Below are 120,064 nucleotides of genomic sequence, written 5' to 3'. Positions count from 1 at the left end.
GCAGCTGTGTACCAGCTCCATCTGGTACGCAGGCTGAGACCCTATCTGCCTGCGGACTGCCTCGCCAGAGTGGTGCATGCTCTGGTTATCTCCCGCTTGGACTACTGCAATGCGATCTACGTGGGGCTACCTTTGAAGGTGACCCGGAAACTACAACTAATCCAGAATGCGGCAGCCAGACTGGTGACTGGGAGCGGCCGCCAAGACCATATAACACCGGTCTTGAAAGACCTACACTGGCTCCCAGTACGTTTCCGAGCACAATTCAAAGTGTTGGTGCTGACCTTTAAAGCCCTAAACGGCCTCGGTCCTGTATACCTGAAGGAGCGTCTCCACCCCCATCGTTCTGCCCGGACACTGAGGTCCAGCACCGAGGGCCTTCTGTCAGTTCCCTCACTGCGAGAAGCCAAGTTACAGGGAACCAGGCAGTGGGCCTTCTCGGTAGTGGCGCCCTCCCTGTGGAATGCCCTCCCACCAGATGTCAAAGAGAAACAACAACTCCAGACTTTTAGAAGACATCTGAAGGCAGCCCTGTTTAGGGAAGCTTTTAATGTTTCATGTATTGTAGTGTTTTAGTATTTTGCTGAAAGCCGCCCAGAGTGGCTGGGGAAGCCCAGCCAGATGGGCGGGGTATTTATTTTTATTTTTATTATTATTATTATTATTATTATTATTATTATTATTATTAATACAATGCAGCAGTTAGACTGGTTACTGGGAACAGCTGCCAGGATCATATAACCCGAGTCCTAAAGGATATTCACTGGCTCCCAGTACATTTCTGAACACTGTTCAAAGTGTTGGTGCTGACCTTTAAAGCCCTAAATGGCCTTTACCCATTATACCTGAAGGAGCGTCTTCAACCCCATCATCCAGTCTGGACACTGAGGTCCAGCACCAAGCATCTTCTGGCAGTTCCCTCACTGCAATAAGTGAGGTTGCAGGGAACCAGGCAGAGGGCCTTCTCGGTCGTGGTGTCCTCCCTGTGGAACGCCCTCCCATCAAATGTCAAGGAGGTAAAGAATTACACAAATTTTAGAAGACATCTGAAGGCAGCCCTGTATTGGGAAGTTTTTAATGTTTATGTTTTACTATGTAAGCTGCCCAGAGTGGCTGGGGGAACCCAGCTGGATGGATGGGATATAAATAATAAAATTGTTGTTGTTGTTGTCATCGTCAGGCTGAGGGTGGGAGGAGGTGCTAGGGTGCTCTAATGTGCCCATGGGCACACAGTCACAATTTCAAGGGGGATGGGTTGTATGCAAGGCAGATGCTCTACCTAAGCTCCATTTACGTTCTGGGAGTGGCACATTTATTTCAGTTTAAACAATGAGAATGATGGAAGATGGTTATTCAACTGTAAATTATTTGTCCTGGCTTTTCGTATTGTTTTTTATGTCTTCAGGCTGTTCCAAACATTATATATATATATATATATATATATATATATATATATATATGGTTTGATACATAAATAGAAAATATATGCACAATGCATCTGCTGTGTATGATGAAGTGTGAGTCCCACACAAGCAGCAGACTTACAGTATTCAAGTCAATTTACACTCATTGGCTCACCCATAGAAGTGTCTTGGCAGGACTGGAGCCCAGGAAAGAAAAGCCTCCAGCAAATGGAGAAGGAAGTGCAGGAGACAGAGAAGGATGGAGACCAGAGGCTCATCCAAGGCAGCCTCTGAATTTAGGTGTCACTAACTTGGACCAGTATTTCCATGTTATGTTTCAATAATGCTTTGATGCCATCATAACACTGGAGAAGGCCATGAAAGAAACATCCTGTTCTTAAAGGTTAAATCCTGAGAGGGCAAAAGATAAGCATTGATGAGACTCAACAGTGTTCCCACAAGGAATCACGAGGCCAGCTTAACAGATATGTGATGCAGATGGCATCCGATTCATGCCAGGCAAATGCCAGATTCACCATCCAAGAGAATCACTAAATTCTGATCCCCAGACAAATTTCCAAGGCATCCAACTTAATTAAGTTCACTAACTCAAGCAATCTTTGCTTTATGGTGCCATTAAGAGCCTCAGATCTGTTCATTCCACTCACATAGCACAACACAATAGGGATAACAAAGAAAGATCAAACAGGAAAATAAGCAAGAACAGGAAAAAATGCAGTATGAAGCATCGGCGGCAAACATTTGCAGCCATTCACGATCAAAGGAATAAAGAATAAAGACAGTTCCCTTCATCTGAAAGAGAGCATTTTCAACATACAACCATGTCCTATATCCTGTTGTGTTTAGGCAGGACAGAAAAGACTGCATGGAAGATGGCACAGTGGAGCTTGGGAGTCACCTCTTTCATTGTATCTGAATGCCATAGGCAAACGCTTCTTCCAGGCTCAGTGCACCCGACCACCCGCTTGGAATGCAATGTAAGGAGAGAGAGAAACAACTCCAGGAGCTAGTCTTGTCCAGGGAAGATCAGCAAGCAAAGATTTACAAGTGCAAGAATCCCAAAGCTTTAGGAATTCTGCTTCAGCCTTTTGAAAAGCGTGGTTCTGAAAGATTGGCCGTGGAGAGAACGTCCCTTGGAGACTCCTCTCCTTGTCTCTTTCTCTCAGAGCAGCAAACAATGTTGAGTTAGCAGGACACGGTGTTGGCCTCATCCAGAGCTCACCTAGACTTCCTTTTTGTGCCACATTTCCCAGGCACAGATCGGCACTTTAAAGCTCTGTGTCCGAGTGCTGCTGTTCATGTCCTGGTGCTTTCCCACATTTTACTGCTGATTCGGAGCAAATCGCGATCTGCAGAAAACCTGTTTGCTCCAATTCATCAGTAAAAGGCAGGATTTTCCAGGGGAAGCACTGGGACAAAAAAAGAAAAAACACTACTTGAACATGGAGTTCTAAAGCCCAGACCTGCGCATAGAAACACGACACAGAAGGAAGTCCGGGGGCTTCGCCATACTTACCTTTAGGCCCACTCTTTCCAGGCATGGTCTGTATTTAAAAGCTCTGTGTCCAAGCATTTTGTGTGCGTGTGTGTCTTTGCCCTGGCACTTTCCCCATGAAAAGCCACTCTTTGGTGCCCAATCAGAGCAAACATCCATTTGCGTTTTCTGTGGATTGCCATTTGCTCCAATTCAACTTTAAAGAACAGGTTTTCATGGGGAAAGCTCCAGAGCAAAAAGAGGGGTGCTCCGACACAGAGCTTTAAAGCACAGACCATGCCTGGAAAAAGTGGAGGAAGGGGAAGTGTGGATGAGCCCGGGATGAGCCGATTGTTACATCACATATTTCTTTTGCTACATGTTGCAGAAGAGAAAGGAAACACAGTAGTGGCAGCTGTTCCTCTGGTCCTCTCTTACAGTGCATGGAGAAAGTGCTCTATAAGGTAAAAGGCTAACCCCAGACATCACCTTTTGCTGTAAAGCAAGTGGACATGACTTGAAGTCGGCTACTTTAACTGTCCCCCTCTGGCTGCTTTCCCCCTCCAACACTTCCCCTAACCCAACCAAGGAACCCAGAACTATTTGCTCCATTGAGTAAGGAAAAATAGTTGAGAGGAGTGCAAGGGAAAGTGGCAGGTGGGAAGAGGGTTAAGCACAGCTATCCCATTGGCTGATGGTCAGTCAAGACCTATAAAGCCCTATACATAAAGCCCCTTGTACACCAAGGAAGGATTAAACTGAGAGCACATGCACTGTTATTGCTATCTAAACCTGAAACCCATTGACAGGCCATGGGGGTTATAGGAATGTAAAAAAAGAAAGACAGAAATTAGACCTCACAAGCTGAACGTCAGCCTGCTGGACAGCATGGATCTGTGCCCTAATGAAAGCCAGGATCTGACCACATAAGTCAGCAAAACCTGCTTCAAATTTTTATTCTCAGGGTTGATTATTTTCATATTACAGCCTCCTTTTTTCATTAAAAAAAATTCTTTTAAGTGGACCACCCTTGGGTTAAAGAAATGGATGCAATATGAGAAAGAGAGAATGATTCCTCTGAGAATAACCTGTCCTTCTCCTCACCTGCAACCTCTCCAATAAAAGCCCACGAAACAGTCAATAAATAAATGTCAGCGTCACCTTTTCAAACAAAGGCTTGCCAAGACAAAAAGCCAACACCATTCTGCTTTTGAATGAGCACAGATCATCAATCCCACCTGCAATGAAGCCTCTTTCCCAATGTGTCACTGAAGGAATCAAGATAAATATCATTAAATACCACCGTCCTTTTTCCTCAAGGCATGCCCCAGAGACATAAGAGACGTCCATTCAGAATTAATCCGCTGTGTGGAGTAAGAAGCAGCAGGAGCTTTGAGAAAGGAGATTCAATAGCAACGCCAGGGATGGGGGACACAAGGAGATGAAAAGGGTACCCAAGGCCCTTCAAATCCAGCAACTTGCTTGCAAAACTGGGCAAGCAAATGCCTTCAAGGAGTCCAAGGCAAGGCATGAAGGCAACACACACACAGTCCTCTCCTGCTGCTTGTCTGCCCTGTGAAGCGTCCAGAGGGGATCAAGCCTCTGACTAGGAAGCTTCCATTTAGCTGTCAGGGGGTCGTGGCTGCAGGCAGACCAGGTGTTCGTCTCATCTCTCTTTAAAAAGGTATCTAAGCCAGCAGCCATGCTGGGGAGGTGAATTCCAGGAATTCATTATCCTTGGTTTGAATGAGCCTTTCCTTTTGCCCAGTCTGAGCATATCATTCATCCATTTCATTTGATGAGCCCAAGCACTAGTATTAAAGAGCATGTAATATACACCCATAAGGACAGTAATTCAAATATTGTTTTATTCTGCAGTGCTGTTCAACCCCTCTTTCTCCCTCTGAAATAATTAAGCATGTTTTCAAAAGGATACATTAAAATGTCAGCAATCTGCTTGCTCAGAGGCTTACAAAGCAACCCTAACCATGTCTGCCCCGAAGTCCTGTTGAATTCAGTGGGACTTACTCTCAGGCAAGTAGGGTTAGGATGGCAGCCTTGGTGGGGCGGTAGATTAGGCACAATAACCCCATTACAATTACAATTCCTCGTTGCACATATATGCCAACAACCTACAAATGGATGGATCTGTCCATTTCAGTTTCTTTTAGCAAGCAGCTCAAACCTCTTTACACACCAAGCTTCTCAGGTAGACTGAGGGATGATGGACTCAAGGGCATCCTGATCAAATTTGCAGATGACACCAAACTGGGAGGGGTGGCTAACACCCCAGAGGACAGGATCACACTTCAAAATGACCTTGACAGATTAGAGAACTGGGCCAAAACAAACAAGATGAATTTTAACAGGGAGAAATGTAAAGTATTGCACTTGGGCAAAAAAAATGAGAGGCACAAATACAAGATGGGGGACACCTGGCTTGAGAGCAGTACATGTGAAAAGGATCTAGGAGTCTTGGTTGACCACAAACTTGACATGAGCCAACAGTGTGATGCAGCAGCTAAAAAAGCCAATGCAATTCTGGGCCTCATCAATAGGAGTATAGCATCTAGATCAAGGGAAGTAATAGTGCCACTGTATTCTGCTCTGGTCAGACCTCACCTGGAGTACTGTGTCCAGTTCTGGGCACCACAGTTCAAGAAGGACACTGACAAACTGGAACGTGTCCAGAGGAGGGCAACCAAAATGGTCAAAGGCCTGGAAACGATGCCTTATGAGGAACGGCTAAGGGAGCTGGGCATGTTTAGCCTGGAGAAGAGGAGGTTAAGGGGTGATATGATAGCCATGTTCAAATATATCAAAGGATGTCACATAGAGGAGGGAGAAAGGTTGTTTTCTGCTGCTCCAGAGAAGCGGACCAGAGCAATGGATCCAAACTACAAGAAAGAAGATTCCACCTAAACATTAGGAAGCACTTCCTGACAGTAAGAGCTGTTTGACAGTGGAATTTGCTGCCAAGGAGTGTGGTGGAGTCTCCTTCTTTGGAGGTCTTTAAGCAGAGGCTTGACAACCATATGTCAGGAGTGCTCTGATGGTGTTTCCTGCTTGGCAGGGGGTTGGACTCGATGGCCCTTGTGGTCTCTTCCAGCTCTATGATTCTATGATTCTATGAGGGAGAGCAAAGGCTCGGTTTCCTGGTCTTTCCTAAGGTGAGCTAAACCTGGCATATTAATATGCATATTAAGTATACTTAAGCATGTTGCTTCGATGAGGTTGGCTACCCCACATTTTCATGATTAAAATGAGCCACAGAGGCTGGATTAGAAGGAACAAACTTTGCTTACCAGTGTGCTGCTCCCAGCTACAGTATATACAAAACTGAAACTAGTTAATTCTTCTTAGCTTCCATTCCCCCTCCCCAGTACAAGCATTTCTCAATGACTTTGGTTCCTGCTCACATTGCTATCCTTGTACTGGCTGCATTGAACTGGTGGGCTTCATTTGTTACTCTAGCTCAGGGGTGGTGGGGAGCCTGGGGCTTTCCAGACATAGCTAGACTCCAACTTTTATCATCGCCACCCAGCATGCCCAGTGTTCAGGGCAATGGATTCCTCCCCCTTACTTTAGTTTTGCAAAAGCTGCCCCAGAGATGATCCTTCCTGTGCTTTGTGCCTTCCCAAGTTTCTAGAGGCCTGAGGCCTAGGTTTCTAGACCCTTGAATGGGACACATGGCAGCCAGATGTAAAAAAGGGCAGAGCTCCTGCAGCAATTTTAATAGTTATATACGGTAAATGGTGGGATTCCAGCATGAACTTGGAAGATGTCAACAGTTATAGGCTGTAGGAGGAGATCTGGGAGACCAAATGGGAAGGTGGGACAGAACACCTGCACGGGTTATGTAGAAGTGGGAAGTTCAGCAAAAGATGCTAAATTTCTCACTCTCCAAGTTGACCTCCATGCATTATGTAAGGCGACAAGATGAAAACGGGAGAGAACTATTTGGGTAGAAGTTGAAATGTTGACAGTTTGCTGTGTGGGGGTGAGAACAGCTTCACCTGATGAAATTCCCTTTTTTGCCCAACTAGTAAGGAAGGAGACTTGCCCCCCATCGTTACATGCCAAGCTGCCACAATAACTTCTTTTACACAGCTGTTAAAAGGTATGGGAATCCCGAAGTCCTTTTTATCAGCTCACACCTAACAAATCTCCTATGCATCAAGTCAGCCTTTCCTCCTTTTACCATGCACATCAAGGTCCACCACCTCTCACTTTAGACATGCAAGTCCCTTTAAAATATGAAATAAAATTATTATTAGATAACAGAATGAAGTACCTTGGCATCACAACTGCAGCCTGTCCCCAGATTCAGAAAGCAGAGGCTTCTTTCCAGGGCAGGGAGCTTTCCCCACCCCACCAATTCTCGCTGTTTGTAATAAAATGAACTTTGATTGTTTAACCCTTCACAGTTTATTGCTTCTGGTGGAACCACCTGGTGCCAATAGTGGCATAGCAACTAACGACAAATGACAAACTAATTTTGCTTGGTGGTTAAGAGACTACAGATAGGTGTGAACTCAAAGGTATCTTTCATTTAATGCACCAAGACCATCCACAGGCAGTAGTGATGGGCTGATACTTTTCAGAATTGCAACAGGGAAAATTAACCCTTTCCTCTACCGTTGAGGAACGCCCCTCCTCTGTCACTGCTCTTTGAGATGGAAGAAATTTTCTCAGTGGCACCAGACCAGACCCACTTGCCTTTGCTTCCTCTGTAGCTTCCCTAAGACTTCCCCCATCACTTTATTTGCATAGCAGTAAAAAGTGCCACCTGTCATTGTGTATCAAGTTTCCATTTAAAGTTATGCTAGACTACCCCCCCCCCAAAAAAAATATATCCTCCCTCCCATTTTCACAAGAACATTCATCTCTATCAAAAAGGGGATGAGGAATTCATTGGGGGTGAGGAGTTTACCATTAAGACAAGGCAGCAGAGTGTTTGGAGTTATTTTCTCTCCCCCCCCCCCAGCCTTGCTACCTGGCAGCGTGGCACAAAACAGCTTGCAGGTGTCCTTCAGTCCTATAAAATGCAATGCTATGTTCATGGTGGACGTCATATTGTTCCCAATGAGGCATTTTATATGACTGAAGAATGCTGCTGATTTGAATGGGGAGACAAGGAACTTTACAGCTAAGGTGGCCTGGTATAAGAGAGGACAGAAGCTCTCTTCCTTTAATGGCTGTGTAGAAGTGCAGATTTCAGCAGGTCTGCCCTGCCATACAAAATGCACCTGATGAAATTCCTTCTCCTCCTCACCTGTTTAAGGTGCAGGAACATAGTCCTCTTTTTCACTCGGCCACCCTATTTTTAACCTTTCTCTGCCTTGTCTTGATGGCAAATCCCTTATTGAAAATGATGCTGATTTTGTAATCGGCCCGAAAGCGCTGCCCTTGTTTTGCCCTTTCCAACTTGGAGCAGGGAGATCTGAGTTTGTGTCCCGGTGGCCTTGGGCCAGTGGTTCCGTCTCAGCCTAACAAACCTCACAGGACGGTTGTGAGGCTAAGGCAGAGGGAGAGCAAGAATCAGGTGCGTGGCCTCAAGTTCCTTGGAGGAAAGCTGTGAGAGAAACACAACAAACACAGCTGACAACTTGCATATTCAATGCCCATTTCCCTCATTTGTATTCATGCCTCTCATCATCCTATCTGGGAGGTGGAAATTCACTTTGAGAGGTGTTGGATTGTTTTACTGAATATTCACAGCAATTTATTTGCAGAAGAGTAAGTTCCCTCTGGCTTTTACCTTATTCAGGGTTGATCAATGGCAATTGCAGTTCCTCCAAGGTCATGCCATTCAGAAGTTTGCTATTCCACTGTTGTCTACACAACATGCACTCCAATAGGCAATGAAAAGGGGATTGCCAGTCACCTACTAGGAGATGAGGCTACTGTTTTCAACCTATAGCCATTGAGGCAGTTGCCAGTCTTGTATTTTGTTATGAGAGAAACCTGGAGAGGAGGGGAGACAAGGCAATAATTGCTTCAGGTCATGGACAGCAGGTCAGACAACTAAGCACAGGTGAGGCCTGGCTCCTGCTGTAGGTGACAAAGTTGCCCATCAACCAGATAAAAATACCGGGGCTGCTCCTGTGCCTTCAGCACCACCCTCATATTCAGGAATTCTTCAGTGATTTTTTTGAAATTATAAAAATAATCTGATGGTCTGCAGAACAGGTTGCTGAAATGGAGCACGAGCTAGTAAAAAGGTGGCAGTCTTCTTAGGCGAATTCAAAGGCTGCAACCCAAGCATCTCAGCTTTGCATTTAACAAGGCACATCCACCAAGATAGGTTGCCATCTTACGCCTGCACCTTCCCAAGTCCCATCCATTGGTAGGCAGAGGGGGGCAGGCTGAAATCCAGCTTGATTCAGCATCTGGGGAAGAGAAATGGGTCAAAAATATTGGTAACTGCATATCATTCATTCATTCATTCATTTATTTCCGGCCCTTCACCCTAAGGTCCTAATAAAACATAATACTAAAAACAATTTAAAACAAAAAAAGCTATTGTGGCTTCTGCAATGAACACCATCAAATACCCACCAAAATAAAACAAGGGGGGGGGAAAGAAAATTGAGGGGTGGGGGAACACATGGAATTTCATCATGTGTACTCCTCAAACCCCTTCTCCTGCCGCTTTTGAGCCCATGCCTCAAACAAACCTTGAAATGATAATAACCATTATTCCATTTTGCTTCCAGGTGAATCTGCTTGCCAAGCTTATTTCTGCAAGCTGTTTACAGCTGAAGGACGATGGGTACAGGAGCCAGCTGCAACGGAGGGGAGGTCTCTTGACAGCCTCTTTAACAGTTATAATAGAGGTTTGCTTTCAGCAGCAAGCAACAGGTGCTGAAATCCCCTCTCCTACACCACCATTAAAAGTGCCAAAGCCCTGTGTGTCCTCTCTTGCAGCTGGCCACCTTAACTGGCAACACTGGCCTGTCATTAAGAGCAGGAAGAACTCACAGGTGCTTGAAGACTGCACAATAAGATAGGGCTACTGAGACAAGAGTCACGGGGTTCCCTTTTGCTTTGGAATACAATATTTCTCCTTGTTCAGCTGATGGCAAACTTGGGAGTTTGGGCTTTCTAAATCCAAAGAAAACAAAGGTCCTATCAGGGCGGGGCAGCCCATTTTGCCACCTGAGGTGAAACAAGAAGATGCTGCCCCGTGGTTGCCACGCCAACGCCAACGCCTTCCTTGTCTGGGTCGCCTGGCAGCACCGGTGAAGCAGTCACAGCAATGGCAGGTTCCGGCAAGATCTTGTGAGATCTCCATGGACTCTTTCCAGATCTTGTCAGCAGTTGCCACTGCTGCCACTTCTCCACCAGCTGCAGGGGCAGCAACGTGCGCAGGGCACCTCCTTGGGCACTGCCTCTTGGGGTTTGCCAACCCCACAGCCTGCCTCAGGGACGTGTTGGCCCTGGGTCCTATTCATGCATTTATGTGCTACTCTCATGTGCAGGCATGAGCAGGGCCATATTTCTGTCCCCAGTGTTATACCACCTCCACCCCCAATCTTTGATTGCTGGGGTATATGAGAAAAGAATAATTCACCGAAAGGGTCTCAATGGGGATGCATCACTGGGAGGAATTGCAAAAAGTATGGGACTGCTCCCACTTCTACATGATCCAGCTTGTGGATCCAGAATTGGCCTCTACGGTCATTGTTAAGACCACGTTCATGGAAGACAATCTTACTTGGCTACAAATGATCACCAAAGAAGTAAGAAGATGATACCTTCCTCAGAGCTGAATAGAATATATTTTCCTTGTGTGGAGTTTTGTTTTTGTTTTGTTGGGTTGTGGCCACACCAGTTATGATTGACATGTGCAAAGGACCCCAATGTGGTATTAAAGGCGGAAAGCTTTGCATATGGCCAAGAAAATCTGATTGGCTTTGAAAGCAACCCTTCAAGGCAGAGTCATTTTACAGTAGCAAATGAATTATGAGCATGACATGCCAGTGAACTGGACGCAGCGACAGCAGGTCACCCAGGTGAGAGGACCTTGTGCCCCAGGATCAAAAAATAGAAGGCAGGGAGAAGGGGAAAGCACTATTACAGATGCTGTCAAGCCAAGGAATGTGGCTCTAAAGAGAAAACAGCAGCCTTGGAAGCCATGAGAGGATGGCCGCAGTTGGGAAGTGGTGCATTATTTTGCTAGGAAAACTCAAATGCCAGTGGTCTTAAAGAAAGAAAGAAAGAAAGAAAGAAAGAAAGAAAGAAAGAAAGAAAGAAAGAAATCACTACCTGATTTACAAAATTACCATCTTAATATAAAGTGCAACATATCCCCAGAAGAGGCTAAGAGATTTCAAGTAGCGGGAGGGGGTGGGGTGAAGACCACTTGCTTTGACGGAGGAAGAAATGTATAATTATTGTCACTTCTTCTCTTTCTGCTTGTTCCAGATCAGGGGTCAGCAACCTTTTTCAGCCGTGGGCCGGTCCACCGTCCATCAGACCATGAGGTGGGCCGGACTATATTTTTTGGGGGGGGGGAATATGAAGGAATTCTTATGCCCCACAAATAACCTAGCTGCCTTTTTCCACAAGGTGTTGAAATGTCAGACATTATTGTTAATGAATTTTTGTAAATCACATATAGAGTTGTTTAGTTTGTGATTTCTCTCTGTGTGTTCCTTGGGCATGTTATTTCACCTAGAGAGCAACAATGGAACTGGAACCCTGGGTTTTGAGGGAAATCTGTGGCTGGGAAGACCCCTCTCTACAGCTTCCCCATCCACTTTGAAAAGTGCCGTCCATGGTAATTTTCAGCTGTTCATATGTGACACAAGTCTCCAGACACAGGTCTCTGAACTACATCCAGATCCCAGCCTACATGGTCAGATGAGAATATATCAGAGGGCACATTAATGCAACATATAAAATATACACATTTCAAATACCCACATTTGACATAGAATGACGCACGTGAATGTACCATGTTCCAAATCAGTCAGGTGGCCCTAGGAATCAGTCCATGAAAACTATTTTCCAAGCTATTCGTCTCCCATGACAGCCCAGTCTTCCATTTTTTACTCCACTTGACCTTGAGCCACTATACAAGAAAATGTAAGTGACCCAAGTCATTACACTGCAGCCTCAGCCTGGTGACAGAGAGCTCAAATCCCCAAGAGGCAGATGCCACAAAACTCTAATGAATAGTTTATCCCCTCATTACACTTGGAAAAGCCAAAGGATTATAAAGCCGCAAAGCTGAGGAACCAGCACTCACGTTTTACAAGTATCTGGGTAAATCTCCTTTGTAACTAGATCTGCATATTATCCTATTAACAGAAGTAACTGGAATTTAATAATTTAATGGAAATTGTAAGCGTAATGCAAAGGCACAATATATAGAATGACAGTGTCATTGAGTCTCCTGCTGCAAGAGTCACCATGAGACAAAATTTAATATAGTAAAGCTTCCTCCACAAAACTGGAGCCCTCACTGCAAAACAATTGTGGAGGAATACACCTACAAGGGTGTAGGAAAGAAAGTGTCAATCATGCATTTGCTGGACATAGCCAGTATTTGGCCCTCACAAACAGCGTCCGGGCGGAAATCGCTGAAGTGTCTGAGAAAATCCCATGTTAGAAGTGTAGTTCAACAACTTGGCAACCCTACCCTAAACCTCATTACGTTGTAAGTTTATCAGGTACTGTTATTATAATTTTATATTCATGGAGCATGTAACTATTATGTAACTGCCAAACACTGGCTGGATGCAGAGAGTGGTGGGATGTACCAGCCAGGGAACCCCCTAGGGGAAGAAGGCTGAGAGCCAGGGGATTGGAGGGAGGAGGAGGAGGAGTGGTCAGAGGGAGAAGAGGGAGCAGACTGTGAGGAGGAGCTGTCAGAAGCTGGAGAGGCAACAGTGAGCAGGAAGAGTCTTTGGCAGAGTGCAGTTCAGACTCTGAGGCTGAAGCAGAGAAGGGTCAAGAGGCAGAGTGCGAAACAGGCTGCTGAAGAGTCCAGGGAGTCTCTCCCTCCTGCTGCGACCAGCTCCCCTCCCCCCCCCCGTGGCCTCCAAGAACACACAGAGAAATGAAAAGAACAGAACAGAGATTAGTCATGCACAGACACAGTTTGAGACTGCGTAGGGAAAACCCAGGCGAGGAGGAACCTTAGACAGGGATGGGAAGGCAATGACCTTCAGTCTTCAAAACTGTGCCATCAGGACAAGACCTCCTAAGAATAGTTTCTGAGACCACCAGGTCTGAGCTGTGGTTGTTTCCTGGAATAAAGATTTAACTTCACTGTCCTCGGGTGATTTATTGTTTTTTGTTGCTGATCTACACCTGACTCAAGCCCTAAGCGTGACATAACATTGCAATGTAACATAAACCAACTCCTAGGTTCTTTCTATTAATACACTATCCACTATATGTATTGTTGATGGGTTAAATTGCTTTAGGATGTTTCATGGGCATATATATAATGCCAGCAACCATTTTGCGCATGCCCAATTGATGTGCAACTGATGATCCACTTGGACCCAGAAGAGGGCAGAATGGGGGTGGAACAGGGGTGGGGAATAATGAGGGGTAGAATGGGGCATAACAGCACAGGGCAGGCTTTTGAGTGCTCCACTAGCGTGCATGAGGGAACCAAGAACAGAACCCCCATGCAAAATGGTCACTGTCTGTATATATATTCCTATATACATAAAAGTGTAAGGTGTCATTACACTCTGCAGTAGGCTTGGCCGGCAATGGGCAGCCACACCAACTGCAGCGTGAGGAATGGCAGGCAGGCCCAGGAAAGCTGTGGAACAGGGTGGAGGAGGTCCTTCAAACAGTGGTTTATAGCAAGCCACTGTGTGGAGAGAGCGCACACACACACACACACACATACACATACACACACCGCCTCTGTTAAATATGCTGGCAGCAAGGTTTCATTGGAGAAAAGCAAATACATTTATTTGTTTGTAATTCCTACATGTGTTACTTTAAACCACTAGAAGGCACTATTTGTGTAGGTATCTAGCCAGCATTTGTTTGTAGCTCTCTGTCTAAGTTAAATCCACCCCTAAAAGCTGAGCCATTTTGTTTCTTGTTCTCTCCCAACTCGTTGAGACAAGACATCTGCTGTTTCTCTCTCTCTCATCTCCACACATTGTGTAAATAGTTCCTGCATGAATAAACTCCAGAAAGTGTAAGTGATTGTTCCAATCTAATTCATCTAAGCTAATTCACAGAGGGGAGGCTCATGTGGGAATTAGAATGCAGTTACCTTCCAAATCCAATGTGTATCAGAGAGGGTCCACCATTCCATCTATTCAAGTATTGGCTGGTTGGAGGGGAAGGGAGAGAAAAAGAGAGCGCCAGGATCCCATCCTTCTCTGGACCTTTGTACCATCAGATTACTTGCTCCCTCTAAGGAGGCCTGTCACTGACATATTAATATGAGTAAGCAGGCCAGTAAGCAGTCTAGTAAAAGCAATCTGTGGACTAGTAACCTTTGGTAGATATATTTGTGAAGATATGAGGGAACATCCATACATGTTCACTGCATGAAAAACGATGAGTTAAAAACACAGTGGAGTGACATATGCCATGTTAAAAAATGAACGTGTGAATCCAGCAACTGACTTGGGAAGATATAAGCAAAACCTCCTAATGGTGTTAGAATAAAGGCTTTTGCTTTGGCGACAAATAAAGGTTTTATCTGAACACAGAAAGCTTTTCTGTGATGTCACTGGAAGACAAAAGCTCTATATAATCTTCACAAAACAGATGGAAAGGTTTGCCATGGAAAACAACCCTGGGTTAAAAGGAAAGACGAAAAAGAGACAGCCATTGCCAATTTAAAGATCAGCTGATTTTTAGATGAGATTAGAAGCAGCAGAAGAGCTTAGAGCAGTGACAATTCCAGCCAGGGCAATAAGAGAAGTCTTTTCAACTTCTTTTATGTTTCAAACAAGATTGAAAAGCCAGTTATGTCTGATCTCATTATAACAAGCTGGCGAAGACAGCGGGATTGTCAGATGAAAGAGCTGCCGTCCCAGAGACGAAAGATACAATGAGATATAGAATCTCTCTCTTTCACTGCAATGAAAAAGTATGTGCCCTTGCATGCACTTCCTATCTCACTGCATTGTGAAGAGCGCCATTGACCCCAATATCCCCCAGTGGCTGGGGAATGGAGGAGGCAAAATAAAGGGCTAGGGACAGTGAGGTGAGGTTGTGCATTCCCACAGATGCACATGAGAGGGGGAGGAACAGCATCAGTGCCCCCTTGAGCAAGTGATGCTACATTCCCCAGGATGGCCGTGGTGAGATCAGGAGAGCTTCAGGTGCAGAATGCTGCAGCCAACCTAAAGGTCTCCTGACATTGTCTCCGCCCCTACCCTCCCTGTCAAAGAGTAAGCTGGCAGTAAATCACACCATTCAAGTGGGAGTTAACTCGTTATTAGCGTCATTGGCTTCATTGACTGAGTGTCAGGTCTAATGAGCACGGCTTCCCAGGCTTTTCCCTCTGACCACACATTGTTGTCCCACCAGCACTCCACGGGCTCTGAGCCTTCTTCCCTGGTTCCCCAACTAGTTCTTCCCACCAGTCCTCTGCATCCAACCAGTCCATGCCACTACCCCCTTTCCGGTGAACGTGGAACCACCTGCCACTGGAGTACGCCACATCTACATGCACTGGGCCCCTGCAACAGCAGAGCAGCAGCAGCACTGTAACTTGGCAGAAAGCACTTACGAATTACAGAGGCAATGCGAGAGAGTCTTTGATGTTCATCTCCCCACCCTTCTAGGCTAAGGGGTCCAGAAAGGGCATCTTCCCAAAAGTTCCCCAAATCCTGGAGTCATCCCTGAAAGTACAGGTCATGGGGGCGGGGAAAGAACACCCATGTGAGCACATGATCCTAATGTTCATATTTTCCATTTTCAGAGAAGAAGAGATCTAAAAATATTTTAACTTATGCAGGATGTTTTTTAAAAAAACAAAAACAAACCAAGATTAAAGTCTATAAACTCCTCTCCTTGAAAATCATATTTAATTATAGATTTCTAGTTTAATATCAAGAAAATCAAACAGTAGGATGAAACAATTTACAACTTTTGTACACTATGCTCCCATTTCACTTATGTCTTACATTTAAAACAATGGAAACTCAACAAGATTATATTACAAAGTGAAGAACGATAAATAATTCAAAGATTCCAGTTGTAAACTGGTTACCACACAGGGTGCTAAGAATAGTTATTGGAAGAGTTTTTGAAGAAATAAACTGTGCTGGAAAAGAATAAAGAATAAGGCAAGAGGCGCAACTGATTCTTCAAATAAGAAAGAAGCCGAAGCTGGAAGATGCCTTGGCTCAAAGACCACAAGAGAAGCTGACTGGACAACAGCTAGCGATTAAGAGATCAAACAAGACAGCTAAATCTTATAATTTATTGAAACAAAGGCTTTAGACTTTGGCAATAAGCCACATAAATTGTTATTATCATTAAAACAAAAGAAGATATTAATCCCTCCAATAGAAAATCATGCCAAGGTGGCAGAAAGCATTGTCAAAGAGTTTCCATCTCATTACAGATATTTATTTATTTACTTATTAAATCACACACTTCTGACAATCCAAATGTAGGAGCAATTGAAAGGTGTTTCATTATCTATGCCTAAATTTGCTCATGGGGATATTTAAAACCCTAGACGAAATAAATTACGTTTTAAAGGAGACAATAAATAAATAAATCTTCATGCATACACATTAAATAATTGTAAGGTAGAACAGCATTGTCCTGATATTTCAGTTGGAGGGTTTGCCTAAGGCAAATTTGTGGAAGAGGCCACAATCCAGGGTCTGGCTGCTTTGTACCTCAGCCTCAACGTTACTGTAGTGCACCAGATATTATATGAGAAGGCTTTTCTCCCTGTTCCAATGTTACAGAAAACTCACGCGGCAGTGAGGGGGGATAGAGCCTTCTCTGTGGTGTCCCTTGTTGTGGAACGCCCTTTCCCCACAAGTATCACTGGTGCCAATGCTGCTATCATCTATCTATCTATCTATCTATCTATCTATCTATCTATCTATCTATCCAGGCAATTTAAGTCAGTTGTCGTTCAACCTGCTCTCTTGTTTTTAGCTGTATCTGTTACTTTTGAATGATGTGTTTCTTATTTTATTGTGCATTTCATAATTTATGTTCTTTTTGCCACCCTGGTACCCATGAAGATGAACAGTTGGCCTATAAATATTTAAACGAATACATCACTTCCTGCGATCCCCTAGACAGCCGTGCAGCCCTGGGGGTCATCACTGTTTGGTTGCTTTTCTTTGGGCTAGTCTGGTTCCTTCCAACTAGTTATTCCGGCCAATTGAACAGAAGCTGAAAGAAATACTGAAGCCCTAATGACCACTGTAAGTTTGATTTCACATGAACTGGCATCTTCTGAGAACGTGCCAAGGATAACCCTTGCTGAAATGCTACAAAGTAAGGCAGAAACTTGCCTTTTGATACTGGTGCAATTTCCCTGGACTGCAAACTGAGTAGATGCCAACAATGTGATTGACAATCTCCCTGAATCATGAAAGGCAAACAAGCTTTATTTTGGTCTATGATTTCCAGGGGAAATTAATTGCATGGGCTCTCTACAGATGACCACACACACACAATTCTGCACCAAGCTAACATCAGTTTTGCAGTATTTTTTAACAGCCATGTGGAACATTAGCAAACTGAATGGCGAGCCTGTTCCTATCTTCCAGGAGTGGACAGTATGGTGGTGCAACACCTGACCTCCCTGCAGCTGGATAAAGCCTCTGATATGAAGAAGGGGCACTTTCATCCTCCTTCCTCTTTGTATTCTGCCACTGCCAAAAGTCGAGCCGGCAGATCTGCGTCCACACTGAATCATTGCTCCTCTCCAAGAGGGGAGGACTCACCTGGACTTCTCCACTCCCTTATCCATCCCTGTGAGTTTGATGCACATCACCATACCTCTGTGCCAACCCTGACAGCTATCTCCCTATCAATGCGATTTCATTGTAGCCTAGTTCATGAATTCACCTGCATTTCACCATTTCATCAAGTTGGGGAATTCATAAGGGTTTGGTTACCGACTCTGCCGAAAACTCCTCTATCTCTTGGGCAATCTCTACTTGCCACCCACTGTTGGGAGCGAGTCAGCAGTAAATCACACTGCGCAAGTTGGAGTTAACTCTTTGCAGTGGTACCTCTGGTTGCGAACAGGATCTGTTCCAGAGGCCCGTTCGCAACATGAAAAGCCCACAACCTGAAACGTCATATCAGTGTAGGGGTGCAGCACGATTTGGCGCTTCTGTGCATGCGCGAGTGGCGAAACCCGGAAGTAACCCTTTCCGGTACTTCCTGGTCGCCACGGGACACAACCTGAAAAAACGTAACATGAAGCAAACGTAACATGAGGTATGACTGTATTAGCAAAAACACTCACTAAGCCCTGTTCCCCCTTCAGCTTCCAACACCTCCGCTTCTTAGTGTCCCAGCACCCCGGGACAGATTTAGATGAAGAGAGGCCCTAGGCTACTCCACTTGTGAGGCCCCTCCCAACCCCCCACCCTCACGACTAGAAGAAAATGGAAGAGTGTTATCAACAAAATTGAATGGAGATGGGTATTTAAAATTCTGCAATTCACAATTTCTCCTCTAAAGGACATCAGAAAACTTCATCAAAATTTGTTTACAAACTTGCACAAGAACTCAATAACAGGTCTGATTTCTGAAGGGCTTTGCTGACCTTGTGAAAATGACCTAGCACACGGATTTATATCTCTAAGATTCTGCAGATTTTGGCTGTGAAATAGGGCCCCACAAAAAAAAAAAAAAACCAAGTTGGGCCCTGGAGTTTCAAATTGGGCCCCACTGGCTGGCCCTGAGTCTCACAGTTGCTGGGTCTGAGTTGACCTGCCCTCGCATGAAGTCTTGGGTTTGCAATTTTGGGACAGGGGAGATTGCCCGCTGTTTAGGGCTGGGGAGCTGGGGAGGCCCCCTAGAGGCCCTAGGCTTCAGCCTACTTAGCCTATACATAAATCCGGCACTGCCAGCACCACTCCCCGGGCTCTAAGCCTTCTTTGATTGGTGGTTGCCTCTCTGGTTCCTCCCACCATTCGCCTGTGTCCAACCAGTCCATGACACCCACTAAACGTTGTTAATGAACATAATGATGGTAAATAAATTAAAGCGGGGAAATCATCATATAATTTTCAGTCACAACACTGGACCAAATAAAGCATTACCTTCCTCATCACCAGTAAAAAGTATTTGGGGGCAATGGGGTGATTTTATTGCTGTAAATACATTCCATTTATCTCCACTGTTGCTCTACCAACCCCTGCAATTTATCACTTGTATTTCTCAGGTGCTTGACAGGTGGGAACAATTCATGAGGGAAATTTTAATGTCTCTCCTGCTGAAGATTTCACATTGTATGTGCAAATCCTACTTGCCCTTCAGCCTGTCGGTCTGCTCTCCCAGCCATAAGCAATTCTACAGCTCTCAAGAGCACCATCTAGAATTGTGCATGCATATAAATAAGAGGATAAGAAAAGCTGTACTCAGCAAATCCCTCAAGCCTGCATTATCTGTTAATTCTTGCTTTTCTCATTGGACAATACAAAAATGTAATTTAGGAGGTCCATTTATCTCTCCATTATAAAGGGAGTCTCAAGACATCAATCTGATGCCTATTTGTTCCTGAGAATATGAGCGAGTAGTCATTGCGAGATGGAATAAAGATGAGGCAACCAGATGTCGAAGGCTGAATAAGTCATGTTGGCAGTGCGGGGGGAATTCAGAGAGGACCAACAACATTATTTAAAGATGTGGAGGTGCTCAATATGGTGGACTGGGTATGAGAGTCATTTCGAGAATTACCAATTAGCATTTAATGCACATAGCAGAAGGTCAAAACAAACATTTTTTTTCAGCTGACTGAACATGAAAACCATACACAAATATATATCCATGCTGCACAAAATTCCCAAATCTAGTGAATGTTAACATTTGCCTGTGAGCACCAAGAATCCCAAGCAAATATTGTGAATGGCCAAGATCTCAGAGGTCCTCCTCTTTCCCTCTCTCCATAGGGATCCACTATGGATCTATGGGGACTTCTACTTTGTCCCATACTGTCAATAAGTGACCTCACCAAATCCCAAGGCTTTCTAATACCATCTGTCTGCTCATGATGTATTAATTAATTTTATAATGAATGATTTTAGAGTGTTGTTTGTGCTGTAATTTTGTACTGTTTTATTGTTGTTAGCCGCCCTGAGCCCGGCTTCGGCTGGGGAGGACGGGATATAAATAAAATTTATTATTATTATTATTATTATTATTATTATTATTATTATCCCTTCATTTCTACTCCAGGACTTTTTCTCTCCCCTGATTCCACAACTCCCATTGCCAGCCTGATAGCCTGCTTAAATATTCCATTGACATTTCAAACTCAATATGCCCGATACCATACATTGTTCCTTCTCAATAATATCCATTGACAAGGTTCATCCCACCGAATGAATGAAACATTGAAAGAATAAAGAGTTGGCATAATCTTTTACTCCTCTCTTCTTCTTTTTTAAAAATGATATTTATTCCAAGTTTAAGATTACAAAAAAGAAAAGAACCTCCATACAAAATAAAATAAGCATATAACAAAAAACAAACAGTGAAAAAAACTTAACAAAAAATACAATAATACATTACATTAAAATAAAACAAAAATTAAACCTTTACCTAACCTTTTTTCCCTTTACTTATTTCCGTGACCTCCTCTCACCCCCCAGCTTTGTATTCTAGTCCAAATCGTATTTCCAGCAAATCCTTCTAACCTTCTTTTCATTTACTTATTTTAACGTTCAATACTGTAATTAATCCTCCTCTATTTCATCAATTTCCATACCTCATTTTTACTTAATCCATTATATCATATCTGCCAAAACGACCTAATATTCTTTTTCCAACCTCTTTCTAACATTCCTTTATATTACAATATTTTTGAAGATATATTTTGAATTTTTTCCAGTCTTCTTCCATCGACCCTTCTCCCTGGTCTCGAATTCTGCCGGTCATCTCAGCCAGTTCCATATAGTCCATCACTTTCATCTGCCATTCTTCTCGGGTAGGCAATTCTTGTGTCTTCCAGTCCTTCCCAATGAGTATTCTTGCTGCTGCTGTCGCATACATAAAAAAAGTTCTATCTTCCCTTCGCACCAATTGGCCGACCATGCCCAGGAGGAAGGCCTCTGGTTTCTTCAGGAAGGTATATTTAAATACCTTTTTTAATTCATTATATATCATTTCCCAGAAGGCCTTGATCTTTGGGCACGTCCACCAAAGGTGAAAAAATGTTCCTTCATTTTCTCTACATTTCCAACACTTATTATCGGGCAAATGATAGATTTTTGCTAGCTTGACTGGGGTTAAGTACCACCTGTAAATCATTTTCATTATATTTTCTCTTAAGGCATTACAGGCCGTAAATTTCATACCTGTGATCCATAACCGTTCCCAGTCAGCAAACATAATATTATGTCCGAAATCTTGTGCCCATTTGATCATAGCTGATTTAACCGTTTCATCCTGTGTATTCCATTTCAGCAACAAATTATACATTTTTGACAAATTCTTAGTTTTAGAATCTAACAATTCAGTTTCCAATTTGGATTTTTCCTCCTGGAAACCAATCTTTTTATCTGAATTAAAGGCCTCCCTTATTTGATAATAATGAAGCCAGTCTCGGACTTTAGTTTTTAGTTTGTCAAAACTCTGCAGCTTTAATTTATCTCCAACTTGTTCTAAAATTTCACAGTATTTTGGCCAGTTTGTCTCCATATTAGTTTTTTTCAGCGCCTTAGCCTCCATTGGTGACAGCCACCTTGGTGTTTTACTTTCCAACAAATCCTTATATCTCACCCAAACATTAAACAGTGCTTTCCTGACAATATGATTCTTGAAGGCCTTATGCGCTTTAACCTTGTCATACCATAAGTATGCATGCCATCCAAAAACATTATCAAAACCTTCTAAGTCTAAAATGTCCGTGTTTTCAAGAAGCAGCCAATCTTTCAGCCAGCAAAATGCGGCTGACTCATAATAAAGTTTAAGGTCTGGCAGGGCAAATCCACCTCTTTCTTTAGCATCAGTTAAAATCTTAAATTTTATTCTTGGCTTTTTGCCCTGCCATACAAATCTCGAAATATCTCTCTGCCATTTCTTGAAACAGTCCATTTTGTCCAAAATCTGTAGTGTTTGAAACAAAAACAACATCCTAGGCAATACATTCATCTTTATTGCAGCAATTCGGCCCAACAATGATAGCTTCAATTTTGACCATATTTCCAGATCCTTTTTTACTTCTAACCAACATTTTTCATAATTATCTTTGAACAAATTCACATTTTTAGCAGTCATATGAACCCCTAAATATTCCACTTTATTAACTAATGTTAATCCTGTCTCCTTCTGAAACCTCTCTTTCTCAATCTCTGTAAGATTTTTCTCTAATACCTTAGTTTTCATCTTATTCAATTTAAAACCTGCTACTTGACCAAATTCTTGAATTAATTGCAATACTTTTTTTGTACTGGATTCTGGCTCCTGTAGTGTCAAAACTAAATCATCAGCAAAAGCTTTCAATTTGTACTGTTTAGCTCCGAGTTGTATACCTTTAACCAATTGGTCTTTCCTAATCATGTTGAGCAAAACCTCCAGGACCGATATAAAAAGCAGTGGGGAGATTGGGCAACCCTGTCTTGTTCCTTTCTCTATCTTAAATTCTTCTGTAACTACGTTATTTACAATCAGCTTAGCTTTTTGTTCTGAATAAATTGCACCTATACCGTTTTCAAAACTTTGACCTACCCCCATCCCCTGCAAATTTTTCTTCATAAAATTCCAAGAAATATTGTCAAAGGCTTTCTCCACGTCCACAAATATTAAAACTGCTTTGGTATTAATATTAACTTGCAATTTTTCTAAAATATTAATGATATTCCTCGTATTGTCTGACAGATGTCTCCCTGGGAGAAAGCCCGCTTGGTCTTTATGAATTTCTTTCACCAATACATTTTTTAATCTTTTAGCCATAATTTCTGCAAAAATTTTGTAATCCACATTAAGTAGGGATATGGGACGGTAGTTCTTCAACTGTGTCTTTTCCACTTCTGTTTTCGGTATGAGTGTAATGTATGCTTCTTTCCACGACTCGGGTGCTTTTCCTCCCCGTAGTATTTCATTGCAAACTTCTTTCAAAGGCTGCATTAACCATTCTTTCAAAGATTTATAATACTTTGCAGTCAGACCATCTGGCCCTGGAGATTTGCCCAGTTTCATATCCTGAATAGCTCCTTCCACCTCTTGATCAGATATTATAGAATTCAATATTGATTTGCTCTCTTGAGATACTTTTTGTAATCCATTAATTTTCAAGAACCGATCAATGTCTATTTCTTTCTGGGTCTCCTGCGTATATAACTGTTTGAAGTACTTCTGAAAACACTTTCGAATCTCCCCAGGATTCTGTATATTCTTCCCTTCTACTACCAAATTCGTAATAGTGTTAAGCTTTTGTCTTTTTTTCATTTGCCATGCCAATAATTTCCCACACTTGTTTGCCGATTCAAATGTCTTTTGTCTCATCTGTTTAATCTTCCATTCTATTTCCTGATTCATCAGTTTCGTATATTGTACTTGATATAACTTTATCTCTTTTAAAATCTCCTGTGAATTCGGTTTCGTCCTCAGTCTTTTTTCTCCATCCTTAATTTTCTCCAAAAAATTTTCTCTCTTCTCATTTTGGTGTCTTTTCCTAATTGCATTTTGTTGTATCAGAAATCCTCTCATCACTGCTTTGCTGGCATCCCAAATCACTCTCTTCTCAGTCGTAGTGTTCATATTTATCTCAAAGTAGTCTCTCAGGTTTTTCTGGACCTTTTTAATAATTTCCTCATTCCTAAGCAAGGAGTCATTCATCCTCCATCTGAAAGCTCCAATTGGCGTTAATATCATTTCCATCTTTACTGGGTTATGATCTGAGCAGATTTTCAGACAAATTACCGCTTTTTTTGTCTTAGGGGCCAGTCCCCTGGTTATCCAAATTTGGTCTATTCTTGTCCATGTCATTTTTGCTTCAGAGAAGAAGGTTCCTTCTCTTTCCAAGGGGTTCTTTATTCTCCAAATATCCACAAGGTCCATATTGTCGGTCATTTCAAAAAATGTCTTTGGTAATCTGCCATCTTTCGTCACCGTTTGTCTTTGGGCTTTATCCATGTTTGTAGACACTACTCCATTCATGTCTCCCATCAAAATTATATTGTAATCCAAATAGTCCAATAGGGTTTCATGCAGTTTTTTAAAGAATTCTGATTTTCCCTCATTTGGCGCATAAACACCTAATATCAAAAACTTCTGACCGTGAAGCTGAATTTCAATTGCTATATATCTTCCTTGATCATCTTTGAATAAAAATTTTGGTGACAGGCTTTCCTTTGCATAGAGTACTACTCCTCTTTTTTTCACATTGTCCGATGAAATAAATTCTTCTCCCAATCTTTTATTAATCAAAATTTTCCGGTGTAGCCTTGTCACGTGCGTTTCTTGTAAACAAATCAAGTCCAAATGTTCTTTTTTTAATGTATGAAATACTCTCCCCCTTTTTTCCGAAGAATTTAAGCCATTAATGTTCCAACTTAGTACTTGCAGTGTCATTTTGTACTTACTCTCCTTCTCCCCCAACAGCCCCCAGAAGTTTGTCTATATCTGTCGGTGGCGTTGGTTTCACTTTTTTTTGCAGACTCTTATCCGGTACTACAGGCTCTTTTCCCAGTCCTTTCTGTAGATCTTCTTCGTATGCGCTCAAGAACTTGTTCTTTTCCTCCACTGATCTTATCTTTGTCTTTCTTCCTTTAAAACTAAAGGATAGGCCTTGAGGAAATTCCCACCTGAAAAGGATCTTATTTTTTCTCAACAGGGCCACCAGGTCTCCAAAGTCTTGTCTTAAATCCAAAAGGTGTTTCAGTATATCTTTAAAAATTTCCACTTTTGATTGCAGAATTGTCAAAGGTTTCTCATAATGCAGGCCCAAAATTTTGTCCCTCTCTTCTTTAGATCGGAGGGTAATCAAACAGTCCCTTATTTTAATCTTTTTTCCTCCTTTCCCCAATCTAAAGGCCCTCACAATCTTAAAATCCTCTTGTTTCAAATCCGATTTCCAAAATTCCGCAAATTCTTGTGTCAGAAAATCTATCAAGGTGCCCTTCTCCAGCTCAGGAACAGCTCTAATTCTTAGATTGGATTGTTTGTCTCTAAGTTCAATCATAGACAGCGTCAGCTTATGTTCTGCAATCTCTTTCTGTAAGTCTGGTACCTTCTCAGTTTCCAGTTGCCCCACTTTAAATTCCACAGCAGCAGTTTTTTCCTGTATAGACTTTGAGTCCTGCAATAGTCTCTGAATAGATTCTGTATTACTATTTACCTTTTTCCCCAAATTGTCTAATGTTTCTGTATTTAAGTCAATTTTTTTATTTGCAATGTCCACTTTCTGATTCGTTTCTTCAACCTTTTTATTCGTCTCCTCAACCTTTGTGCTAAGTTGTTGTAAAGTTTCATTAATCTTGGCCAGGGCACTGGCTAGAATTTCCTCAGACATTCCACTAGACTTAGCTTGTGTTGCTGTCGTAGGCAAGCCGGCAGATGATTGCCTTCGATGCCCCCAAGGTTTTCCAGATCTCAAAACCGACGGGTCTAATTTCTCTCGGCTATCTGCCATAACAATGTGAAAGTCAAGGCCGTTTCCAAATATGCTGTTCCTGTTTACCAGTGGAAAATTCCTTTGCTGTAATTTCAGGGAGTCCCACTAGGTGGACACTGTTACCACCATCCAAACTAGTCACTTTCCTTATTGAGTAACAAGAAAGGAAAGAGAAACTAAGTATACGCAAAAATCAGGATACAGTTCCAAAATGTAACTTTCCAATTTATTTTTCCAGTGAGGCTGGCCACAGTATATCCACCTTACTGTCAGCAGTTGGCTTTGACAGATTTTGACAGCTGAGACGTCTCACTGGCAAATCGCTCTTTAAACATTTATACAGTCCAGAAAGAACAAACCCCTTCCTTTTTTATTCTCAGAAGGGTAGATTCACCAAAAGTTCTCAGGTCGGGAAACAACTCTTTTCAAGTCAATTTCCAACGTTTAGCTCAAAGTCTCTATGCTTTACACTATCTACAAGGCGGGAAGCGGACTTCCTGTTTACACTTCCCACCGCGGTAGCCAATTTTAGTCCTTGTTTTGTTCCAAATAAAGCCTTTCAAATTTTAGTCCAATTCATAAGCTTTAGATCCAATTTCTCCTACTCACGATCAATTTTTAGTCCGAATGTTCCAGGAAGAAGTCAGCGCTCTCCAGCAACGGCAACACGGCTTCGCTCCGCGAAAGCAGCGATCAACTCTCAGCACCGCGCCTCTCCCCCACTCCGTTCCGAAGCCTCAAAAAAAGGCTTCCTCGCGAGTTGGGGGGGCGCTCAATGGTGCCCGCCGAGTCTCCACGTTCGCAGGCTTCAGCGCCTGCGATTTCTAGGGGTCCCCGCTTCGCCGCAGCGCACAGGACCCGATTTTCGCGGAGCCGATCCCCTCCGACTGAAGGGAATTCCTCCGTTTGCTAATGGCGCTGACCGGAAGTCCTAATCTTTTACTCCTCTCTCTCCTTTGCTTTCCATAGGATGAACATCACCCGGCTATTGTTTTATTGATTTATTGATGTAATATGCTGTAAACTGCTTTGAGGTTTTTATTAAAAATATAAAGTGGTATAGAAATTTAAAAAATAAATAAATAAAAATGTTCATTCCATCACCAAGTCATGTCACTTCTTTTATAACATTGCAACTATATAGCCTTGCCTTGGTAGCCTCCCCAGAAGAATAAAGGGTCTACCCTATAGCACACACAAAAAGTGGCAGATTTCTTCCCCTCCTTTTTTTTTTTTTTACAGTCTTCCCCCTCACATTTTACCAGAAACCTCATCCAAACATGTCTGGAGGACCACGGGGGTCTCTACACTTTAGTGTTACATCACTATTACATCAGTGCTTCCTGCAAAGAACTGAGTTATGGAAGGTGCCTGCAGCCTGAAATATTTAGGTTACAGCATTTATATGCTGCCTTTTGCATCTTGGCAGGCCCCACCATGACAAAACGTAAACTTAAAAACACAGAATACAGAAACTGCACTTGAGGAGTAGTCCTAGGCATGTTTACTCAGAAATCCAACCGCATTGTGTCCCCAGTAAATTTATTTAGGACTGTAGTCTAAAAAGCAGAGAACAATATAAAAAGGTGGTGTTTAACTGTTTTATTCAGAGTAGACCTAAGTTAGGTGTGTTCATTAATTTTAATGGGTCGAACTCTGAGTAAAACATAATTGACTACCACCCAAAGAAACCAGATAAAACAGTAAGACCAGCAAGTGAAATCCAAATAAAACAGCCGATGAAGGCAGCAAATATTAGGTGAGCAAATATTCAGGGAACTATTATCACTCAAGATAACCCAGACTCCTGGAGTATTTAAGGGATGTCAACTCCATTTGAAACATTCACTTTGGTAAAGACTGATGTGACCATACAAACAAGATTTGCCTTTGAAGATAAGAAGTGGCTTTGGAAAACTCACTGCCCCTCAGTTTAACATCCTATCTCTTACGATTGTTGTGACATTAAGAAGGGTGGAGGAAAATATAACAAATAAAGAATCTGCCCTATTAAACATATTTAGTACTAGTTTCAAACCTTTCTTATCTTAGCTTCAACATAAAAAAAAAGGACTTGAATGTACTTGTCTATAAAGTGGGGCTGCAGGGAGATCTAGAACTGAAGCCAATACAGTTACACTAGTACAAAACTTATACAACAAGGTCCATGATGCAACGATTCTCTCTAGGGGGTTAAATCCAACACTTGCAGGTGGGACGTCAGCAGGCTGGCAGAAATACTTACTTTCTAAATTAAGTATCAAGCCAGCTTAGAAGTTGTGCTCTCTTCCCCTATAGGCCTTCCCACTAAAGACCAACTCATGTGTTGCCATAGTAACATGGCAGCTGCCAAAAAATACTTCCACATTTTCATATCTCTGTATTGCAGCAGTAGTGTATGGTAATCCTCAGGGTCAAACTAGATGACATGTGAACATGCATTTCTTTTTTTTCCTTGGAAAATAAAAGCAACTAGGATCTGAACTGTGGTGTGCATCCTCTTCCCCAGCCACGGTCCCAGTTAAAATCTCCTCCTCGTTCCTGGAGTGTTGCTCCCTTTGAAAAAGAGGCTTCCATGGACATCAGTGGCAAGAGGGCAAAGAGCAGCTTCAAGGGACCTTTCTTTTGGTGGGCAGAGATAACCCTTCAACTACACACCATGGTTCTGATCCTAGAATCCTAGAATCATAGAGTTGGAAGAGACCACAAGGGCCATCGAGTCCAACCCCCTGCCAAGCAGGAAACACCATCAGAGCACTCCTGACATATGGTTGTCAAGCCTCTGCTTAAAGACCTCCAAAGAAGGAGACTCCACCACACTCCTTGGCAGCAAATTCCACTGTCAAACAGCTCTTACTGTCAGGAAGTTCTTCCTAATGTTTAGGTGGAATCTTCTTTCTTGTAGTTTGGATCCATTGCTCCGTGTCCGCTTCTCTGGAGCAGCAGAAAACAACCTTTCTCCCTCCTCTATGTGACATCCTTTTATATATTTGAACATGGCTATCATATCACCCCTTAACCTCCTCTTCTCCAGGCTAAACATGCCCAGCTCCCTTAGCCGTTCCTCATAAGGCATCGATCCTAATTGCCTCCTTGTTTTTCAAGCAGAAACAAAACACACTGAATGCATGCCCACATTAAATATATAAGCTAGTTTGCCATCTAGAGCTGGAACTTAGGGAGAACCCCATGAATCCTCTAGTCCAGCCCGCTGCAATGCAGGAGTCACAGCTAAAGGATCTGAATGGTGTCCCTCAATTGCATGTAGTACTGGCTGGATCATAGGCTGTTCCCAAGTTTTGTCTCCATGCAAGGAGCCCCCTGGAAGGCTGCACCACATGGAACCCTCAGCAGGCAGAAATGGCTTTTCAACTGTAGACTCTGTCTATGAACTGGGCTCAGTCCCAGCCATTGTAATCACACTGGGGAAAGGTACTTAGCAGACTCTGTTGCAATAGATGGTTGGGTGCTTCCATCAAACATGTTCTTTGCACATTAGAATATTAATGCTGTTGTGGGAGGGAGCTGGGAATCTGCAACTTTGGGGAAGAAGGTCTGCAACACTCAACAGCTGAGAAGACAGGCGTGTCTTTGTATTTATAAAACAGCTTTCTCGTGGATTGCTGCTTTATTACACTTTGCACAAGGACATCTGCTGCTGTCAGCTGCTCTTACTCCCTCTGCAATAGCCTGTGCTGCTCTGGCAATCAGAGGCCGGCTATGTTAGGAAACTGGCCATAACAGCCCATTTCTGAAAACTGAAGAATATCAGAGAACACAATGGATCTGGTTGCGGTATTATAAAACATCTTTAAATTCTAGTAAATTTACCATCATTTAACCAGGACGGCTGCAGAACAGAAAGCTGGGGAAAGTGACCTCTAATTCACATTTGCACACAATAACAAAAAGATTTTAAAGCATCTCCAAAATAGGAACAGTGGTTTACCAGAGGCAGGTAGCAGGAAGAAATGGGAAGGACAGTGACTGATGGAACATATGCTTTGCATGCAGAAGATCCCAGGTTCAAGCCCTATAAAAGCCAAGTCTTTTCTTTTTTTAAGAGGGGAGAGGATTTTTGGTAGCATAGCTAAGGAAGGTCCATTTTGACCTCTCGGAGTAGACCAGGGGTGGGAACCCCATGGCCTTCGCCAGCCTGGTGATCTCCAGCACTTTTGAACAGCCAGCACAACCTGGTGGTGGTGGTGGTGGTGATGGGAGCTGTAGTCCAAATCCACAGGTGAGCACCGAGTTGTTCTAGCATATGTTTATTGGGCTGGAGCTTTCATCATTCCCATCCAGCATGACCACTGGACAGAGATGAGGGAAGCTGCAGTCTAAACTCAGATTAAAGCCTGATGATTGTGAAGAATTCTCCTTTACATGTGACTGTGATAGGCTGGCAGCAGCAGAGGCTCCACTCCAGGAAGGATTACACACGTTGTTTTTCATCTTGACACCAGCTCTGCCTCCCACCCTTTTAAGCACCTTGCCTTCCCCTTGGTTGATTAGGCATGCTCACTGTGAACGGCTTTCCCAGTTGGTTCCTTTATTAGTCTCAGCATGTCTGGATAACAGGAGCACAGCGGGGAACAAAGAAGCAGGCTTAGAAGAGCTTAGCACCGAGTCAGGCACCTTTTAGAGCTCCAGAGCAAAACAAAACTGTTCTACAGTACCATCTAGTGACCAGAAAAGGTGCATATTGATAAGTCAGCTTTTAGACCGCATTGCCATTTCCTTTTGCACTAACATCATCATAGATGAAAACAACCAAGTTATATCTACATTGTAAACCTCACATTGGTGCTATAAGAGTTTAACTGTGATACCTTCCTCCAAAGAATACTGGGAACTTAATTTTGGAGGGAGTGCTGAGAAATCAGTTATCTTGAGCTCATTTTGTGGTACTACTATTCCCATGGTCCCAAGTGAATGTGAAGTCTGTTATGTAAGATATGCCCAAAGATGCTTGTAGCACTTTACATCCATTGTCACCCAAACCTCATTCATGAGATGCACAGCTTAAAAAAGACTTCCGGCAGATTTTGCCCTTAGACAGATTGAATGGCATAGTGTTTTATGTGAGATCTCATGCAACCCCTGATAAACTTCAGGGTGCTTTGGAGATGGGCAGCCCACTAGCAGAGGAAGAGGGGTGCGGGGGGAGTGCACCACCCCCGGCAGTGCGATCTTGGTGGGGTGCCATCGCAGCTGCCCCCCTGCCCACGCTGGGCGTCATGCCCCCGGGACACGTGCTATGCCCCTGCAGGCAGTGTGCCACGCCCCCGGGACACACATCAGCCACACCCCCACCTGCTCTCTGCCACTGGGGCAACCAGTAGGCCATGGCTTTCAAACCAATGTTATCTATTTCAATTCCTGGAGCAGATGGGTCCTTGAGAGCCTTCACCCAGGCACTGACCCAACTCAGAATCTGTTTAGCTTCAGTAGGTTTGTTGGTGCCTTCAAGTGAGGCATTGTGATTTTGTCCTCTCCTCTGTACCCCACAAATTTGAACATAAACCATTAGTTACTTCATCCATTGACTTCCTGTCCTCCCCTTCCACATATGAAAAAATGTTTCTTCTGTCAGTTTACACTTCCAATGCATACTTTACTTAGTTTTACTTATTTTGGCTAACTTATTTGGTGTTTAAAAACCATCTATAAATCATCTTCTTGTTTCCCCACTGTTGGGACCACGGTTGCTACTTACTTATTACAATAAGGTAAAGGTAAAGGACCCCTGACAGTTAAGTCCAGTCGCAAACGACTCTGCGGTTGCAGCACTCATCTCGCTTTACTGGATGAGGGAGCCGACGTTTGTCTGCAGACAGTTTCCCTGGGTCTTTGGCTAGCATGACTAAGCCGCTTCTGGTGCAATGGAACACTGAAACCAGAGCAGCGCACGAAAACGTCGTTTACTTTCCCGCCGGAGCAGTACCTATTTATCTACACTTTGGCGTGCTTTCGAACTGCTAGGTTGGCAGGAGCAGGGACCAAGCAATGGGTCTACTTACTGTAGTATATGGTATTTAGGAGAGGAGAGTTAGCATTTGAACCGTGTGTCAGGAAAATCCCTGGATCAAATCTCACCTCAGCAGTGATCCCTTTAGCTCAGGAGTGGAGAACCCTTCTTTGCCTCCAGATATTGCAGTTCTGTAACATCTGGAGGGTCCACAGTTTCCCCAATCTTCTCTAGGTAAGCCACATTCTCTCAGCCTCAAACCCCCACCTCAGCTACAATATGTTGGCAATGCTTTGTTAGATGATTGTTTTAAGGATTATTGAGATTATATATGTCTTTGAACTATACAACAGAATGAACATGAACATGCATTTTCAGACCAAAGAAAGATGTGCATTCCCAGGCACAATTTAGCCAGATACTAACTTTCTATACATGGGATGCGGGTGGCACTGTGGGTTAAACCACAGAGCCTAGGACTTGTTGATCAGAAGGTCAGCGGTTCGAATCCCTGTGACGGGGTGAGCTCCGGTTGCTTGGACCCTGCTCCCGCCAACCTAGCAGTTTGAAAGCACGTCAAAGTGCAAGTAGATCAATAGATACCGCTCTGGCGGGAAGGTAAACGGCGTTTCCGTGTGCTGTTCTGGTTTGCCAGAAGCGGCTTAGTCATGCTGGCCACATGACCCGGAAACTGTACACCGACTCCCTCAGCCAATAAAGCGAGATGAGCGTCGCAACCCCAGAGTTGGCCACAACTGGACCTGATGGTCAGGGGTCCCTTTACCTTTACTAACTTTCTGTACAGTTCGGCTGTAGTTTTAAAATAACTTCTAAAACTTTGTTGCATATTCCTCTGACACAGAAAAGTGTCACAGAATGGTGGGCTGAGTGTAACATTTTACGGGCAAGCAGGCCCAACACAACTCAGTCACACTCTCCCCCATAGAGAAATGTGCATAGAAACAAAGAAGTTCTTATGAAGGCATCGCTGAAGAGGCTTGGCTTTGGATTCTCAGCTGTCAAGGCACTGAGCAAAAGGAGATTATAGCCCTGTTCAGGCATTCAGTGTCATTGTGTGAGAACGGGAGGTGGCGGTTCGGTTCAGTTTGCATCTTAAATTTGCATCTGAAATGATACGATAATTGAAACACAGGGAGGTTTCAAAATTCACACTTCAATTTTGTGATGCAGCCCCCCCCAAAAAAAATTTTTTTGCAGATATTGGGGCAAGGGATGCATAATAGTGAATGTATTAGTGAAAACAACATACAAAAATGCATCCCATGAGGATAAATTGCTTGTAAAAATGTGTTGCATTAGTCAAAATTGCATACAAAAATGTGTTCACCACAAGAAATTCACACAAAAATACATACTGGCCGATTTTGGCACTGATTTTTTTTTTAAAGAATTGCTGAAGCAATGTAGACAACTGAATTCAAGATTGGAAAAATGAGAAACGGAGAGAACCCAAACTGACAGGTCTATCCATCCCTAGCACTGCAGAGTTCTAACTGTGCAAGGATTTAACACCTACATGTAGACATTGGGAGTGGGCATTAGCTTTGAAACAAGCACTGGCGGAGGAAGAGGGGTGCGGGGGGAGCATAATCCAGGTGCGGTGCCATCGCAGCTCCTCCCCCCCCCGGGACGTGCCCCCCCCGGAACATGCATCAGCCCCGTCCCCACATGCCCTCCACCCCACCCCACCCCGGTGCCGGAGAATGAAGCTCCACTACTGGAGGCAAGGGGTCATCAGTATGCTGGGGTTATTTAACTTTATTTCTCTGTAACATGTGAATCAGGGATGGCTGGGAAGACCCTGGAAGAAATGGTGGGCTGGATGAGAACTAATAAACTCAGTCTAAATCCTGGCAAGGTGAATGCTCCGAAGATGAGTGATTCCGGCAAGTCGGTTAGTTGCCAGCCCTGGATACAGCTGCACTCTCCCTGCAGAGTTTGGGGTTGCTCCTAGGTCCAGCTCTGCCACCAGAGGCACAGGGGTCACAGGGGCTAGGAGTGCCTTTTACCAACCTTTATTGGTAAGACAGCTACAACTGTTTCTGGATCGGGACAGCCTGACCACCCTCTCCATGCATTGGTAACCTCATGGTTGGAGTACTGCAATGCATGCTATGTGGGGCTACCCTTGAGGGTGGTCCAGAGGCTGCAGCTGCTGCAGAATGCAATAGCTGGGCTCCTTCTGGGGGCAAACTGCTGCCAGCATGTAGCACCTTGCGTGCAGGATCTGCACCGGATCTGCCACCAGGTCAAGTTCAAGGTCTTGGAACTAACACAGAAGACACAGCTCAGGACCATGTTACCAGATATACTCAGGTCACTGTGGTCTGCGGCAGAGCCGTCTTTCCCATTGGTCTTAGTGGTTCATTGTGCCAGGCCGCCGGCCTCTCAGGGGTGCCCCAGCAAGTGGGGGAGCTGCGCAGCTTTGCCGACAGCCTCCCATTTCCCTGCAAGCCCGCCAGCTGCACCCCGTCAACTATATGGCTGGCAGGCGTGCAGCTTCCCTCCCAATCCTCTGCATCTGCTAAAGACGGCTCTGCTCCCCATCGTTGTCCTCCTGCTTCCTGGCAAAAGGCGGCGCACAGCCTTCCCAGGCTGCCTTCTCTGGCGCCCCAATGCCAGAGAGCAGGTCCGCCAGCACGCTTTCCTGCTTGATCGGGGCAGTGGGGGAGGCAGAGGACATTTTCCACTGCCCCCTCCCTTGTTTTGGAGTTGCAGGGGTGGCACCGGAGGGATCTTTGCACCACGGCGCCAGATATGCTTAAGACGGCCCTGGTCTGTGGGATAACACCTCCTGCAAGAGCCAAAGGTCTCAGAAGCCTGTTCCACAGTAACAGCGTGGCTGCTTGCCTTGTGGAATAGCATTCCTCTCAAGCTACACTCAATATCTGCACTTTCCAGAAACAACTGAAGGCATTTCTGTCCTGACAAGCTTTCCCAGCCAGATGAATGGGTCTCTGCCACGGGTGTCTATTCTGTATACAAATATCCTGTCGCATAAAGAAAAGTCTGCAGTTGCAGCCAGCTGGGGAAGTGGCCCAGCAAGAATAAATGTCTGTTGCCATTGAGCAGTAACATCAACGCCCTTTCCTTGACTGGCCAGCAGTGCCCTGCACCGACTGCTAACATTTTTGGCTCCTGCTTCTTACAAGCAACCTCAAATCAAGATGTCTCATGTGGTCTAAACTAATGTATTTTTAAACAAACGCCCTTGTGGCCTTGAAATATCAGCTGCCCAAATCCAATTTTGAGTTCATCATTATTCACAAGTGTCGCTGAATAGAAGTGATTACTTATATTGCCAAGTATGTCCTTGCAGTTAGGCAAGTAGATTTCATCCCAAGAGCATCAAATGTGCTATTGTTGAATGTTTAGAGCAGCTGAAAGGTCTTCTGCTTAATGCATATTGGAAAAATATCAGGTCTCTCTGATGCAACCCTGAGAACAAAGCACATTTTCCTGACTGTAAAATTTCCTTAGGCTTAAAGTGTTTCAATTCCATATTTTTATTATTAAAGTTAGAATAAATTAATCAAACATATTAAAATGCCCTTGTTGCATTCACTGCTGCTTCTCAAAAAGAGAAAATCTGTCAACAGTACATTTCATACAGTTCAGCTTAATTTTTGTCATAATGTTTAAGGGTTATCACTGCCTTTTGTTGTTGTTTCCCCCCCAAATTTTTGCTTTTGCTGAAGTATTTTTAGTAACTTGATGTGTGCTAGATTTAGCGAACAAACTTGCCAGGGCACTCTGTTCTTTTCCCAGCTGCAGTCAAGCAAAACCTGTTGCACCGTCTGTTCAGTGTGAAATGGAAGATATCAGTCAGAGCTGGAGTCTAAACTCCTAGTGTGCTGTTTGCCTGGTCTGTTCTTTTCTTAATTTTAGCAATCTTGGAAGAAAAGTAGGAGTCAAGAGATTTATCAAAATACACATACCTCAGCAATCTCGTTAGAAATGTCAGTAAACTAAAGCAGGCAACCTAATTCCTTTTGATAGATCTTTTTAAAAACATTATTATTATTATTATTATTATTATTATTATTATTATTATTTAAAAAAGACATACAAGCAAACAATTTATACCCTCTTCTGAAGTGGATTTGCTGTGACATCCGGGAAAATAAAATCTGAAAATGTTATAAGACACAATCCTTCTGTTGTGGAGAAGTGGCAGCCAGGAACATATACCCTTTTACAAAATGCAAGCCATGCTGCAATCATTTCATTTTTAATGCATCTGCTCTCTACTGTGTTCATGGTCAAAATGCTGTAGTTGGAAGTAGGCAAACTACCAAACCCACGTGCACAGGAAGCTGATTAAGAATACCACTCTGTAACTAATTGGCGGAAATGCCACATTTTTGTCTTCATAGGTTATGGCTCTGATTGATCTTTGCATATATGTAGCTTGGCTGCCAAAGAAGCAGATGGATACTGTCAGTAGGGCTGTGCTATAAATCGAGATATCGTCTGATATCGGGTTTTAGATCAAATCGTGATCACCGTTTTTTACAAAATGACTTTGCAATTTATCGCATATCGTGTGTGTGGTATTAAAAAATCACAATTTTGGAAAAACCAGAAAACTGATGCTTCTTCCTATCCGTTCAGCCCTTGCTAACTCCACCTCAGTCAGCTCTTCCCTCCCTCCTGCAGCAACAAGAAACAGCTACAAATCACTGATTCAAAAATCACCCGGCAGATATGTCCAGCAGAGCTTTGAGAATCGGTTAGCTCTCTGTCTCCCCGGCCATCCAGCCTGCAAGCAGGGACTTCTTCCCTCCAGGCTCTTGCGTAAAGGTGCCAGGCTGGGATGTGTGTGTACTGCTTGTGGGTGCCCAAGTGTGTACGTGTGTCTCCCTCTTCCCTCCTGTTGGTGGGGTGTCTGGTGTGTTTGTTTTTGTGAAGAAGCAGCCACCAGCCGGCAAAAAAACACTCAGGTTTTCAACGACCCAGCCGACACTTCACATTTTTTTCTGTAAGCTGCAGTTGGCCCCTTGTTAAAACTACAGTGATACCTCAGGTTACATACGCTTCAGGTTACAGACTCCGCTAACCCAGAAATAGTACCTTGGGTTAAGAAATTTGCTTCAGGATGAGAACAGAAATCGTGTGGCTGCAGTGGGAGGCCCCATTAGCTAAAGTGGTGCTTCAGGTTAAGAACAGTTTCAGGTTAAGAACGGACCTCTGGAACGAATTAAGTACTTAACCCGAGGTACCACTGTATACTGCTTGTGTGTGGGGTGTGGGTGTGATTGTGTCTCCCTGACTCCCTCTCCCCTCTGCTCCCCAGGTGATGCTTCGTTTGGAGCCATGGCACCAGGGCAAGGAACTTTCCTGGAGGGGCACAGAGCTGTTAAGAGAGGCTTCTTTAGCTCCATTTCTTTATCCCCCTGTTTCTTTAGCTCACTCTGCCCTGAAGTGCTTTGATTGCATTCTGTGTGTGTGTGTGTGTGTGTGTGTGTGTGTGTGTGTGTGCATGTGTGATTGTGGCTTGCAAGTTGCTTCAGAATAAAAGGGGCGAATCACCCAGTGTTCGTTGTGTGTGCCTTTCTTTGGGGAGGAAGCAGCTCACAGGAGGCTGCCAACCCCATGTTAACTCTGTGAGCGGCCGCCGAGACCACATAACACCAGTCTTGAAAGACCTACATTGGCTCCCAATACATTTCCGAGCACAATTCAAAGTGTTGGTGCTGACCATTAAAGCCCTAAACGGCCTCAGTCCTGTATACCTGAAGGAGCGTCTCCACCCTGGCGGTTCCCTCATTGCGAGAAGCCAAATTGCAGAGAACCAGGCAGAGGGCCTTCACAGTGGTGGCGCCCACCCTGTTTAACGCCCTCCCACCAGATGTCAAAGAGATCTACCTAACTACCTAACATTTAGAAGACATCTGAAGGCAGCCCTGGGAATATTTTTATGTGTGACATTTTAATGTATTTTTAATCTTTGTTGGAAGCCGCCCAGAGTGGCTGGGGAGACCCAGCCAGATGAACGGGGTACAAATAATAAAATTATTATTATTATTATTATTATTATTATTATTATTATTATTATTATTATACTGTGAGCCTTCAGCTCTCCCCTCCCCAGTCATAAGCAGGAGGGAAATACACTCTTGAGATGTTTGTTGGCTTGCAAGTTGCTTCAGAGTAAAAGGGGAGAACCCCCCCCCCCCGCTGTGCCATTTGAGCCTCTTCTGTCTCCCCCCACCTCCTTATGCTGCCTATTTTCTCCTAGATGGCTATGCCAAGAGTGGACATTGATGGATGCCCCCTGACGTGGGGGGGGGCACATGATGCATCCTTCCCAATGTTGAAGGGGCTTGCAAAGAAGTTTTTGGCTATCCCAGGAACATATGTGCCATTTGAAAGTGTGTTCAGCTGGGCTGGCAATGCTCTTCAAATACAAAGCGCATCTCTATTGCCAGAGAATGCCAAAATGCAGTTTTTCCTTGCGAAAAATATAAATTTCATTTTATAATTTTTGTTCTGTAAAATGTTCAGTAAGTGATGCCTGATTGGCAAGGATGATCCATTCAGCAAAGAGAAAGAAGAAGCCAAAGGAAACAATGGCACCAAACACAGTTTTTAAAAGGTGAAGATTTGCCAGGAATGAATGAATGAATATATATACTGTATTTTTCTGTGTATAAGACTACACAGTCTTTATTAATTATTTATTTAAAATTACAGTAATGCTAAAAAGTGGGGGTCGTCTTATACACGGGGGCAATCTCCCCCAATTTTCTCTATTTGGAGTCCCAAAAAAGAGGGGGTGTCTTATATACGGGGGCGTATCATACACAGAAAAATGCAGTATGTATATCCCACTGAAATGGCTGTTTTAAGCCTAAAAATTGAAACAGGAAAATGCTTGGCAATAAACCCAAGACACATTATTTTATTTAATACTATTCCTATATCATTTTTGCATGGTTACCTCTTTGGAAGATTGAACCCAAGGGCTTCAAAATCAGTGCTGCCACCTAAGCAGCTCTTCTCAACTGTCTGATCAAGCTCTAGACACAACAAATCCTCGGCTCTAAATGTCAGCAATCAAAGAGGCTCAGGATGCCTAGATTTTCCATTAAGGCACAGACAGTGAATCTGATTAAAGGTCAAATGCATAGACTAAAGGAAATCAAACTGGCTGTAAAATAAGAGAATTTTCTAACTCTTTGTTTGCCACACAAATATTCACAATACAGGAACACAGTAAGTTGCCTTATACCAAGGGAGACCATTGGTCCATCTCAAAGGTAAAAAGGTAAAGGACCCCTGGACAGTTAAGTCTGGTCAAAGGCGACTGTGGAGCTCATCTCACTTTGGGCCAAGGGAACCGGCGTTTGTCCACAGCTTTCCAGGTCATGTGGCAAGCATGACCAATGCTGGATTTACATATAAGCTAAACAAGCTATAGCTTAGGACCCCACTCTCTTGAGGCCCCCCAAAAAAATTAAAGGAAAAAAGCAACTGGATGTACATTTCCAAAATATGATAAAAAAACAAATAAAATGAAACCTACATACAGCAACAGTGTTTTGTGTTGTGTAGGCTGCTATGATGTAAGCAATGGCCCCCGCCTGCTAGCCTCCTCCCTCAAATATTACTGGTTTGCTCATTTCTATATATATGTCTCAAGATAAATTATGCTACCTCAGCCTCATGTGCATAGAAAGTGACAAGCTACGCAGTTTATCATTTGATGATATCATCAGTGATTTTGCTTTGGCAAAGGCAAGGAAAGTATTGTAATTTAGATCATGTTTGTGTACTGTTTGTATACACAGTATACAATAAATCATGATAAAATTATACAGTTGAATCGGTATTGGGTAGATGCATTAATATAATTAGTGATCTTATGGAAGGCCTCCAGCAGCACCTCCACCTGTCAGAGATGAAGGAGAGGGTCACTCAGATGGTACCAGGAAGTGGGGCTGTCTCAGGACCCTTTGCTGTGGTTCTTGTTCCGACATTGTGAGGCCCCTCTCAGCAAACATGTGTCATGGCCACCCAATGGCATGAGGTGGACTCCCCTACTTCAAAGCAGAAGACATCTGAAGGCAGCCCTGTTTAGGGAAGCTTTTAATGACTGATGTTTTAATGTATTTTTAACCTTCTGTTAAAGGGACGCGGGTGGTGCTGTGGGTTAAACCACAGAGCCTAGGACTTGCCGATCAGAAGGTCGGCGGTTCGAATCCCCGCAACGGGGTGAGCTCCCGTTGCTCGGTCCCTGCTCCTGCCAACCTAGCAGTTCGAAAGCACGTCAAAGTGCAAGTAGATAAATAGGTACCGTTCCAGCGGGAAGGTAAACGGCGTTTCCATGCGCTGCTCTGGTTTCGCCAGATGTGGCTTAGTCATGCTGGCCACATGACCCAGAAGCTGTACGCCGGCTCCCTTTGCCAATAAAGCGAGATGAGCACCGCAACCCCAGAGTCGGTCACGACTGGACCTAATGGTCAGGGGTCCCTTCCAACCTTATGTTGGAAGCCGCCCAGAGTGGCTGGGGAAACCCAGCCAGATGGGCAGAGTAGAAATATTATTATTATTATTATTATTACTATTACTCCTACCCTGGCAGCACCTTACCTCCACTGCTTTGCTGCTGAACTCTTGCAGCAAGTGGGAGATGTCCAAGGGTTTGAAGATGCTCTCAACAGTAAGGTCACTGGCCAGGAAGCACTTGGCCACCAAGAGCTGCTCTGCAGGAAGCAAGGCGACCTGAAACAAGAGATGAAGGTCAGAGATGCCCACAGGAAAAACTCGTTCATTTGTTTGTTCGTTCATTCATTCATTCAAAGCATTTGTACTCCTCGTTTCAGCTAAAAAGGCTCCCAGAATGGCTTATACAAAATCAAAAACAAGACACTCCCTAGTCACAGGCTTACATTCGAATAAACAAACCAACAAACAGAAACACAACACAGAAGGAAGAGGAGCAAGGAGGGCAAAGGAAGAGAAAACTCACAAACTCAGGCCCCCAATGTCTAGAGTGCTGGTCCTATCTCTCCCATGGAGTCAGCCTGTTGAAATGGCTGCAGCCAGATGACCGTTGAGGGAGAGGCCTGCTGGAGCTGGCCTGTCTCAGCAGAGCTGCTGGCGTTGAGTCTCATCCCTCCTTCCTCCATGAGTAGAGCTCCGCTAGGCCTCCTCTCTCTGCCTCGCCTGCACCCGAGAGCAACCCTTCCCTCAGACTGACTCCGAGGAAGAGGTGAGATGCAGACTCCATGAATGAGCTCTGAGCAAAGACCAGATCCACCCAGCACCTTCTATGCCTCCGCTGGGCCAGCTGACCGCGCTACCTGTTCTTCTGTTTTTTCCTTTCAAACAAGAGTACAAAGTTAATATCTATTATGTAGAAATATCAATTAACCCTTTCCCAGATTCACATGTTTCTTTAATGGCCAACAGCATTAAGAATGCTCTGTTTAAAATAATATTCACCCAACTACAATATAAAAGACTAAAATTTCCTTTACAGCATTCATTCTCCCCTTCTAAAAACTTGCCCAAAAAGTCTCATTTGACCTTTGATAGCTCTTTGCCAAACTTGGTGATACCATTATTCTATGTCCTACAGCTACGTCCCCTGGAAATGCCAACTTTCACTCACCTCCAAGAGTCTTTCAAACGCCATATTCTAATTCAAACAAGCAAGGGTCACTACAGCAAACCTCTGCCAACCTCTCCACGCTGAGGATGTACTCATCTCCAGCTGTACCTAAACAGCCTAGAAAACCACACCCAGAACTCACAGAAACAGTTCTTAAAGTGGCAATCATCTTTTCAGTTTCTTTGCAGAATGACTCCTAACACGGAGCACAAGAAGTTGCAGCGTTCTGCGGTGTTTGCAGCAAATGTGAAAGCAACACAAAAAGGAGATCAATACGGTGATCAAACGTGGGACCTTCTGCATGCAAAGCAGGTGTTCTGCCGTCAAGCTTTGCTCTTTCTTCAAATACACAAAGCCTGTGCACTTTTGCTTTTTGGTTGGGAGGGACCCAGAGTGTCATCTAGTCCAAGCCCCCTGCAATGCAAGCCTCAATGTATTCAATGTGTGTTTCTTAAATATGTATACTTTAACTGCTGATTCTATTAATGTTATGATTCTTTTATGTCTATTTACAATATAAATAAGAGACGCAGGTGGCGCTGTGGTCTAAACCACTGAGCCTAGGGCTTGCCGATCAGAAGGTTGGCAGTTCGAATCCCTGCAATGGGGTGAGCTCCCGTTGCTCGGTCCCTGCTCCTGCCAACCTAGCAGTTCGAAAGCACTTCAAAGTGCAAGTAGATAAATAGGTACCGCTCCGGTGGGAAGGTAAACGGCGTTTCCGTGCGCTGCTCTGGTTCGCCAGAAGCAGCTTAGTCATGCTGGCCACATGACCCAGAAAACTGTCTGTGGAAGCGGCTGGCTCCCTCGGCCTGTAAAGTGAGATGAGCGCCCCAACCCCAGAGTTGTTCGCAACTGGACTTAACTGTCAGGGGTCCCTTTACCTTTACCTTTTACAATATAAATACAGTAGAACTAACTAAATAAAAGATAAATGTAAACAGTCTTACAGTTCTGCCAAACTCATTTGCTTTTTTAAAATTTGTAATCCATAGTTAATACTGTGCTGATCTGTACGAAGAAAGAAAACCACCTCCCTCCCCACCCCAAGTCTAACATATGATGTAACAGGGATCACTCTCTCTCTCTCTCTCAGGAGTTAGCATCCCTTCCAAATCAACCCCCCCCCCCCGTTTCAAGCTCTGCCACCTGTCAGGAAGGGCAGAGTTCCCGCCATCAAAGGTCCCAGGGGCAGTTACACAGGCAGAAGCTCCCAGCCAGGGTCCAATCCATACACAACCTTGTTAGACCCAGTCTCTCTGCAAAGCTGCTAAATATTCTTCCAAAAGTTGGTGCTGGAACCCTCCGTCTGCTTCGGGAGACAATATTGAATCTTGGTGTTTCACTGTCACTTCAAAGCCCCCCTAGGCAGCGCTGCTGTTGCGCCGGGAGCCTGTCTCCACGTGCAGGGGAAACACGTCCCCGGTAGCATCACTATGATGGTGCCTTATGTCACAATCCACCCCTCCTTTGTCCCCGCCCGCCCGCCCGCCGCCTGAGGAAGTGGGAGCTGCAGCCTTGATGTGGAAGTTGCCCGGGCTCAAAGGCGCTGGCTTCCAAGCAGGCAGGCAAGGCGGGCGCACCAGAAAGCTGCCGGAAAGCCCGCGCGCAACCCGGGAGCAGAAGACGCCAGTGCAGCGCATCACTTCCACGCCGCCGGGAAGAAGCAGAAGAAGAAGAAGAAGAGTTTGGATTTGATATCCCGCCTTTCACTCCCTTTAAGGAGTCTCAAAGCGGCTAACATTCTCCTTTCCCTTCCTCCCCCACAACAAACACTCTGTGAGGTGAGTGGGGCTGAGAGACTTCAGAGAAGTGTGACTGGCCCAAGGTCACCCAGCAGCTGCATGTGGAGGAGCGGAGACACGAACCCGGTTCCCCAGATTAAGAGACTACCGCTCTTAACCACTACAGCACACTGGCTTCACCACAGGTGAAGGAGGGGCATGGAGGCAGCTGCCCTCCCCGCTCGGCTCCTCCCTCCCCTCCTGCTGCCGGGCAAGGGCGCCCGGGATGCAATGGCACTTCTGCCCCCCCCCCGCCCCTGCCCCACCCACCACCACCTCCCTCCCCGCCTCTTCTCCGCCTCGGCCGCCCTCCGTCCTGGGCGCCTCTTCGGGACCTCTTCCTCGCCGCCCGCCCGCCCCCCCCCCAGCAAAGGCATCCCCTCCGAGACCCCACCAGGGCCGGATTTACGTACTGTATAAGCTAAACAAGCTAGAGCTTAGGGCCCTAGTCTCTTGGGGCCCCCCAAAAAATGTAAAGGGGGGGGAAATGTACATTTCCAAAATATAAGATTAAAAAAACAAAATAAAACCTACATACAGCAACAGTGTTTTGTGTTGCGAAGGCTCCCTTGATGTAATTAGGTCCATAAATTACCATATAGTATATATTCAACACAAAAAAACAGCAGCACTTTGTTGCTGAGGAAGGACAGCTGGACATAGAAAGGGCCTCATTACCTTCAGTAGCTTAGGGACTCATCAAACCTAAATCCAGCCCTGAGCATGACTAAACCACTTCTGGCGCAACGAGACCCCGTAACGGAAACCAGAGCGCATGGAAACACCATTTACTTCCCGCCACAGCTGTGGGTGGTGGGAGTTTAGGGATGCAGGTGGTGCTGTGGGTTAAACCATAGAGCCTAGGACTTGCTGATCAGAAGGTTGGTGGTTTGAATCCCCGCGACGGGGTGAGCTCCCGTTGCTCGGTCCCTGCTCCTGCCAAGCTAGCAGTTTGAAAGCACACCAGCACAAGTAGATAAATAGGTACCTCTCCGGCGGGAAGGTAAACGGCGTTTCCGTGCGCTGCTCTGGTTCACCAGAAGCTGCTTAGTCATGCTGGCCACATGACCCGGAAGCTGTACGCTGGCTCTCTTGGCCAGTAAAGTGAGATGAGCGCCGCAACCCCAGAGTCGGACACAACTGGACCTAATGGTCAAGGGGTCCCTTTACCTTTACAGCGGTACCTATTTATCTACAATGGTACCTCGGGTTACAGACACTTCAGGTTACAGACTCCGCTAACCCAGAAATAGTGCTTCAGGTTAAGAACTTTGCTTCAGGATGAGAACAGAAATCGTGCAGCAGCGGTGCAGCAGCAGCAGGAGGCCCCATTAGCTAAAGTGGTGATTCAGGTTAAGAACACTTTCAGGTTAAGAACGGACCTCTGGAACGAATTAAGTACGTAACCAGAGGTACCACTGTACTTGCACTGGTGTGCTTTCGAACTGCTAGGTTGGCAGGAGCTGGGACAGAGCAACAGGAGCTCACCCCGTTATGGGGATTGGAACTGCGGACCTTCTAATTAGCAAGCCCAAGAGGCTCAGTGGTTTAGCTCACAGCGCCACCTGCATTCCATCTATCTCAGTATTTGTCTACACTGATTGACAGTAGCTCTCCAGGGTTTCAGACAAGAGATATTCCCAGCCCTACCAGGAGATGCCAAGGATTGCTCTTGGGACTTCCTGTATGCAAAGCAGATGCTCTGTTCTGCCCCTTCCACAAACCACTTCTGTACATACCGTATTTTTCGCCCCATAGGGCACACCGGCCCATAGGACGCACCTAGTTTTTTGGGGGGGAAATAAAGAAAAAAAAATTCTTTTTCATAGGACGCACCCACCCCCCTTGCTCTCCAGGCTTCAGTGAAAGCCTGCATTCGCCCCATAGGACGCACACACATTTCCCCTTCATTTTTGGAGGGGAAAAAGTGCGTCCTATAGGGCAAAAAATACGGTACATTACTTTCTCATGCTTAAAATGCACCACAAAAACATTGAGAAACATTCGGTTCTAATAATAATAATAATAATAATAATAATAATAATAATAATAATATCTTTATTGTCATTCTACATTTGTTCTATTTGTTAATTCTTTTTATTTTCATTCACTGAAAAGGCAGTTACTGCACAAATTACTTTTCATGTCACTACTGCATTATCTGGGATACCGGAAGTCTTTATTAGCCATTATGCTAAGTAAGCCACAGCTGGGCATTCAGTGAGTTTGTGGTTGGTCAGCATCTCTGGCTGTCTCTGCACAGCGCCCACTTATCCTTCAGGCATTACTAAAAAGAATTTAGTTTTTCTTATGAATATAAGCAAAGCCAATAAATTAAGACAATTCTTTAGCTGATCTCTTGACCCTAGGATAATGCGCAACAAGAAATCATGCAGAATGGCAATCACACAATGGGAATCAATGTAATCAAGTGTAGGTCCAAGAAGTGTGGCTCAGAATCGGACCCATTAATTCAGGTTTTGCAAAATTCCTAGAACTCTTGAGTGGGATACTAATTCACCTCTCAAGTAGTCCCTTTCTGGTAAGAACATTTGTGAGGTTGGAAGAGATTAAAAATTTCTATTTAGTACGCTTCCAGATGTTAGTGTAGTACAACTCATGGCAAGTGGGGCCAAAGGGAGCCAGAATCCAACAACATCTGGAGGGCCACAGATTTACCACCCCTGCTGTAAAGAGTACTAAATAAATATATTTAAAAAGTTAAATAAAACATAATACGGTTATTTGATTTCTGCTTTTTATAGTTTTGTATTTGTAAAACAAGCAGTTCAAAACCTGCAGTGTGATCTTCATATCTTGATTCACAATACTTATGGAAAAACATGACAGGCAAAAACAAAAGCACTGAAACTATTCACCATTTTTCATAAACATTTTGTGTTGTACTGAAAAGCTCCCCTTTGAATAATTTTCTTCTCTGAAATCCTCTGCATGCACCAGAAACTTTTTATTGATATACCGTATTTTTCGCCCTATAGGACGCACCGCCCCATAAGGCGCACCTAGTTTTTTTGGGGGGGAATAAAGGGGGAAAATTATTTCTCCCCCAGGCGCGGGGCTGGGGCGGGGGAAGCCCGAGCTTCCCCTGACCCCAGCCCCCAAACAGGCAGCTCTCTGCAAGCCGTGGGAGCCCAGCGCCGGCTCCCGCTGATTGCTGAGAGGTGCGCGAAGCCTGGACGTGCTGGGCTCAGTGTGCGCAGGCTTCAGTATGCAGGCAACTCTCCGCAAGCAGCGGGAGCCCAGAGCTGGGCTCCCACTGCTTGTGGAGAGGTCCGCGAAGCCTGCATTCACCCCATAGGACACACACACATTTCCCCTTCATTTTTGGAGGGGGAAAAGTGCGTCCTATAGGGCGAAAAATACGGTACATGCTGACATCTTGGGAAAAATTATGGGGAAATAATTAAATTTGGAGGAAAAGCTATGGGCTTGAGATTGCACATCATCTAAGAACTCTATAGCTATACAAATCTGAATCTTATTAAGGACATCAGAATTGGTCAGGCTATAATACTGGCATCAACAAAAACACACATATTACTGAACAGTGAATACAGGCATTTACTGGTAATTCTGAAGATTTTAAAATGTGCACAGGGGAAAATATTATGTGCATAACTAAATGTCAAAGACTACAAAGTGCATTGGGGCATATGGGGATGTTAGGGGAGGGGTTGTACCTCTGTGGGGTAGATATGTCGTGCTCCTTCTGCAGTTGTTTGTCCACCTTTGGTCCCCACCATGCACTCCTAGAACCTGTCAACATATGACAGTGGCCACACCTCAGGAACAGCTTCAACTGGCCAGCTAAACCAGGTGAGGGTAGCCAATGGATTTCAAACCTTTGATGAGCTAGGGACTTTTCCTGCATGTGGAAACAGGCTCCAGCAGATTGAGCAGGTGAGACCAATAGTGAATCCAATGGTCAAGAAGGTGGATTCTGCACGTGCTGTAGAGGGAAGTGAGGTGCAGGTGGGGCTTGTCAACCTGGAAGGTAGCCCTTCTAGGAGAAGGAAAACTCTGATTCTAAACCTTTGCTGCCTTGCAGGATATCTTCATAGGAAGAAAAGACCAAGGAGTAAACCCTACACAAATCCAGAGTAGCATCCCTAAGACTGTTGGATGGTGTCTTGTACGTCCCCTCTCAGCAACTCCTGCAGCCAAGCTGGTGCCAAACATATTGCTCTGCTTTCCTTTGGACCACATCAGGGTGGTCTTGTCATCTGGGCAGCCCAGGACCTCCAAACACATGGCCCAGGCTTGTGCCTCAGGGAGGTCACTTTGGTGCTGCAAACACAGTGACTCAACTTCACCCCTGGAGGCACACTCCATTGTCTCTCAGACAGATGCCAACAAGAATACAAACTGCGTTCAGTAGATGTTCAAATGCCATGCTGATTTCTTTCAAGTCTTACCTGCCATTTTCTGCTGACCCTCTTAAAACCTTAAGAATTACCAGTAAATGACAGCATCCACCAAGTTTAGGTTACTGAAACATATTCTCATCTACGCATACAATATGTATCAGTTGTACGTAGATGCAAAGCATCGAACAATTATTGGCACTGAAAAGTAGACTATTCACTAGCAAATATGGCATAGGCCTTTTGATTTCTGTACTTCATGCCTCTTTGGTCTTGTATTTGGAAAACAGGCAGTACAAGACGAGCAACGTGGTCTTCATATCTCGGTTCACAAGATCTGTGAAAACATAAGGCAGACAAAAGTAGAATGGGTAAATTATACATCCTTGAGCTGAAGAGGAACAGCCCATATAACACATTGAATTTGTATTCCCTAGAATGGAATGGGGGAGCCAAGGCAGCTACCACAAACCCAAAGCTCAGGAACAGAGGTGACGGTTGGGATTTTGTCCCATCCGCAGGGTGGGCATCCAGCCAATCACCATTATGCGTGTCTGCCCGGTTCTCCCTCCTGCGTGATGTCCGGAATAATCATCTGTCTCCTTCCCGACAGGACTCCGTGACCCAAGTCTTCCAACAGTAGGCACACATTAGCAGAGTAAACAAATCATCAGCAGAAGCCAGGCCCGAGGTGGGGGCACTAAAGCTACTTTATTATTGACAGTTCAGAACAAACGGAACATGTCTCCTCTCCTTCTTGCTCTCAAAGAGAAGGGAACAAAAGCAATACCAAAACAGAACAGTGAAAGTCAAAACATCCGTTCTTGTGTTGCAACAGCTAGTGCTGGAATGTATACAGACATCTGAGAAGTGCTCCTAAGGTGATATGGAAACATGAAGTGTAAACGCACCCCTTCTTGTACAATGACTAACCTTCAGGGTTGATAGGTACATCCAGAAGGCCTCCGTCCATTAGCAAGTCTACTGCAAGGCTTGCATTGTGTACCTGAGAAGGGTCAACAAAAGAAAAGGTGGTGTCAATTCTGGAAAAATTATCACCAATGGAAAACAACAACATATTACCGTATTTTTCTGTGTATTGGACGCCCCCATGTATAGGATGCCCCCTATTTTTGGGGACCCCAAAAAAAGAAAATGGGGGGAAATTGCCCTGACTTGTTGAAAATTTTGGGGGGAAGGATTGCCCAGAGGCTAACAGCCCCCCCCCCCGTCTAACAGGCCACCTATCAGCTGTTTCCTCGCCAGCAATCACTGAGCTTTGGGGGGGGCAGAGTTGAGCTTGTTTTGGGGGGGGGGAGTGGTGAAGCTTTTTTTCCAATTACTTTTAGCACTTTTCGCCTTCCCCACGGAGCCTCCATACAGTATTCTGCTTGCCTCCTCCCACTCTGCCTGCCCTACAGCTGGGAGGGAGGCTGTAGGCAGTCTGTTTTTGCCATGTGGTGTCTTTGCAACGTTACTCAGGAGGAGCGCAGCGATTGAAGTAATATTCCCCCTCTGCGCCTTTAACATTAGCGAAACATCGCACCTTGCGCTCCTCCTGTGTAACACCCATGCACCCATGCACCCCTCCTGCCACCCATGCACAAATGGAGCCGACATTGCGCAGAAAAAACAGATCACACAGGCAGCCTCCCCCATGCAGCCTCTGCCTGTAGGATGGGCAGAGTGGGAGGAAGCAGGCAGACTGAGAATGCCCCACGAGAAAGGCGCAGAGGAGAGAGATATCTTCAATCACTGTGGCCAACATGGCAAAGTCAGGTGAACGCCAAAATGCACACCACCCCAAGAGGGCTATGTGACGGACAGCTGAGCCAGACCAGAGTCTGGTGATGCAGTGCCTCAGAATTCCACCAGAGGGCTGGAGCCTCTCTCTGATTGGCTACCTAGACAGATAGACAAAGGTGGGTGGAGCCAGAACTTTGGGAGGGAGAATAAAAGGAGCCATTTCAGAGAAAGGATTCTGATGGGAAGATGGTTTAAGAGAGAGCAGGAGGGAGAGAAAAAGAGTTGGTCCTAGTCTGCGTGTGTAACATCTACCCTGGGAAAATTATCTACAGCTAGAGAAAGTAGTCTCTGAGCTTAGACAGGAAGACTGTGTTGAGTGTCTTGGGAGAGCATTCAGACTGAGTTGGAGCCAGGAGAAGGAGAAGCTGTGAGTATACAGTCTCCTTGGGTCTCCTTCCAGTCAGGAGGGGAGAGATCTTCCAGAAAGAGAAGACTCCCAAACCAGGAAAAAAGGGGTGCGTGGGGATCCCCTGGGTCTGTTAGACTGCCAGAGGTATCTCAGGAGTATGACTGATCAAAGGTTGGGAAACGGACAGAAAGTACCACCTCCTTGTTTAAGAACCAAAGTATTAATCTGTAACACCTACACAACAACTAAGTTTAGGAACTGAAGTGAAATTAGTGGAAGTAAACTTTTGTCTAGAAACCTGTAACATCTGAGGAGTAATAACTGAATTAAAGCAGCTGACATTTAAAAGAAGCTGTGCATTTATTACCTTGTTTAGAAGCCTGTATCATCCACTAGATTAAGTATAATTAGTAATAAATTAACTGTTTCCTGAAAGAACATTATCTCCTGACACATCCTTTGTTTTATTAACTTCGTTCTTTAAAACTAATATGTCTTATTTTTTCAACTTCTGCTTGAGTCTCCAAGGATCTAAGTTTACCACCACACAAAAACCACGAAGATAAACTGTGGAGGTTACATGTAGTATATAAGTTGGTGGGTTCTGCCACAGTTGGTAGCCAGAGAGGTGGGATCCACTTCACTTTGGTGACACAACGGTGGGATCTGCTACAGGCCGGTTTATTCCCTTTGCATGGGGCACCTAAGAAGCTTGGAAATAATGTGGGGAAATTATCTGTGTGTCCCACCTATTATAGTTTATAGTTGGGCCTCCAAATGCCCTGTACCCACAATTGGGTGCATAAAGAATAACTTACCATTTCTGCAGGGGAACTTGGTTTCAGGAAAAAATCTCCCAGATTCACGAAATAGCCCTGAAGCTGCCCAATTAGCAAGAGTAAAATAACCCCATCTGCAAACTGGGGGGAAATGAACAGAGGCATTATATTAAAGATTATTAAAATGATCTCAGGGTCAGTTTTGTAATCCACAAGACCTCCATGACTTAAAGAACTTTCCTGCCGGACAAAAGCTTCTTCGTATTTGCCCCCCAAAGCTTACCAAAGCTTCTGTGTGCAGCAGCACAAAACAGTCACGCAAAAACTTATTGAAGTGCTACAATACTATATGTTATATATCACCCACATCTGTATGTTACAGTCTGAATCCAAATTTCAGCACTTTAGGTCCAGTTCATAGGGTATTAGTGTGACAGGTAAGTCATTTATCTTTGACTAGATTCCAGTGCCATTTGAATGAAAGAATCATGTCAGCTATATAGATCAAGTTTTAAAGTTGCTTATTATTTTGACAAAAGACAAAATCCAGATAAGGATTTCTCTTAGTGCTGATCTTATGCCAAGAATTAAAAATTCTTTGTAGGTGGGATATATGAAAAACTTTTGCATCACTTCACTTTCCAGGGTACTAATGTGTGTTAGCAGAGAGCAGAAAGCTAGACTTGCATCTGGCAAGAAGAGATTCAAGTCCCCCCTTGGCTGCAGATGCTGGGCCACTGGACATGTTCGACCAAAGTGAACCTGGCTTTGCCACCAGATGTACATTTGGGGGGAAGCTGTAGCAAATCCAGAGTCCGATGAATATGAATGTATGATACACATGCTTCCAAACACATGCATATCTAATTAATACATTTAATTTCTATGCATGCAATAAAAAAAAACTTAGATGTGCACCAATGTGGTGTAGTGGTTAGACTAGGACCAGGGAGGTGCAGGTTCAAATCCCCATTCAGCCACAAAGCTCACTCAGTGACCCTTTCAGTCACTATCTTGGAACTTAACTACTTCACTGGCTCATGGAAATGATAAAATAGGAGAAGGAAACTATGTGCATAGCCAGAGCTCCCTGATAGAAGGAAGAAATAATAATGGCATACATAAATTTTAAAAATGGGGTTCCTGCAAGCATCTGAGATATTGAAATGAAGAATGAAATCAAGGAAGCCCTCACTTAGCGTGCTTACTCTCTATAAATTGTCTTTTTAACTACGTGAGGCAGGTGTTTAAATTTAATTTCCCATCATTTGAAGTAGTCCTTGTTGGGAATTCCATCCCACCCTTTGCTGCAGATATGTGGGATTGTTATATGTCACATGTCGGTTTCCATTCCAGCACAGATTGCTGGAATCCCGTGAGCAAAAGTTCCGCTCTGCATTGCTTTTGTTTTCTCTCTCTCCGAGAAGAACGACAAGGAGAGAGGCCATGTTTTTCTTTGTCCTGATTTATGTAGAATAAATGTGTGGTTTAGTACAGTATCCACGCCTCGAGCCTGATCTGTTGTGTGTTTACTTTGCTGAGTAATGTGTGCTCTTGCATGCACAGCAGCTTGAGTTGCAAACACATGTCGGAGGAGTGTTAATGATGGGTCTCCGCAGCGGCAAGGCTGAGAAGGGAGACGCTTCGGCTGGAGCCAAGCCAGCTGGCTTTTCATCCCCGGTTCCGACAGTCCTGCCCACAAAGGACGCAGCTACATAGTGTTCATGTGCTCCACACTGACTTATTATGTGGCCTTCATCAAGTTGCAGCCCCAACCCGTGTTTCCCATCTGTAAAGGGAAATGCTTAGGCCTCCAAGGGTTGATATGAGGGCAAACACCATAAAGCAGTTCATAAATTAAATGCAACATAGGATCATGAGTAGGATATATTTACCTGAGAATCAATGTCTTTCACACTTAGTCCTAACTTCCCAACATGTCTGTTGACAAACTTCAAAAATACCTGAAGGAACAGAGCATGGCATCAAATCACCGTTTCTTGGTTATATATCACATTATAAATTGTCTGGGGAAAAACAAAACAAAAACCTGAGGGTGTTTGTTTTACCTCTTTCACTGCATCCACTTTCTCTGGAGCATATGCCATTAATTCATCAAAGATTTCAGCTTCTAGAGTAAAGTACCAAATTGATTATTTTCAATATATTTCACCACATGAGAGTTTTTCTGTATTATGTTTTGCAATGCAGGTCATATCTTAGCCCAATAACAAAGGAGGATGGGGGTGGAGTGCTCTGCATATGGCGTCTTTGTGGGCTTGTGGGTCTATGCGCCATCCCATCCTCTCTATTGCCTTTTCCTCCCAATGCTGTCATTCTGTAGTACAGAAATGTGGGTTGCAATCCTATACCCATTTCTCTGGGAGAAAGCTGTTTTGATCTCAATGAGATTGACTTTTAACTACTTAGGATTGCACCCTTAGACTGGAAATTCCTTGGGACAGGAACCTGTCTTTCTGTATGTTTGTTCAATAAAGCATCAAATCTATGAGGGGGGCTCCCTAGATGTTGCTGAACTCCCATCATCCCCCCTGACTATGGCCATGGTGGCTGGGACTGGCGGGAGTTGAAAGTCCAATCAATCAATATTTATTACAGTCAAAGTCAAAGACAACAGAAAGAACGATAATAACACATTTAACTACATCAGCACCCAGGGGCAGAAGCGGCAGACAAAATCGGAAATGTCATATATATTTCTTAACATTCTTAACATTAAAAGGAATACTCCATCAGCTAAAGTCTGAGATCCAGAGTCTAAAATCAATATTCATTCGAGTCTTTGTCAGCAACAAGGTATTTCCTATGAGCGGCTAGGTAGTTAGTTTCCTTAATAAAGGTTGAATTAGTTCTTTTCAGCTATCATAGTATAGCAGGCAGTATAAGAGTACGTGGGCAATTTATTCAATCTCATCTGAATTACATGGGCACAGCTACAATTATAACGTTGTAAGTCTCAACAGCCCTAGGTGACTTTTCAGCTCATACCTAACCTCAGAACAATTATTTTCTGCTGCTATGCATAGAAGTTTAGTAAAACAATGGTGGATCTTCATCAGGAGATTGCCATTGATGATGAAGATATGAGGCTTTTTGCAGAGAACAATAACTGCCACAGAGCTTTTCAAAACAGATCATGGTGGAGACACAATGGAATAAGTCCTTAGTTCTGTAACTTACGTGAAGAACTTTCATCAGGTTCCCTAAATACCCAACAAAAGGAAAGATGAGTTAGAAAACAAGCAAGTAGGCATCTGAAGTAAAAGGTGGTTGCAGCCCACAATATCTCAGGTTGAATAGTTAATCTCTGGGCTGCGACAAGCCTCATGGGGCAGAAGCCGACACATATTTACTTGGACATAAAATTGCACAGCACTCCAACTTCGGTTATTTTGTGGCAACAGATTCGCATGCCTGCCTTTCTAGAATTTGTCACTATGAAATAAGAGACTGAAATATAAAATGTAGCTGTTACCTGAGTCTCTGGCTCAAAATTCAATAAAGGTTTATCTTATAAGCGTAGTTTCTCATATTAGAAATTGTCTAACATAACAGATTATAAAAGATATTGGTAAGGACAAAGCCATAGAAGGCAAATGGTATTTCTGATGTTTGAAGCCAAGGCGGAAAGAGGCAAGATGTTGCCTGGTGTCATGATCAGGAGCCCAGGAGCCAGCAAATAAGGGATGAATTGGCACTCATTTCCAAAACCACCTAAATAAAGAACTCTGTGGGATTTACAGAAACCAGTTCCAAACACAATACATTTTCTACTCTTTGTTAACTTTTATTTGCACAATAAAACTGACACGTAAGTAGAGACAAATGTAATTTCCATCTTTCTACTTCTCCATTCAGAGTTCAAGGCAAATTTTGTCTTTTACCTGTTCCCGGTGATGTACTCAACTGAATCTTCTGTCTTAAATCCGTTCGCTGTATGCTATGAAATAGAAAGAAAGGATGCAAAAAGAAGGTATCAACTGCTAACTGCAAAAAAAGAAGGAAAGGGGAACAATATACCTCAGGAATGTGCTGTGCAAGATTTCTTTATTGTGAAATCTTGGGCATTTCTACACAGAAGGAAGACTGACCAGGTTACTCCCAGGTAACCAGGTATAGGATTGCGTCTTAATTATACCAAAATCTTAGGCAAAATCTACACATTCTGGGGTCAAACAGAGCATCCTCAACAAAAACACAATCCCAACCTTGTGTTTTCTGCCAAAAGGAGAAATGCCATAAGCTTTCCCTCAGCAACTCTCCCCCTGCCACTCCCCATTCCTAGCTATGGGTTCTGAGATGCTTTTGTCTTGAGGGTTTGCAAGGCAGAAAGGCAAAATGTGTGTTTTAATAAATAAATAAGTGAAATTAATAAAGTGGGAGCCGTGGCTGGGGATCTTGCTCCTGGCACTGCAAACACAAACATGCCCCTTGGAATGGCATCAGCAAACATGGAGTGGAGAATCCTGGTTTTGCTTCTGCTCATATAGCTCTGCCGAACACTCTCCCTGCTCTGCATACTTTGGCAGTGCAACTTCACACGTTTTCTGCCAATAGAATTCCTATAGGATATATGGTTTGTTTGAGTATTTATACAAGTTAGTGCTTAATTGCTTTTTAATGGTTTGAAAAAAATGTTTTTAACTGTTTCTCTTTTATCTGTAAGCCACTTTGAGTCCCTATCTGGGGAAAAGGTTGGATCAAGTACTGGTAAGTTAGTAGTAAATAGTCCTCATTCACACATAGGAAATCACAGCCAATTTGCTCCTCCCCATTCATTCTGCTGCAGTACTGCACTGAGCTAAGTTATGGTTAGGTTTAGCATGTAATCCAGACAAAGCAACAGCTGTAAACCACAGGACAAAGTTTGTCTGGAGACAGAGAAACCCTGAGCTTGGGCTTGGACAACACATTAAGCCAAACTAGCAGAAGAAAGGCCAGGAAAAAGCAAAGGGGCCACAATCTCTTCTCTGGGAGCCTGTACGTTAGCTCGGAGCCATAGCTTAGCTTAGCATTAAAAAGGTAAAGGTAAAGGTACTGTAGCACCCTGCTTGTGGTTAACGCTTAGCTGGAATGAAATATTCAACGCAGCAATAGAGAAATTAAAATAATAATTTATTTGTCAGACAAATAAATGAGAGGCACAGTGGTATATGGTTACCAAGCTCTGGCCTGGTCTCCTGCCATTATGGCCAGCACTTATATTCCCTCAGCCCAGCTCCCTTGCTCCTCCTTTGGCTGCCTCTGTCCAATCAGCCTGGTTGAATTTCCTATTGGCTGATTGCTACAACCAATCCTAAAAGATACACCCATTTCCTATTGCCTTTTATGGGATACAAAAAGCTATATATTCTTCTATCTATAAATGACAAATAAGTAGTCATATATCTTACATTTGTCTCAACAAGGAACCTTAATTACCAGCTCACCTCTTGCCCTCCTTGCCCTATTGCCCTCCAAAACAGATGGTTAATAGTTTTAAATTTTTTTTATCTTAAACAGATGTCAGAGATCTTGGGTTCACATTCTCATACATCATCAATGAAAGATCTCCTTTTTGAAGGTCTTTAAACAAAGGCCTGACAACCATATATCAGGAGTGCTCGATGGCATCTCCTGTCTGGCAGGGGGCTGGGCTCATTTGCCCCTCTGGTCTCCTACAGCAATATGACTCTATGAAATAAGAATTTAACATTTCTTTCTTTCTAGATCCTTTGCATAATTACATTTAAGCCAGTATATTTCATACATTATCATAGATAGCTTTTTGGAAGAATAAATCTTCTCAAAGTAACAGGAAGGAATCAGTTTACAGCCTCAAAATAAAATAAGAAAGAAACCTCTTCTTCTGTTTACACTCCCCTTTCTCCAGCCAGATGTTTTCTTTTCCATCTGCTCTTGGCCTTTAACCTTAGAAAGATATGGCTCAAGTTTAATGATTTTACTATTTACCAACTCTTAATTATGTAGGGTGGTGTAACCTTGCTCTCAGCTTGTAATTCTCTTTTTACGACTTTGAGAATTGTTTTCTGCTATAAATCAGGGGGCCCCCTTGTCCAGGAGGATAAACATCTTGACAAAGTACTTAGGCAGCTGGTCTTCTGCCTGGCATAAAACATTTGAAAATCTTTAAGCTCATTTTAAAATACAGACCCTAATCAAACTATAAGCCTTGATAAAAATGCAGGCTATGATTAGATGCCTCATTCCCCCCTTTCAAGCTCAAGGACCTTCATCCCAAGTGTCCTTGATAGCTTGACCTTCATCATCTTCCTGAGGTAAAGCTCTATATAGGGCCATGATATGAGGTAGAGTTTCATTCGAAATCATCTTGCTAATTGTACTTCTAAAACATGAAATGATACATGGCACCATACATAAAACCATTATTACTACCGTCAAGAAAAACAAGCAAGACAATAGTATCCCTTTGAGTCCCGCAACATTAGGTAACCAGTTGGTGAGCCACCCCATATCCCATCCTTCCCATGTTTGTACTGGGACGTGTGCTATACTCTCCATCTTTGTGGCCAACACACGGATTGCCTCACCATTATCAGAAATGTTAAAGCAACAGGCATTCCCTGTCAAGTTCAAGACTCCACATAGGCCTCCCTGCCTGGCAAGTACATAATCCATTCCCATTTTCAGCTGCAAAATGGCGGCTCTACTTTCATCCAGCTGTTGTGCAATAAGTCTCAAACTCTGGGCTGTTGCATTGGTTACAAGTTCCACTACTGCTTGCAATCGAATTATTCTGTTTAGATTATAAATAGGATCCCGTGCCCCTTGTATGAGCTCACCAGGATTCCAGGAGGCAGGCTCATAATAGGCTATAATGCGCTCTGGTGGCCAATCATCAGTATCGCTCCAACTTTGGGTACTTCCTCCTGCTATACGAGAAATATCAGCGTTTCTTCGTGTACGCTTGGCCGAATTAGTGGGCATAATCCACATTGGTGGTAATACCCATCCCAGGAAACAAGTCCCACTCCATTTGGAAGGGAGCTTCTTGTATGCCCATTCTCCACATATCCACCACAACCATCGGGTCTGAGGTTTTTGGTACGTGGAGTGCAGAAGGCGAAATATCAAAAGGGGTACAGAGTTCACAGTGCAGTATGTTAGATTGCCTTTTTCTGTCACAGTTATGTTCCATACCACTTTCCATGCATGAATAAAAGGAGGTGCACAGGGCAAGGTATTCCGAGTTCGATAGGTAGTACCGTTTACCCAGGTTTGACTATTCTTAATATAATCCCAAGTATAGTGACAATGAGAAGAGCCTATCATGGTAGAATCAGCTGCATCTGATAATTTATGTACACAGAATTCCCCTTGCACAGGTATAACTCGTATTGGTTTAGTTGAGTTCCATCCGGGGAAATTCTGTACTTCTGTTTGGTGTGGCATTTCGCTTACCATACCAATGGCATTTAATGGTATCGGTAATAAGGGCATACCTCCTTCTGAATCATCTGGCCCAAGAGAGCAAACAAGGCAATTGGTCCTATTTGCAACATTGGCTACCATCTCAGCTAAGCCTACCCACATATTGTGGTCATGGCGGAATCCATATTTAGTAAATTTGGTCAGATTCAAGGACCCTTCCCCGTCCCAAGGGATCAGGATTAATAATAAAATCATGTTGATGTGTAGTATATGCATTCCTTCCACAAAAGATTACCTTATTGTGATAGCATAAAAATATTAGCCCCAATATAATTCCCCCAGTGACAGAAATGGGGAACCACCAAGACCAAAACATATATCCCAAGGATCCCCAATGAGTAATATCCTTGATAATTGTTCCACAAGGGGGGGGCAGTCAATTAATTGTATTAGAGAATCTTCCCGTTCACAATCGCTGGTTTAGACGCTCCTCAAGCTTCAGGCGTGCGCAGGTCAGCCAGCTTCCAGGTTGTGGCTGCAGCAGGCCGGTCGTCTAATGTTGCCCGTGACCTAGCCCGTTCCCCGTAGGGCTAGATACAGGGGTTTTTGGAGAGAGTCAGTTTTAAAGGATTAGAGGGGTCACCTTTGCACGTCCAACTGCCTTCGGACTTCTTCAAACGGGAGTGATGAATCCAGGGGGTCACCTCAGCTACCTTCACCGCTGTTGGAGTAGAGAGCAAGACGGTGTAAGGTCCACGCCACTTAGGTGCAAGTGGATCTCGTTTCCACTCTTTCACCCATACGCTATCGCCAGCCTGGAACTGATGAATCGGCTCGGCAATGCTGCACGGCGTGCGCTCGAGGGCCCACCTGTTAAGAGAAACAAAAACACGGGAGAGAGATTGCACTTGTTCCTGTGTCACATGGTCTCCTATTTGTTTGAGGTCAGCTGGAATATCCTGAACAAAGGAGGGCGGCCTCCCATACAGGAGCTCAAAAGGTGACAACTTAAGTCTTTTTGTGGGTGCACACCGAACACGAAACAGTGTTATGGGTAACACATCCACCCATCCTAATCCCGTTTCCTGGGTTAATTTTGCCAATTGGGTTTTCAGAGTCCGATTCATTCTTTCAGTTTTCCCTGAACTCTGAGGCCTATATGCTGCATGCAGTCTCCATTTCACTTGTAGGACTCGACATACTTCTTGTACTACTTGATCAATGAACGCTGGCCCATTATCACTTCCAATGCATCTAGGTAACCCAAACCTCGGGATCAATTCAGTGAGGAGTCTCTTAGTTACCTCTCGTGCCTTTTCAGTTCGGGTGGGAAAAGCTTCAACCCATCCGGTAAGAGTATCTACAAACACAAGGAGATACTTGAATCCCTTAGAAGGGACCAGCTCTGTGAAGTCCACAATTAGGCTTTCCATGGGGACATATCCCACATGTTGGATTCCAGGAGGTTGTACCGGTCCCTGCCTGGGATTGTTTTTAGCACAAAGAACACATTTCTGTGAAATGCAAGTTGCTAATTGTGATAGGTTAATAATATACAACTTCCGACTGAGACTCTCTCTGGTTGCAGTACCGCCAAGGTGAGTAGATTCATGATAATTTCTTACAATTGTGCCTGCTAGGTGATGAGGTACATAAATCCTATTGTCCGGCAGTATCATCCAACCGTCCTTCACAACCGCTCCTTCCTGTTCAGCCCACTTCCTCTCTTCTGGGGTATAGTGAGGTTTAACTTCTCCTGGAACTACCTCTGGTATGAGGGCTGCTATAAATCCTCCCACAGGCTTTTGGGCTGCCTCTCGGGCTGCTTTGTCAGCAGCATGATTTCCTCTGGTTATTGGATCCCTTCCTCGTCCATGACCTTTGCAGTGCATTACAGCAATCTGTTCTGGAGCCCATACTGCTTCCAACAGGATTTCTACTTCAGGTCCATATTTCAAGGCCTTCCCGTGGGCTCCGATTAGACCTCTTTCTTTCCATAGAGCACCATGTGCATGCAGGGTTAAGAAGGCATATTTAGAATCAGTATAGATGTTTGCCTTACATCCGGCTGCCAATTGCAGAGCTCTAGTTAAACCTATAAGTTCAGCTTTTTGTGCTGAGGTGCCAGCAGGCAAAGCTTCAGCTTCCACAACTTCCTCATTGGTGACCACAGCATATCCTGCTCGTCTGGCACCTTCATGCAGGTAACTGCTACCATCAGTATAATATACAACATCTGGATTTTTCAATGGTTCATCTTTCAGATCGGGTCTACTGGAATAAACTTCATCCATTATTTGGAGACAATCATGTGATTCTTCATCATCTACCTCTGGTAGGGGCAGCAAAGTTGCTGGATTGAGCATATTCACTACTCGTAGATGAATCCTGGGATTTTCACACAATAGGCCTTGGTATCTAGCCATCCTTGGGTTGGTTAGCCAATAACTACCCTTATATTCCATGAGTGTCAGAACAGCATGAGGTACATTCACATACATCGTCTGGCCGAAGGTAAATTTATCAGCTTCTTTGACAAGGCTTGCAGTGGCCGCTACTGCCCTTAGGCATGGAGGCCATCCTTTTGCTACTGAGTCCAATTGTTTTGACAAATAAGCTACTGGACGATTCCAACTTCCTAATCTCTGGGTCAGGACTGCCGCTGCAATCCCATTCTGTTCATGTACATACAGCTGAAAGGGTTTTTCCGAATTAGGCAGTCCAAGGGCTGGGGCCTCCATAAGTCGTTGTTTGATAACTAAAAAGGCTTCTTGCTGCTCAGGTCCCCATACGAATGGGTCCTTTTCTGCACCTCGAGTGCTTTCATGTAAGGGCTTGGCCAGACTGCTGAAATCAGGTATCCATAGTCTACAAAACCCTGCTGTTCCCAGGAATCCTCTGAGTTGTTTCCTTGTGGTAGGTTCCTTGATAAGGCAAATAGCTTCTTTCCTCTCTGGCCTCAATGCTCGTTGTTGGTGTGAGATGTCAAAGCCCAAATATTTGACCTTTTCTAAACATAACTGTGCCTTTTTCTGGGAAACTCGGTAGCCAGCTTCCCAGAGCAAGTGGAGCAGTTCCTCTGTCCCTTCTTTACAGGTATCAAAATCCTTTGCTGCTAATATAAGGTCATCTACATATTGCAGAACCACCTTTTCTCCAGGTATTGAGGGGTAACTTGTTAGATCCTTCGCCAAGGCAGTGCCAAATAAAGTTGGGGAATTTTTGAATCCCTGGGGCAATCTCGTCCAGGTTAGCTGGCCTTTTGTTCCTGTTAAAGGGTCTTCCCACTGGAAGGCAAATATAGGTTGGCTCTGTGGTGCCAGCCGGCAACAGAAGAATGCATCTTTCAAGTCCAATACAGTAAAAAATGTTGCTTCTGGTGGGATCAAACTCAGCAGGGTATATGGGTTTGGTACATTTGGGTGCAAGGTCTCGATAGCCTGGTTTACGAGCCTCAAGTCCTGTACTGGCCTGTATTCATCTGTCCCAGGTTTCCGAACAGGCAATAGAGGTGTGTTCCATTCTGATTGGCAGGGCTTAAGCAGACCATATTTTAATAGGCGGTCCAAATGTTTCTGGATGCCCTCTGCTGCTCGCCGGGGTAAAGGATATTGCTTTACAGATACAGGGGTAGCCATAGGTTTTAGGGTTACTACAATTGGAGCTATATTCTTAGCCATTCCTGGTGGGCTATTTTCGGCCCATACTCCTGATGGCACCTGTAGGGTTCGGAGGAGCTTGTTTAACTCTGTATCCAATGTGGGTTGGACTTGCAGGGCTGACATTAGGCGCCATGATTGTTCCTTAGGTACTGAGAGGGAAATTATTCCTGCTGCCTTTGATGGCAGTTTCATTTCTGGACCTCGAGGAGTGAAGGTGATTTGGGCCTGCAATTTGGACAGCATATCTCTACCCAAGAGAGGTATTGGACACTCAGGTATATACAAAAACTGATGGGTTAAACGATGTCCCCCAATCTGGCATTCCAAAGGTTGGAGGAAAGACCTCTTAGCTGACTGACCAGTGGCACTTTTAATGACTACACTTTTGGATGCCTTTTTCTGCAATAGTTCTGGGAGTACTGAGTATTCAGCCCCAGTATCAATCATAAAGTCTATTAAATGGCTCCCTAATTGAATCGTGACCGTGGGCTCCTGGAAGCCTAACTTTATGGAGTCCGGTCGTTCCTAGTCTTGGGTAAAATTCTCCTCTGCCAGTCCAATGAAATTGTCCCTACTCCGTCCTTGTCCAGGTCTCTGATATCTTCCATCTCGGATCATTCCCCGTCCCCGTCCCTGGTTTCTTGGGCCGGAGCCTGGGCCTGGGCCTGGGCCTGGGCGTACTTCTTCCAACCTCAGGGGTTCAGGACACTCCCGCTTCCAATGACCCTCCTTCTTGCAATTCGCACATTGATTCCTTCCCAGTGGTGGATTCCTTCCCCGCCCTCTCCCTCCATTTAAGGGGCGGTAGTCTTGCTTTACTGCTGTGGCCAGCATTACCATCTTTTCCTTCTGCCACTTCTTCTTCTCTTGCTTCTCAGCCTCATCCCTATTCCGATAAACTCGGCGTGCAATGGCCATAATTTGGCTCATCAGCATCCCTTCCCATCCTTCTGATTTCTGAATTTTCTTACGAATGTCAGAAGCGCACTGGGCCACAAATGTAGCAGTAATCATTCTGCTGTTTTCAGGGGCTTCAGGGTCAAAAGGAGTCCATATACGATAGGCTTCCTGCAGCCTCTCTAAAAAGTCTCCTGGACTCTCATTTGGTTTCTGTTCTACTTCTGAGACTTTAGACATATTAGTGGGCTTCTGGCATGCCCTGCGGATACCTTGCACAAGCGTCTGGCGGTAGGTGGTAAGCCTGGCCAGATGAATTGCATTGTTTGGATCCCAATTAGGATCTTCCAAGGGAAAGTTGTCCCGGAGATGACGGTCAACATTTAAAATATTTCCCACTCTGGCCTGCTCACGCAAATATATCTGTGCCTTTTCAATTATGTCTCTCCTTTCCTCAGTGGTGAACAGAGTATTCAGGAGCTGGCGGCAATCTGTCCAAGTAGGACTATGAGTATTTATTATTGAAGTCACCAAGTCCATCATAGCCTGAGGTTTTTCTGCGAAAGATGGGGTGTGTGTTTTCCAATTCATCAGATCCGTAGTTGTGAATGGAATGTACTGGAGGGTCGAAGTTCGAGGTGGCCGTGGTCCGAGTTGCCCGTTAACCAGCACAGGCTCCTCAAGTGCATCAAATACTCTTCTGAGAGGGGCTACTACGTGATCTTTCTCTTCGCTTTGCTCTAGGGGCCTCAAATCATAGGGGATGGTATTTGTCCCAAGGCGTTCTTTTAGCAGCCTTATACGCCTGGCTGTATTGCTTGCTGACCGATTAAGGTCTCCCTGTAACTTCTGTAATAATTCTCTAGGACTTGGATGTACAGGGGTTTGGGGTAGGCAATCAGTTGTTCCACTAAAAGAGACTGTAGATGGAGTTCTACTGGGACTCACAGGTGGAATAACCACTTCTGCTTGGGCTTTATTATAGGCCTCCAATGCCTCCTGAAGATATTTATCATAATCTATCAAGGAATCGAGTTCTGTGACTCCAGCCCCATTATTCATTCCACTTTCTTGCCTTGGGGTTACAACTGGTGGAGTGTTTGGATTAGGCTCCCTTCGATGTGGAGCATAGGGTGGAGGTGGAAGCACCTCTTCCTCTGGTCCCTCAAAAATGGGTTTGAGTTTATTTGGCAAGATTCCTTTCCTAGCTTCGGCTTTTACAGCCAACAATCTGCATCGTTTGACTTTGCATTCCCTTATCCATGGAGGATTTTTATTTAATGTGCTCAGCCAAGAATCTATATATGAAAATTGTTCTGGGCACCCTCCAGTTTCTTTGGCGATGTTAGACCAAAGTTTGCTTACTAAATTTATATCAAAGGTTCCCTGAGATGGCCATTCAGTATTTTGTTTCGGCCACTCTAATTCACATAACGTTCTCAAGCGTTCTGGCGTCATTTTGACTCCATATGCCCCTGAGAAGGCTTTCTTAAAATTATTTAACATACATTCAAGAGGTGTATTTTCCCCCTTTGAACCCCCAACTCCCATTGTATGGCCCTGTGAAGTATCCACTCAGTCACTCACACACACGCTTCGTGAGATTCCTTGCCCGGGTGAAGTCGCCTTACCGGGAACCGAAGTACTACCCACTCCACACTCAGGTCAGCTACAAATTGTACTTTCTCACACATACAATGCGCTGGATACTTCACCATACTCTACCTCCCAACCTTTCCTTTCCCTACACCAGATCACCATCTGATGTACCCAACCACCTAGCGTACTCAGTTCCCCTTTACTGAGACGCAGAAGTTTGATCAAGACTTCTCTTCCTCCCAATTAATTGGAGGGCCAAAAACCCCTTAGTGCACTTACCCTTAGTTGGTTGCCTGTTTATTTCTCTGGTTCCCCCCGGTCCGTCGCCGTCAGTGGGCAGGGTATCAGACAGACGAGACTTCTGCATTCCCCTGGAAAAAAAACTTCCCAGTGCGCGCTGGGTAAGCAGTGAGTGGTCCTCTCTCTTGTACCCTGCCCAGTAAGGCGAAGGGGCTGCGTTCCAGCAGACCACTTATCCGAGTCGCAGGCACCATAAAATGTAGCACCCTGCTTGTGGTTAACGCTTAGCTGGAATGAAATATTCAACGCAGCAATAGAGAAATTAAAATAATAATTTATTTGTCAGACAAATAAATGAGAGGCACAGTGGTATATGGTTACCAAGCTCTGGCCTGGTCTCCTGCCATTATGGCCAGCACTTATATTCCCTCAGCCCAGCTCCCTTGCTCCTCCTTTGGCTGCCTCTGTCCAATCAGCCTGGTTGAATTTCCTATTGGCTGATTGCTACAACCAATCCTAAAAGATACACCCATTTCCTATTGCCTTTTATGGGATACAAAAAGCTATATATTCTTCTATCTATAAATGACAAATAAGTAGTCATATATCTTACATTTGTCTCAACAAGGAACCTTAATTACCAGCTCACCTCTTGCCCTCCTTGCCCTATTGCCCTCCAAAACAGATGGTTAATAGTTTTAAATTTTTTTTATCTTAAACAGATGTCAGAGATCTTGGGTTCACATTCTCATACATCATCAATGAAAGATCTCCTTTTTGAAGGTCTTTAAACAAAGGCCTGACAACCATATATCAGGAGTGCTCGATGGCATCTCCTGTCTGGCAGGGGGCTGGGCTCATTTGCCCCTCTGGTCTCCTACAGCAATATGACTCTATGAAATAAGAATTTAACATTTCTTTCTTTCTAGATCCTTTGCATAATTACATTTAAGCCAGTATATTTCATACATTATCATAGATAGCTTTTTGGAAGAATAAATCTTCTCAAAGTAACAGGAAGGAATCAGTTTACAGCCTCAAAATAAAATAAGAAAGAAACCTCTTCTTCTGTTTACACTCCCCTTTCTCCAGCCAGATGTTTTCTTTTCCATCTGCTCTTGGCCTTTAACCTTAGAAAGATATGGCTCAAGTTTAATGATTTTACTATTTACCAACTCTTAATTATGTAGGGTGGTGTAACCTTGCTCTCAGCTTGTAATTCTCTTTTTACGACTTTGAGAATTGTTTTCTGCTATAAATCAGGGGGCCCCCTTGTCCAGGAGGATAAACATCTTGACAAAGTACTTAGGCAGCTGGTCTTCTGCCTGGCATAAAACATTTGAAAATCTTTAAGCTCATTTTAAAATACAGACCCTAATCAAACTATAAGCCTTGATAAAAATGCAGGCTATGATTAGATGCCTCAGTACCCCTGCCCGTACGGGCCAGTCTTGCCAGACTCTAGGGTTGTGCGCTTATCTCACTCTAGAGGCCGGGAGCCAGCGCTGTCCGCAGACACTTCCGGGCCACGTGGCCAGCGTGACAAGCTGCATCTGGCGAGCCAGCGTAGCACACGGAACGCCATTTACCTTCCCGCTGGTAAGCGGTCCCTATTTATCTACTTGCACCCGGGGGTGCTTTCGAACTGCTAGGTTGGCAGGCGCTGGGACCGAACGACGGGAGCGCACCCTGCCGCGGGGATTCGAACCGCCGACCATGCGATCGGCAAGTCCTAGGCGCTGAGGTTTTACCCACAGCGCCACCTGCGTCCCACTCTTCTCTTCTCTGGGAGCCTGTACGTTAGCTCGGAGCCATGGTTTAGCTTAGCATTACACATGAGCTTATTAACAGTGTGATAAAATGAGGAATTAGTGCAAATTTTGATGCCAATTACTCACTGCATATTATCTCAGTAGATTTACTATATATGCAGTGAACATTTGATATCTCAACATCAATTATTTGATTTCAGAATTAGTTATTTGACAGTGAACATTTGACAGTATTTGATAGTCAGCATGCAATGTTTAATTTAATGTAATTGCTGGTATGCAATGGTATTTAACATTTAACAGATATGGCATTATATGTAATGGTATTTAGTATGTGGTACTGCTTCAGAGGACAGCTTATAATATTCACATCTAATAATAAAATGTCAAGAGAATCATAAGATTATCCATTTCTTTTTGTTAGTTGCTTTTCATTATACAAATAATTCTAAAGCAGATACTATATCAATAAAACACAACCAAGTCATACAACCAGTAAACAATAGAGGACAGTTAAAAGGGGAGAGCACAAACACAGTCAAACAACTATTTATAAAGTGCAGCATCACAGACATAGCCCAAAGTCTGGGTGAATAAATAGGGCTTCGGTTGGCTTATAAGACTTAGCACCAACTAACTGCAAAGTCCAACGTAATTGAATTTTGTTATAAAAATTCACGTTAAGGTTTTGAGGATTTGAATTTGACATTTTGTTTTCAACATTTGAATTTGACATTTTGCATCCATGTTTTTAATATTCCTAATATTAATCAGAGTTCTAGAAACAGCCCTGAGAGGATATTTGTTTGCAATCCACCTTGTACTAGGGTCCATGACACTTCTGATGGAGCTGAGATGGAAGACACAGGGTCTCCCAGGCACTGCCCACTGCCTTGCAGCCTGTCACGTGGGCTGCTGATTCTGTAATAATAATAATTTATAATAATTTATTCTTTATACCCAGCCCATCTGGCTGGGTATCCCCAGCCACTCTACAGCTAGGCAAGTGAGAAATAGAAGTGTGGACCTACGAAACCAATCCTGGTCCCACGCCTTCTTCACCAAATCGTGGTGGTACCACTCTTAACACTATGCTGCAGAATGGTGACATGGTTATCACAGTGCAAGCGAAAGCACTGTCTCCAAATCCCCCCCCCCCATCCCTACCCCACAGCACCTCTCTGAGGTCGGTGTGTGGATGAAAACTGGGGCGATGCTTGGCTCCTGTGCCTGCTCCCACAACCATCGCAAGCAGTTTCTCTAACTGCAGCATGCTTGCCTCACTCAGGGTGCAAAGACAATCTTAACAAGCTCAGCAGAGAGCAGAAAGAAAGGGAAAATTGTTCCGTTACCTCTATGTTTATTACATCCACCTTAACGTTCGGAGGTATAGCGAGCTCTGGTTGAAAGTGGCCAGCAATGGCCACCAGAAGATGCAACGTGGACAGCAAGTCCTTCCTGAAGATGGCTAAAATAAGAGGACGAGGCAAACGGATGAAGTGTAAACCAATTAATATTTGGAAATACCGTATAAATAAACCGTATCTGGAAATGGTTTAAATGCTAGCAGATTTCGGTACAGTGGTGCCCCGCAAGACGAATGCCTCGCAAAACTCGCTAGACGAAAGGGTTTTTTCAGTTTTTGCGTTGCTTCGCTAGACGAATTTCCCTATGGGCTTGCTTCGCAAGACGAAAACGTATTGCGAGTCTGTTCGCTTTTTTCTTAAAGCCGCTTGAAGAGGCGCAGTTGCGACGGACCGTGCTTCGCAAGACGAAAAACATCGCAAGGCGAAAAGACTCGCGGAACGAATTAATTTCGTCTTGCGAGGCACCACTGTACAATGGTACTCTTTCTAAAGCTGCGGGGGTATGTAGCTCCTGGTGGTGCCAGGGTGGGGGGCTCTTCTTCGACTGGAAGAAGTGAGGACGGGGCTTTATAGCTCAGTGGGCCAAGATGTCCTAAACAAATGCATGCTTAGGCTGGCCCTGAGTCTCTGTTCCTCAGAATCACTCACCAATGGAACCCTTGTTGTTTTAGTTAGCAAAATGGTCATCCTTATGACAGAAGTGTGTGTCTGGAGGACCCTTGGAGCAGTAGAAAATGCAGTAGAAATCAGCAAGGGCCAGGCCACAGAGAGGCAGAGATGGAAAGTCGCTTTCCACCCACACTCCATCTTGTCTCCAAGTGCAGCACTAACTTTCCTCCACAGGAATTAATGCTCACCACTCATTTAACTGGGAGGAAATATCTGCTGCAAGGCTAAACTTGCACTCAGCACCTGGGGACTCCAGCAATTGGGAATCAATGCTGTTTTTATCTGTATAGTCCAGACCTGGGTTTGTTTCTTGGGAAGACTGGGGTGCTGGTGACTGGTTTTTATATAAAATATTACTTTTATGCTGATATATTCTTGTGGGTGGGTGCCTTTGTGTTTCTCCTGCAAATGTTATAAGAAACCTAGCCATGAGTTTGTCAGGAGTTACAACTTTTGTTTGGGGTTTTGGTTCTTTTACTTCACTAGATTCCCAAGATAAGAAAAAGGAAGGAGATACATTATTATTCAGTATCCGATTTGTGTTTTGCATTTGTACATACAGTCTACACTCCATTTCAGTTTGCTTTCTTCTAGCTGTAAACACTGGTTCACAGATTTTAGAATAATTTCAAGTTTAAGCCTTTGTTTCTTCTCTGTCAATGCAATTTCCTCTACTTCCAGACTGAGGGATCCAAGTTGCTCTAGTAGTTGAAAAGAAGACAAGAAAGAAAGATGCAGAATATAGTCTGACTTCCGGTTCAGCAATTTATTGCAGGGTATTCTAATTCCTCCAGGAAGCCCTGGTACAAAAGTGTCTTATTTTAATTCACACAACACCAACCTCCAGCATTGTGTACTGAATTTTAAGTGGTGTGAGCCTCTTCCAGAGCCATTTTGTGCCTGAAAAGCTGTAGAAAAGCCTAACAGCTAATAGGTGTGTGTCCTTCATTCACTTAGGCTTAGGGCATTCAGGGCAACCGTTGAAATGAAAGTGAAAGGTCATTGACAAAAGATCCCTTTGTGTATCTTATAGAACACTCAGGGGTCTGGACTGTAAATACTGTATTGTTAGATTTCTATGATTCCACATTTATCCAAATACCTATTTTTATATGCATTTTTGCCACATCTACACAATTTTTCAAGCAATTTATCCAACAATGCATTTTGCAAGTTATTTTCACTAATATATGCATGCACAGTTTTGTGTACTGCAAAATTTGAAGCAGTTTGAATGTTGAAGGATAGCTGTTCTTTGGTTCAAGAAGTGCAAATTAGCCACATTTCTCCCCTACCCTAACTCTAAACACACACAAAGAAAAGGTAACAGCAAATAAAGGACTTGTGGCAGGAACCACGAAGCCATATGAATTATCAGTCACTGAAGGCTAGCAGTGCTTATGTTTTGTCCTTTTCGAGGGTTAGTCTTTGTCTCTGCTTTTCCCCTTCTGCATAAATCCTGCCGTTGGCAAGGCCTTCTTCTCTTTCTTCATTCTATATTCTTCAAAATTATTTTCTTTTGCTGCTCCCTTCCTGTCAGGCTCCCACAATATCTGCTCATGATGGTCACACAAGAACAACATGCTACCATCATGTGTGCATGCATGCTATTTCTGCACAGGATGATCTTGATTCTGTGTGCAAGTGTTTCAAGGATACACTAAGTTGTGGCAGGAACAAATTGCAAGAAAGCCAATACATAGAAAACTAAATTTTCAGAGAGAGTGTGGGAGAAGAAACATGCCATTCAGGCTTCAGAATATTTCAGTTATCTGGTTGATCTGCATGTAAGCTAAGAAAAAGAGCTGGTAATAAATATTAATTATAGGAGGTCACTCTGTAATGAGATTTATTTCACAATACAGGTATTTCCAAATGTCCACATTTAAAACAAAAATGGCTTACCTATGAGATGATGAAGTATCAATCCATCATACATGTCTTGTTCAAGGCTTTTCACCACAATGTGTTCATGCTTCAGAGTTGTGTTAATCCAATCCATAAAGAACTGTGGGGGGAAATGTTGTCTTGAATAACTGCATTTGGGTATTTTCTCACTTCTTCTTTTTTTTTAAAAAAAGATAGAAATCAGATTTACTTTAACAATCTGTGCCAAAGAATCCTAATTCTGTAATTGGTTGTTACTGTAATGTAAAAGTAAAATGGAAGAGCCCTAAATTTAGCATATATGTGTGTTTCTGGTTAAATTTCATGCGCTTGACAAGAGTGGCATGCTTTTGTACACTGCTTGGAAATTCTGAATATTAAGCAGCATATAAGTATCTGAAGTGCAGAAATAAAATATATTTTAACATTTTAATTCATTCCAGTATATATTTTTAACCAAAAAAGTTCATAGAATCATAGAATTGTAGAGTTGGAAGGGACCACAAGAGTTATCTAGTCCAACCCCCTGCAATGCAGGAATCTTTTGATCCAACATGGGGCTCGAACCCACGACCCTAGCATTAAGAGTTTCATGCTGTACCAAGTGAGCTATCCTGCTGGCATATTATCCCCGAATTGCTGAAACGTCACACCAGCATCTTGCAGAGAGCAAGAAGAGGAGGAGGAGGAGTTTGGATTTGATATCCCGCTTTATCACTACCCGAAGGAGTCTCAAAGCGGCTAACGTTCTCCTTTCCCTTCCTCCCCCACAAACACTCTGTGAGGTGAGTGGGGCTGAGAGACTTCAGAGAAGTGTGACTGGCCCAAGGTCACCCAGCAGCTGCATGTGGAGGAGCAGAGATGCGAACCTGGTTCCCCAGATTACGAGTCCACTGCTCTTAACCACTACACCACACTGGCTCTAGTCCATACAAGGCCTAGTCTAGCCCATACTTAGCCAGAAAACCAGTGGCAGAGAATGAAGCTCACATTATTGACTGCTCCTCTAAACAAGCAGTCTCTCTGCACGCTGAAAATGGACACGCCAGTAAAAGGGCTAAGCTAGAATCTTCGTTAGTTTTGGAGGTGGAGATATTTTCTGTATGTGGGAGAGCTAAGCTACTGACAGTCTGAAGTAGCAATAAGCAGTTTCCTCTCAGCTGGCTTTGACACCCAAGGGGGTGTCTCAAGCTCAAGCAGAATACTTTAATAATCCTTGAGTGTTTTCATGAAAGCTTTAAAAATGGTTGAAACAGCTCTGGGCTGCCAGTCCTCTCTATTCCCAAGCGAAAGAAAGAAAGAGAGAAAGAGAGAAAGAGAGAAAGAGAGAAAGTGAGAAAGAAAGAAAGAAAGAAAGAAAGAAAGAAAGAAAGAAAGAAAGAAAGAACCCTTATTTTTAAGAAAGCAAAGATGGTTACATGCAAGGATGAGGCTTGCTAGGGACAGGGGTGTCATTTCCTGTCAGGGAGTTTGGGATCTGTAGCGTCTTCTGCCTCCTAAAGCAAATTGTGAGGCAGAGAGAACTAGAACTCCCAGGACCATCCCAAGACATTTCGGTCCCTGAGATGAACTACAAAATGATGCCCCCTTCCCCACTAGGGAAGAAGGGTGAGTGAACATCTGCATCAGGAACAAGGGGGGAATAAAGATCTACATTGGGATCTGTTGCCCCTGTGGATTCTGCTGCCTGAGACGGCCGCCTCACCTTGTCTCATGTGTGGGTCGGCCCTGACAGCTCCCATGGTTCCCAAACATCATTTTCTGCCCAGGAGCCCATAGTTTTCCTAGCAAGTGCTCCTTACCACCTGCACTCCACATTTGCTTAGGGAATGAGAGAGAGAGAAAGGGAGAGGGAGAGGGAGAGAGAGAGAGAGAGAGAGAGATGAGCTATTTCAGGCACGTACAACAGGTAGATCGTGATCTACCAGTAGATCAGTGGACATCTGAACTGAACCCCACAAAATGGGGTAAATCATTGCCAGTTTTTAACTCTGTGAGTAGATCGCAGTCTCTTGGTATTTCTATACTGCTCTCTCATAAAATATCAGAGTGGCATACAGCAATATGAAAGCTTTATGAACCATTGAAAGTGGTACAGAACAATCAATAAAATGACCAGCTAAGGCTGTTCGTGAATATTTTTAACAACCCCATAGGTCTGTCTTGAAAAGATGTCTGAAAGTCAAAAGAGAAGATGCCTGCCGTGTCTCTGCTGGAAGAGGGTTTCACAGGATGGGAGTGGCGACATGAAATGCTCAACTTCAGATTAAGGCCTGATGGGTCACTTTAACACTGTTGTTAGGAAAGCCCATTCCCCTTCCAGAACTGAAATTCCCAGAGTGGTAAACAGTCAATCCTTCTTCCCAGGAAACTCTGGAAATTGTAGTTCTGTGAAGGAAATGGGGCTCTCCAGCAACTCTCAGCACCCTTAGCAAACTTCTCTTCCCAGGCTTCCTTGGGGGAAGCCATGGCTGTTTAAAAGGTATAGGGCAGGTGGAGCCCTATTGCTCCCCCCCAGCCCCCAAGTGAGTTCAGTTAAGAAGAAGGACCAGCCCGCCCAACAAAATATTCCTCAAGTATACTGTTTGTCAACTTGGAATTTTATCTTTGAAAATGCGGTTGTTAAAAAACCATAAGCTAACTAAAATAAGGAGAAAGTGCATTACTGTTTGTAGAGCTTCTAGTTTTGGGTCGTTTCGAGAAGTTGGCTTTATGTATTTCCTCTTTTCTCCTAAAAGAGATACAAACAAACAGCAGTTACAATTATATAGTCTAACTCACCCAGGCCCTGAGAACAACCATCACCATTTCATCACCAAATTGCCAATTCAAGCAAAAAAGTCTAATAATTTGGACCCGTGAAGGAAGGCCAGCACAGCAGAAGGCAAATGGTCAATATCACAAATTTGAAATTATAATTAAGGGAATACAAAGTGACATAATCTTTTTTGAAGGGTGATCAAGGAGGCACTTCCTGGATTAAGTCTAGAAATAATATTGAATTAATGAATCTGTTTTGTACATTTGATCACACTTTCTATGGCGACATACCTTGCGCAATGTCCTCCTCTTCTGAGAATGGATTGACTTGAAACTCTGGGAAAGCTTTGAGGAAGCTTGGCTCCATTGCTTTGGTTTCCTTCCCCTTGCAAACAGGAAGTCTGGGTTTACTTCCCCTAGAAACCATGGCAGAAAAATACAGGTGAGCAAGCCGTTCCCAGGTGAGAGCAATTCTAAAGCGGTGGCAATAATATCTATGTAACTGAAGCAAATGTGTTGATCTTATTTTGATGACAAAGACTCCAGACCCCAAGGTGTCTTTTGAAACATTTACCTCCAGTAAAATGGGGCTCTTCTGGGAACAACCTTTGACTATTCAGGGATTCAAATCAGCAGGGGGGTGGGGGGGCTACACTGCAAAACTGATGAAAGGCTTTCACACCAGGCTCACAAACCAAAACAAGCATAAATCCTGGGGAAAGCAAGGACTTTAAAAATGGACTTGACAATAAGAAAATAATTGAGAAGAATGAGGAAACTGACCATCTGGTATAAATTAAAGCCTGAAATGCCTGGTGAAAGATAATATAAATAGGACAGGGAGATGTGGGAGGGGGAGACATGAAATCTACTTTTTTTTTACAATAATGCTGTAACCCACACAACGACTTTCTCTTAACCTTTTGATATTAATACCAGCCACCTTTTGGAACCTCCAGTTCTGATTTAACTCAGTATAAAAATGCTCATAAAAGGAAGTCCTAAGAAGAAATATAGAGGAGAATGAGTGTAGGGATTACATGGGATTACCATGAGGAATTATAAAATATACATCAAGCCATCGTGTCCACGATGAAGACATTGTGTTGACTGGGTTTGATATATTGACAATAATTTCTGATTAAATCCCATAAGATTCTACATTCATGCCCTTTTGATGCCCTTTTGCCTCTGCTGCCCATTTCTCCTTGCTCTTCACTAATCACGTACACACTTAGACAGGCAGGCGTCCTGGGTCATCAAAGACAGTGGGCAAGTTTATTTGATGTAGGATCTTAATCTTAGGGCCAGGAAGCAGATCTCACATTAAGGTGATAACGGTCGCTGTCCTCCTGGCCATCCTCCTTATCATATGTGTATTGCTTGTTTATTACCTCCTGGGTTGCCAGATACTCTTCTTTGTAGTTCTAAACTTATTTACCCCAGAAATATTTGTGCTTAATTAGTTTTAGTGGTTTAACTTTCTCCTCACGTGGGTTTGTGGAAATGCTCAGAAGAAATCTGATTGGTTCTTACGAACACTCTGTAAAAAAGTTCTTTTGTGAATAAAAAACGGCCTGGGCCAGGGGGCTGCAGACACGGACAAGCACAGAGAGACACGATTATATGCACCCTTCCCAGAGTCTTGCTGGTTCAAGCCTCTGTGTGTATTCTTATTAATCAGAGTTCAATCCTTCCTTTACTTTGCGAACGCAACAAATGAGCTCATGTCTAAACTCTGAATCCAGAGCTCAAGGCTCCCAATTCAGAGCTCAGCAAACACCATGATGCACACAGACACATGCATGTCTTACACGTCCCTTCAACTGCAGTTTTCAAGGCTCCCAAAGAAATCTAGGAAGCCTTCCTTCAACACTGCAGCTGGAGTAGCAGAGATGGATGGAGCTTTGGTTCCTCTTGGTTTCTCATTTTTAGAAACTTTAGTCTGGACATTTTCTCATCAGTTTGCAAACATCCTTTTTAAAAAATTGCAAATAATTTTCTATTATTTTGCTATGCTATTTTGCAAATAAAAAAATTGCAAATAATTTTCTATTATTTTGCATATGCTATTTTGCTAATGTATGCATTTAGGCACAGTTTCCTCTAATGCACACCTCTGTACATATTTTTTGGGTTGGAGAGTGGCATCAAAAATTCAGAGAAGAATGGATTTCAGTGGATAGTTCTGCTTCGGCTCATGCATCGTTTTGGGAAGTGCAAATTAGGTAGGTTTGCATTAACATGAGAACCAAACCGATCCCCGTCACCCACGAAAACCTAAATAGGAATGTGCAGAGCAGTTCCTGCCTTACAACCTTGGGCACCACACACAGTAATTGGCTTTTTGCAGACTGCCCAGATGTGTGATCTGAGAACAGGAAGCTCAGTTTGAGATGTTTCCTCTGTAAGGTTCTAAGTATTTCACACTTCCCCTAACTTAAGTAGTGGGAAGTTACAGGGCAGCATTTTTACAAGACCACTTTTTTTTATTTTTAGATAAGTACTGAAGACTTACTGTGAACTTTGTAAGAACCACCATTTAGAAATGCCCAGGTGAAGAGAAATCAATGCTTGCTTCTCAGCAATCTTCTGTAGCCAGTTCTCAAAACTTTCTTCCCCCTCCCACATTTGGATACAGTGGTGCCTCTGGTTAAGAATTTAATTTGTTCCAGAGGTCTGTTCTTAACCTGAAACTGTTCTTAACCTGAAACTGTTCTTAACCTGAAGCACCACTTTAGCTAATGAGGCCTGCTGCTGCCGTGCGATTTCTGTTCTCATCCTGAAGCAAAGTTCTTAACCCGAGGTACTATTTCTGAGTTAGCGGAGTCTGTAACCTGAAGCGTCTGTAACCTGAAGTGTCTGTAACCCAAGGTACCACTGTACTTTACGAACTGCTCTTTTCAGCTGCGCTGGACCTGGCAGACAGGTGTGGCTTCAGGACATTTTTAAACTACCCTGATGGCGGATCCTTAACAACTAGAGTAACAACTGGAGAGGCAGTGAAGTGCAGTGGGTAGATTTTGACTGGAGACACCTGGGTTCAAATCACCACTCGTTCTCTCTCAACCCAGCCTCACAGAGCTGTGACGGTCAAGTGGGAGAACCACACATATGCTACTCTGAGCATTCAAATTGGGAAATAAATAAAGAGATTCCTATAGTTCAGCATCAACAAAAAGGCCATGCAAGAACCTAGACAGAGAGAGCCACCCCTTTGTCACAGAACAAGGGCAGACACCATCCATAACAACACTTCTTCGGGGGGCGGGGGGGTTGCAGAATATTTTCAGTCAGTCACATTTTATTTATAGCCAATGGCATTTGCAGAATATGACACTCTGAGCTGTACTTTCATTACTGAAATCAGAAAACCGATGAACTTTATGGCAAAGGCTCAATTTCTACCCGTAGTTCTGTTATCATTTTCCCTAGTGTTCGATAGGAGTTTCTGAGTTAGTTCTTTATTAACTATAAACCCCAGAGAAATAGATCATAACCACTTACTTTTGCAGATTCCACTGAGGAATGTGGACTCACTCTTTTCTTTTCTGCTAAGGAAAAAGCAAAGAGAGACAAAAGACTCAGAAATTGTCCCAAAGGGGGGGAAATGCTCCATGGAGATTTTAGGGGGAAAATATTAAAAACTCCTCCAGCATCCAAATCATAGCAACTTTTTTCAGACATGATGCTTAAAAGAAGCAAATCAGCAGCCAGCTGAAAGCAACTTCCTTGTTTTCTTCTGTCCCCAAGACTGAAGCTCGTAAATTTGCCGCAACATTCAACGGCAAGGAGGCTGCATTTATACATACAGGAACACAGAAAGATACTCAAGAAAATCTTTTGAAGTACCAACCTAAATTCCCAAGCAAGATGTCTGGAGAGCTGTATTGAGGCAGGCAATCTATTTTGACCCCATTGGATCAGTTTTGCTTTCAGAATGCTGCCTTTGTGTGTCGCGCAACCAGGGAGAGGAAGTTGGTCACATCCTTCCTATAGGTGACCTTTCAAAAACAAAACCACCGTTCCTCACACATTAGCGCAACCTATGCATTCCCCTATCGTCCAAGAGTCACTATTCACACATACTGGTCTTGTTGGCATCCGTGTGTCTCAGTCCCTGGAAATTGCTGTCTCTAGTTAGCTTTTGAGAACAATTGTGAAGCTGCTGCTTCTTTTTATAATAAGTGCTTATAAGTTCTAAGTACATATTCTGCAATAAGTGAAACACTTTCCGTAAATTCAGCTAGAGCTAATGTGAGAATAAACAATGCTCTGCCTTTTTAAAAGAGTGCTACTGTCATTTTGCCAACACACCCCATTTCAGAAGAAAGCAAAGGGCAGACTAGAATGGAATAAATTAATGCAACAAACAGAAAACAACAGTGAGCCGTCAACAATGTGTTGTTGCAGCAGGTGGGGGAGGAGAGGGGGAGGCAGGAGATCCATAGACAAAAATATATCATTTTCAGCTATGGGAATATTGGTGGATACACATTCCTACCATTCAGAAACGTTATAATTTCTTCCAATGGCCCAAACAAAAATTTGGCAGCAGTTATGGATCTGGATTAAACCTGCACATTACAAAGGGGTCAATAATGCTGGTGTGTGCAATTGACTTATTTAAAAAATATATTTGGTCTCCTGTAGGCAGAGCATTGTATCTAATGCTGTATGAGCAAAATTCTGCTTGTGCAACGGGAATTCCCCTTCTCCTCTACCCTATCACACATACCCCCAAAAAAACTGCCACAGAGGGGTGGCTGTAGAGGAGGGGCACGTTCTGCTGTGCCAGCAGAAATCTCCTGCCAGTGGCACCAACTCCAGGGGGGCCCGGGGGCTCAGGCACCCACAAATTTTTTGCTGTGGGTGCCCAGTCTCCGCCCTCCTGCCACTGCGTGTCCCCAGCTGCCGCCTTGCCTCTGGCTCTCCAGCACCATGGCTGTGACTGGGCCGGGGCCTGCACCTCCACCACGGGGCCTGATCCACCTGTTGGGGCCTGATGCAGCCCTGGACATGCTTCTGGGATGCAGCCAGTGGGTCCCAACAGAGGCCCTGATGCGCAGGCCCCAGCCTAGTCGCCGCCAGAGTGCTCACGTGCCCCATGCCGTACCGTCATGATGTCACATGACATCATGATGTCACATTGTGCCTCGATGTCATGATGTTGCAATGTAGTGAGCATGCGCCGGGCACCCAAAGTCTGGGGCCCCAGTCAGCACTTTTGTCTCCTGCGCAAGCAGAACAGCAGTGTTAGATGCATCCGAGGGTCTCCCACACCGAATGGTTGTGCTAGCAAACACTAGCATAGTATATTGTTATTATTATTTATTTAATTTATATACCGCCCTTAGCCGGGGGCCTAGGTCACCTGCCTCACCCCTTGGAAACTTACCTGGCAAGGGGGCAGCAGAGGAGGGCAAGCAAGGTGACTGCAGCATAGAATTACATTGGGATCCACAGGTAGCATAGATAGCAGCTGCAGCTGCTTCCCTCTGGTCAGCGCTCTGGGACCTGCCTTCCTCCCCGCCCCCATCACACCAGGTGCTGACAGGGGACCAGGTGGTGAGAAATGTCCTTTGGAGAAGAACAGCAAGTTGTGCACTTCTTAGGTCGTGGGTATCTTGTTCGTTGCCTGGGATAAGAACTTATCATAATTGGTTGTTATTTTGTATGTATTGCTTAAACACTAGCTTCTGGGTTAGGGTGGGCTATTTTATTATGTATATGTGTATTGCTGTTATATGTTTGAAATAATTTAATTTTAAAAAGTGAAAAAGAAGAAAGAAATTATACCAGAGCTGTTTCCACTGTACTTTCTGGTAGCGCCTCACTACATCTTGCTAGATGTTGCCTTAAATATTTGGGGCAGGCTAAATTCACCACGGACGCAGGTGGTGCTGTGGGTTAAACCACAGAGCCGAGGCACCGCTCTGGCAGGAAGCTTGTTTGGTACAGGAAAAAGGGAACGTGTATATGCATGTGTGGAGAAAGTGAGAGAGAATATTCAGAAAAAGTACAAACCTGCTTAGTGACTTGGATCTCAGCTCACTGGCGAAGCTAGTCTTTGTTCAGGTTCACAATACTCATTACACAATACATTCACTATTTCATTATGTCTTCCTGAAGTTTAGTACCTAGACTGATGTGGCTTGAACATCCAGGAAAACTCTTGAGTTTAGTTAGGGTGTGTGTGTGTTTTTTCAAAAAGAAAAATTCTTCAGGCCTCACTTTAGTACCATAGATGGTGGTGCAGAAAGCACAGATCATTATTTCCCTATGTTGAGATGGAGGCCTGGTCCTTTGCCCTTGAACACAGGCAGCCAGACTGAGACCCAGCATCAGAAGCTTCAGATCACTCCAAGCATTGGCTTTCCATCAGTTTCAAAATGGGCCAGGCAGTGGATTCTCACACTTCTTTTCAAATATTTTAACATTCTGTGAAAAGCTTCGTTCGAAAACAAGTCAGCTCGTAAAATACAACTGAGCTGTAAGATTAAAATTGGAGCAATTTAAATAAGTAGTTCGGGTGGAAACTGGATACCTGGCAATGGCCTATTCCCCTTCCCAGGTGTTGCGTAGGGAAGAAGTTAGGGCCCATGATGCCTGAGCCCATCAGGAAGACGTATTGGATGGCCATGTGCTGCTGTGCTGCTGCAAGGGCCAGAAATGTTGAATTCCCAAAGCAGCTTGAAAACGGAGAAGTATTCTTTTGGCTGGGATTTAAAGCCTTGTCCAAGGACAGGCAGAGGTCCTAGGAACCTAGCTGTGAAGGGTGCTTCCCAGCCAAAGGAATGCACACGGCAGATAGTTACCTCTTTATTGCCAAGCTGACACAGTTGTTTCTACGGTTCTGAAGACCCATCTAGTGTCTGGGCAGCTATTTCCAGGTCCACGCTCAATGCAGCGACTGCAGCAACAGGGAACCACTCTCTCTCCCTCACTTTGGTATGTACCTCCCCCTGACGGGCTGCACACACTTCCTCTGCTCATCCCATTTCAATCCCCTCCTGGTTCTGGGAGACAGTGGTGTGCAGGAGAGGGTGGGGAAGCCCCGGCTCCCCTTCCCTTGCCTGACCTGCCTCTTCCTCCTCTTCTTCTGACCCGTCCTGTGCTCCACCCTCCATCTCTGAAGCTTCCCCTGCCTTGACTCTTGTCTCCTGCCTGGAAGTCGTGCTGCCTCTCCCAAGTCAGACTCCAGCCCCCTTTTCCTGGCGCACTCATCAGCGCCCTGCCTGTCCTTGAGATTAGTGAGGTGAAGGAAAAGAGGGCCTAAAGGCAAGGATTTGGCAGGGAAGGTCTCTGTAATCCTCACCATTTACATGCTTAGGAACAGCCTCAATGCAATAATCCCGTCCCCTGTTAACAGCCATGTCCCTCAAGGAGCCTTCGTCCAAATTAACATGCCAGCACAATCCTCTTTGTACATTTAACTCTACTAAGCTCTCCTTAATATTGCTGGGCACTGTGATGAAACCCACCAGTTGTTCCAAGGGGGCTCCAAGCTCTGCAGAAATGTTATCTAGCTCACTTTTTTAAAAAGTGACAAAATACCAGCTGGAGAAGGAAACCGAATGGAACAAGCTCCCCACAGCGTGTGAAGGGAAGCAAAGTGCTTTTCTATCATCTAGAAAACAAGAGGGCTTGAAATTCACGCCAGTTATGTATGGAGAAAGCACAGACATTGTTTGCATAATAGAATTGCCATAGAACGAATAGTTACCTTGAGAAACACTGTATTAGCTTAAGTATGAAGCTTTTGACAGCACCTCATTCAGCCCAACAATGCTCTGTGTGGGTCTTCCCCCATCCTGGTGCCCTGCATATGTTTTGGGATTGCATCCCCCTACTTCCTTGACCAAGGGCCACAGTAGCTGGGACCGGCAGGAATTGCAGTCTAGAAATATCCAGAAGGCACAAAGTTGGGGGAGACTGCTCTCTGACAGCAATTCTCAAGCAGTTTACCTCAGGGAACAACTTATTTCTGAAAAAATGTACAGTCCGTGTTTCAAGAGCTGAATATTTTCAAAGCAAATAAACACTTCTGAAGGGATTCCAGGGTATATTTTAGTGCAGTCAGTTTACCCAGCCTACTGAGCTTATTGAAAGTGCACCCTAGAAAACACCCCAAACCATCCTCAGAAGATTTGAGCAGTTAATGGTATGCAACCTGCTTTTCAGGGAATTGCATCTATCACTGAAAACCCCCTCATAAGCTTCCAAAACCCTGTTTGAAAACCAGCGAAGAAGGGAGGTTTGTTTTCGATACATTCGCCCATCATATCAATGCATGACCAGTGATTCATCGGACATAACCAAAGCACAACAAAAACTCCAGGCAGCCATTCCATCTGAGATTCACAGTGTATTTAGTGGCAATAATACTGAGTGGTAGGAGAGTAAGACAGAAAGGTCAACAAAGACTTCAAAAGTTATATAGAAGAGTTCCAGGGCACAATCTCAAAATAACAAAATACAATTGAACAGAGATCGTATTATGAATTAAGCTGCGCAGTGGCTTAATGAATAGGGCTGGGGTACGTATGTCTAAAATCAGGGTGTAAAGGATGGAGCAGAGGAGATGCACACACCCCTCTGAAAGTCTGGAGGGAGAGAATGGTCCTTTCACAAACAGATTACAGCTACTTCCTACCTCATAGCCACACACATTTGAAAATGAATTAAATTCCACACTCTAACCAACATTGGTTCCACCCATACCTATATTATATGTGTCAATATTATACCCTGGAGACTGGGAAAATACAGCAACTTACTGCTTAGCATTCCTATAGCACTTGGGAGGGTTCAAGTTGCTTCCCATTCATGATCTCAGTGTATACGTACAATGACCCTGTAAGTATGACTATGATTATTTCTTTATTGCATGTGTGGACCCTGAGAGTGGCCAGCCTAAAGCCTCCTAGTGGGTTCACTGGAGAGTTGAAATAGAGAGAAGGACCCAGAAGCCCATTACCTGGACAAAAGGCATCCTAGCACTCCTTCATCAACCACTTCAAATCTTCTCATCACCAGAATTCATCCTAACTGCAGTCTACACTAATGGAAGAAGGTGTTTGTGCTGAATGCAACTCATGAGAGCCTTCTAGAAGAAGCAAGCACACTGTGGGTAGTTCAAGGAATTAAAGCTACATTTCAAAGTGGGTTCAAAGCATAGAAGAGTTACAGGCAGATAATGCTAATAAAAGAAGAGGCACCATCATGCACCAGGGAGCACAGCATATGGCACAGAAGGAAGAGAAAGGGAAGGTCTCTTTCCTCCTCTCCCCGCTAAAAAGATGCTGCGAAGATTAGAGTCTCAGGAGGTCTCCAAGTCATTCAACATTCTTGTATTTTGTAAACAGGTTGTACAAAACTCTTAGGGTAGATTTCAGGTCCAAGTTGACAACATCTGAGGGATTTAAAAAAGAGAGAGAGATTTTTAGGTTAAGAGCTTGACTTTAAAAAAAATGAAAAATAGTCTTCTGCTAAACAAGCTTTTTAATACCAAAATGCCCCCATACAATTCCCTTTATACGAAATTATGAGAAACCTCAACAACAATAAAAACTCCCATTAAAACAACTCTCTTAGGAATGAATTTTATTTGAACACTGAACTGAAATTTCAGTAGACTGTCTTTTCCAGAGACTCACTGGGAAGTTTAAATACATAAGCACATGTGAGAAAATAATCATTTTTAAGAAAGTTACAGAATATATTTTTCTTCTAATAAAGCTGCTAAACTGTTGGACCAACTGCCTGACATTTTAAGGCAGCTTCATATTTTAAACCAGCACCTACACAAGCCTGCTCCAAACAGAAAAGTATTTACAATGCTTCTGGAAACTATTTGGGAGGAAATTTCCAAATTTGTAGGGGATGGATTATTTGGGCAATCTTGGAAGCCGATGGGCCTCTGCAGGCAAACAGGAGAAAGTGATGGTCCATGCTTTCCCTCCTAAATGGAGGAATAAAAAAGTCCCTTTCTGGGCCACAGGAACCCTTCCCAACATGGCTCATTCACTTTGCCTTCATTATACTGATTTCCCAATTCCTTTGCATGAAGGACAGAACGTTGTCTCAGCCACCACACGAAACTTCCGCATTGCCCACAAATCATAACTCAGCAGAAGATTAAATACAGTGTCCATAAAGCACATTCAATGTTACAGCATCAAATGATATTTGATGCAAGATTAACAGTGCAATCCTGGACATATTTACTCAGAAGTACAGTGGTACCTTGGTTCTCAAATGCCTTGGTTCCCAAACAACAAAAACCCAGAAGTAAGTGTCCGGTTTTCGAACGTTTTTCGGAAGCCGGACGTCCGATGCGGCTATCGGCTATTGTTTTGTTTTATAGTACAGTACATTGTTTACTGCTTTCATTTTATGGATCAATGGTCTCATTAGAGAGTAAAATTCATGTTAAATTGCTCTTTCAGGGGTTGTTTTTAAAAGTCTGGAACGGATGAATCCGTTTTGCATTGCTTTCTATGGGAAAGCGCGCTTTGGTTTTGGAACGCTTTGGTTTTGGAACAGACTTCCGGAACGGATTAAGTTTGAGAACCAAGGTACCACTGTAAATTCCACTGAGTTCAGGTGCGCCAACTCTAGAGGGCGGAGGTGCCATCAGTCCCCTCAATATTCCTTAGCAGGGGACTCAGCTCCCCCAATATTGAGGGGGCGGAGGAGGCCAAACTGCTGAGCCGAGCACAGGGCCGCATCCAAGGCAGGTGAGAGAAGAGGAGACCCGGCCATTGAAGCTGCACGGTGCTGGGCAGGGCCTCCTCCTGACACAGCAGTTGGCCCCTGCAATATTTGGTCCAAGGGGGCGCCTGAGAGTTCCATGGTGCTCACTCAGTGGTGGCCGGTGCCTATTTTGCCTGGTGGGTGGAAGGCAAGGAGGCCAACAATCGATGGGGACACAGCCAAGGAAAGGCGGAGCTCACTAACTCCAGCTTTCTCGCCTTCCTCGTCGCCTGCTGAGTTCTACAAGAGCAACAGTGAGACTAAGGAGTAGGAAGACAATCAACTGCACCATCCTCTAAGCTGGTTGTCAGCATGAATACAGGGAGACGAAGGGTGAGGTGGGTGGGACAGAGCCTCATTTGCCCTGATAGACCAGCCTCTGCTAGTGACACTGCCTGGAAAACATGGCCACGGAAATTCAGCCTTAGACCACACTTTATGGCTGTTAACCATCTTGAGAATGAAGCCTAGGAGAAGGCTACAGAAAAACAGCCCACGTGGACATGGCTAGAGATGCTGTTACAGTTGGGAGAACCAGCAATTTAAATCCCTCCCATGCTTGCCAACATGCATGTCCAATTGAGCATGTGCTTGTTTCAGTGGAACTGCGCACGATACCTTCCGGTCGAGCTTTGGGCTTCTTCAGCCCTCCATCCTGCATCAGTTCAAAAGCAAAGGAAACATTGTGAACCTGCAAAACAAAAACAAAAAACCTCTTAAATTTTCAGTGGGATGAAAAGACCCCCTCCCTCCGTTCCCCCCCTCATATTGCTTAGCTTATCCCTGGATGCACGCACCCCAGGATTCTTAAGTCAGCCTATGTTCTTAATGTATCATCTTCTTTCAAGAAAAATCACATTGCTTAAACCCTTTAGGACTTGTTCAGGTGACCACACAGAGCAATGTAATGTGCCAGCTGGAAGCTCATTCATTTCAGCCACAGCCATTTTCAGCCCTGGAATTGAATTCCAAGCATAGAAATTCCATGAAGCAAAAACCCTGCACATATGAACACTTGCACATCAGAGAGGAACACTCTCCCTGAAATGCTAGCTTTCCAAAAACAGAGACTTTTTGTATCTGTGCGGAAGCATTAAACACGTCCCTCCTCATTCCCGCAACAAAATCCAGGAAATGTCACATGAAGGGTTGTGGGTTCAAGCCCCACATTGGACAAACGATTCCTGCATTGCAGGGGGTTGGACTAGATGACCCTCGTGGTCCCTTCCAACTCTGCAACTCTTTGATTCTGTGACTGGTACATCTAGTTCAGCTGTCAGAAGTGATGGGAGCCACAATAACTGTTATTGGCAATTAACTGGCCCGTGCAAGGGGTTCATATATGAACCAAGCTGTAAATGACACATCAGTGTCATTCTGATGAAAACAGGCTTCATTCACGATATATGGATCAAAGTGCAGCAAATGGAAATGTGAAGAATATTCTCTTTGATTAAAGGCTGGAGTAGGTTGTCTATAAGGCAAGCTTTGGAGGAACATTTTGTTTTGTGCAAATGCGCCGCGGTGGGTGGGGTATCTCTTTCTGCAGTTAGATTAAAAGAGCTCACTTCCCTGCTGACATCTACCTTGAAATGACCAATTCTTGCAATATTACACCACACACAGGAAGGGATTTAATTAAAACTACTCACAGCTCAGTGAGCTGGGCAGTAAAAACAAGGAAACACTTCCCCACCTTTGAAGTTAACTGGTTTTTTTTTAAAAAGAGTTTATTCCTCCTAATTCTTGCTTACCCCTGACTTTAATAGTCAAAAGCACAATCCTATGGGTGTTCTGTTTTTAGGGATTTTATGGTTGGACATGTTACTTGACTGAGAGGTGCCTGGAACACTGTGGGCAAATCAACGTACAAGTCCTCTAAATAAGCCAACACAAAACAGTACAAACTGAGGTTCTATCCTTCCTTGGATACAGATACAACTTCCCGTCAGGGGCTCCAAATATTCCTATGTAAGTCAACCTATGAATTAATACTCATTCATACATGTTATAGTGGAAGTTCAATATTTTTATAAGGCTAGGTTGGTTCAGCACACAGAATTCAGTGAGCTACAGACTTCACTATTCTTATTATACCCTATTATTAGGGTTGAGGTTATCCCATACCCTTTTAAAATGTGGTTTTTTTGGGGGGGGGAGGGTGTTATTGAGTTGTTGTTTTTATTTTGATTATGTATTTTGTGGTTTTATTTTGATTTTACTCTGTGACCTGAGACCTGCAGGTATGGGGCAGTATATAAATTTAATAATAATAATAATACCACCCTATACCTGTATGTCTCAGGGTCGTTCACAGGGAAAAAATCAGAATATAAAACCACAAAGTACATAATCAAAATAAAAACAACAACCCAATAACACCTCCCTCAACATATTTTAAAAGGGCATACTATGACACACTGCTTTGCTAACAGTAACAGAATTGCAAAGCTTTCCCCGACACTGAAATGAATAGAATTCAGACAAGTGCTTTTAGGTGGCCAAAGAGAACTTCCCTCTGAACAGTGACTCAGTGAATCAGCCGTTTTATAGTGTACACTATGTGGAATTTCTGTGACTGGACGCTTTCAAATTCTGCTTTTTTAGATTGCAATGTATAGGTTTACTTTTACTATGCAAGTTGCTGTTTAGAATTGCTGTTGCAGACCACTTCATTTCTTAGGAACGGTTTTATAAATCCTCAAAAGAAAAATAAAATAAACGGAGCTCACCCACTGTGTGCATGCGATGGGGCTTGCTCCTCCTCTTAAGTTAGCAGCTATGTCCTCGTGGAAGCAGCTGGATGGGGGGCAGGATGGAGCAACAGGCACTGTCTATGAGATTTTTCGGCCACATCCAAGGAGAAACACGTGCAACCCTTCGAGGAGCAGCCAAGATCCCCCCAACAGCCATTTGTGTGAGAGAGTGGATTCTGTCCCCTTCACCTGCCCTTTGTCTCTCCCAAAGGATCAGCAGGATCGTGGCCTTTTCAAGTGCCCGGTGCATACAGATCCAGCCGCACTCTTGGACCACCGTCTGTGAGATAAGGGTGACTCCACAGACTTTACTTTCTCTTCAAATTATATTTGCAGGCCATTTTATCTTTAGATTTCTCTCACACACCCCTGCGGCTAATACATCATTGTAAAGCTGCGGGCTGCACATTAGCTGCTGGATTAATTGGTTTTCCAGGTAAGATTCATGGCTAAGCTTCTCAGAACCTTTTCACAGCTTATCTGCCACCGTTATGAGAATTTGCTGGTTTCACTCTGGCTTTAGTGGCAAATATAAAGATGGAAGGCTCTTTTGAATGCGGCAAACCAAAGTTGCCTGGCTGGGATTTCTACTCACCTTCTGATCAAAACTTTCAGGCGTTAAATAGAAATTGTGGAGCGGAACAAAATAGTCCTCCAGGAGACCCATCAGTAAAACCAGGTAGACGCCATCTGCAAACTGAAGAGAAACAAGAGTGACACCCCCGCTGGGACCCCAGGAGAAGTCAAACAAGAGGTGCTGCAAACTACACGCTAAATCAATAATCAATTTCTCCTGGGCACTTCAGCTCTGGTGGGAATTGCTGGCATCAACTGGTGTTTGCAGGGATTTAATGATTTATTATTATCCCACTGAGGATCGAGGTGAATAAAAATGCTAGTGAAACAAGAAGGAGTGTTCCCAAGTGTGCTGAGTTTGGGGGTGGGGAACAATCTAAATAATAATAATAATAATAATAATAATAATAATAATAATAATTTGTACCCTGCCCTCCCCAGCCGGAGCTGGGCTCAGGGCGGCTAACAAACTAAGACAGTATACAAAGAACATAAAAACAGGCAATCAGTTAGTTAAAATACATCTTAAAATTAGTTCAGAGCAAATTAAAATCTGGACAGATGGCAGTCCATGGGTAAAATTGAGAGTGGTTAATATTCTCCAGGGCCAACTGTTACCACTGGTCTTATAAAGGACCTGTGAGAGGGCTAGGAGGCCTCTTTAATGCTTGTTCTTATACAGAAAGAAAAGAATCAGACTGAACCCCAGCTTTATCTTCAACTGTTGTCCTTCCAAGGCAGCCATATTTAATTCCTCATGCTGCAGCAAGAGACACAGAACACAACAGGACAAATAGGCACTTGGCTTGCCTGTTTTTAGGATAAACACATTTTGGGCAAGACTGTGACTGTTCCCATGCTTAGGTTTCAATACCAAAGAAGTCTTTCTTTGCATTAAAGCTATTTAGCCAGGGCTGGTGTAGCAACTAAAATGGACAAGGTGAGTTTATTTGCTGCAGTGCAAATGAAAGTTTACAGACCCCTTATCAAAACTGGTAAACCCCATAGCCAAGAAATCCTAAGATCAATAAGCCTGCACTCATTTTCAGTTTAAGGTTTTTCTGTTTGCTGGGTCTCAACTATACTCTGTTCTTAAAGAACAACCACCAGTTTCCTCATATATGACCACCTTAAAGGTAAAGGTACCCCTGCCCGTACGGGCCAGTCGTGTCCGACTCTAGGGTTGTGCGCCCATCTCACTTAAGAGGCCGGGGGCCAGCGCTGTCCGGAGACACTTCCGGGTCACGTGGCCAGTGTGACGAAGCTGCTCTGGCGAGCCAGCACCAGCGCAGCACACGGAAACGCCGTTTACCTTCCCGCTATAAAGCGGTCCCTATTTATCTACTTGCACTTAGGGGTGCTTTCGAACTGCTAGGTGGGCAGGAGCTGGGACCGAGCAACGGGAGCGCACCCCGCCGCGGGGATTCGAACCGCCGATCATACGATCGGCAAGTCCTAGACACTGAGGTTTTACCCACAGCGCCACCTGTGTCATGACCACCTAAGACCCTTGGAATAAAGGAGTGGGAGATGTGGAGACATTTGTGGCCCCCTTACAGGCCTCAAGTAAATGGAGCAAGCATTCCATTTGCTTCTGTGGAAAAGGGAAAGGAGTTGAAAACTCAGAAAGGAGGAGGGATCATTTCCTTTCCAGACCATGTTGCCTGAAGACCAAGGATGGGGATATTTTATGTAACTTCAGTCCTTCCCCTTTGCCCCGTTCAGCTACATATAACAGGGAAATTGGATTGAAATTGGGGGAAACTCTCCAGGGGAGAAAGACAAGGGGATGTAATATTTACCTACGGCAGCCATGTAGCTTAAACTGGTCCTGTATTTAGGCTCAGATATTTGAGTGAGAAAGCAGCTTAGAGAGAGAGGTTTTTATCAGCAAAAACAGTCTTGGAGGAAAAGTTTACGTGTTTAAAACCCAGTCATCTAATAACATTTACAGCCTCCTGCAGACACTTTGATTTATTTCTTGATTTTAAAAAGGAAGATGTTTTAAAATATCTGAAGGCATGGTTTGACTGTCGACACTGGTGCTGAGTAAAGCCTCTTACCTGGGTTTCCAATTCTGTCACTTCCAGATTAAGTTTATTTAGGTGCTTGTTCACAAAAGTGATCAGGGACTGAAAAGGAAAAAGAACACAGCAGGTAAGGAAATTAAAATGCAACCGATATGCAGATTGAGGCTGCAACCCTAAGCCCATCTACTGGCATGCCTAGGACTGCACCGCTATTCATTTTACACTTCTAAGAAGGAACGTAAACACATTCACAATACAAAACCACCCATTTGTAAACCTTATGCTTATGCAGAAGGAAACTTTGGCAGGTTTATTATATTTGGAATTCAATGGAACGGGGGCTGATTCCCATTAAGTGTCTTTTGCCCATGCAAGCGGCCTCTGGTGGCATTCTGCAAAATGCTGCTCCCGTGGGGAATTGTCGTGCTTTGGAAGCGTCTGATGAAAGACAACCTGGACCTTTCAAGGAGGCTTGCTTTTAAACATTTTTAAGCACGAGAAAGCTCCTCAGTCAAAAGACTCATCCACAGGCAACAGGGAAGGAGGAAGAATGTAAATCCTCAGGACTCTACAAACTGCCTAAGGCAAAACTTTATTACACGCCTCTGCAGCTCCGATCTTGAGTGTTTTTGCCTGACTCTCCTTTGATTAATGTCTCTTGCTTGTGAGGATGGAGGGGCAAGTGAGTGAGTGAGTGGGCGTAGAAACTCGCCTACTGCGCAAAATGTAAAAGCTGCATTTGCTGCTCCACCCCGCTCTTCCTTTGGACCCAGCCACCCTTGGCAAGTGGCTGCCAGAAGGCTGCCCAGAAGACCAGAAGGGGAGGTGGTCCTCAGGCCAAAACAGGTTTCCCCATTGTGGTGTGACTCTTCAGGGGTCTAAAGGCAGAAAGGAAGGAGAAGTGGACTTCAGCAAAGGAAGGGCTATCAGCTGAGGGAGAGGCACTTCAGTTTTTGCTTCATCCAGGCTGCTGGTCATTTTTAAGTTTTTCATCCCAGGAAAAACACCCATTCTCAGAAACATGACAGAGATCTTTGTCAGAAACAGTAAATAGAGGGCAAATACAGGCTGGGATTTTTGTGCCAGCAACTTAATGTGGAGGCTGCAAAAAAAGTTGTAATCATGAGGAGTAGGCATCTTGCAATAATCACCCAGCACCTAAAAAGCCACTGCTCCTGGTTCGTGTCCTTAGACGAACCCTGGTGAAAGCAGGACCCTTGCTACCTGAAGAGAGTGCAAAAAAATACCCACTGGCCCATTAAATACAAATGGCATGTTACCTTTTTTACGACACTTAGTTTATCTGGAGCGTGGTCAAAGAGTGTGTCAAAAGCATCTCGCTCTGGTTTGAGAAAGGGAACAAGGTTTCAACAAATCAATAAACGCTTTAGTGAAAATTCACAGAAGCAAGATATGCATTATTCCGTACTTATCTAAGTGATGGACTCACTGAGCAAGGGGGAAGCCAGTGCTATGCAGTGGTTAGCAGAGCAGACTAGGATGTGGCAGACCAAGGTTCAATTCACCAGTCAGCCATGAAACTCACAGCCTAACTTGCCTCACCAAGTTGTTGTGAGGATGAAATGAGAAGGGGGAGAATCAAGTATGCTACCTTGAGCTTCATGGAGGAAAGTTGGGATATGAATGAAATGAATGAATGAATGAATGAAAATAAGCACAGAGTGCAAGCGTAGGTAGCCTTCTGAGAAGTTAATCCCAGTTGTTGAGGAGTCCATTACTGCCTTAGTAGGAACTCTTCTGCTCCTCCATGCAAATGACGGTGTTCCATGGGAAACAGGAGGTGCAGATCAAGCTGCACTGGGACAGAGAACAAAGAGGGCAAAAGAAGGAAGAGAACCTGCTGCAACAAGGAACAGAGGAGGCCAGCAAGCTATATAAGATCATAACAGCTGGGGGATTGCCCCAAGCTCATGTGCAAGGCAGGAATGAGGGGTCCCTTCAGACCACAGGAGTCAGGACTTGCTGGAAGCACAGAGAAGGTGGGAGCTATCAACAGCAACAGAAAATAAACTGAACTCTGTAGTTTGGCTGTACATCAAAAATGTCCAGTGCAGTCCTGGTTGGCAAAATGGGATGCAAGAAGACAGGCTGCTCTAAGCCCAAAAGGAGAACGAGAGAATTGTTTTAATGTGCCACCTTGGGCAAAAACAGGCTTAAGGGCAACTCCTAAATTGTGGGAGACAAACTAGAGACAGCACTGAAATGCAACTTTATTTTACTGCTTTTCGAAACTTGCACACAGATCATTATTATGGGTTTATATTCCAAGTTAAAATCTTGTACTTACCAAATCTACCCATCATCATCCTGCAAATCAGAGTTTTAGAAAATGCTTAGTTAGTGCATTAATAATGGGCTCCTAAGAGCCCACAACTGAATAAGAAAACCCAGGTATCTTTCCCCCCCCCCAACACACCCCAGACCAAGATCAATCTTGCTACACAATCTTTTATGAAAGGCAAAATTATTACCCTATAACGCCAGAGAACAATTTTCTTATATACCACTACCATTATACTAAAATCTGAGCTCCAAGGAAGGTGACATGGGAATTCCAAGGCCTTGTGCACCTCCGCAGTGGGGGGGCCGTGTTCAGTGCTGGCCCAAGATGTGTTGCTGCCTGAATCAAAGAATCCAAAGCTGGATTGCATCCTTCAGGCATCAAGTTCTGCCTTCTCTGAAATTCTGATGCCTGAAGATTTCTCCTTCATTTGACTGTCTTCCTGGCATTACTCAATGAATGACTATATAAATATATAATTATGGACAAGTGCCCCCATTCCCGAGACAGGTTGACCACCACTACGATGCAACGTAGATCAGCAGGAGGGCCACTAGATGCATCATAGCTTTTATTTTCCGTTCATACAAGGCAACAGTGAGGCCCAACAGGCCTGTCTGATGCCCCACCTGAACCAAGGGAACGCCCTGGAATATGTCCGCAGAAACGTCTGCAGCACGCAGGAGTTCCTTCAAGGCAGAGAAGCATGAAAACCACTGGTGTACATACTACAATGGTCTACAAAAGTCCAGATACTGTTTAGGGGGCACAATGGACGGGGCTGTCCCAGATGATCCCAGGCGAGAACTTTCTGTGCACTCCCCATGAGCTCAGGGTAGAACAAGGGTCAGCAAACTTACTGCGTGGCGGGATAGAGGGGGGGAGCGTGTGCCCATACGCGTGCGCACACGCTATTTCCGGCACACTTCCGGGTCGGAGGAGCACCGGAAATAGCTTGTGCGCATTTGCACAGGCCTCCTCCAACCTGGATGTGCACCGGAAATAACGCTTACGCATGCGCAAATAACGCTTGCGCATGCACACAAGCTATTTCTGGTGCTCCTTTGACCCGGAAGTGGGCAGCCACACAGCGCAGCGCTGATAAGAGCGGGTGGCAGCAGTGGGCGGTGGGGGTCGCGGCGGGCAGGATAAACGAGTCTCTCAGGCCTTAGTTTGGGGACCCCTGGTGTAGGAGAAGGGCTTACTCTGTGGTGGTGGTGAGCTCCTCTGTGACCTGGGCTGTCTGGAGAAGACCTTCCCGCTTCTGGAAGACAGAAAGGAGAATGTTTGTGGCACAACACTAAATTCTGCTTGAACTGTGACTGAAAAGGCTGCTTGCCACCATCACAAAAGCAGGCGTCAATCATGTAAAAGCAATAACAGCATCTCAGTGCCCATTATTTTTCATTTAAAGTACAAATGAAAGCTATGGGTGGTAGTTGCCCGTCTCTGAAAAGGCCCTCTTCTCTCACAAACAGAAGAGGCACACCGCTTGTCTACCACATCATCAGACCTGCTTTATCTTAAAAACTAAGACACCCTTTTTTCTTCATAGTGACTGATTAAATCTACATACAGCTGAAACAAACAGTTAGTTGGTTAAAACAATCAGGAGTTCCTTAAGAAGATGACAGGCCTGATTATTAGCTGATGATTCCAAAGAAGAAAGAAAAAGATAAAAGTAGCGTTCCAATTTAAGGCAAAGTCCTCTGTAAACTCTTCTTCTCTGTCAGAATCTGTATTGGCCCATGGCGAATTACCATACAAATGCATCAAAGAAGCATTCTAAAATATGTGTTCTTTTGCTCCTCTTGAGCAAGAGAAAGCATTTGTGCAGGCTCTGAAATCCCTGCTTAACCTAAGAGTTGTGCCACCTAGTGGTGCCTTTCTTAAATACTGTACTTTTAAAAGCAACAAAGGAGATTGACACACTATGTGGTTATGTGGATTGTTTCTCCTGACAGAAGTCTTTTATTTTTCCCTCCTCCAACAAATGGAGATAATCAAGCAAGGAGGCATCTTTGAAAATGCAAAGGCCAAAGGCAGGCGCACTATCCTTTGCCTTCAGCAAAACAATTTCATCCCACTCCCAAGTGACCACAGCTTTAAATGAAAGACAGACCTCTGAAGCCAGGGAGATGTATTAATCTCTCACATTCTGTGAAGAGTTTATAGATGCGAGGAAATTGCCCTGCACCTTTGGGGACTTTGCAAAGTTACACCATCAATCTATCTACTGGTGCTGTTTATGGCAAATTGTTTTCTTCTCCCACAGTCCCTAAGAAGTAACATCAAGTCACAGAAAACAACCACCATCAGCAAACGGTTTATTTAGCATATTGCAGCTACAGCTGTTATCAATACAGAAGTTTAAAAAAAGAATTCCAAACATAGCACAGACCTTCATCAATTATGAAATGTATGCAGCTCTTAACAGCCATAGGCAAGAAAAACAGGGGTGCTTCCATGCACGGATGATAGGGGCACCCAACCCTTGCTTTTCTGCTTTTCCCTTCCTTGATTTCTGCAGAATCAGAAGAGCCACGTTGCTCCCAGATTTCTGGAATCCAAAAAGCACTCTGTATCTAAGGGATCAGCTCCCTTTCCCCAGCTGGGAGTTGGGTGTGTGTACAATATTTCCACTGGGACAACACATTTCCCAAGTTGATCTCGGAAAAGAAGTATCTCTAAAAAAGGCTGGCAGCTTAATTAAAAGCCTTGGCATGTATAGAAACAAGCCGTTAGAGCTGAGAGCAATTCGTTAACAATTAAATAAACTATTTATATTTAAAATGATTCCAACTAGAGATGAAACTATGAATACCTGTTCTATGTGACCGTATAATCAAAATAAGATTTTGTTGACCCTTGAAAAGTGCCCTAATGCACTGATGTGATCAGCTCCACTTGCTCCATGTGCCAGAACAGACAGACCAGCAAATCTCAGGTATGCCTAAGGCAGGGATGGTTTGAATGGGAAGTGCTAGGAGTTGCTGGACTACATCTCCCTTTATCCCTGACCACTGGGCCACACTGGATGTGGCTGCTGGGAGTTGGAGCCCAACAGCCTCCTAGTGGTGCAGAAATAAAACTGCTAGCACATTTGTAAAACTAAGCAGGGTCTGGTATGGTTTCAAACTGGATGGGAGACCGTCGTGTGTCAAGATTCTTGCACTGGAGGGGGCTGGACTAGATAACACTCTGGATCCCTTCCAACTCTATAATTCTGTGATTCTATAACTGTCTAGAAGGCCACAGGTTAGCCACTCCTGATCTAATGGCAGGAGAACATGTGGCCAATAAAGCCAAACCATCACTGCCTATGCTTCTCCATTTCTGCTCAGAGCAATTGTTTATTTTATTATTATTTCACTGACTGATTATCGATTGACTCTTAAAACAAACCCCAAAGCCAAAGCCTCAGAGCAATTTACAGAAAAGACATAGCAATAAAATTATCAATAAGAATTAAGAACCATTTAAGACTTTCATAAAAGTTAAAACGGCAACACACTAAAAACAGATTAAAAGTTTCATCCACTTTCTATATGTTACTATTTGCAAACCTCTCAAATTAGGTCCAGGCCAGTTCTAGAGCTTGATTCTCCGAGGTGGGGGGTGTGTGTGTGTGTGTGTGAGAGAGAGAGAGAGAGAGAGAGAGAGCGCTTTAAAGTGTAACCAACTTTCAGAAAACAGGATAATATCTGTAGGAAATACATACATAAGGTTTCAACACGCCCTTACCCTTACGACAACCACTTGCACAGAAACATGTTCAGGAAGTCGGATGGGAGCCCGGAAGTGCATCGCCAGAGCTACAAGCAGGTGGAGAATGGACACCAGGTTCTTGCCATGGATTGCTTGAAGGGAAACACAGATATATAGAGACACACAAATTTTAAAAGGCAATTAAGGGAAAACATTTTCTGGGTAAGTTTTGGATCGGTGATCTGGGGTTGACCTTCTGCCTCCAGGGGCCCAAGAACTCTGCCTCTCCGTTAGGTCTTCCGCAGAGTCTCTTCTTCAGAACTGCACCTCTTTTCCACTCCAACCCCCACCCACGGCAACTGCAAGTTAGCTGGGGGAATCTTTATTCCTCCCCGATTCCTTTTGCTTGCATCACCAGGTCTCTCTCAGGTCACATTCAAACCACACACCGAAAGCGCCATGGGACCACTTTAAACATTCATGGCTTCCCCCAAAGAGTTATGGGACCTGTAGTTTTTCAAGGGTGCCTATTCCCCTCTCAGAGCTACAATGCACAAGAGGGATTGACTGTTAAACCACTCGAGGAGTTGAAAAAAGCAGGTTCTTAGTCACGGGTACAAAAATATGGTGGAACATATGGGGAACAGCAGATGAAAACTGACATCAGAACGGTGTCTCAATAAGAGCTTTGAGTGGTCAGTGGGGCTCAGTGTCCTGTATGGCAACTTGCTCCTCCCCCATGAGCGGCAGAAATCATGCAAAATGAGCTAAATGACACAAATCAAGCCATTTTGCATAATGTACACGAGTTGCAGAATACTGTTTTGCCTTTGCTAAGCTGCCCAGTGCCAGGGCAGGGGGATTTCTGTGATCACACCAGGCTGCCTTACACAGATGTGCGTCTACCTGACCAGTACTCTCTACTTTGACTGGCAGCTGCTCTCCTAAGGTCTCAAGCAAAGATCTTCCCCAGTCTTGCTATCTGAGTGGAGACAAAAGGGGCTGGCAGTGGAGCAACTCTGCCCTGGAGCCACGGCAAACCCAACCCAGACGAGCTTCTTACAGTCCACGTTCCACTTGATGGCCCAGCCATGGGGTCGCAGCAAATCGTGGACAGCTTCCAAGACAGTCTGCAGCTTTTGTTTCTGGCCTATTTCCGACTGTGTCACTTCGGCCACGTTGAGCTTACGGCCAGCAAGTTTCTCTGGGTTGGGAAAAGAGACAAGCAGAAACAAGATTCTTCAGGTAGCGCAAAAGGGATGGGGAACATGGACCCCCTGCAGCCAGTTCCTCACCTGGCCAGGTACAAACCCATCAGCTTTTTGAAATTAAAATTTATTTATATTTTAAGATGGTTATAAGCCACGCTTATATTTCAATAAGAATAAAATCAACAAAAGTATCCACTAAAAACATCAATAAATCCAATCTGATTGGTTAAAAAGAGAAAATTCATATTTCAAAGGCCTGTCCATAAACAAAGATGGTTTCCAAAACATGTCTGAAAGAAGGGAGGGGTGGTTTCTGCCAAATGCCCAGTGCTGGGGAGTTCCACAGGACAGGGCCTGCAGTACTAAAGGGTTGGACCCCAGTGGAGGCCAACTAAACCCCAGGGATGTGGGGAACTGGCAGGAGTGACCCACCAGAGGATCTCAGTGATCAAGGCGGAGTGTAAGGGATCAGACAGTTCTTAAGGCATTTGGGCTCCTGCATTTTGCAAACGGTTAAGCTTCCAGACCAGATACAAGGGCAGCTCCACATAAAGCATATTGCAGTAATCAGTCATGGACCACTGAGGTCAAGCTGTCACAGACCAGGAACTAAGGCGGTCTCATTCACCTGGTTCACACCACTCAAATCCTGGCTTCATAAACCAGGATCTGCACCCGGAAGCCCCCTTTGCTCATCCCTTCATGAGAGTCAAGTGGCAGTAAACTATAGCTTCCCATTACGTGTGAACTGGGAATGATGGTTAAAGGCTTTCAAACAAGCAAAGAATCATAAGCCGCGGCTTCATGCACAGGCTTGACTGAAATACATTAACCAAGGAATGGTTAACTGCAACTTCCTGGCTTGGTTCCCTACTGGGGGCCGGTCCACCGTCCCTCAGACCTTGTGGGGGGGGCCGGACTATATTTTGAAAAAGAAAGAAAGAAAGAATTCCTATGCCCCACAAATAACCCAGAGATGCATTTTAAATAAAAGCACACACTCTACTCATGTAAAAACACCAGGCAGGCCCCACAAATAACCCAGAGGTGCTTTTTAAATAAAAGGACACATTCTACTCATGTAAAAACATGCTTATTCCCAGACCGTCCATGGGCCAGATATAGAAGGTGATTGGGCCAGATCTGGCCCCTGGGCCTTAGGTTGCCTACCCCTGGTTTAGCATTACAAGAACCATCTCTCTCCTCATCTGGCAGGGCCACAAGGAGAGCCTTTTGCTTCCACTTTTTGATTAATCCTGGAGTGTCAACACAAGGGGGCTTGTGAAGAAGGCGCAGCAGAGACTGTACTTTTTGAGAATACTAAGGAAAAACCATCTTCCGCAGAAACTGCTGCTTGCCTTCTATCACTGTGCCATTGAGAGCGTGCTCACTTATGGCTTATGTGTGTGGTACGGAAGCTGTACTACCCAGGACAGGATGGGGTTGTGCAGGGTTGTTAAGGCAGCAGAGAGCATTGTTGGCTGCCCACTCTCCACCTTAGAGCAGATTTATGCCACAAGGTGCCATAGGAAGGCACTGGACATAGTAAAAGATCCATCGCATCCTGGTCACTGTCTCTTCGAGCTCTTGCCGTCGGGACGGAGATACAGGACGATGAAGACAAGAACGAGCCGTCTTAAGGACAGCTTCTTCTCCAGAGCGATCTCGGCCCTGAATGGGAAGCCCGGACTTTGAAAGTCATCTAATCTCCCTTGCTGTATTATACTGTATTGATTAATTAGTGTTTTTATGGAGCAGTCAAGTAATTTCGTTGTCCCCGAAGGGGGCAAGGGGGCAATGACAATAAATATATTATTATTATTATTATTATTATTATTATTATTATTATTAATCAAAGCTTGCCCCATCTTGGCTCGTTTCGACAGACCATGGTTAACCTCAAACCATGGTTTGTGCAGTTGGCTTGCCTCAAAAAACATACTTAAGATTGACCAGTTGAAGCTATGGAAATACTGTAACGTTGAACTACGGTCAATGAAAAATGGAAGCAAAAGGGTACGGTTGCCTCCTTTTCATTAGTCTCAAGTCCAAAACACAGCCCTTTTGTTTTAGCAAATCCTGCTTTTCCTCAGCGACCAACATGGCTGAGTGGTGATTCAACCCCAGATTCCCTCGGTCCAGCTCCAGCCCTCTGTCCACTGCCACCTGCCTACAGCAGCCACTCACCCAAGAGCTTCTGTAGCACCTGCCCATCATAGACATCCTCCTCAAGCTGCTTGACAATGATTCTTTCTTCAACCAGGACATCATTTATCCAGTCAATTAAAACCTGGGACAATAAAGGAAAGACATAGATTACTTGGTTGGTCCTAATACATTATTTAGTTTCTATCCTTTTAAGTGGGGTGGACCTCAAGTCAAGCAGACTTTTCTGGAAAACTAAGAAATTTATTATGGTGCCAGATTTCCTGTATTAGAATTAAATTCTTCGGCTGCATCTCACAAAAATAGCACTTTGCAAAACACTTGCAAGCCCCATGCAGGCAAAAAAGGATCGTCTGATGTTACTGCGACATCAAGTGATTGACAGGTGGGCAGCTCCACCCACCAGTCAGAACTTAGCCCACAAAAGGTGGGGAGATAACCATCTGGCTCACCAACTAGACCTAGTTCCTCGTCCCGGATCTATACCCTAGTGAACCAACTAAAAATATCAGTATCAGCGAAGCAAATGGACAAACTGGGAATTTACTAATGTCTGTTGGGTTTCCCCTTTTTTCAGTGACTGACCTGCAAGAAGAGGGTAAAAATGCTATCAACACCCCGATGCCCCCTGCTCTCCCTGATCAGCACCCGGAAGATACTTTACTCGGTACAGTATATAAATGCTATTTGTGGATTAAGAGGTCTAAACAAAAAAAAGCTTATGTGTGGCTAAGTTATGGCTCTGTGCAAAGAGAGAAGATTTTTCAGGCAAGGTGATTTTCCAGTCCTGAAGTCCTGTACATTACATGGGTGTGCATAATTTTAAAACCAACATACACTGGAAAATCCAAAAAGATTTGCAAAGCCATTGTGCAATAGATTGTGCACTACAGTACTTAATTCAAGATGCATTCCAATGACTGCCACCAGATCTTTCAAACTAGTCTAAGCTATTTAATTAAAAATGATCCTATTATTCCATCTGAGCTACCTTCCAAGTTATGGAAAAACTTGCAAGTCAGCTATTACTGATAACCCCAGGGAGAACTTCCTTTAGCCCTTTCTGTTCTGCACTTGATTCTACTGTTGGTCTTGCCCAAAGCTATGACAGTTAATGTTCTAATCATTTCAAAACACACACAGTGCCGGCAGCTCTGAATCTACCACCCACATTCTTCCTCAGGCGACAGACAAATACAGTGGTACCTTGGTTTGTAACCGTTTTGGATTACAACTGTTTTGGATTACAACCATGTCAAACCCAGAAGTGCGTGTCCCTTTTTTTGGATGACAACCCTTTTTTTTTTTTTTTGAGGCCCAATTGGCGAAAGCGCGCCTTGGGTTACAACCTGTTTTGGTTTACAACCGGACCTCCGGAACAGATTATGGTTGTAAACCAAGGTACCACTGTATAGACTAAGCTGAATTTTCTGGGACTTTGCTTTGGAAGGTATCACCACCAGATATCAATAGCTTCGTTTCTCAGGACACACTTTTATCTCCAACTTGATGGGGACTTCCTTCTGTGGAACCAAAGTCACAGAGAATGATTCACAGAAATGCTGCAACTTTCCTCCCTGTGCAGTTTTGTTTTTTAATGGGGGGGGGGCATTAAAAATGTGATTTGCCTGCCTGCATTGAATCTGAAATGGCACCGTCCTTTCTACCACCTCCAGGCAGGCAGCAGCTGCACATCCAGCCAGTTTTCCACTCCAATTTGGAAAAGTGTGTGTGTTCTTGCAGCAAAGAAAGGCAAAGCTACTAATCAATGAAGCCCTTACCTTGATGAGTTCTTTAAATTTGGCTTCCTCCTTTGAGTTGGGATCAATCATGGTGCGTTCTTCATTCTCCTCTGCCGGTTTAGAAGACAAGCGTTGAGTTAGAGCCATCAGGGGACACACACACAAGCACACTGCCTTGGAGACGGGTTCTCAAAAGCCAGATGCGGCCTGATTCATAAGCGGAAGAACCCAGTCATGGTACAAAGTTAGAAGCAATATCAAGCCATCACGGGGACGTGGCATGTCTAAGGATGCAAGATCACACAGGGCTAGTTTCCTCAAAGTTAAACTGGCCGCACCCTTTTGTGAATCACATGGCCTGCAACACGGTGACCTGACCCTTCTGGTCCTCAAGGCACAGCTCCTCAGAGGGGCAAGTGGGTGATCAGTTCCTTTTTCATCATCCAGCCTTTCCTTTATTGTCTTAAGATGGCAGAGAGTGAGGACTGCCACTCTGCTCCAATGGAAAACCTACTGTGTCAGTGGACTTGGGAGTCCTATAATAAACTCACAAAGCATGTTTTATTTTCCATACAGTCAAACCTTGGTTCCCGAATGGTTTGGCTGCCAAACAAATCCGTTCCCGAACACTGGAAAACCTGAAAGTGAGTGTTCCGGTTTGTGAATGTTTTTCAGAAGCCAAACATCCAACACGGTTTCCGCTTGAGTGCAGGAAGCTCCTGCAGCCAATCAGAAGCCATGCCTTGGTTTTCGAACCATTTCGGGAGTCGATGGACTCCCAGGACAGATTAAGTTTGAGAACCACAGTACCACTGTATTTGGTTGTCCTCACAAAAGTCTTGTGGAGTGGGTTGCTAAGATCTTTATTTCTCTTTTTAAAAAAAAGAAGAGGCAAAAGAAGAGGAGGAGGAGAAAAAGAAAAAGAAAAAGAGAGGGTGAGAGTGAGAGTGAATCTGCCTGAAGGCACCTCCCAATACCATGGCTAATAAACATACCCCTGGGCACAGTGGCTCCATTCCAGAGGCTGTCACACAATAAGCTTGGTGTTGCCCCATGGCTGCGGATTCACGGCTGCAGCTGGATGCTGAAACAGGGCGCCAAGGGGCCTCCCCCTCCCCCCTCCGCAGTGCAGATGCAGAGCACAGCAGAATGCAGAAGCCAAGGCGCACATGCCGTTCCCAAACCTGGGTGGGGGTTCGCACAAGGAAGGCTTCCTTCGACACTTAAGCCTTGCTTTTGCTAAAATGAGTTTTTTCTTGCCAAGAAATCCGAGCAAGTACTTTGAATCAAATGGCAGTGGACTATAAAGGTGACTCATTAATTTGATTAAACTCAAAGTAAGTGTAATTCCCGGATGTCTATTTTAACTTTGTTCTTACCTTAAATAAATGTATACTTATCCATGTTTTACAACGGTCTGTGGTGATGAGCAAGAAATATTTGCTGTATCATAGAATATGCTTCCCAGAGAGGTCCATAAATGAATATCCCTTTCTTCTTTTTAAAAGAAAAGGGCACAATGCATTGTTCTAGCAGACTCATTCGGTTGATATCCTTATGCTGCCGAATCTATTCAGAGTTATATGAGTGGGCCCTGCAGCCAAAATGTTGCAGTGTTTTCCTGACATGCGTGTGTTATCTTTGGGACAGGGAGTTAGCTGCTAAAGCTACTGTCTCTTAGCACAGCCCTCAAGCCTGCAATAGAGGTGTGCCAACAAACTATGCAGTATTTATTGATTTATCTATCTATGTAAAGTACTTACTGTATATGCCACCACACTAATTAAATTAACACCAAGTTAATGCACAACAAAACAACAGTGCAACATTCAGCATGCAAAAGAAACAACCTAACATATCACAATTCACAATAATGATGGACTGTTCAGCTGGGCCAGGGGAAACTTAAAATGAAAGGGTTGTTGTAGATGCTTCTCCTCTAGTAAAACACACAAAAATGGGAGATAAGAGTCATGGATAACAATGCAGAGGTGTAACACACTCAGGTTGCACAACACTGCAGGGGTGTTGTAAATCAGCTCTTCTGCAGTCACTGCCCCTTTTGCATGCGGCTTGGAGTTTGCAGTAGCAGGCAGAGCCATGGGTTTTTATTTTTTAAATCGCTTTACATTAAATAAGAACTGGGATGCAAAGAAAAGGAGTGTTGCTCTTTTGCCACTACTAGTGTTTTGAGAGCGAGTGGGATGAGCACACAGTTGCCCAATCCCAGCCAGATTAAAATCCTGGATTTCACCATTGGCGTCACTCTGCTCCACTTGGGAAACATTTTAAAATAGCTTCTCCAGTGTGAACCAGGAAGTGACCTCCCCAGACAAGAGTTTGTCTCTCTCCTCCTGTTCCAGTCACTCCATTGTATTGTCAAGGCTTCCCCCCCGATTCTCAGGCTGCGTTCAGACATTACATTAGCTTTCCTGGTTGCAATGCTAGCACTCCCGTTCCGGTCAATCATGTTGATTGTGGAACTGCAGTGCTTTTTCATCAGACACTGCCATGCAGCGCTGAATTTTAAGATGAGGGGAAGAACTGCATGCTGGGACTCCACCCCAGATGATGGAAAAGACAGCGAAGCTGTGCCACAAAACTCCAGCCCTTCACTGGCACTCTTCCAGGTGGATTATGTCAAGCCTGATCCCTCTGTTCTCCCTCCACAGTAACTGAAGCTCTTTTGTTTAGACCTCTTAATCCACAAGTAGCATTTATATACTGTACCAAGTAAAGTATCTTCCGGGTGCAGATCAGGGAGAGCAGGGGACATTGGCGCGTTGATAGCATTTTTACCCTCTTCCTGCAGGTCAGTCACTGGAAAAAAGGGAAACCCAACAGACATTAGTAAATGCACAGTTTGTCCGTTTGCTTCACTTTTATTCAGAGTAGAGCCAAACATTCCTTAGCTTCACTTTTGCACTGGAATGTAATTGTTTTAGTGAATAGCTCCCCTGCTCTCACACACACAAACTCTCTCTCTCTTTTGTGGCTGTTTGCAGCCCTCCTAATCCGCAGCTGCCTTTTTGAGGCTGTGTAAACACAAGACATTTAAAGCACACACCCCACCTGCAAAAAACCCTGGGAACTGTAGCGTACCCCCCACACACACACACAAAAAAAACTACCATTCCCAGCACCCTTAACAAACTACAATTCCTGGGATTCGGGGGTGTGGGGAATGTGCTTTAAATGTACACATCCAGAGACTATTTCTCCCTTCGTTTCATTCCCCCTCATATTATCCGGAGCCATCAGATGACGCACTGGAGAGATGATGTCACAACACACAACACACAAGGTAGTTGAAGCTCCTTTTGAGTGGGGTCAAAGCTGACAAGTAAGTGCTATTTAGCAGTTCTGTAGTAAACACCAAGTTGACTTACCTACGGCACAAGACTCAGCTATACAGCTGCAAATAAAACGTTTTAAGTGTGTTTTAACTGCAAAGACACTAGATGGCGATGTTTAGAACATTTTTTTTATATGTATCTAGATTCCACCTGGAACTAGGATAGGGAAAAACATGAGGGCATCACAGCACATAGTTTCATAGCTGATTATTACAGATGGGTGGTTTAATAGGAGCCAACTCCTAAGGACAATGGGGGCTTTGGCCCCACAGTAAAAAAATTAATAATTTAATATATATTTTTTATTTATACCCCACCCATCTGGCTAGGTTTCCCCAGCCACTCTGGGTGGCTTTGATGGGCATTCCCATTTAAATGGTGTGTGTGCACTGCATCATGGGATCGATTATACGGGGCGGAGCTTACCTTGGCCCCCACAGTATTTTATTCAAGTTGGCATCCCTGGGCAGGGTACAAACAAACAAATAAAAGTAGCTTGCCATTGTTAGTGACAACTATGTGTCATCACATCTAGTTCTGTAGTAAGGCAATTAAAACATACAAGAAAATGTGTGCTTTTTTCTATGTTTTGAACAGTTCTTGTTTTTATTGGTAAGCCACCTTGAGTCTCACCAGTAAGGGTGTGTGTATAACAGTATCGTTTGCCACAGAACTGTACACCTCAAAACACAGGGAAGTAGGGAAATTGCTCAGTTTTCTATGTTGCTTTCAACTGTTTCTATTGTATCTTATACATCTCCATGAGATCTGTGTGCAGAAGGTGATAAGGAAATGGATAATTTTAAAGCGTCCCATGTCACAAATCACCTCCTCCTCCCTGGCAGATCTGCTTTCCACCTGCAGGTTGATTTTCAGCATGGCAGCCCCTTCAAACAAGAAATTCCTTCCCGTGCATTCTGGATCAGTGAAGTGGCTGGACTGTTCCACATTTTCACCTGAAAGTCCGAAAGCGCCTTTTAAAAGAAAGTTATTTAGCAGGAGGGCAGAGTGAGAGCGACTGTGAAAACCCCACTTTCCGTACTTAAAAGGCGCTTACAAGTTCTGTAGACCTTCAGGCTGAAGTGAAGGCAGTGTTCGGAACTCCCACTGTTCCAAGCGCATTTTGTGGCAGGGAATTTCATTAGCGCAAGTAGGTTCTGAGCTCTGGGCGCAGATTTCAGATTAAAACTGCAGAGTGGAAGGAAAGGACCTTTTTCTGCCCCCCCCCCCCCCACTCTCTGAAGACTGGAGAAGAGACCCTCTTAAGTAGGGGTAGGCAACCTAAGGCCCGGAGGCTGGATGCGGCCCAATCGCCTTCTCAATCCGGCCCGCGGACGGTCTGGGAATCAGTGTGTTTTTACATGAGTAGAATGTGTGCTTTTATTTAAAATGCATCTCTGGGTTATTTGTAGGGCATAGCAATTTGTTCATTCCCCCCCCCCCAATACAGTCCAGCCCCCCCCCCCAAGGTCTGAGGGACAGTGGACCGGCCCCCTGCTGAAAAAGTTTGCTGACCCCTGCTCTTAAGAGTATTAGGGGGGTGGGCTGGGGAAGGACCAGATCATGTGAAAAATGAACATAAGACTTTAGCTTAAGATCTTTCATTTTCAGCTTTGTATTCTTGTCATTAAAAAGTGTGCCTAGACATTCTGTTGTTGCGCCCGTAACCTAGGTTTAAGGTGCCATTTAGCTCCTCGCTTTCATGCCTCAGTTTCTAACACTGAGTGAAGAAGGCAAAGATCTCCTAGGATCCTCTGAAGAGTGGGAAGGGAAGAGAGAACATGAGCTGTCAAATGTTCACAGTGCTTTGTGCTTCACACCAATTATTTGCTGCCCTAATTAGCACAAGCTGAATAAGGAGATTTAAATGGGAAAACAAGAGAGACTTTAGTTGGCCCATCTAATGAGGCACACAGTCATGTAGGAGTCCAGCAAGCTCGTTGGTTTAAAATTTCAGAAGTAAAGAACAATCCATTCCTCTGAGTGGTGCATTAATAAAACCGCTAGCACATTTGCAAAGGTAAGCAGGGTCTGGTATGGTTTCAAAATGGATGTTGAGGTTGGTGCATTGCAGTGTGTTGAACTAAATGATCCCTGGAGTCTCTTCCAAGTCTACAATTGTATGTTTCCATTTCTATGTTCAAACATCCACTCAGCTCTAACCTTCCTCTCCCATATATTGGACACTGGAGGGGGGCAGAGAGCAAATACGCCGTCTTTCCTGCTGTTGGATTACTCGGGAGCAGAGAACATCTCCAACAATAACGGAACACCTCCATTTGCCCACATGCTGAATGGATGAGAATTATAATTCTTATAACAGACACGCAACGTTTGTGCTGGACGCCAAAACCAAGTCCCCAGGGGATGAGCGTACAATGATTTAACAGCAGGTTTCCTCATGACTGTACTCAAATGTGAGCTCATTCCAAATTATGGCAGGATATGAAGCATATCTGGATTCCTCAGGAATGAGGCACAGACCGCAAAGCCAATCCTGCACTTTGCATGTGGGCCTTTTAAAATCCACTGGGCCTCCAAACGGCTTGCCAGATGAAGTTTGCAATTGGGGGTTCTGAATAAAATGAAGCTCCTTATTTCTACAGCATATTTTTGCTAAAGAAACAGAAGCAAAATTGCCAACTATTATTTTATGGCACTGGTCAGCAAAACTGCATCCTGGCAGTCACCAGTAATGGGTTCGAAACGTTTGTAAACTTCAAAAATGGCCCAGCAAATATCCATTTCTTATCGATCCCACTCTGCCGATCTCAATGCTGTTTTCTTAGCAAGTCTAACTTTAGCTCCCTCAAAAGTGTTTTCCTTAGAGTAATTGCTTCAAGCCCAAAAACTGCTTGAGGAGAGAAATACATGGAAAATGTTATGGCTATAAATAAACTAAGACCAATAAAGGATTTCAAGGTGGTGTTTGCCAACTCTTTAACCAACTCCTGCTCCTATGCCTCGTTCTGCCAACATCAGAAGGCCAGAATGCTGAATTTTTCAGGTCCAGAGCCCTGGGAACAGATCTTTCTGCTCAGGTGGCAATCCTATGCATATGATATCAACAACTGCTGCAAATGTGATCATCACATCATGACGATGCGTGTTTTGTATTTAAATAACCTTAGTTCTGGGTCCAACACCAGTGATATCTCTGCACTTGGACAGACTCGCACACACAGCTCTAGTTAACCTGAAGTATTGTTGTTGTGCCAGCGAACAAAGAGTGCGGACGGAGCCAATCTAGCCTCACTGCGCCACCGCAAAGCATGCTCTCAGGCTCATATTACAGCGCATTTTGATACAGCCGTTATCAGCAAGCTCGTTTTCTATTGTTGAAATCAATGGTCTTGGTTTCTCTTTCCCTCCCGCCCCAGCTTCAACTATTTGCAATCTCTGGAACAGATCATGTCCTGCATTTCCCAAACACCCCCTTGGACTCGGAAGCTGGCAGAGGAACTAAAATGTGGAACTAAAAATAAATCATGCCCAATGATCCTCCCCATTCTGCAATTCAACAAAGAGCAGGCAGGTGTGGGGGAGAGAGAATATGCTCTGTCCTTAATTTTATTTTTTTATTTTTAAATCCCACTTGCCAGGACTGCTGAGCTGTGCTCTATTTCTGAACTAAGCACTAAGCTGGAAAGGAGAGCATCAAATGTCCCAATGAAGAAAACTCCCAAACCTCATCACATTACCACTTGCTCTGGGACGGAAAACTTAAGCTCACCGCCAGGAAATATTCCTCTTCCATGCAGGTAGTTCTAAAAGTTGGGGGTTGGGTTAGTGGAGAGTCACACGTTTTCCTACCTCCCGTTTTCTTGCGTTTTTTACAAAGCAGGCCTGCCATTCCGGCCCCTTGGAATGTAAGGCTACGTATTGCTGCAGACCAGCCTTGGACAGTCCCAAATGTCTAAAAAGGAAGGAGGCAGATGGACAGGAACTGACCTGCAAGCCTGGGTTAATTTGGTCGCAGTGACATGGGAGGAGACGGCCGGGCAGCAGCCGTTGCGAGGGGTGGGAAGAGGAGGGTGGAAGAGAAGCACATGGCAGGGCAGGGCGAAACTCACGAAGAATGGGCTGCCCGCACCACAGCCAAATCCTCCGCCACTTTCTCTGAGCCTGAACGGAGGGAGGAAGCCCTTCTCCTCTTGCTGCCGGTTTGTGAGGTAAGTCTGTCATTATGCCGTGTGGAGAGCCTGGCTCTCAGCATTGCAAAGACCTCTGGGGTGCAAGAGCACCTCTGCAACTGCCCCACATCACATTTTCACCTCCGTGGGATTTCCGGGTGTGGAGGCTGCCCAGGGCGCAAAAAACTGAGAGGAGGCTGTGCCTTTACTACAAGAGTCCCCCCGCTCCCCAACCATAACAACCCCTTTATTCCCCCACCCACATTCACCGAGATATCAACCATTTGCTGTAGGAGAAACCTACTTTTTATTCCTTCCTTCATTCATTCACTGCATTTATCTCTCTCTTTTTTTCTCCAAGGAGCTCAAGGTGGTGTACAATGTCCACCCCTTCTCCTTCAATCCCGGCAACAACCCTGTGAGGTAGGTTAGACTGAGAGACAGCGGCCCCCAAGGTCACCCAGTGGCCATGTGGGGAATGAAGGAGTGAATCTTTATTTGCGTCAGCCATCGGCCATAGCAATAAAACAACACTACGATATACAAAGAATAGAAATAAAAATAAGAAGTCGATTATATAAAATACATTTTAGGGTTTTGGGCCATGTGGGGATTTGAACCCGTGTCTGCCAGGTCCTAGTCCAACCCTCTATTACACCACTCAAGGGCACCAACCTACTCTCTGCCCCAGGTGTCCCCCAGTGGAAGGAGGAGGTTCAGCACCATCTGGACCAAGTTCAAGTTACAGCCTACTTATTATGTCGCACAGAATTTTGTTGGAGCTCTTAGGAACTGAGCCGGCTCCTTCCCTCTGCCCCAGCCAGCCTGGTCCACGGTCTGAAGCGATGGGACTGGAGGTTGAGATGTTGATGACACCAGCAATTGTCTCTTGGAGATCAGTTTTAAATAGTTTTAACATTGTGCGCTGCCCTGGAAATATTTACATTGAAGGGCAATATTTTTTATTTTAAAAATGAATAGATAATAAAATTATTTGCCGTCACCACCTCACCAGGCTCCAATAACAGATGGATAAAGGAATGGTAGTCATGGGGCAACTGTCATGGTTCCTTCCTCTCTATGTTAACATAACAGCACAGTAAGAATCCACAGGGAATTAGCCCTCAGATACAGTTAATATGAGAAGTTGGCTACAGTGTGCTGCTGACAACCCCAAGGTTGCAGGTTCAATCCCCGTATGGGATGGCTGTATATTCCTGCATTGCAGGGAGTTGGACTAGTTGATCTCCAGGGTCCTTCCAACTCTACCATTCTATGTTTAAAAATTGCTTTTAACCCCTTCCCCCCTTTTAATCACACCTTGCAAAATACTCTTAGACAAACAAGCTGCAATTTCCCTGTCTACAGCAGACGAAAAACCCCAAAGTTCAAAGCCAGCAGCACCTTGAAGTTCACTGCAGCCGCTTTCTAAATCCTAACAATCGAGTTTCTTCTTAATGGCCATCAGCAGTCTGGCTGCTTGGAAAAGGAAGCCGGATGATAACTGCTATTTAATTTTAGCTGCAGTTATTTCTGATCCAAGGTCTGAACCTCGCAGTATTGGAAAACAGCAGCTGTCATGATGATGTTGAATAGAGCGGCTAATTATGGGACAGAGGACACAGTATCTTCCGCCTAAGTGAAGCCACAATGGTGCTCTGCCCGGCTTTTAGGAGAGCATGAAGGATAGTTGCGGACCTCTTACAGAGCTGCAGTAGCGAACTTCCTGGCTGTGTCAAAGACAGTCTTGCAAAGAGGTCCCTCAAAGTAACCAGCCCTCTGATGGGTTCTCTTCCAGCCCACCTGCTGGCATGTGTCAGTCATTTCTGGCAGACAGGAGACATGAGAAAAAGCAAGGACCAGCTCATCTCCCGTGTCCAAAAGCTTCTCAGTCTGATCACCTGGAGATTTTTACTCCTTGGAGGTAACCAGAAGAATTGAGATTTTTACAAACAGTAAATCCCATCAACTGACAACCTTTGCCTCATTGTTCTCCATTTGTAGAATGGAAACAGGTACCACCTCCATCCTGGAGAGACTTGAAATTGCAATTTGGGTACATGAGAAACACCCAGCGCAGTTTCTGTGCTTCTTTGTACCTTTCTGTCTGTCTCTGAATTGGCTGGCCATTGCTTCCAAAGCGCTTTCAGATCCAGGAAGACTTTGAGATCCAGTGGAAGACTCACTTCTTTGTATGTGGATTGAAGGTCAAGGCATAATTATGACAGAGGGCTATATACATGTAATTTTGTGTTTTATTATGATTATTACTGGTGTTAATTTTACGTTTCTTATTTCTCTGTTCCTTTCTTCTCCTCCTCCTTTCTTTTCCCCTTTCTTGTTCTATCTCTCCTCTCTTTCTTGTCTTTTTGATTCTATTTGTTCTAGAAACTATTTTTATTGGATTGTGAAAACTTTAATAAATATCTGTGGGGGGAGGGAGGAACAGCTACATCAAGGTGGTCAGCCTGGTGCCCTCCAAATGTTGACAGACTATTATCCTAACATTGCTGGCCGTGCTGCCTGCAGCGGCTGAGAGTTGGAGTCCAACAGCAGCTGGAGGGCACCATTCTGGCAATAGCATGTGTCCCCCCCTTCTTCAAACCCCCCTTTTCCCATGAGGCGCTTGGCATGGCCATCTCAATCCCTATCCGCCACCTGCAATAAGGCTTAGATTGATACAACGGCACTTTCTCATATCCATCCTTATTACCTGTGCTGCTTTCTTTCCCCCTTTGCCTAACCCTCAGGCAAAATCTTCTAGTCTGTAAGCTCCTCAGGGCAGAGCCCTTTCATTTGGCAGTGTCACTGTGTAAACTGCCACGGACGTTGGTGGTAACAGTTATCATCATTCAGACTTATAAATCCATTGGCTCATGACTGAAGTATGAAGAGTTGAATTCCATTTGTGAACAAACTACCACAGATCAAAACTCCACAAAGTGATCATATCACTTTGCCCATTTTCATTTTCCCCTCTTAACCTCCAAAACACAAGGCTGTTTAAGAGCCAATGATGAGCAAATTGCTCCTCCATGACACCAGCCAGCAACCCAAAGCATATTCAGCCCGGTTTTATCAAATTAACTCTGTATCTGGAATGCAGTAAGCAACCTCAGCTCCCTATTCTTTTATATTCCCAACAAGCTGGGCATACGTTAGGATTAGTTCTCCCCAAGGATTATAGCTGGTGGCTCTTATAAATAAGCTCTTTTGATCAAGTTCACCAGTTCAGCAACAGCAGCCGACCCATTCAACCTGGAAAAGCCCCATGTTTCCAACAGAACATCTTTGTCTAGATGTGATGCAAAGGAACACATATCTACACTGCAACGGCTTAAAAGCAAAAGGAAGGAGGAGAAATAAATCATTACAAGACCACAGAACTCACTGCTAAAAAGGATGGTCAATCCGAGGTCAGGGAGAAAAGACAAAAGTTGATTCCACCCCTGCTTCAGTTTGCAGAAGTCCAACTGCAATGCATTACTTGCAACATCTTGGGTAATTGTTAAGAATTTGAAGGATAGGCACAGTTTGGGGAACACAAGTGACTATGCAGGAAGGCTACAGAAGATGATAAAACATGCTCCACCCTTCTCCTGTTTATGTGCATTTCCCCCCAGCAAGCTGCAACCAGCTAGGCCTGGCAAGTTTGGGAATAATGGCCTGGCTTGCACATACGATAAGCCACAGCTGATTTAGCCAAAGTGTAATTTGTCTGAATGTCTGAACACATCCAAGAGGCTAACCATGGCTTGCTTTCTGGCAGCAAAGCACAATGTTAAGCTATGGTTGCTGTTGGCTTATGAGCCATGGCTTGTTTTCTAACACTGCCTTGATGTTATGTCCAAATCCAACAGCCTTGCTGAACCATGGTTAGGCCACCAGAGATGCTCACCAGGATACAGCAGCTGGAAAAGAAAGCAATGGCATTGTGCCATGGGTTTTGCTATGCTATGCTAGTTACCTGGGAAGGCACAGCTTTTAATAATAATAATAATAATAATAATAATAATAATACCTGTGTATAATGAAATTAAACGAGCCTCCATCCCATCCCCAAACACTCAATCTCTTCTCAAACAACACACCACCTCGCAAGTCAATTTCGCTATGTTATTTTTTGTTCAACAGCCCAACAGCCCATGGATAGAAGCTATTTTTTAGCCTGTTGGTATGGCTGATTATACTTCTATGTCTCCTGCCCGAGGGTAGAAGATTAAAGAAGTGATGGCCAGGGTGTGAGTCATCCCTGAGAATTTTTCTCACTCTCCTAAGGCAACAATCCCTTGCGATGCGGACTAGATGCTAAAACCAAGAAAAGACCAGTAAAACACAGGCTCCCCTAGTTAGTAAACGGGGTTATTTAATTTTCGCACTCTTTCCTCAAGATCCCGAAATGTCTGAATGGCATTAGTAGGAATTTAATGGACCTATGTAGAAAATAAATCTCACTGAGCCTGGGATAAAAGAAGAGAGCTGTAGAATTTTCTTTCATGGTTCTGGAGACACACCCCCCCCCCCCGTTACTTTCTTACACTTTCCAAGTTCCTTTCTTGGCAGGAGAGTATTCGAGCAAATTATCACTGCAGTACATTCTCCAAATGCAGCAGAGCAGTTTGAAAATTATTTCAGGCATAACAGCAACTGTCTTCCCAGTGAAGCTTAGACATTATTTCCAGACAAAGTGAACATATGATGAAGTTGAGGGTTTAGCAAAAGGGTGAAAGTTGTATCCCAACAGAAGAGCCAGGAAGAAGTACACACAACCAGTCTATTCAGAAACAAGTGAGCAGAAGCAAGCCTTGAGCTCACAGCATCCCAATTCCCTTTTCCCTGCGCTTGAGGGGGATTAAAAGCTCCCTATCTTGATGTGAAGAAACCATCATGTGATTGGTGCAGTCCTAAACACAATTCCTGGGAAGAAGCCCCACTGAACACAATGAGACTGAATTATGAGTAAACATGCATTACTTAATGGCTTCCTCCAGTTCTACTGAATTGGGTTTTTAGTGATGTGACATAGGATAGCTCCCAGACTCAGTCTCTGCAGCATATTTACTAATTCTCCACTATTCTACTATAACCAGGGGAAGCCACAGAAAGACTCTGCCCAAGCCAGCTTCTGAAAGTTTCTCTCTAAGCTTCTGAAAGTCTCTTTCTGTGCTTTGAGTTTCGTAGTTTAACTCTTCAAATTGTAACTTGTAAAAGGCAGGTGCTTACCCAAAGGTCTCCGAATTGCGTGTCCACATTTGAACCACACCTTTCTAATCCCAATCCCAATGTTGCATTAAGATAGAGGACAGTGAAATTTCAAAATGCATTTGAACTACTGTATTAGCCTTCCCCCACAACATACACACTTTAGTATAGTGGAAGTTTAACATACGGGTGTGGGTGGGTGGGTGGGTGTGGGTGCTTTATAGCCAAGGAACTTCTGCGGAATTTTCCACTATGTGGTCAAAAGAAAAATAAAGAAGGGAGAAAATTATCTCAGTGAAACCAGAGACAAAATGCTTCCTTTCTCATACACACACACTCACACTTAAAATAAAGTACATCTTTACTACCCATGCTAATTTTGTCATTAATGGTTGGGAATTATCCCGGGTAATATCCTTGTAAGGTTATTCCAATTTATCCTCACAACAGCCAACGAGGTAAATATGGTAGAAATTTGGAGACTGGCCCACGGTCACCATATACACTTCATAGCTAATCAAGGATTTGAATCCAGGTCTCCCAATCCAAGTCCAGAATTCTATCTGCTATGCTTACGCAAAAGCTTGCAATGCCGAGAAGCCCAAGCAATTTGCTAAGTCTGTAAATGGAAGATACCTCAGTGCTGTATTTCAAACTAAATACTGTCCATGGTTCATCAATACTCATCAAAACAACCCCCGTTGTAGACTCTCTCCATGCCATCTCTTCATGGCCAGGTATCTCTCACCAGGTCTGGTAAAACGTGGCCTCTGCTGTGCCACATCAGGCTGGACCGTGTCAGGTGGGGGGGGGGACACAATGTCTCAGGGACTCTGCATGTTCCAAAGCACTTTTTACTTTAACATTACTTTGCATCAGGGAAGTGGAAGCTGTGGCCCTCCAGAAGCTGTTGGACTACAACTCCCATCATCCCTGGTCCTTGATTCTGCTGCACCAGGCAAAAATGTTTCTTTCTAACCAGGCCTTTTATGGCCTTTTAAAAGTGTTTCGGGGAGGGGGGGTATTGGTTTTCATTTGACCCCATAGTTCTCAATCTCAGGTATAGTGGTTAGTGCTGGACCGGGACCTGGGAGACCAGGACTCAACTCCCCACTCAGCCATGAAGTCCACTGGGTGACATCGGGCCAAACATTGTCTCCATTGCTCTATCCTATCTCACAGGCTGTTGCGAAGATAAAATGAAGAGAACATAAGCTATGGGCGTCCCCTTGAGCTCCTTGGAAGAAAGGTGCGATAGAAATGTAGCCGCAGCAGCAGCATCCAAGCGTAACGAAGCCTGCAGTTGCTTTTGTTCGCATGCACCCTTTGCAAACCCTCCTCTTTTGCCATTGCCACCCCCCTCTCTGCTTTTGCCATGCCTTGTGTTTCCCCGCTTAACAACTTCAACAGCCTAAACCCAAATTCAGCCTCGTTGGTTAAGCTACTCCTATCAAAAGAAAAGAAAAAAGCACAATGCTGCTTACTAAGGAAGTCCACTTTGTTCCCAGCTAATTAAAGAAGCGGCATCAATTCAGCTGAGAAGATTCCTCTAGCCAAAAAGCTGCGCTCATAACACAACCTGGCAAAAGACCTTTGGAGGTCTTTAAGCAGAGGCTTGACAACCATATGTCAGGAGTGCTCTGATGGTGTTTCCTGCTTGGCAGGGGGTTGGACTCGATGGCCCTTGTGGTCTCTTCTAACTCTATGATTCTATGATTCTAAAACCTGGCAAAACAACAGCCAAACTCAGCAGAACCCAGCGCACTTGGCAGTCGCTGAGTGCAGCAATAAATTCACAGGAAGCATTATGGACTGTGCGTGCTCGGTTACAAGGCAAACTTTTACAACCCAAGAAGGACCTTCACATAAACAACACAACATTCACCTGTTGTTCCATTCAGCTTTCAAATTAGACTGTTTCACACAAACCTTTACTCTACAAGCAAGAGATCACATTTAAGGTAGACGACTAAAGTGTGAACTGCCTGCCTTGGGACTCTCTGGAAAGGAAAGATCAGGGAAGATCTTCTATAAAGACAAAGGGTTCCAAAGATACCGGGATGGTCATGGCACAGTAATTTTAAATGCCTGTGCATGGACACCACAGTAATACATGGGAGAACAGTTAGTGCAAGAGTGGGAGGCCATAGATTGGGATCTCCTGGGAGATCTCTGGCTAACGTACAGTAAATAGGCCAAGATTTCTGGCTCCCAATTGTTTGACAATGGCAACAAGAAAATGAATCCCAAATGGAAATTAATCAGCTGAAACAAAGAAAAGTCAAGGAACTGATTTGTGGGCAGAAGGACTGTGGACCCAGGTCCATCCTGGCACTCAAAGCAAAGCCCTCTGCTCACCAGCTGCTCAAACACACCCAGCTCTTTAATCCGGAGTGTTTATCTTCCGCACCTGGCTATTATTGCTGGATCATAAGGTTCTTTCAAATAAAACACAAAGTAGATCCCGCAAGCCTAAGTCAGTGGGTCATGAGAAACAAACATTAAAGAATCTTGTGTATTCATACGCGGTTGACTGCTCTGGTCAATTTGCTGCCTTCCCATGAGGACCAATAATTCCTCTGCAACTATGTATGAGGCCCATTGCTTTCATACAATCACTCACCCCACCCTCAGCTGACACCTTTCTATGGCCTAGGCGCATGGGTAGGCAAACTAAGGCCCGGGGGCCAGCGCCAGCCCAGTCGCCTTCTCAATCCGGCTCGCGGACGGTCCAGGAATCAGCGTGTTTTCACATGAGTAGAATGTGTGTTTTTATTTAGAATGCACCTCTGGGTTATTTGTGGGGCATAGGAATTTGTTCTCTCCCCACCCCCCTTTGCCCAGGGCATCAGAAAGGGCACAAAGGCCAAACTGACTCACCAGCATTGGTCTGTATGGGAAACTGAACAACAGATTAATGGCCAATAACCTTGAGCGGGTCTTTCCATCACTGCTGGCAAGCACTGGATCAAATTAAGCCCCAGCTCCATGCACATCATTTTACAGCTTGGGAACAGATGATCTAGAGAAAACAGCTGCAAACCTTTGCATTTTAAAATGTTAATAATGAAAGGAAATGTGGCAAGCTAGGAAGTCCGGCAGGAAAGGGAGGGGGAAGGGAAGCAACTTCCTTTGATCCACATTGGGAAGCTATGCGCTTGTGTTTATCTTCTTGAAATTAAGAGGCAATGAAAACTACAGTTCTCAGCATGCTTACAATGGAGTAAGTCCTCCTGCACTCAGTGGGACATAATTTCCAAGGGAACATGTTTAAGGTCAGGCTCCATCAGGGTGCCATCCTAAACAAGTCCCTGGAAAATCTGCAGAATTTTTCCAAGTAATGCCATGAAACTGGTTCCATGCTTAAAGTTCAACTGTTCTGCTTGCAATGGTCACATGCTGGTGCCATGCTCCCCTGGCACACGCTCCCTGGCACGCCAACACTAAGTGTAGGCAAGGAAGTCCAGGAAACAGATGAGTTTTCTTACAAGGCATTACATTTAAATAGGACTTAAGTGCTCCACTGTTAAGTTCATTTAAAATGAGTTGTTTTAATAGCCATTCAAAAGAATGCTGGTAACACTTCCCCAATCTTTTACATCAAAGCCAAGAACATTTTTGATCAGCTCAGAAATCAAAACAGACACAACTGAAGGAAGTGACTGCTGGATTTCCTGCCAGTTGACTGCAGCTTAGTCCTCTTGTGTTCATTGCAACATTTTTCTAAACCCTGTGTAACTTTCACAACAACAAACTCAACTTATGACTTGGAAATTTATTAATAATTTGTTCCCTACCCATCTGAATGGGTTGCCTCAGCCACTCTGGGCAGCTTCCCTCAAAGTAAGTTGCTCCTTCTAACTCAGGACGGTCTACTCTACCCGCTGACCAACAGGAGTCCTCCAGGTTTTCAGGCAGGAGTTTATCCCAGTACACCAAGGACTGAACCTGCGACCTTCTGTCTGCAAGACACTTATCAGATCTGCTGGCATCACAATTGCCCGTATGAATGGGGAATGTGCCCTAAAAGACACCCAATGCCCCCCTGTTTCTTCACATTGAACTTCCAAATAGACATGAATAGGACTGGGAGGTGTAAGCCACTTTTCCCCCTGTGAACAGCTTTGAGAACAGATTTACTTGTGAAAAAAGTTGCATATAAATAACCTGGAGCTGGGGAGGTGGAGAGAAAATACCACTAGCCTATACAATGGTGGATTAGCATCCAGTTTCTGGTGTGCAGTGAACCACATTTCAAGACAGAGTAGAGCCATTTTTGTGGAGTTGGGTTTAGCTCAAGGGTAGTGGTGCTGTGGGTTAAACCGCAGAGCCTAGGACTTGCCAATCAGAAGGTTGGCGGTTCGAATCCCCGCGATGCGGTGAGTTCCTGTTGCTCGGTCCCTGCTCCTGCCAACCTAGCAGTTTGAAAGCACATCAAAGTGAAAGTAGATAAATAGGTACCGCTCCGGTGGGAAGGTAAACGGCGCTTCCGTGCGCTGCTCTGGTTCGCCAGAAGCGGCTTAGTCATACCGGCCACATGACCCGGAAGCTGTACGCTGGCTCCCTCAGCCAATAAAGCGAGATGAGCGCTGCAACCCCAGTCGGTCACAACTGGACCTAATGGTCAGGGGTCCCTTTATCTTTTTGACAAGCAACTTTTCCACCCGTGCTTAAACCCCCATCAGGTGGTAGTAAGATGCAATGAGATTTAGCTCAGGGATAGGAAATCTCTATGGTATGTCCCATGGTGAGGAGAGCTGTAGTTGTGAAATGCCGCCTCCTCCTCCAGCAAGGACCCCTTCAGACAAGCGGTTTGTTGGGCATCCATCCCCATTTGTTTGCACAAAGTCTGTGCAGAGGTTAAATCATATTTGCTGTTTATTGAGCACTTGTTCCAATTTCTGGGGTGGTTAAGAAATACATCCATTTAAATATGTCTTGGCTACAATGTGAAATTAGTCAAAGGATTCTGATTTACTTCTGTAAGGATTTCAAAGAACGGCTTGTTCAATGCTTCCCTTCTCTCTAAAGAGCGAGTGGGAACCCTCCACCCTCCCCCACCCTTTTATTCTAGGCCCTCACACTATATGTGTGCTAGTCTGCTAACCTCTTGCATACTTTGATAAGTTGTCTCTCTACACTAATCATGACCTATATTTGAAGCACCAAGTTGCCACATTCCTTTCCCCGAACGCAGCGGCGTAGCGTGGGTAGTCAGCACCCGGGGCAAGGCAAGTAATTTGCGCCCCCTAACCCGGGGCAAGGCAAGTAATTTGCGCCCCCTAACCCCTAACCATGGTCATTAATACTGACGGCTCTACTCTGGGGCAAATTTCGTAGTGACTACTGCCCTCCGTGGTGTTGTTTTTGCAATTAAAGGACCCCTGCCTCAAATAAAGCATGGGGATTGGGCACTGGGATTTGCCAAGGGAGCTGGGAACTGCAGTTCAGTGGCGGGTCAGGGGGAGAGGGTCCCTTCCGCGTCTGGGTGCCGTGGGCCCCTTTGCGCCAAGACGCGCGTCTTTGGGCGTTGCGGCGCAGCCTTCTCGGTCTCCCTCCCCGGCCCGGCTAGCCCTGACGCGGCTTCTTTCTGGCGCGGGGAGGGGGCGCCTCTGGGGCCAGTGGGTTGGCCAGCCTCCGGCGCGGGTGGGCGGGCCCCGTCGGGGCGGGTGGGCGGCGTGGCGCTTGGTGCCGAAGCCTCCGCCCGCAGCACCCCATCGGGAGACCTGGCCGGAAGGAGCCTCGAGCCGGCTGTCGGACGCGGCTGAAGCAGCCAGGGCGGCATGGCAGGCGGCGGCGGCTCCCCGGCAACTCCATGCGGCCAGCCCTGCGCGCTGGCCGAGCCCCGCAGGCGAACGCTGCCCGTCGGTGAGGAGGGGCTGCCTGGCGCGCCTTCCGCAGCGAGCGCTGAGAGCCGCTGCCATGGGGCTCTGGGCGATTCCGGAGGCAGCGAGCGCGCCCCCCCAGAAGTTGCGCCCGGTGCGGCCGGCACCCCTGGCACCCCCCACGCTACGCCACTGCCCGAACGTGCTTCCATCTGTGCCTTTAGCAGCAACAATAAAAAGAAGTTTTTCATTGAATGGGTGACCATTGTTGAGATTCCGGCATTGCAGGGGGTTGGACTAGATGACCCTAGGGGTCCCTCCCAACTCTACTATTCTATGATACCATGGCAGGAAAAGCTTCCCCTGCCATTTCTGCCTGCAGTGCACCTATCAAAGCCATGGAAGCCCTCCGAAGAAGGGTGGGGACCTGTTTCGCTCCCTGCAAATCACCAATAATATCATTTCTTGATCACCTTTACAACAACAGTGTGTGGTAGAAAAGCATCATTATTCCCAAATTGCAGAGAGGCAGGAAGATACAGGGGTTCCAACAGAGCTACTCGTTTGCAATGCAAGTGAGATCTGAGCTGCTCCTCCAAGGGGAGCCCGTTGCGCCAGCTGGCACAGTCATTTGGCACAACTCTACCCCGCGGAAGCCTCACTCGTCTTACAGGAGACAGAAGAGAACTCCTGGGGATCTTCTCCTCAGCCCCCTTCCCGCTTCATTGTCCCTGGCTACCTCCACGGGAAACCCAGCAGCGCCGCGAGGAAAGTTTCCAGACAACTGGAAATAATCAGAGGGCGGCGGGCTGGGCTGGGAGCTCGGCATTCCGAGCGGAGAGGCGGCGCGAAGCTGCGATCCTATGCCCGCTTCTGGGGCTGCGCGAGTCCCCCCACCCCACACGGAAGCCCGCCTGGTCTGCCTCCTCCTCCTCCTCGTCCTCCGGGCGCCCCGGGCCCGGGCCCCCCGCCCTCCTCTCCGCCGTGCGCCCTCCCGGCGCCCCGCTCACCCTCTCGGGCTTTCTTCTTCCTGGCCAGCGTCCCGCCGAGCTTGCCCAGGAAGGACTCGTCCTTCTTCATCCTGTGCGGCCGCAGGGTGGGCGAGCGCACCGGCGTGGCGGACATGGGCGCGCCCGGGACGGCGGCGGCGGCGAGGCTTCCCTGCCGGTGCTGCGAGGGGGCGAGGCGCGGCGGGAGGGAGGGCGGCCGGAGGCAGCCGGGAGACACGCAGCCCGCCGCGGGGCGCACCGTGAGGGGAGGCGGGGCGCGCGCGCGCCAGGGCGCATCCCCACCGGGGACGGAGGGTCTGGACGGAGAGCGCAGCGCCCGCCGATGGCGTGGGAGGCCGAGGGGCGGGTCCGGAAGGGCCAGCCGGCGGGGCTTCTCTGTCGCCCGCACCTTCGGATCCGTAGCCTGGAGCAAAGGCTTAACAAAGAATAACGGGCGGGGGGGGGAGTGGCTCTGAGCACGTGCCTGGCTCATCGCTCTCTTTAGAAAGGAAAAGAAAACTGAAGCCAGGTCGGTGGTTCTTCTGGGCATGTGCCGAGTGCCAATCTGCCGCGAGAAGGGGAAAGACTGAGCGAGTGCCCTACAAAAGGAAGGCTGGACTTTCCTGGCGCGCGCGCAACGTTTATCTTCTTCCGCAGTGGCAAAACT

The 120,064-nt window shown here is 44.7% G+C and overlaps 2 protein-coding genes and 2 long non-coding RNA genes across 8 annotated transcripts; all 4 read right to left on the bottom strand.

Moving 5' to 3' along the window:
• Window positions 1–8,597: 8,597 nt before the first annotated feature.
• Window positions 8,598–35,698, bottom strand: LOC308477806. The gene is made up of 2 exons (XR_013986714.1): window positions 35,597–35,698; window positions 8,598–9,290 (listed from the first exon to the last, which is right to left on the bottom strand). It is a non-coding gene; the product is annotated as an uncharacterized lncRNA (long non-coding RNA).
• A 12,001-nt stretch (window positions 35,699–47,699) lies between these two features.
• On the bottom strand, window positions 47,700–78,484 carry PARVG (parvin gamma). Of its 3 annotated transcripts, none has more exons than XM_081005721.1 (14): window positions 77,760–78,484; window positions 76,151–76,194; window positions 72,935–73,059; window positions 72,550–72,614; window positions 69,902–70,004; window positions 68,557–68,697; window positions 67,313–67,428; window positions 54,283–54,338; window positions 53,579–53,601; window positions 52,447–52,508; window positions 52,273–52,341; window positions 50,417–50,518; window positions 48,377–48,449; window positions 47,700–47,780 (listed from the first exon to the last, which is right to left on the bottom strand). In XM_081005721.1, exons 3-14 carry the CDS (start codon window positions 73,008–73,010, stop codon window positions 47,701–47,703), a joined length of 966 nt encoding a protein of 321 aa, XP_080861847.1. In that variant the 5' UTR covers window positions 73,011–73,059; window positions 76,151–76,194; window positions 77,760–78,484; the 3' UTR covers window position 47,700. The 3 variants fall into 3 exon arrangements, with proteins under 3 accessions (XP_080861847.1, XP_080861845.1, XP_080861846.1); XM_081005719.1 differs by lacking the exon at window positions 77,760–78,484 and adding an exon at window positions 76,500–76,859 and having other exon boundaries at window positions 76,151–76,197; XM_081005720.1 differs by lacking the exon at window positions 77,760–78,484 and adding an exon at window positions 76,500–76,859.
• LOC308477290 lies at window positions 63,620–64,621 on the bottom strand. The gene is made up of 2 exons (XR_013986450.1): window positions 63,988–64,621; window positions 63,620–63,956 (listed from the first exon to the last, which is right to left on the bottom strand). It is a non-coding gene; the product is annotated as an uncharacterized lncRNA (long non-coding RNA).
• Window positions 78,485–80,998: 2,514 nt separating the features above from the next.
• Window positions 80,999–119,559, bottom strand: PARVB (parvin beta). Of its 3 annotated transcripts, none has more exons than XM_081005675.1 (13): window positions 119,419–119,559; window positions 102,623–102,712; window positions 99,932–100,002; window positions 98,172–98,274; window positions 95,837–95,977; window positions 94,810–94,925; window positions 92,271–92,329; window positions 91,072–91,091; window positions 90,044–90,105; window positions 88,797–88,865; window positions 86,753–86,854; window positions 84,020–84,092; window positions 80,999–82,058 (listed from the first exon to the last, which is right to left on the bottom strand). In XM_081005675.1, exons 1-13 carry the CDS (start codon window positions 119,531–119,533, stop codon window positions 81,982–81,984), a joined length of 1,098 nt encoding a protein of 365 aa, XP_080861801.1. In that variant the 5' UTR covers window positions 119,534–119,559; the 3' UTR covers window positions 80,999–81,981. The 3 variants fall into 3 exon arrangements, with proteins under 3 accessions (XP_080861801.1, XP_080861803.1, XP_080861802.1); XM_081005677.1 differs by lacking the exon at window positions 119,419–119,559 and adding an exon at window positions 110,773–110,883; XM_081005676.1 differs by lacking the exon at window positions 119,419–119,559 and adding an exon at window positions 107,062–107,116.
• Between the last annotated feature and the right edge of the window lie 505 nt (window positions 119,560–120,064).

This window comes from Podarcis pityusensis (assembly GCF_964106645.2).
Source record: "Podarcis pityusensis genome assembly, chromosome: 5".
Classification (NCBI taxonomy): Eukaryota; Metazoa; Chordata; class Lepidosauria; order Squamata; family Lacertidae; genus Podarcis; species Podarcis pityusensis.
This window is presented reverse-complemented; position numbering and strand designations above follow the sequence as displayed.

Excerpts from the sequence above, each read along its gene's own strand:
- PARVG (XM_081005721.1), bottom strand. The coding sequence starts at position 73,010 with ATGGAGCCAAGCTTCCTCAAAGCTTTCCCAGAGTTTCAAGTCAATCCA. Across the intron at positions 72,615-72,934 it reads AGAGGAGGACATTGCGCAAG|GAGAAAAGAGGAAATACATA; the intron begins GTATGTCGCCAT and ends TATCTCTTTTAG. Across the intron at positions 70,005-72,549 it reads AACTAGAAGCTCTACAAACA|TTCTTTATGGATTGGATTAA; the intron begins GTAATGCACTTT and ends TTCCCCCCACAG.
- PARVB (XM_081005675.1), bottom strand. The coding sequence starts at position 119,533 with ATGTCCGCCACGCCGGTGCGCTCGCCCACCCTGCGGCCGCACAGGATG. Across the intron at positions 102,713-119,418 it reads GAAGAAGAAAGCCCGAGAGG|TGACTGACCTGCAGGAAGAG; the intron begins GTGAGCGGGGCG and ends CCTTTTTTCCAG. Across the intron at positions 88,866-90,043 it reads AACTAAGTGTCGTAAAAAAG|TCCCTGATCACTTTTGTGAA; the intron begins GTAACATGCCAT and ends TTTCCTTTTCAG.